Source organism: Chaetodon trifascialis, chromosome 20 (assembly GCF_039877785.1).
Source record: "Chaetodon trifascialis isolate fChaTrf1 chromosome 20, fChaTrf1.hap1, whole genome shotgun sequence".
In the NCBI taxonomy this organism is placed as follows: Eukaryota; Metazoa; Chordata; class Actinopteri; order Chaetodontiformes; family Chaetodontidae; genus Chaetodon; species Chaetodon trifascialis.
In genome coordinates this window covers 5429180-5573358 of record NC_092075.1, presented here as the reverse complement: position 1 = coordinate 5573358, position 144179 = coordinate 5429180, and the positions used below count along the sequence as shown (strand labels likewise).

The 144179-nt window shown below is 42.7% G+C and overlaps 5 protein-coding genes across 12 annotated transcripts in view; all 5 read right to left on the bottom strand.

Moving 5' to 3' along the window:
* Positions 1 to 43291, bottom strand: part of garnl3 (GTPase activating Rap/RanGAP domain like 3) — a 67748-nt gene extending 24457 nt beyond the window's left edge. For 4 of the 5 annotated variants that reach the window (XM_070988522.1, XM_070988525.1, XM_070988523.1 and 1 more), the window contains exons 1-8: positions 42781 to 43291; positions 20693 to 20762; positions 5337 to 5411; positions 4324 to 4423; positions 2639 to 2757; positions 1577 to 1641; positions 415 to 478; positions 217 to 243 (exon numbers count right to left, since the gene is read on the bottom strand). In XM_070988522.1, the coding sequence (XP_070844623.1) occupies positions 217 to 243; positions 415 to 478; positions 1577 to 1641; positions 2639 to 2757; positions 4324 to 4423; positions 5337 to 5411; positions 20693 to 20762; positions 42781 to 42878 (618 nt within the window). In that variant the 5' untranslated portion in view covers positions 42879 to 43291. Of the gene's footprint in view, positions 1 to 216; positions 244 to 414; positions 479 to 1576; positions 1642 to 2638; positions 2758 to 4323; positions 4424 to 5336; positions 5412 to 20692; positions 20763 to 25804; positions 26132 to 42780 lie in introns of those variants that run through there. The other variant, XM_070988524.1, reaches the window with a different exon arrangement.
* Positions 43292 to 71841: 28550 nt separating this feature from the next.
* On the bottom strand, positions 71842 to 120160 carry LOC139348429 (carboxyl-terminal PDZ ligand of neuronal nitric oxide synthase protein). Of its 2 annotated transcripts, XR_011603401.1 has the most exons (12): positions 119736 to 120160; positions 118034 to 118105; positions 96271 to 96363; positions 96045 to 96103; positions 94412 to 94520; positions 92317 to 92458; positions 90326 to 90498; positions 86453 to 86614; positions 85643 to 85847; positions 83536 to 83860; positions 76911 to 77200; positions 73381 to 73500 (listed from the first exon to the last, which is right to left on the bottom strand). XR_011603401.1 is itself a non-coding variant. In XM_070988527.1 (11 exons), the coding sequence occupies exons 1-11, from the start codon at positions 119838 to 119840 to the stop codon at positions 72936 to 72938; spliced, it is 2010 nt and encodes a 669-aa protein (XP_070844628.1). In that variant the 5' UTR covers positions 119841 to 120160; the 3' UTR covers positions 71842 to 72935. The 2 variants fall into 2 exon arrangements, 1 of the variants encoding a protein (XP_070844628.1); XM_070988527.1 differs by lacking the exon at positions 76911 to 77200 and having other exon boundaries at positions 71842 to 73500.
* Positions 120161 to 127019: 6859 nt separating this feature from the next.
* cacfd1 (calcium channel flower domain containing 1) lies at positions 127020 to 133993 on the bottom strand. Of its 3 annotated transcripts, XM_070989318.1 has the most exons (6): positions 133498 to 133993; positions 133375 to 133461; positions 131376 to 131448; positions 130436 to 130561; positions 130088 to 130195; positions 127020 to 129624 (listed from the first exon to the last, which is right to left on the bottom strand). In XM_070989318.1, exons 2-6 carry the CDS (start codon positions 133427 to 133429, stop codon positions 129534 to 129536), a joined length of 453 nt encoding a protein of 150 aa, XP_070845419.1. In that variant the 5' UTR covers positions 133430 to 133461; positions 133498 to 133993; the 3' UTR covers positions 127020 to 129533. The 3 variants fall into 3 exon arrangements, with proteins under 3 accessions (XP_070845419.1, XP_070845420.1, XP_070845418.1); XM_070989319.1 differs by having other exon boundaries at positions 127020 to 129889; positions 133375 to 133993; XM_070989317.1 differs by having other exon boundaries at positions 133375 to 133993.
* A 520-nt stretch (positions 133994 to 134513) lies between these two features.
* ptcd2 (pentatricopeptide repeat domain 2) lies at positions 134514 to 137554 on the bottom strand. The gene is made up of 10 exons (XM_070988982.1): positions 137425 to 137554; positions 136890 to 136982; positions 136667 to 136796; positions 136391 to 136508; positions 136203 to 136281; positions 136035 to 136126; positions 135802 to 135915; positions 135628 to 135702; positions 135437 to 135550; positions 134514 to 135148 (listed from the first exon to the last, which is right to left on the bottom strand). The coding sequence occupies exons 1-10, from the start codon at positions 137552 to 137554 to the stop codon at positions 134933 to 134935; spliced, it is 1161 nt and encodes a 386-aa protein (XP_070845083.1). The 3' UTR covers positions 134514 to 134932.
* Positions 137555 to 140719: 3165 nt separating this feature from the next.
* map1b (microtubule-associated protein 1B) overlaps positions 140720 to 144179 on the bottom strand; it is a 20089-nt gene continuing 16629 nt past the window's right edge. Inside the window, exons 5-7 of the mRNA XM_070988318.1 lie at positions 144086 to 144179; positions 143741 to 143979; positions 140720 to 143143 (exon numbers count right to left, since the gene is read on the bottom strand). The exon at positions 144086 to 144179 is cut by the window's right edge and continues 5112 nt beyond it. Of these exons, the coding sequence (XP_070844419.1) occupies positions 142988 to 143143; positions 143741 to 143979; positions 144086 to 144179 (489 nt within the window). The 3' untranslated portion in view covers positions 140720 to 142987. The remainder of the gene's footprint in view (positions 143144 to 143740; positions 143980 to 144085) is intronic.

Sequence of the window (144179 nt, the reverse complement as noted above, 5' to 3'; positions counted from 1 at the left end):
TTCACAAAGAAAATGTAAAATATGACAGAGAAGACACACAAAAGGTGTTCAGAACTGCTAATTATCAATCACACAAGAAGGTATAATATTACTTTAGCTGAAAATGTGATGGAAGACAATATTAAAGATTATTTTTCAACAGTACAGCAGCGACTTCTACCAGATGAAGAAATGAAGAATCAAACAAGTAAAGCATAAAGCAGTGTCATCTCATACCTCCTGTTCCTCCAACACCAGCAGATCCTGAGGAAAGAAGGCATAAAAATTCGTCATTCACACTGACCAGCGCTCCAGGTAGAGATGACACAGCCTGAGGATATCATCCAAATCAGATGCTGCTGATCAGGCCGGCCATGAAATGGACCGGTGCTAAATTTCATTAGCGGCTGGCGGATGCTCTGGTGTTACTCTCACCTTCTGAATCTCCGGGTTGAGGATCTCCCTGGGGCCCTTCTCAAACCTGTCCATGTTCATTGCACTGGGAGTGGGGAGATGAGGAAGAGGAGGGAAAGGAGACAGAGAAAAAGGTGTTTAGGAGTGATGGAAGACAAATATCCCAAAGGGTTACACAGGAAAATGACACAGGGGATTTCTCATCCTGCTTGTACCATTTATCCTCATTCAGAGTTTGGCGCCGCTCAGCCTGAGGAATTTATAATCTCCTGTTGCACGCATCGCATTACATCCTGTTACTGATTGCTCACGAAAATCTGCCACTGGAAACAAAATGTTGAGGATGAATGGCTATAAAACAGAAGAGTTGCCAGATTAGGCAATTGTCTGAGCAACTGGGCTTCTTTTATGTGGTTGTGCTGGCAAAATATTAAAAATGAGGCATCTTAAGATGATTTGGGCAACTCTTTGTACCATTTGGGCTGTTTGAATACATTCTGATGCATCTGCGTCGCCTCGCCTCCCGTTAGTATGAAACTGGGCGATAGCAGACGAGCAATGACTGATAACTGACGAAACAATTAATCAATCAATCAGTTATTTGAAGTTATTTTTCAAGTAAAATCGCACTCTTTGGTTCCAGCTTCTCAAATGTGAGGATTTCCTGCTTTTTTGGACAGTTGGGCAAACAAAACAAGTAATAGAAATATGTCTGTAAATAAATAAATGTTGTAAATACAATTACAGCGGCCATTCTCCACAGTTTGTAGCATTTAATAGACAAAATCATCCATCTGTTTTATATTCTGCAGATTAATCAATAACAAAACTAATTGTTATTTGCAAAAATAAATAAATGACAAAATGTTTTCCTGTTTTTCCTCTTTTTTTTACCTGCCATATATGATGAAGACCCTGTGAAGGTGGTTACCTCTGTTCAGAAAGTGAAGACTTTTTATGATTAAGAAAGAAGATTTACTGCAGTGGAGATGTGAGTGGATATATGTAACATACATACATACATGAAATTTGGCTGTTTTACTGGTTTTTGGGTGAATTTGAGGCTCTTATTTGGCTATCTGGCGACACTGTCCATGTCTCAGCAGCAGCAGGTGATAGCCAGTAATATTGATCCTCATACATGCATTGTAAAGAGTGAATGGACTGTGGCAGCTCTTCTCACCTTAGGATGGACTTGACTGATAGTGTTTTGGTCGGGCTGTAGGGGAGGCTGATCTTCAGAGTGCCCTGAGCAAACAAGAATGACACACATCAGGGATTACGAACACTTAGCACAATGGGCTTCAATCGCTCCCTCTTTACTCTGAGGAGCCACTCGCTTAAACTTGATGCACTGCGGTTCATTTTAGAAAAGAATATCACGCAAACTCGGTGTCACCCAAATAAATCCGCAGCGCACAACATATTTTTAAATCAGTCATAGAATAATTACACAGGACCAAATTAAACCAGAGCAGTTCAAGCCAAACAGAGTTGTTCTGTTCAACAACAACAACATCCTGTACCAGTTAGAGTCTCACAGAAACAGGACAAATCAATGTGATCAGGCAGCGGAGGTGCACCGCCCTAATCAGGTTCCAGATGAGGCTGGAGGACAAAATTAGATCCAAGCTGTCTTGGTCATGCAGCTGAGTCACCGCACTACAAACGCACAATCACCAACATGCATCTCACACACACACACACACACACACACACACACACACACACACACACACACACACACACACACACACACACACTCTTGTACCTTCTCATATTTAGATCCCATAAAAAGTGCCACCAACAACTGTGTACTCCAGTAGAAAGTGTTCACATTTATGCGTGCACACTGACGCATCAGGACTAATCTTATAATGTGATGTCTAACAACACATCAGTTACAGCAGCCATTTTTCTGGTTAAGCAAAAGTTCCATTCATAAAATACTGCATGTATTGTCGAGGTCTAACAGGTGCTGAATGCATTTCCTTCCTCATAAAACAGTTGCAAAGCTGATTGTATAACCTGCATTGTTAACGAGCACGTTTATTAGCACGCAGTCTTCTTCTCTGCCTTTTATGGAGCATTTCTGTGTTTCTTGCTGCAACTTGAGGTGAGACACTCCAAAGGGAACCTCGAATGCATGGCATTCAGTTGTAGTGGAGTATTTTTCCATTGTTTTAATGATACTTAAAGGTACGTCTTCCACCAGTGCTGTGAGGCGTGCAGATGGTGAACTCACCGTTTTTCTCCAGAGGATGGCTCTGTACTGAGGAACCCGCTGGTTGTTCTGGTCCGAGAGGACGACTGACAGGTAGAAGGGATTCTTCTCTGCGTCTGTACCCACATAGTTCTGGTGAACTGGGGGGAGGACAGAGATGATATACACATCAAACTGAGTGGATGTCTCAATGAACTGACGTTTTAGTTTCAGAGTATTTTTTCTCTTAATGGCTGATATTCTCTGCTGCCAAAACTGTTGCTATTCAGCTCTCCCTTTTATCCCCTTCCATGTCTTGGCTTGTCTTTCTCTGCCTTTTTTGGTCCTCTTTTCTATCCTTTCTTTCATTATTTTCTGGCTCCCATTCATTTATACAGACAAAGATCTCCTGACGACACCACAGCAGTCACACATTCATGCCTCTGCCTCTTCGGTTGACAGGGTAACATCTTCGAAAACAATGCTTAACAGACCGCCGAACCCAATTAGAAGCAGGATCTCTGCCCACATCGCCATCCCTCTGTGTCCTCCTCTGATGCTTTCTTTTCCTCAAATGTTTTCTTTATTCTACAATTTCATTGTGTTTTTCTCTATTTGGTTTTGAGCTCTTTTTCTTCTCCTTTCGCTTTGTTCGTATGCCTCAGGTAAGAAAACAGCTTTTTTCACATTGTACTCAATCAGGGATTATCTTCATACCTGATGCAAGGTAACAGGGAAACACGAGGACAGACTGCTCCACTGTTCTTCAAATAATCATGACGAAATTAAGAATTCAAGTCATTGTATTGGACGCTTGGTCGGACAGGAAGTGCTTATGTTAGAATAGTTGGCCTGGAGTTCATCGTGTGTTGTGTTGTACGATGCAGTCGGCTCTGTTCAGGCTGTGAGACACAGATGGCTCAGCTGCAGTCCAAGCAGGTCGAGCCAACTTTCTGGAGACATGGCTCTTTTTAAACTGCCCATGCCATAGCGTGATTAGACCCTGGCTCGAAGAGAAAATGCATTTCTCTTCATCCATTCACTGACTTTTTGCCGTCTTACTTTCCTTCATAATTATCTCCATCCATCTCAGGCTCCCGCCTTTATCTCAGCCTTCCAGCTGAGGGCCTTTGTCCTGATTCGAATCACGTTAAAGAAACCTGGACAATGATCCTTTGTTGTAGACCCGATGTGCCGCCTACACTGCGGGTCTGAGAACGGGAAGGGTGTTAATGAGGAAGGCGAGATGATGAGGGTCAGAAAGGTGAAGGAACAGGTGACCAATTCTAATGTATTTCTTAATCTCCGAGGCTGCTCCTGTGAATGACTCCTGCTACCCCCGCTGCAGAGCGTGGGGCTCGTTGCAGAAGCCAGCAGTCCGATCTTAATTGTGTTATCTGTTGAGGGAAAGCCTTTGCTCTGTCAGTGGTGGTGAGTCTATATATCCTCTATGGGCGTACTCCCTGGGTGGTGTATAGAGTATAGCTGAGAGCCTCAGTGGGGATATGGCTGGATGCTGACAAGTAATGGCCGTGAATGAAGAGTGGTGCAGCATGAGGACAAGGCTGACTTCTCAAGATAAGAAACGTCCTGTGGACCAGGGAAGGAATTCAGAAGATGCTTTATTTGTGCTGCGGAGCTCATACGCTCTCCCTCGGCCTCAAACTAACTCCTCGGGTGTGTGTTTGTTTTTTTTTTTAAAGCAAGCACAGCAGAGCAGCACTGACCTTTTCCCAGAAAGTATTTAAAGAACCATCTGGTGTGGTACTCTGGATTCTCCAGATGGACATCGGTTCTCCTCCAGGTTCCCGGAGTGTAGTCCGAAGTCTGTTTGCCACACACACAAATGCACACACGCCACAGTGTCATCATGATAGTCACAGCTTGAATCACAGCAGTCTCCTCTGTGGAAAACTGTGACACTGCAGCAGTACTGATTACAACACAGGGCAGGAAATCATGTACAGCCAAAGCCTGTCTTCATGCTGTTATTGCTGTATTGTGATGTAAATAATCATAGAGGATGTAAAGTAAATATTCTCTGAACTGAAGGCCCTTTTGTCTTATGTAACATCATATCTGAAATCATAACAAGATGTGAAACAAAAGCAAGAGACTGAATCACATCCAGATAATAGACGACAGACATACACTGTAGCTGCTGACATGAAAAGCAACAAACATGATCAACAAATGCTGCCAACAATATACGATATACAGAGGGTGATTAATGTGATTTAATTAACGTAATACTGAAGGTATATGAGGACAGAGCTGTGATGTCTCTCTAATCTACTAGTTTTGACTTGAAGGACGCAAGACTGTCAGTTGTTTGCATCATTCAAGGGTTGTTTTGCATCAATATGGGAAAGATACAAATCAGATAACATGTTAATTTGTGAGCTTTAGAGGTGCTGGTAGGTGGATGGTTATGCACAGCCAGGCTAGCCAGTCTATCTGTATGCTAACCTAAGCTAATCGTCTCTTGGCCATAGCTTCACATTTAGTGTACCCCATGTGTACTGTAAATCTTGAGTGTTAAGTGTTAAACTATTCCTTTCAGTTACAATAAATACATATCATGATGAAACTAATAATGTGTCATGATCACCGTCACATTTTTAGGGCTTTCTGGACTACACAAAGCAAGCAGATGTACCGAATAACAACACAAAAACGCCACGGGTGCACAAATTTCTGATATTTTGTGGGGCTAAAAAGTGTGTTAAATTGCACGTACCTCATCTGACGAGCCATTCTCCACCCTGAAGCGACCTGCCCTCTGAATGGCCCCATCTGCATCGCTGGAAATCAGCTGAGAGGGAGACAGAGAGACAGAGAGAGGGAGACATGTTTAAAATTAGACACCTGACAGACCATGACTTGTTGCAGACAGTAATAAGCGAGTCATAAATACATTAGAGTGGGTGATCATCACAGACAAAAGAGGAACCGTGGCAGATGCATCACCTCCATGTGATAACAGCAGCGTGAGTCTTACTACAGTACAAACATATCTGTCCTCAGCAGTCTTCTCCCGTGAAGATTACCAACGTCTCCACACTTCACTGCAGTAATTACTCAGGTCTTTGCAATGATTCCTCAAACTTCCTTTGCTGTAAAAAAAACTGTTTTTATGCTCTGTTTTTTCCAGCCATTCTCACGTCTGCCGCCCTCTACTTATCAGCCCAATTATCTGTCTCTTGCTGACTCACCTCTCTCTACTACAGCATTGGAGAGGAGACATTATGAGAGCGAAATGGGACAGTTAATGATAGTGGAAGAGTGAGAGAAACAAGAGAGGGCAGGCGAGAAAAGCAGAATGTGTCCTGTGTAATTACATGCAACTTAAAGAAATGGATGGACATTGTGGGAAATACCATATGCTTCCTGGCTTTCTTGCAGAGATTTAATGAGGTTCAGGTGAATTTAGGTGACGCTAGCCCCAGCGGTGACCTTAGCACTCCATATGTTACTGTAGTTTGATCACATAGCATTGCATATGTAAAGAGTAAAAACTTTTAGCCATGCTAATGGTAGCCGTCGCTCCAACACTTCGGCCCAGACTAAAATGTCCCGACACTTTTGCACATGTGGCTCGGACGCCTCAGGGTGATGTCATGCTAATTCTGGTGATTCTTCACACTTTCATCTGGTGCCATGAGATCAAAATTGAAACTTGTCCAATTAAACCCCAGCTGCACCTCATGTTTAGTGCTAATCAACATATGTTAGCATGCTAGCATGCTTAGTTTAGCATGCTAACATTTGCTGGAAAAACACTTTACTGGAATCAGCCTGTCATCAATGTGAGCATGTTCCTATGCTAGCATTAGCATTGCTGTGCTGTGAGAACATATAGCATGGCTGTAGAGTCATGTTTTACCTTTTGAGTTAACATTTCTGGTTTCTGGGCAGAATGTTTGACATCATAGCTTTGAAAATACAGACTGGGGAGTTGATTGGTGTGTAGGTGGACAGTGCTAGGCTGGCTGTTTCCTCATGTTTGCAGTCTTTATGCTAAGCTAAGCATTTTCTATCTGTAGCTTCATATTTAACAGACATACAAAAAAGTGATATTTATCTTTTCATCGTTCAGCTCTTGGAAATAAAGCAAATAATCTTATTTCTCAATATGCTGAACTACACCTCTGACTTTCCTTCACGGACTTTTGGGAAAACATTGAAGTGGACAGCAAATTCAATTACAAGCACTAGGAAATAATATAAATTTGTTATATTTGGCATGTACGTGCATTTTTTGTTTGCCATTCTTTGGGTGTGTGTGCGTGTGTGTGCAGGCTGCAGTCCTTTCTCAGGTCCAGATTTTCATGTTAAACCTCAGTTAGATAAATACAGACATTTTTTCTTTATCTGAACTTAGTTTGGCTGATTTATGACTGCTTTGTTGTAGAAAACAGACACATTACATTTAAGAAAAGAACGTACAAAACAAAGTAAGATGTTCTTTTCATATATATTTCACAAGCTACATATAAATGTGTGTATAACAGTTAATTCCATGTGATACTGATATCTCAGTTCAACACTCAGAGTCAAGTGTTTTGTCAGTCAGTGCTGCTGCTATCAACTGACTGAGTGATTCGCCACCTTCTTCTCACCCTTGTGAGCATCTACAAAACCCCCTTCAATCTATTCCTCCTCAAGTTCCCTCTTCCTTTTTATCCCCCAACACCATTGCACCGAATGATGTTTTGTTGCCAGGCAACGGACCGTAGAGTCTCTCCTCCCTTGTTACTCTTTCTCCTCCTGTCTCTCTTCTCTGCATCTTTGCCCTCTGCTCTTTGACCGCCTGGGCTGTCATGCTCTATTTCACTCCTCTCACCGATAGAGGTCTCTGCTCCGCAGACGTGTACGTTTTGAAACGCGTTCTGGCATTGCTGTGTTTCCCTGCACACGCTGTGATACGTCCAGATGGCCTGAAAGGGCCTGGAGAAGCCAAGCAAGAAGAGGATGAATAGGAAATTCCTGGGAGAGAAGGTCTGAACATGGAAAGCTGCTAAATGTGCCTCTTAGTGTAACTGACCTCCTGGAAGTACCCACAGACAAATGAAACTACAGCTGCAGCTGTCAGTTATTTTCAGTATGGATTCGTCTGCAGATTGCTTTTTAGCTGGTGTCATGCTCACATGTCTTGTTTTGTCCACCAACTGTTCAAAAAACCCAATGATATTCAATTTACAGTGATGTGAAACAGAGAAAGCAGGAAATCTGTATATTTGAGAGGCTGAAAACAGCAATTTTCTCATTGATTAGTTGATTATCAGATGTTGATTGGCTAGTTGTTGAGGCTCTAAATGAAACAGAGGACAGAGAGAGAGCAAACCACTTTTCATTCTTTCTGTCTGACTGTCATAGTTGCATAACAAATATTCAAGCCTTCGCCAATGAGCGTGTTCATGTGCGTACGAGTATCCTGCTTATTATCTGGCTTTTGAAGTATTCCGATTTCCCCGGCTAACCGGAGCGCTTTGATAAAAACCGGGACACTGTGGCATGTAAACACCTTCCCCAGGTTTCTGATCATTCTCTACCTTTGTCAGTGAAACAGGATGGAAAATAATGATAATGATGGGAAATTCTGACTTCAGCAGTGCTGATCATACAGTAGATTGTATTGTCTCTGTCATTTCCCCATTACCTCAATGAGATGAGGAAGCTAAATGCAGCACAGCCGTGAAGGCAGCAGTTCAGACAGCCAGAAACCAAACTGTGTTCATTATCAGCCATTGAGGCAACTCAGTCGCTACAGAATCAAAGGCACACCTGCAGGCAGACGATCAGAAAACTGTATTCTCTTATCTTCACGTATGCAGGGATACGAATAACCAGGTTCCCCATCTTTCATGTAAATGCCACTTAAAGCAAAACCAGGATGACACTCGAAACCAGGACACTAATGTGCATGTACATGTACTCACTACCTCAGATACTGTATAAGTAAAGTTTTCTTGCTTTAGCTCGATGCCCAATGACAACTGGATAAAACCATATTGTGAATGAGTGACACGACCTGTGCAACATGAAGCAGTGTTCATCAGGATGGAGAGTGGGTAGTGGGTGGTGTGCCCCACACTTCAGCAGCTCATTAGATCATGTCAGACAGCACAATGACGAGGGAGAGTGCTGAGAGAGCACTTATCATGGCATGAGAGAGAGGGGGGGGTTAAAGTCCATTCAGAACATTCCTGTGGGCAAGTGAGGATGAAAGGCAAGAGCTTTACATTCGGAGTAAAATCATTAATAACTGTCACAGTGACTTTATTGTTCGTGCCAAATTAAATCTGATATGCAGTGCTGCAGCTGGGGGATTAGGAAGCTCTGAAATGAAATTGCAACGTTACCGGAGTGGGGTCTAAAAGAGGCAGACATAATGAAATAGTTTGTTTGTATGCCATGCCAAACATTTGTCCCGTCCCACATGGGATTAAAAGACACCACTATATATCAGTTATAACATTCTGTACATTCTATGCTTTCAACGATCTTATATTTAGGAGCAAAATTTGTAATAGTTGACAGAGGGCTTTTTTTCTCGTCTTGCAGGCTTTCTCCAACTAAATGACCAACTAGAACGAGCCCATGTAGTAATCTCCATTATCCAATCATGTGTTCACAAAGTGGTGAACCTCACTCCATCCTTATGATCGACTGAGCCTTTCCAGGAAGTCCCTCTCATACCCAATCATGACACTCACCTGTTACCAATGAGCCCGTTTACCTGTAGAATGTTCCAAACAGGTGTTTTTGGAGCGTTCCACAGCTACGCAAATTCACATCAGTATTATTGTTCATTTCCTCTAAACAACAATCATCACCGGAGCTTTACTTAACAATACAGCTGAACTGGTTAGTCGATTAATCAATAAGTCGACTGACAGAAAATGAATCGGTAGTGTATTTTGATGATCTGTTAATCATTGTTTAAGCATAAAAATGCAATCATTCTCAGCTTCCAGCCTCTCCAGTTTGATTTTAAGAGACATTTTCTTATATTTACAATCAATACAATTAATCAGCTAATAGAGAGAAGAATGCAGCTGTGAAGCTACAAGCTAACAAAATACTTCAAATAGTCAAAAAGTCATCCTCATAGTCCTATTAAAGTGACACTGATTTCACCAAACCCTAATGTGCACACAAGTAAAGCACTGGCTGCATTTTCTCTCTATGGTGTAGTGTATATAATGAGATAACACAATCCAGTGGTTGAGAGCCGAGTATGTTTACTGCAGGTGTGAAGCTCTGATAAACGACGGAGAGGTTGCTGTGCAATAATTGGCTGTGTCTTAGGAGAGGCTGCAGAAAATACTGCCTCCCCTCCTTTCATATGCATATTAATAGGCCTGAAAACAGATATATTTCTGCGTCTTTCCTGGTGTTGTGCTCTGTGCCTGCATGTGCTTGTGTGTCTGTGCATGTGTGCAGAAAATGGAAAGTAAATGTCGAAGCTATAGGCCTCTATCTCCCTCCATTTCTTCCCTGCAACATTAACCGTCCAATCGCAGGATAATGGAGGGGAAACCAGTGCAGTGTTCAGACAGAGCAATGCACTGCCTTCTCCCTGCGTATGTGTGTGTGTCTGCATGTGTGAAAAAACGCGTGGCATTCAGTATTAAATGTGCGTTAAGGTAAGTGTTTGTGCTGCTGTGTGTGAACAGGCTCTTTGCTGTTTTTGGGTGAAAATAGCAGGAGAAAGGAGCGATTAAGCGCTCCGGGGAGTCTGCATGCATCACGCAGCGGCTGCTTCTAAATCATGCAACAGAAGAGTGGCAAAGAAGGAAAAAGCTGCACTCGAACGATTCCCCGTGGGCCGGGGGAAGCAGAGAGGAGGAAACAGGGGACAAAAGGGGAGCCGGTTATGCTCCTGCGCCTTAACAAACAACCCATAAAACACCTCACCACTGCCGGAGAGGAATAGTGGAGGGATAGGCCAGAGAGAAAAAAGGGAAGGGGCATCAAATGTATATAGAGAGAGACGGGGACAGAATGAAGGATGAAGCCACTGGGGAATGGAGGCAAAGAGCGATGTGTAATGACAACAAAAAGCCGAATAATAAAAGAATAATAGCGGTCTCTGTGATGCGTAACCCCATGGGAAAGGGCCGAGGCTTTCGAGCTTTATAGATGGAGCAAGGATGCACACACACACACACACACACACACACACACACACACACACACACACACACACACACACACACACACACACACACACACACACACACACACACACACACACACACACTCTTACACTTAAACAGCTCCCATTTTAGGGCATGACTTGAACATTTCACAAACACAATCGAGCTCGCGACGTACTCAGAGAGCCTCTGATTTCCCCAAGGCCCACGGGACAAAGGAGTGCTGCACTGCAGAGAGAGACGTGTGTGTGTGTGTGACGGGGTTTTAAATCAATACTTCTGTGACTGCTGATAGATAATTGATCTCATCAGTGGGCCTGTTCATGCACACTCACAATCCTCCAGGAAGGCAAAGAACACGGAGGCGTAGGCGGCGGAGGAAGTGGCAGTGGGTGAGGGGGGGAAGTAGTAAGTAGCAGGGGTGAGGAGAGGCAGGTGCACAGTCAGAGAGAAGATATGAGTGACTAATGAGGAAAAAAGAGAGGTGGAAAAAATTAGGGAGGAGAGAAATGGAAGCAGAGAAGATGATGAAGAAAGGAGGCAGAAATTGAGAGCGATAAAAAAACGAATAAAGAAAGAAAGCAGCAAATGCAAAACTAATAAATGTATTCAAATGCAGTACAATTATGTGAGTTATCTAATTTTAAAAACACTATTGACTGTTTGCTAAACCTGACACGAGAATGCCGACTGTCCAGTCCACTGGTTTCCTCTACATATGAAAAAATATCTCAATATTTAAAACCAGGAACCAAAAAGAAAACATGTAACAATGGATTAAACTGCGCGTTTGGCTGCTAATGTAAGCTAACACTAGCAGTGCCCCTATAACTAGCTTACCACCAACAGTGCTATGTACAAAGGCATGGCGTCCGCTAACTCCAGCATAAAAGTGAAGCATACTACTTGGATTATTTCAGGACATAAACACTTTAATTGGGTTTTTATTCATAATACTATATTGTAATTCTGTCGCTAACTAGCTTTAACCTGCAACACAAGGGCCATACTAAATCCCAAGGAGTAGCATTAGCATCTTTCTTTTAGCATTACATCAAGTATTTACCCATTGTATGAATATTCAAGATCCTTATGCAGAGTTGTCTTTTTAAAACAAATCAGCTGGAAACATGAAAATGTTAGCAGGGGAGGGACTTTTCGACCAAATCACTGAGTTTTAGCATTAGCTAACGCTAGCTATCTGCAGCTGATAGTTGTCATTTCAGCTGACAAAATCCACAGTCATCAGGTGGAAGTGAGAGGTCTGCTTTTGTTTGTTTCTATTTGAAACTGAAGACCTACTTTTATTTTTAAAAATTATGGTAAATATTCAGCATGGTAACAGCTGGCTAACTATGGAAGACAGATCTCCAGTGATGCCAGACACAGTGCAAATATGTGTGTGTTGGTGTGTGTGCGTCTAGATGTTTAAGGTTATACGATAAAAAGATGTGACATGTGTTCAGCAGAGTTATCATTAAAGGTCGCACTGATAGAAAAAGGAGAATCTGAGGGTTTTATGGACATTAACGTCTGTGTCACAAAGGTCATCCAATGACTCAGACAGTCCAGAGTAAAAATACTACAGCTGCTGCATTTAGAGAAGGAAATGAAATGTGGCAACTGAAATCACTGACTGCGGTAAGCAAACACGAAATGCTATTGGCCTTTTCACCACGTTCTGTCTGTCTTTCCCAAAATCACTCCCTGATCATGTATTGATGGATGGATTGTGACATGATAAGCCCCCCCCCCCAAACATCCTTGTTGATCAGGTGACCTCAAGTTTTGTGATTTGTTCTGGTGATGTTTCTTTTTCCAAAGAAATTATATGAAAAGACCAAAAGCAACAATGAACTGATCCTATTAACAAATATTGACAGTGTAGTCAAAGCCTGGTTCATCTGTGCCTCAGACGTCCATTGTGTTTTTAAATTTCTTCCTCTTTGGGCAACAATAGAGCTCTTCCTCTCAACTGAGGAAAAAGATATCACCCTTTGGATGTGCAGACTATTCTCATTAGTGGGGTCATTTATCTGTTGGTTTTGGTCTTTCTGTTGAATTTGTTGACAATAAAAAAAAGAATATGACCTGGTTTATCTTTAAAATACTTCAGTATAGTCTACTGACGTCAATAAACACTTGACTCAATGCGATAAATATGACTTCAATATATGAATGCACGCAGTGGAGGACTCCTGCAGTGCTAATAATGATGTATATAATACATGATTTTGCTCTAGACATGAAATAATAACAGTATATGTGAAGGGGAAAATTAGAGGCGAAAATGTAAATCAGAGACAAACGCTGTCTGTAATGTGGTTGTTTGCCATGTAGCCATTGACTGCGCCTGATTAGCATTAACACTGCCTGTGGCTAGGACAAATCCAGCCATGCTAACAACAGCAACACATCAATATCTGCCCATTTACACTACAGTAGCACTGCGGATGACTAATCTAATGACTAGGACTGAAGGCATCGGGCCACCCTCCCACCCAGGAGTCACGCTGGTATGGTGCAGCAGCTTTAAGCACCCTCAAGAGTGGGCAGATGCTGCAGTGAAGCCCGGGAACACAGAGTGCAGCAGCAGAGCGCCATGCATCAGCTACTTTAATAGACGATTAGTTATGTATCAGAGAAAATGGGAGGAGGAGGGACAGATGGAGAGATAGTGGGAGAGGGTTTAATCTTGGGATGTTTGGATAAGCACCCACTATGACAGATGACTTCTGAAGAGGTGTTTGATGCTCCAAACTGGCATTTTCAGGTTAGGTGTGACAAATATTTGTCTGAATTATAATGGAATTTTCTTCTTGTTAGACCTTATGGAAGAACTGAGAGATAATGCACACTGATGAAGTTGCATGCAACAAATTTTTACATGTATTGGCTTTATTTTTGGGACCTTGAATGAAGTTCGTATGGGTATATGATGGTTGGGCTGTCAGAAAGTATCTAAAAAGGAGAAGTAGCAGAAAAAACAAATGAAGAAGTGCACAGTTTAGATCGGGGTGGCAAACCTCCGGCCCTGGGCCAGATATGGCCTGCGAGACCATTTAAGGGTGCCCAAAAAGCAGCTTTGAGAAGACCACAAGACAATATTCTGCAGGCGAGTTCTGCGGTGAGCGAGCTAACAGCCAAGAAGCTGAAACCTCATTCAGAGGGAGAATATGTGAGGGAGCGCCTTGTTGCAGCACATAAAAAAGGAACTGAAAGATTTTACTGTGGTTTAATGTGGAACCAGCCGATGTGCCTGACAACCTACAACACACAATCATTGAGCTGCAAAACAATAGTCTATCACTATGTCACTATCAGATGACATCAGACGCCTCGCCAAGGAGAAGCAGTTCTCGCCATTGTACATGTTAGTGTGATATATGTGTTCAGTAATTTAGTACGGCCCTTGAAGGATGTTATAAAAATTGAAATGGCCCTAGACAGAAAAAGGATCCCCGCCCCTGGCTTAGAGGAGCTACAACAGCCTCTGGTCTCCATCAGCCCAGATTTAAGTTGCAAGTGGCCCCTGCAGCTTCATTAAAGTGTCAAACAGGCAATTGAGCTCCAACAGAAAAACTGGACTGCCTCTAAATGTGGACGCCAATAAAAGACGAGGGTTTCAGCACAGGCGGCCTCTCGGAGAACACTGTGCTAATTAGCTTCACAGACAATACACAGAGAAAGACATGTGCATGTCAGACTTTAAAAGAGGCAGCCCCTGTGAGCTAACGTCCTCTGCAGTTTCTGGGAGGGTTTGTCAGTTCAAGTGTGTGCTCCTGTGAAAAAAAGAAGCTAAATATTTGAGTGTTGTCAGGCCCACACGTCTTAATCATTGGGGATCACTGTTGCCAGCGTTTTAGCACGAGTAAACCACCAGTTAATTTCCCTATCGATCTATTAATCATTTGGTCAATGAGGTGTCAAAAAATAGCAAAATATGCACAATTTCCCAAAGCTCACTTATTCAAATCATCTTAAGTGACTCACAAACAACAGCCACAACGTGAAAATATTTGGCAATTCAGTCGATTATCAAACAATTCAATTCATTTATTGTCTATTTTTAAAGATCGGTTTAAAGAAGACACATTCATCCCTTTTACAAATGAAAACTCTGAATTTAGTGAGCAATAAAACACACTTTTGGTCGATTCTTCACTCTCAGGGGTTTTTGCTCCTGCAGCCTCTCTTGGTCTGGTATGACTGGTAGCTTTTGGTGGCTAATGTTAGCTTAGCTGGCAAACTAAAGATGCTGCTCGTTACTGACATTGCTGTGAAAGTTCGCTGACTTGGTCACTTTTTCTACTGTTGCACCACATTTTAGCACAATTGCCACTTGCGGCCACAGTGGGCGCTGTTCAGCAATAGTCACATAGCCTTGCTTTAATTTCAATAAACACACAAACAGACGCAGTGTCACACAGTGAGATGCACACATGCTGAGAGTGAGAATAAATTCAATGTGACACTGCAGTCAAAAGCCTCTGAGGCGGTGACAGTAACACTGGTAGGCAGGTGAGAGTGGAGCCGTCTGCTCGCCAGACACTGTGCAAGACTGACAGCTAACCTCTCAACACGCACACACACCAATTCTGACAGTAGCCTCGGTCACATTCATCGACGTGAACTGCAGCACACAGCCGAGGCAAATGCACATGCCCACACACACGAGATGTGTGTGTCTGAAGAGTTTTATCCTCAGTACCTCCCACAGTTTTTTGTCTTCCTGTGCGGTATACCACACAGTTTCCGAGACAGCCAGCGCCCACCTCTCGCCCATCCGTCACCGCCTTCATCTCTGAGCTTCAAATGAAGATGATTCAATTTGCTGGGAAAACGCCGTTACGCTCTCCACACGGTGGTGTCAGGATGAAACGAGTTTAATTGTTGCCGGCTTCAGCTTGAGTGCGCAACGCACAATTAAGCTTTTGAAAGTGGACCGTGAAGTTGTCACTGAATGAAGTGACAAGACTGGGTGGGAGCTGCCTTTGTGTTTGTGTTGTCGTCTCTTATCCATCTATTTGCTTGCTCATTTGTGTGGATAAGTGTGTGTTCTGGCACAGAGGTTAATAGGAACCTCACGTGTTGATTAGAGCGGCTTGGGCATATAAATATAGGCTGATGGCTGTGTGTGTGCATGTGTGTGTGTGTGTGTGTGTGTAGCATCAGCAGGGTATTGATTTTCCTTATTCCTCGGTGTATTTAGTGTATTAAACTTCCTACTTTGCTTCTCACTTTTTCCCCAAGCAACAAGAGGACCTGCAGGCGCTTTAAAAGGCAAACACACGCACGCACACAAACACACACTGGCCAAAACACTCCCGCCCTTATCAGGACACTTTAGCCAACAAAAATCCTATGATTGAATATGAAGCGCTGTCATTAAGCCATAATATATGTTTGCCCACCACTTTGGTTTGTGACCAAATAACTACAAAACATAAGCTAATCCCATCGGCCTCGGCTGTACTTTGTGTTTAGTGTATATTAGCAAATGTTAGCTGCCAACATACTGAGCTATACCTATACCAGGTATAAGGTAAGCCTTATACCTGCTACATCAACATGCTAGCATTATCACTGTAAACATAGATGATACTGCCATTAGCATTTAACTCAACTCACTGCCGTGCCTAAGGGCTGCTAGCATGGCTATAAACTCTTTTATGTGGGATTCAGTCGCTCTGTTTTGCTACTTTTACCATAACTCTGGAGATATGAGCTCATAAGGGTGCACACGTACAGAAGTATAGATTTACTGAAAGGGAAGGAACAAAAGAAAGCGTCCCTGATTCCTGCGATTTCAAGTTTCCTCATCGAATGCACGTTAAACAGTCTCTACTTCAAACTCTCCATTAGCAGGCTGGAATGAAACCAGACTCTATACAGCCCTGTAATGTCAAAAGTAGTGTCTGTGTCTGTGTGTGAAGTAGAGTGAATCATATCGCTACGACGGTGGCTGTGGAGGTACCTGCTCTTATTGGCGACTGCTATGGCTGCTTCAGTGATGCCAAAAATAAAACAAACACTGAGGATGAGTCACGGCTCTGCTTATGCTGGCCGCTCTTATTAGGGAGACCCTGCTTTGAATCAGTATCTCCCACTTGTGTCGAGACATTTGAAAACATGTTCTTCAGACACACTGGAGTTGAGCCCGAGATGCAGCACAAAGGGTGATTTGTAGCTGTGATAATGAGGCGAGTACGGTGGTCATTGTGGCTTCACTTTAAGGGTACTTCAAGAAAACGGGTTAGATTTTAGCGTTCAATGTCATGCTTTTAAGAGCTTTTTAAGGCAATAAAAGACTTAAAAATGTTTGGACAAATCATCCAGGAAGGTGTTGTGCACTCAACAGGTGGCACAAGTGCAGAGACAGTACATTCAGTTGTGTAAATGTGCTGCATTAGCTTTAGGAGAAAATAGAAAAGTACGTGATCAGTGTAATAAATAAAAAACACCTTTGACCCACTGTTATACACAAGGGATATATTTTTCTTTACACATTAATATGAATATTAATATTAATATTTTGAAGGCTGATTCTGTTTATTTTTAAAGCTAAATATTATCAAATTTGTCAAATTCTAGGGAAAAATGATTCGCCACCAGACTTACATCTTGGCAGCGTGGAGACCAACAGACCAACAAGGTTTACAGAAAATGTGGCTGAACACTTAAAATCATTTTAAAAAGTAAGAAAAATGAATGATTGAATAATTAACGTTTTTGTAGTGTCTAGCCAAACATTTTTTTGAGGGGTTGGGTTGGGGAATTAAAGCTAATGAGTGTTTATACAGTCCTGGCTCTGGCACTGATTCTAGGAGTCATTTGGACGGCTAAAGGGAGTTGGTTTAATCTAAAATAGGCCTTTTCCAAACAGGTTTCACTGTCGAGGAAAGTGTATTAGGTCTTCTATCAAAAAAATCGCATTCTGAACTAGTTGTGAAGAGGAATAAAATCAAATGAAATTCAGATTTAAGGCAATAAGAACTTTTAAGAGCTGTGGTAGAATTAAATTTTAAGCAATTGCCCAAACACAATGCATGTATATGAACCAATAAACAAGAACATTTAACACAAACATATTTTTCACATGACTAGACTTATTTCTTAAAGAGCTGTAACAAATATATGAACTGAGTGGTAGTTGAGAGTTGAAAAATAAAGGTGTCAGTGCGCTCTGGTGGATAAATGACTTGTTTTTAACTCCCAAACTATTTTTGCCATTTCATTTACCAATATGTCAGCTAGAAGCTAATATCTTTGTACTTCTGTGTAGCCCTTTAAAAATGAGGCATGCGTTTATCCAAAGTCAGGGTCATGGATAATCAAGAGAACGTAAACTGATCTCACCATACTTAGTTTTTATGCCAGGAGGTAACGTCCTGCCGACTTAACGCTGGACCGGCACACAGACCAGGAGCAGACAGATTCCACCCTGTCGACACTGTCAAGTAGCTGTTTGTTGACTAAAAAGCATCAGGACCTGAATTTCCACCAACTCTTTCCCGACCTTTGCACACGCCTCCCCTGGAGACATGCAGCCTTAAACAGTGCGAGCGCCAGAGCTGACAAAAACACTTTCCCTCGTATGTTTCACACAAGCCATTTAATTTCTTTTCCGACAGAAAACAAAAAGACTTAATTTCACTGCAGACCAAAGATAATTGCTCCAATGCAAGCTTGGCATCATGTGCTTATCCTCCCTGAGGTTATTTCTGAAGATCAACCTGGGTTTATCAAGCCCTGCCATTAATTTTCCATTATCCACTTACTCCTCTATCAGACGCACCACACAGCTCCTTATCCCTGCAGGAATTGTCTTAAAAAACAGACTCATTCTGGAAAGGATTATTTTAAGCTTCAGGCTATGTGAGTTTTGTTTTGGTTATACACTTACATTTACTTGATTACACTAATTCTCGCTAATTACAATGAGGCTGAGATGTAGTAGTCATTCCTTACTACTTCTAACTGGCCTACAGTTGAGTTAGATAAGATGATTGATGCTGCTCTCAGTATGCTAAATATGAAGCTAGAGCAAGGAGGTGATTAGCTTAGCTTAGCATAAACAGTGGAAGCAGGGGGCTAGCTGGAAGCACCTAGCCTGGCTTTATCCTTGTTGTCACCGTGAGGTTCAACCAAATCACAACTTGTTTTAGCGTTTCAGTAAACAAAGATGACATGTTACTGAGTGAGCCGTTGAGCGGCTGGCAAGCAAAATTAAGAGAAAGTCAGGCTAGCTGTTGTCCCCTGTTTTGAGTCTTTGTGCCAAGCTAAGCTAACAGCTCGCTAACTATAGCTTCATATGTATTGTACAGACATGAGCCGTCCAAAAGAAAACATATGAGAGCTTTCTGATCTGCTACGAAGAAACTGGCATCGCAAAAATAATTCAGAAGGTTTGGTGGTGTTTAGCCTCTAAATATATTGGTAAAGGTAACAGAGGGTTTGGTTTAGGCACAAAATATTTTGATTAAGGCTTTTAGAAGATTCTGGTTAGCAACAGCAAGTCCAAGTCACACACTTTGATTACACGCTATGTCACATTTGTTCCTGATTAAATCAAAATTCACACGGCTGCTGGAGTTCTTGTGTAAACATATAGGTCATATTTGATATTTGAATAAACAATAAATGCAGTAATTTCTCTTGCAAGGACCAGGAGACTCTCAATTGGTGAGGACCACTGCTGCAATTAGCCGAATGTCAGAAAAATAATCAAGTATGATTTTGATAATTAATTAATCATTTCAGACAAACCAGAAGCAGAACTGGCCGATATTTGTAGATTTCAGCATCTCAGCTGTGAGTATTTGCAGCTTTTCTCTGTTTTATATCGCTGTAAAGTGAATATCTTTAGATTTTGGACAGCGCTCTGATGAATGCATGATTATTAGTTGCAGCCGTTTAAGAACTTTACATCTGTTTACAATCTTTTCGTCTATCAGTGCATATTGTCTTCATTTCTAACGTTAATCCATCATGATGGATCACAGAAGACCCTCGAGCCTTCGGCAGTTTGTGCAGCAAAGATATTAAATTCTAGGTGTAGCAGAGTTGATGAAGATGAAGATACCCCCAACCAGATCGCTGTCGCACGCTGCTGTGTGACGGACACACTTTGAATATTGAGGCTATCAGTGACCTCATCCTGGCTCACGTTCGCCACAGTGTTTGGATACCGCTCTCTCTCTCTCTGTCACACACACACACACACACACACACACACACACACACACACACACACACACACACACACACACACACACACACACACACACACACACACACACACACACACACACACACACACACAGCAGCATTGTGTGTAGTGTCAGTCTGGCAGCGCTGATAGGAAGCATGTGGTTTCTCCTCAACACTAATCATTCGCAGCACTCATAGACAAACCCACAATATGTCTCTGGTAGGAAGTACGATCGCAGTGCGAAACCCTAGGACTTCCTGTCCCTCTGGGCTATCGGGATGTACAGGCTCAGCGCACAGTGGAGGGACGTACGCTAGCACACACACACTCCCCCAAAGCAACAATGACTCAACAGCTTAGCAATCAACCACAAAGACACACACTGCGCTGCAGCTTCACACCGGCAGCGTCAAAACAAAACAAATGAACTTTGGAGGCTGAGTCCTGCATCACTGTGAGTGGAGCACCCACTGCGATCCACGCTGGCATAGCACATCACTGGACCACACCCAGTACGTCATGACTCATCAGTCCCCCTCTGTTGTCCATCCATGCCAACAGAAAAAAAGAGGAAGGCATTAACAGAAAGAGAGAGAGAGGGGGAGGGAGGTGAGATCATGAGGAGAAGAATCAGCGAGGGGGGTGAGGAGAAACAGGGTGAGGAGACGGACACAAAGAGAGCAAAGAGCAGATGAGCGCACTGTGGATGAGACTCACCAGCTCGACCGAACCATAGTGTTTCCTGCTGAAGTCTCCACGCCTGCAGCCCAAGTCCTCCGAGGCAGAGCTGCAACACAAACGCATGATCAGACACATGGCCTGTCTGTCCTCCATCACACGGCACAGACACACACAGACGCTGACATCGCTCATACACCAGTGGCAGTTGCAGCATCTGCTTTTCTCCTCTCTCTTTTATTTTTAATCCAACTTTTCTCACTTCATCTTCTTGTTCATGCCCATTTCGTTGACCCTATGTTCTTTCTCTCCCTGTCCCCTTTGCTCTTTCCCTTCCTCCTGTCTGGACTGTTTATGGCTGTGGCGGGGCTGCCTGTGGCGTGGTGACTGGCCGAGAGCGGCGGCCAACCCAGTTCTGATTGAGACACGGGTCCTGATTGAATTAAGCCCGAGTGATAGATGGAGATTGGCTGGGAGAGCTGACCGCTGGTCAAACAGTCCAACATGCACACAGTAGATACAATGACAGGCAGAGAAATGAACACTCAAGAACACAAAAGTAACACAAACAATTGCAAAACGTCTTTAACTGTTCTGACACATACTTAAGACACAGAGACAAAGACATAAAAGACATAAGGACAAAGCTAAAATTCAGGATGTTAAAAATGTTGTTGCTAATGTGCACCTTGGTGGCAATTTTTAACCATGCAGCTGTTGTGACGCTGTGGTCAGTTGGTCAGTCCGCCACTGTGGTCCAGACTGAAGTATCCCAACAACTTTTGGATAGATTGACATGAAATTTTATGCAGACATTCATGGTCCCCCGAGGACAAATCCTTTTGACCCACTGTACTTTGTGTTAAGTGCAATTTATCAAATGTTAGCATGCTAAAACGTTGTAAACATTATAGCCATACATCAACATGTTAACGCCCTCACTGTATGCATATGCAAGCTGACGTTAGCGGTTAGCTCATAGCGCTGCCGCCTCAGCACAGCCCCACTGCTAGCATGGACTATCGACTCTTTGAACGAGCTAAAGAAGCATGAAGCATTGAAAAAAGCGTAAATTCAAGCTTCTAGTTGTTCCAGCCATTACTGCAGTATTGATTATGAAGATGCCAATCAGAGACAAAGCCTCCTCACACACCAACAAGCAAACATCTCTCTACTGTTCTTCCTAAAACTGTGCAAACATGAAATAATGTCTGTACCGCCATGATACACAATAATGTAAGGTAGTAGAAAGGGACAGTCAGTGTTTATTTATAGTGTTTATTTATTTTGCTGTTCGCCCTCATATACATTTAGCCCCAACCAAAAGGATTGTTTTACATTTTTGTATTCATTATATCAGCTCTACCCACAAAATTTGATTTTCTGCCTCCATGAATCTACAAATTATGGCGGCAAGTGTTAAACCGTGCATATGTATGTGTGTGTGTGCGTGTGCATGTTTTTTTTTGTAAACCTTGTGTTTGCATGTATCTGTGTGATTGCCTGAGTGGTGATATGACCTGCACGCTTTTTGCTTCACCCGTCTTTCTCTTGACCACATCCCCCACTCCTCTCGTATCTCCCCCTACCTCTTCCCTCTCTGGTCATGTCTCTCTCTCTCTGCAGAGGAGATGAAGGAGTGGGGCTGTTAATACATAATGTACAGTCAAGCTTAAAGGACGCATTTTAAAGTGCGTCTATATTACAGGATGTATTCATCACCGTTTCCTTCCCACTCTCGCGCTGCAAGCTCACTTCCTCTACACAGTAGCAATTGGGGTGGGGTCTGCAACATATGCTCCATCACAGCTTTTACCTTGATCTGCTCCCACTGTTTCTTCTTAGCGCCCAGGTTGCTTTTTATGCTTTCCTACCCTTCACCTTTCCTCTAAGAGGGGGTCATGAAGAAGATTGTGCATCGGAGGGGGATGATTAATTGATGTCACCACACCCGCCTTCCTAATGAAAATCCGTCCGTCTCCTAGCTAAGCTCCTCTGGAAAGGTCTGTGAGTCGAGGCTGCTCGTGCACTCACAGGTATTTTTCAAAAAAAACACAACACTTGGCTAAATAGTGCCCAGAGGGAAAACGGTGTTGAGAATGCTTTCGTCTGTGCTTGAGAAAATGTTCATTGTCCAATTTTAGCTTTTTTCGTTTTTGACATCAGCGATGTTTTAACACGTGTAGGATGTGTAGCCTGTGGTTAACTAAGAGCCGTTTGTACAAAAGGTGGTTCCTGTCAGACCAAAACGCTGTGCCGACACCTATTGAGCAGGTGGAACGAGCCGAGAGAGTGAAGTGCCTGGAGTCTGATGAGGAACATGTAGCTGTTAACAGAGCTGTGGAACTCCAACGCAGAGGAGACGACATGTTCAAATATCAAGTACAGTAAATACGAGGCATCGAAGCGTCTGGCAATGTTTCTCGCTCTAGTCACCATAACCAAGTTCTGCGATGCTGAGTGAGTGCTGAGTTTGATCCAAGATTTAGTTTAATGATTTTCTGTTTACTTGACTCGATATTATCCACCTCACAGAGCACTGACATGATGAGGTTTGATGGCCATTTCATAACGTAGCCTACACTGAAAAGCCTCAACAGTGATTGGATGGATCACAGTGAAACACACAGTCCTGGCTCTGTAAATAGGAGACAACGCTTTTCCAGCCAATCAGCAACAGGTGGGGTTCACGTTCGTGCACAAGATGAGGGAAAGGGGAGTGAAGCTGGAGGGGAGCAAGAGGAATGATAGATCCGGCATGCTAACATGTAATCATTGTGAAGAAGGAGAGACAGTAATATTACAATCTTCCCCTCGAATGACTCACCCCACCTTTCATAGTTGGGCTAGTTTCTTACTAAATATCTGCAAAATGCACAACATTCCCATCAGCTCCATCTGTACTTTGTGTTTTGTGCTAATTAGTACATGCTACTGTAGCACACAAAATAATATGGCAAACATGGGAAACTACACTTGCTAAACATCAGCATGTTAGCATGCAGGCATTTGCATTTAGCTCAAAGCACGTCTCACAGAGCCTCACAGAGCTGCTAGCATGGCTGCAGACGCTTCGTCTTGTGATAATTAGAGCGATTGATTATAGGTCTGTCTTGTAACCTTACGCTCACAAGCTGCTTTACATGTATTTGATGCATAACGCAGTTGAAACCATTATCCTGCATTCAAAGCTGCCCATATGTTTGGACTTCAAACTCTGCACCACAACAGTTCAGGTAGTCACTTCCCAGCAGCGTAGTGGCTGTTAGCCAAAGAAAAATGACTTTGAAAGCTTGGACCAAAGAGAAATAGCTCTGAAGCAGAGAGAGGTAAAATGGATATTCATTACTCAACTGCTGGCCTCAGTAATGGAGTACGGGAAAGGTTACAAATTGTGGTTTCTGTCACAAGACAATGGACAGTGGCCACTGAAAAGCTCCATACAGTACAATGAAATGTGAGGTATAAATCACACTGTCAGCCATCATACTAAACGCCCTCGTGCTGCTCAAGAAAAAACCAATCCTTTTATCAGCTCTGTTAAATACTGTATGACTCATTAAACTCTTAAATCACTCCAGAAAGTGACTCTTTGAGACTGTTAGAAAGAAAAGCCAAATCCACCGAAAGACCTTGATGTTAAGAGGCGCTGAAGCAAACAGCAGAGAGCGACAACGAAACGCATCAAAAGGCCAATCAGCTGCTACATAATTCAGAATTTATCAAACACACGTACATCCATATCTGGCAAATCCATCTGAAAATCTCAATAATTTAAACGCCTGTTGATCGTTTCCTGCAGACACACCTGTCTGCACCTGTCGACTGTTTCCTGCAGCATTTCTGAGGCTGATTGCTGCGAAAATGAGAGGTTAAAATGTTAAACGGTACAGGTTGAATTTAGGGACTCTGGTAAATCATTTTAGGGGTTTTTAAACCATTTTTAAAATCCAGTCTGATTTCATGTGATGCGTGCATCAAGGATTAAATTATTAATCAGATTGCAATAGTGAAGTTACGGTAACAGCCTCTGGACTGTTCTTAATTAAATAAAAGTCACTTTGCTGCAGAAATTTTTAGAAACTAGAAATATAAAGCCACAGTAAGCGGTGGTCATCATGAGGATGAGCATGCTTATCCTTACACAGCAACCAGAGAGGAAAAAAAGCCAATTCACCCCATAACATAAGTCATTAGAGCATTTCATGACAGTTTCAGGACATCTTTGGCTCTCCTGTCCTCCCTCTCTGCACAATTGGTGCAGCATGGAGGGAAGCCTCTGCCATTGGTAGCACTGTGCCATTAGAGCTGTATGGACACTATACGGTGGCTCGCTCTGCCTCCTTCTCTCTGTTCAAGTGTCACTGCAGCCCCCGTCTCTTGTTGCCACTGTAAAGCGCTGCAGTGGCGGCATTTTCAGATCCATCTACGAGGCTGGAAAAGAGTAACCTTGGACCACATCTGAACTCAGCTGCGCACTTTAAGCCAGATGCCCTCCTTCAGCGTGGACACATGCGTTATTCTGACGCTGTCACACAGCCAGAGCTGCATGCACCTCCACTCTACCTTCAACTGAAAAAGCATGTCCTGAATAATTCATCATTTTCCGTGTACATGCTGAAATGCCTCCTCTCCGGGAAAAAAAAGAAGAAGCTCAGCTCCATTAATAAGCAGCAGAATATTCAGTTTACAGTTTCTAAAACTGGTGACAAAGCTGCACATAAACCAGCACTGTGGCTTAATTAAAAGCTCTTGTGGCTGAAAGAGTCTGTTGAGGAGCGTCAATACTTCCAGACTGGAGACTTGTGGATTCAGTGGCGCTCAGTTTGCCACCCATCCCAGAGTAAATGGAAAAAAGATCAATAAATCATGCACTTGATACATAACTAGACAAGTAGCAAAACTCCACCCGAAGAGTGGATGACTGCAAACATTACGAGCCGAACCATGCGGGTAAGAAGGCACTTTACGCACCAACAAGCGGTTTGCACACCGGAGCAGGTGTCCTCAGCTGTGTCTAATTTGCTGCATAAAATACTGCCAGTGCTGCAGGGGTATGACAGAGCGACGACAGAGCATGCAACAGATGAGAGGTGGCATGCAAACACAGAGCAAGAGTAGGATTTTCTTATGTTTTTGTTTCCTTTTTACCGCTGATTGAAAGTCAACAGTTTGTTAGACGCTGGATCCACACTGCTCATGTCCCCATGCGATGTCAGTCCAGCGGACAAGGCGACAACAGCAAACCGGCGTCTTTTTCCCCTCTCCCTCTCTGTCTGTCTCTCGCTAAGAGCGCAGGAACATCACTCCGGCGCAAACTCCGACAACAGCTGATCCAAACCCGGCTGGTGGTCGGACTCTTTCTTTGGCTCCTCTCTCTGCGCGCAACTGGTCACAGCGTGATGATGAAGCGGAACGGCTCTGCCATTGGAGCTGTGTTTACTGTGCTCTCTCTCTCTCTCTCTCTCTCTCTCTCTCTCTCTCTCTCTCTCTCTCTCTCTCTCTCTCTCTCTCTCTCTCTCTCTCATCTATGGTGCATTTCGACCCGCCACATTTTTTTCCTTAGCCGGAGGCTCCGCAGAGCAAAAGGCACCATTCAAAACAGATCATTCTTATAGGTGTGGGTTTTTTTTTTCTTCTTCTTCTTTTTTTGCGAGTTGCTGTTACATCACCGTCAATTAGCGAAGCTGCTCCTACAGTTTCAGTATCCTGGAGCGCACAGCGATGTCAGGATGCAGGCCCGAGGCTGCATCGCATCATCCGGTGCGAGCACAGAGAGAAAATGTGAGGACAATCTAAACATGCATTTACGTGTGTCTGCCATCCAATGTGATTCCTGGCCAGTTTGGAGCAGAAAAAGTCCAGGAAATAGTCGGTGGCACGCTTTGCATCCTGCAGGCTAACGTTCATTCATTTCAAGGCAATCAGATTTCTCTTTATAAAGTAGAAGTTGCAACGAAGCCTTTAAGCAAATGAAGCACTGATGCTCTAAACAGCAGCTATAAGAGGAGCAACTTTTGGGTTGCCAGGTTGGCAGGTGCCATTAGAAATGTACAAAAAAATAAATAAATAAAAATCACTGGTTTCTTTCTTACTGAAAAGATATCAAGTCTAAAGCTCTACATACAAGTCATTAATTACAGGTTTTAACCCATCGATTATAGTTGATAGTGTTCTTAACGATTTGATTTTGGTTACATCAACAGTCCAACCAATCAAAAGAATTTTTCACAACCTGGCAACCCAAAATTTATTGGCAGTAAAGTTCCATAAGGCATTATTAAACGATTGGCTAATTATTAGTTACTCTGCTAAAGGATGGTCTCGAATTTTCTAACATTTGTCTCAAAGGAGAAATGGATCTTAATGTTTCTTTGGCCTCTCAGATTCTCCCCAATCAATCGCTCTTATGTGCTCTCCAGGGTCTACCCATAATCCCACTCGACACCAGGTCCAGGCAAAGATGAGGTCATTCATTCGTGCACACAGCCTCCCTCCTCTCCTCTTCTGCATCTCACCTCTTGTCTCTCCTCTTTTTACCTCTTAAAGATGCACCTCTCTGCCTGACTGAATCTCATCTTATTTGACACTTCATGCTCAGGAATGCTGCCACATTTATTGGAGGGAAATGAGTGATGACGTGACACAACACATATCCGCACGCGTGTTTTGTTTTTGCCTTCACTCCCTCGTTATTTGGGGTCCCACAGATCCAAATGCTGCATGTCTAAAAAGAATAACATTTGCAAAATCAACCTTTTCTTTCTTTGTGACCTGTGAAAAGCATTGGAGTCATGACCCTTTCATTCAGAAAAGAAATGATCATAAAGCATCGTTGCCACTAGAGCTAGACCAGGCAGTCATCTTATTATGTATATATTGGTAGTATGTCTGAAGAAACTGGAGAAATCGCATTACACGAGCTGTGAATGAACACAGATTCCTTTTGTTGGCCTAAAAGTAACTCAGAGACAAAGAAACGTGCAGTACGTGATCCCACACTGTGACGTTGCTTATGTCTGGGGACAGTCAGACTCCGGAGACGTCTCCACGGGCAGAAATGAAAATAGACTCATTTGTGATGTGGGAGGGGCAGTGCTGTGTAACGACTACAGTCAACATCGATCACACATGCAGAGCCAATCAGCGTCTGCTGTATTTCAGCCGTGACTTAGGGTTGGTCTTTCCCGGACGGACGTAATGTGTCATTCTCGCAGTTCTCGTGACGCAGCATCAACATACCATCACATTTTTTAGCAAACTTGCGTATTTAAACATCCAGCAGTTACCGAGCATCATTAGCATTCATTTGGAGTCGTGTTTACGTCCACCTGATGAATGAAAGTTCAATATTCATCCTCTTTTAGCCCTGTTTTTGATCCAATGCCGGAGGGAAATCTCCTCCTCTTTAGCTGCTGAATGCTCCACTGTGTTCACCAGCGAGTCTCTAACTGTGTCTGGGTTTCTATTCAAATGTATCGCAAATTTTAACCAAATTTTGAGAAAACCAGCAAAAGAAAATGCAAATAAAGGCTTGTTTCATCCACTGAGGCACCAATTCTCCACTCACCATTAAACCATAACAAGATGAAAAGCACCAGTCAAACCTTAAATGGTTAAAAAGAATGCAGAAAACATGCTGGAAATATGACATTTCTGGTCGTTTCATGTATTAATGTGAAGGCGGATACACCAGATGTGTGCAGAGTGATGAAGAGACGCTTTATTCTGCAGAAACAGCTGATCAATCATGTGAGTTAAATGCTTGCTACAGTAGAACTTATTAGAAAAATGAGTTTCCATCCCTCATGAAGTGCATTAACTCTTTTCCAAAAAACTTGAAACCATGAACTTTTTCCAGTGCGATTCTTCAAAATGTGCATAAATACAATACAGGAGAAAGAAAGGATGGATCACACAAGGAAAGAAAATATAGAACATGTGAGGGGGAGGACACGTAAAGAAACCAGAGAAATACGGCCAAAACATGTGAAAACAGACTTAAGTTTCGATATCGCGCGCGCACACACACACACACACACACACACACACACACACACACACACACACACACACACACACACACACACACACACACACACACACATAACAGCAGGTGAAATGTGAGCTTAGGTAAACCTGATACCTCTACAATAGCTCAGACATGGCCTGTCTCCAGCTCAGTCTACACACACACACACACACACACACACACACACACACACACACACACACACAAACATGAAAGAGTGCAGGAATGCTCGGCTCAGGCTACACGGCACTCAGCTGCTCATCAATTTTTAATCAGTAGAAACCCCCCTCTGTGGCACACACCACACCACAGGAAAACACCTAAAGCTACCACTACATGGCATTTGCTCCCTCTTTCTCTGAATGTGACTACCTTTAAAAATAGCTCGTGTTGAAATGCAGCTGAAATCCGCCACAGCCTGAAGAAAAAGCGAAAAAGAGACGGCTGAAAATAACGCCTTTGTTTTCACATGTCAGGATCCTGTTACACATACCCGACCTAAGATACCTGAACACACCTCTAATTAGAGACCCGAGGCCAACCGCTAACACACACACACATGCAGAGGCATACATGTTGCATAAACATCATCACACACCCTCCCGGTGTCACACGTTGACACGCACTGCTCACATGGCCTTCGCTCGAGGGCTTCTGGTTTTTAACGGCCACTTGTGAAGCCAGTCTGTAACAAGGGAAGTCAAAAGGGGAAGACTTCCTGTTCAGAGACCGGTCTGTTAATGTGGCTTAGGAGTCACCTTCCTGAATGCATAACAATGAGGGAAATAAGAAGTAGAATGTGAGCGTTTTCTGCTCCAGGTGATGAATATAATCCACAACGGAAAACACATGAATCCAGGAAAACACAAGAGGCGTTTGTGTTAAGATCTGCGTCTTTCCTGGGGTCCTGTTCATAAAGTTTCCCAGTGCAAAGTGACGAAATTCAGGAAGGATCGCGGTAAAGATAGAAGTTATTCTTAGCCCTGCAGAGAGCTCCTAGGGTGAAACACTGGTAAGAGTAGGGAAGATGACTTTTAAGAGGCTCAAGAGTTTCTTGAGCAGAGGAGAATGGAGGAAAGACAAAGCGACAGAAGAAATATTCTCCAAATGCAGAATGACACTGAGGTAATGACACGCTTCAGATTAGATCGTGAGGGGATAATGTTTGTGGTCGATCAGAACAATCAGAACAACTATCAGCATTTCGTAGGCTGAACCTCACTCCATCCTCGCTCACCTTTCCCGGATGCCCCTTTCATACCCAATCATGATACTATCACCTGTTAACAATGAACCTGTTTACCTGTGGAATGATCCAAACAGGTGTTTTTGGAGCGTTCCACAACTTTCCCAGTCTTTAGTTTAGTTTAGCTCCTGTCCCAACTTGTTTGAAATGTGTTGCTGCCATCAAATTCAGAATAAGCAGATATTTACAAAAATCAATGAAGCTGATGAAGTAGAACATTATCACTAATAATGCTTTTTTTCCCTCCTTTTAAAAAGATGCATCACGCCCAGAAACCAGGTCAGCCACACCTCCACACTCAGGTAAGCTACAGATAGACTCCCTGCTACAAATGTTGGGGCTGTTAGCAGCTCTCTGAAAGTATTCCCAGAATGATTGTGAACACAGCCTCAGATGTCGCCATTCATCTCCACTCTTCTAAGACAAACTGTTTGATAATCTCATGAATTGCAACTGCAACTGACAGATTTTTATCATTCTTGCTTTGTTTGGTCTTTAAGTGTCACCAAATAGTGATAAATTGCCACCACAGTTTCCCAGACTGCAAAGTGACGTCTCAAAACAGCCTTTTTTTTTTAATTTAACCTACACTCCAAAATTCAAAGATATGAGATATTAGCTGTCAAATAAAGACTTAAAAAAATTCAATTCAATTTCAGTTTTATTTGTATAGCGCCAAATCACAACAGAATTTGTCTCAGGACACTTTCCATATAGTTCATTCTTTTATCTACAAAGAAACCAACAAAATAGTAGTTGCTTTTGGCATTTTATTTTCTAACTATTAATGTTCTGTAAATGCATTAATTGACTACTTATGGTTTAACTCGTCTAAAAATGTCAGAAAGTAGTGAACAGTTGCCAATCACAAATCGTAAAATACTTGCACAATCTGAAAATAGACTGTGGATTATCACACTGAGGCATTGTGTTGATAATAACAATTAAAGATAGTAAAAGCTTTTCTAAAATGTAAAGGTAAGCTGTGGACTTTTTGACCACTAGTAGCGCTATAGAGCAACGTTCTTAAGAGTTGTATTCACACGCAGCTATTCCACTGATCATCAGGTGGTGGCAGTAACGTGCCAAGAAACACAGCAATGTGCCAGCATTGCAAACAAGGATGTCATGGGAAGCAGTGAATGTAAACACAACTTTGTTTATTTAACAAAAAAAAAACCCACAGGGCACCTTTAACGCTGCTGCAGGTGACGCTTTAAAGTGTATTTTAACAGAAAAACTTCAGCAGTATTCATGGCAAAATGATTATTCTCCAGACTGGATGCTGTCTTTTATTTTCATGAGCTTCGCATTTGCTAATGGATTAACTCAACCCAAACTACAGAACCGTATGCATCGCTATATTTTGCATTATGTCATTAAGCTGCTGAGTGCTGCTAAAACAACCTAAAGGGTTCACACACCCGCAAAAGCAACTTTCCATTATGCTGAATAGCCACTGAGCCTTGTCATTTGGATCTATTGAGGGCTGCAGCATTATAGTTAGACAGTGAAATATAAACTATAACCCTCAATCTTCCTCTTGTACATGCAAATGTGTGTGTGTGTGTGTGTGTGTGTGTGTGTGTGTGTGTGTGTGTGTGTGTGTGTGTGTGTGTGTGTGTGGGACCCAGCAGTAATGGACTATCCCAGGCTTTGCTTTCCCCAGACGAACGCAACTTCAAAGTTCGGATATAAATGTAGGTGTAAGCATTACAGTGCGTGGGTTCAATCTGTGTGTCCATGCCAGTGAGGGTTGTGGTGCACAGGTACACAAAATGCGAGCGTGTGTGTGCACACAAGCTCTCGCACTCAGCAGTCAAAGCTGCACGATGTGAATCAGGAGCTCTCGACTCAATAGTGTGCTAATCCCTCGGAGCTACGCCTCCTTCTCTCTGGACAGCTGCCACTCCTGCCCTTTAGTCTCACCAAGTAAGCTATGTCTGACCACGGCACCTTTCCCACGCGTAGGATAAACAAGGCCTCTGCTACTGTGTGTGTGTGTGTGTGTGTGTGTGTGTGTGTGTGTGTGTGTGTGTGTGTGTGTGTGTGTGTGTGTGTGTGTGTGTGTGTGTGTGTGTGTGTGTGTGTGTGTGTGTGTGTGCGTGCAGACTACATGTGCAGTTACTGACACTGAATCATTGGAACCAATGGGAGTCATGTCTATAAATAGAGATGGATGAAGATTAATAAAAGCACATATAATACAATGTAATGAAAAGTGCATGAAGCTACTACAAGCATCGACAGTCAGGTTTTTTTTAATCTGTCACACACATCCACAACATGCAAATCACCTGGCCTGCCATAATGCCATAATGCCTGGCTTTGTCTCTGGGTAATATGTAACTCAGAGGAGGAAGCAGAAATGATAGATGGCGTCATCTGATTATGGCACGATTCAACGGTTGTATTGCAGCTGCACCACACAGTGGAGCAGCACAAACGGTGAGTTCAGGAACACATTAAAGGTTGGACTGTGGGGTTTTTGGCACCTAAGTATATTTAAGGTACTTTTGTGCTGCTTAATACTTCTGCACCACCACATTTTTACTCCACTACATTTATATGACTGCTATAGTTACATCTGACATTTTTATTTGCATACTTTACATATAATAAGCTTCTAAAATACAGTGAGAGTATATGCAAGTTGTTCCACCAGTGAGTGATTTCCCCTTTAAACCTTTCAGATGGTTTCATTTAAATTGTTTGAGGCCCAAAGAGGTAAAACCATCCAATTTCTTTACAAAAGAAGGCAGAGAAAAGGAAAAAAGTGGCAAATTTTTATAGCAGATCTTGTTTTGTTTTGTTTTTTTTCTTTCAAAGCCTCATCATTGATCTCACGACTCTTCAGATGTGTCGTGTGACCCTCTCGACCCCCGTGCTGGGAGACACTGGGCTAAACTACCTAACTGCATATAAAGTAGTTTAAACTAGCTACACCTCACCCATTTTGCTGCATGATGACTTACTTTAAGCACATTTTGCTCTTAATATTTTTGCACTGTGACTTCAGTTTGAATGTAGGACTTGCAGTGGAGTAGAGCTGCATGACCAGTAGATCAATCAATCAATCAATCAATCAATCAATCAATCAATCAATCAATCAATCAATCAATCAATCAATCAATCAATCAATCAATCAATCAATCAATCAGCATAATATGAATTGGAGACTGTTGATTTTCATGCAAAAATGACAAATATTCATTGTTTACAGCTTCTCAAATGTCAGGATTTTATGATTTTCTTCTGCCATAAATAAAAGTAAACAAATATATTTGTATTTTGCGCTGTTGGATGCATGAAAAGTAACCTGAATACACCTTGTTTTTCTGTTTTTATAGTTAGTCGCAGCCATATAATGACATATTTTTTACATAGCTGTACTTTTACTGAAGTAAAGCGTATGAATACTTCCTCCATCACTGTTTTTTGGAGGAAATCAGTCACTGATTCAGATATTCAGATTTCAAACTTCTGCATATAAATTCCAGCTAGCAGTCGGCAGATTACATTTTCTCTAATTTCCACATAAGCACGTGCAAACACACAGATGTACACACACATGCAGATGATTTGGATTCAGATGTTGGCCTCTTTGTTTCTAGTGCGTCCCAAATGCCAGCAGGTCACCATGTGACCTCTGCGAAATGCCACTGTGTCAGGCTGCGGCGATTGATGATGGCACTCTCATTAAACGTGATCAGGTGAATTAACCTTTTGTCTGTGACGACGAGACCGGCTCTGGACACCACTCCGCCCCCGGGCGCTACGTGTCTGCGTGCCTTCGTACATTTATTTCAGACACTGACAATGCACTTCACTGCTATAGACAAGTATAGATCAAGAGATGCTTCAGCGCTTGTGGGCAACAGCAACAGTTCACGTTGCTGCAGAACACAAAGACAGCGTGAGCTTGTTGTGTGAATCCTCAGCTGAAGCTACTTGAGTCCACCTGATCTCCACATAAATGTTGCTGCTTCTTAATGCGCTTACTCCTCCTAGTGGGGACGTATGAATGACCAAGGTACTGTGCCAGGAGTGTCTTATCTACACTGCTTCAACAGCTCACACCTTGAAGTTGTGAGTTGTGCCGCATCAGAAGCTTCTTATATATGCATTGTGGGTAATGACAAAGATCCAGAGTGTGAATGCTTTTTCTGAAGTGGCATTTTTACAACCGCTGGCCTTCAATCACTGTTTTTACAGGGAGAGTCTGCCCTCTTGTGGTTCTAATTTTTAACACAATTAGATCAGAAAGAACTCAAAATAGTCTGTTTCATACCACTTGTGAATTTCCATGAACAATAAAAATATCATTTCATCATGTATAGGTAACATTCACTCTCTGCGGCATGACTTATGTTTTCTTAAGAATAAAAAGAAAAAGTTTTCTGGTAGATTGGAGTTAAAAAAAACTCCCACTTCCACCACTGCCTGTAGATACTTTTTAATGCCTCAGGGCAAATGTTGCAAGAAAAATCTGATTTATGTAGAAAACTAGTAACACACACATTAGAAATAGTGTACTGGAGGCATACAGATGAACACGTGTTTCTTAATGGAGTACTCCAGGAAGCTGTCAAATGCATTTGTCTTCATTTACAGGCAGACGCCTTCATACGAAACCGAGATGAGAGCCACATTTACCACCTTTGCTGAATACTTGTATGTTTTTGGCCACATGTGAGCCACTCCTGTTCCACCCTACAAAAACAGAAGTGCCACTGAAACCTCACTGCGGGTTCCTCGGCGTCACTGAACCACTCGATCAGGTTCCTTTAGGCCGTAAAATGTCCTTGTGCATTATCACCTGTGAGTATCTTTAACTACAATAACATGATCGCCATTTGCCGTCATAATGCTCCACATCATTGGGAACTATATTGTGTTAATCGAGCACCCGAACTAAACAATGTCACCCTGACCATCAGTTATGCTTCCTCAGAGATTCATGCACAACTAACTGATGGATTGACACGATAGATTATCCAGACATTCATGATCCCCAGAGGATGATTCCTACTGACTTCTTGCAATCCACTAACTTTATCTCTAGCACCACCATGAGGTTGACTTGGTGTTTATGAGTGAAATGTCTGACTGCTCATGAAGGGTCCCCAGAGGATGATCAAATACCTGCAGAACTTATCACATTCCCATCAGCCTCAGCTGTACTTTAGCGTTTAGTGCTAATTAGAAAATGTTAGCGTGCTAATATGCTTAAACGAAGATTGTGAGCGTACTCACAGCTTCACATTGACACCGTCATTATGAGCATGCATGTTTTCAATAAGTTATCTTGATTTAAAGGTGTCAAATAGTCAAATTAAGCTTTTCTGGCTGTATGACGCATGTGGCTGTGTTCTCACCCCAAAAAACTGCATCACACCCACTTCACTTCCTTATTTGATTCATCAAAAGCATGTCATAAGATATTAGAATTTGTAAAAATTAAATTATCTATAAATGGGCGGGTGTGAGGGACTTTCTGGCGCCTCTGGGAAACAAAGTGCAGTAGATGATAATGTGAGGCCTGTTACTCCTGCTGTTGTTTGTGGATGCACACAGTTTGATGCACCTGTGTCTTCTGCATCACATTTTTACTGAAAAGACAAAGCAGGAAAGTAAATGCAGATGTTCTTATTCACAGAATGGCTACATGCAGTATACTCCATATGCTATTCCATCTGTAGGAGGCCGACAATAAGGGAAAACGTTCAACAACTTCATTTGACTCACATCTTTACAAGCTGAAAATATGCCCTTCCTAGATGTTTCTGCACATACCTTCAAACTGCACTTCCACCTCCTTCATTCTTTCACCCTTTCTTTCTGTTGCTCGCTCTCTAACCGAGGAGAGGTTTTGGCCGGCCTCCCTTGAAACCGCAGGGTAAAAATGTACAACAGTAACCCTTCACAGGCTCCATTTCCTCCTCTGTCTCTCCTGGATCGCTCTTCAAGGGTTACGACGGGGGCAGTGGGCTGGCGTGAAGCGACTCGCAGTGTACACACACACTGTGCCCATACTGTGCAGACCTCCTTTGATCTTTCATACTTTCAGACTCTCCTCCATCCTCTGGCACTTCAATGAATACTCACTTTCACTTTTCGTCATCCTTTACAGGCACCGTGGTAAAAAAGGAAGTTTATACAGCCTTGAGAGAAACAAAAACGCTTGAGTCTTGTATGCAAGCGGCTTGTGGTTGTGCTGGAGCTGGCCGCATCTCAACCGATACTCTGCTTTAAGTACAACTGGCTCTTCGCTGGGCTTACTCCAGCCAACTATAATGGGAAATGTTTTTCCAGCCTCAAAGCTTTCCCGGAGCAGTGCGCAGTGCATTTTAATGTGTAGGTATGTGTCTTAAATCCCTAAATGGAAGCAGATGTTCCAGTCGAAGAGTTAAAGTTTACATTGAGCTGTAATCAAGCGAGGGATTTTCCGTTTTTTTTTTTTTGTTGGTGCTTTTTTTCTTCTAGTAATTTGAATCTATTTTTCTGTCTAAATGAGCCTGGTGTGCTGCATTGTGCGCATGGCTGAACTGTGCCGAGTTGTGCTGAGCTATGCAGCCACATATGGGAGTGATTACGGTCCAGTGTTTATCAGACCTCACTGAGGGACTGACTGTATGGCTGAGCAGAGCAGAACCAACCTTGCACACTATTTCAGTCTCCCAGCTACAACCTACAGGAAGCAGACGAGGGATACGTTACTGCACCAGCACTGCGTGCAATCGGAATCCTGGAAGCAACATTTGTTTAGAGCTGAAACAAACAGCAACTTAGTTTGATAATTGATTAACTGTTCACACACTTTAGACCTCAGAGTTGGCTTACAGGCCTTGGGGAGTACTACTGCATATGTGAAACCCGTTGCATAAAGCCTTTTGTAGCTGCAGTGGGAGCTGTGCAAAGTTGCCTCAGATGATGTCACTTAAGTCAGCAACAGCTGGGGCTGAAAACTACAAGTTTGAAAACAAAAAAAAAAAAATCAGCAGCTGTGGCGTTAGAAAGCTTAAGCCTCTTATCTCTGTTTAAGGCCAGCGGCACGAGGCTACATTAGCAGCTACTAGCATAACACACCCTAATCTCTTGCTGCAATCCACTGCAAGCAGGAATCTGATTGTTACGAGTCGGTATTCCCAGCTTCCACGCGCATCCCAGTGCATCTGCTTGGGAAAACTGATATTTGTATGGCAAGTCTCTGACATTCACTAGAAAATTAGACGCACTTCAAAGGAGATTTGAGGAGTAGGCTCGTACTGCGTGCTTGCTCAGACTTCTATCAAGCACAAATCAGCTGAATGGAAATGGCAGCTACAAAGTTGTTTTCACGTGTCTCATGATGAAAAGGTCACTCTGCTTACTGTTCACTGTGAGTGCCGCTAAATTGCTGTGATGTAAGGTTTGTTTATGTCCCCGAGCTCGGGCTACATGGATCATTCCCGGGTTTCTGATTTGGAAAAATGCAACTGAATGAGCGTTCTGCTGCATTGTGGGTAACGTATAGCGCTCATGTTTTCATCAGAAAGAAGAATGTGTGGAACCAAACAGATATCTCTGGCTCTGCTGCATCGATTTTTCTGCTTTTACTGTCTGACATTCCCACGTTTAAATGTTGGTGTGTGAGATCTGCGTCTAATGTGTGTGTGTGAGAGAGCTTCATAACGTATGCAAAGCAGAGGAGTGCCTTAAGTCAGCAAAAATGTCAGTTCGCCCATCAATTCAGCTCCCTGCTGGGTGCTTTATGACAGACCGTAATGCAGAGAGAGACCCCAGCAGCCCAGCCCATCACAGCCACTTTCACTCTGTCAGAGACCACATCAACACGATCCCGTCCACGTACTGTCTGTGAGCGCATCCCTGGATCTAAAAACATAGAAAACATGTCTGACATTCAAAACACATGTTCTTCATTCACATACCGCTTTGAAGCCTACTGTAAAAGCTCCACCAGGAAACCACAAGAAGACAAGCCCTAATACATATTTCCTTCTCTTTTTTTTCTTTAAAGGCATATGTGCACAAAACTCCCCCTTTACAACGCACGCGAACGCAGCACGATGCACCTCAGCTACATCTGGCTCCAGTCTGATAAGCAGCAAGCTACGGCAAAACCCCTGGCAACAGCAGTCACAAAACACTGCGAGTTTGGCAGCGGGAGAGGTTAAATGAATACACCGATGGCATTTCCAAGCAAATGCACCGAAATAAGCTCTGAAGCACAGGGAGAAAGGAGTTTGAGAGGGGTGAGAGAGTGAAAAGAGTGTCAGTTTCAGTGGCTGCAGCCCGTCGAGGATCTATTTTTAAAGTGGCCGCAGTAACAGGGTGAAGTTATCGCTGCTTTGTGAGAAGCTTTTTGTTCAGAGGGTGAACAGAGGCACGTGTGCACGGGGCAAGCAAGGCGGGGCTGGGCTGATTAATGAACAGCACACATTTCAAAGTCAACAAATCAAGGATGTCAACCCTAATCTTCCCTCCCTACACCGTGAGCAAACTCCTCATCACAATGCGTTAGGTCTGCGTTGCAAACCTTAACTGTAGTAACATGTTCTAATCACACATTGCCCTGCGTTAGCCCGATGATAGATGGCCTTCTCTTCCCTCATGGTCCAGTAATGTACTCAAACTGCTCCCTGCCAGCGCATGCCTTTCCTTAAATGAACTACAAATGTTCTGTTATGGATTGACAACCAGTGAGGTTAGTTTCCACCGCAACAGAATTTGCTGAGGTTGCCGTTGAATTCATAGAAAGCACGCTGCTGACCTTTTCTGATTCTTGATGCTGGCTTCATCAGAGAAAATCCTCCTCCAGTGGTCAGTGCTTGTGTGTGTGGTGGTTTGTAGTTTAGTGGCCTAGTAGCAGTGCCCGTGCCACATAATTTCCCTTTGTCTCTCTGGCAGCGTCTCTAAGAGTTGTGCTTGTTCTGCCAGTTCATGGTCAGAGCTGAGCCAGTGATTTCTTGGCTCCTTCAAGTGTCACCATGTAGCCTAATCACGTTCACACACAACTAGCCGGGGTTGACTGGAAGTGGTTCAGTGACAGGCGGAGTTGATTGTACCAAAGAGACACCATTGTTATGGAAATGAATGGAAAAACTCACTAAGTGAGTTAGGATTTGTTGTTCCTGGAGGACGTCCAGGCTCTTCTCCTGTCTAGCTCAAGACTCGAGGGCAAAGAGCTTGCCCAAAGTTGTACTTTTGCACCGTCATGATAAGCTCAGATTTCTTAAAGAGAACTCCCCTGATGTAGCTAAATCTGTCCGACTCATGGTGGATAGTTTTACAGCGATCAAGATCAAGGCAGCAGAAGCAGAGATATCTTTTTATCCCGCATGTTTATTTTTCCTCCAAAACCTGGCACCTGCATTTCCCACAATGCAACCTGACTGCCAACAGTTCAGTTAGAGATTCAGGTGCGTTATGCTAGTAGCTGCTAAGGCAGCCTCGTGTTGCTAGCCTCAAGCAGACATGAGGAGCAGCTGCAGAGGTCTGGTAAACTCACTTCTCTCTAACTCCAGATTCTTTCACTTTTAAACTCCTGTGACATCATTTGAAGCAATTTACCACACAGCTTTGTGGAGTACAAGTCTTTATACAGCTTTTCTCACTTGGGCAGCAGTTGACCTACAAACACGCTTTGATGTGTAAAATCGGAAAAACGTGGACACACACAAAACTGATTAAATCTATACCACAGATACACGCACTGTATAAACCAGCACAGCAGAGGCAAATGACCAAACAGTTGGTTCCAGCAGTCCATTCAACTTCTCCGCTTTCACCTGCAACTCTGCGGCTACCTGCTGTCAGTGAGAATATCTGCCAACTGGCAGTCGGCTGACTTTGTTAGATAAGGCTTAGTCACCACGAAGCAGTGTCCAAAACACAGTCAGAAATAATAATGTGGTGTGATGTGTTTATCCCAAAGATTAGCGTCAGGAGATTAGCACAGATCACGACAACTTTACACCACTAACCTCTCACTAAGATTTGTGTTTGGAATCAAGTCGTAGATTCTTCTTACTATTATTTTTAGTCTGATAGCTCATTACATAGTCAAAGCTGTCTCTCACTCTGGTGGTGGAAAATACATTTACTCAAGTACCGTCAGCTGCACTGAGGCCCAAAGAGGCAAAAATCACCCAATATTTCACATAAAAAAAGAAAAAAAACTGAAAATACTACATTAATCGTCTCATGGCGCCCCCCCCAAGCCAACCACCAGATGTATCTTGTGACCCTTTAGAGGGGGCCGACCCCTAGTTGGGGGCTTTCCTTACTTTCCTAAACAACCTCACTGTAAATAAAATAGTTAAAACTAGCTCCACCTCAGACAGCTGCAGCAGTGAAATGCTGCTCATGAATGGATGCGCCTTTATTGACAATCTAATAATCTCATATATTATATAACATCAGTCACGGGCCAGTTTTCTGCAGAGTATTTTGACTTTGACACTTAAAGTACAGTTTCTTGCCAAAATCTCTGCACTTAAACTGGATTCTGAATGCAGGACTTTCACTTGTAATGGACTATTTTTACATTACTGCACTGGTACATTTACTTAAGTAAAGGTTTAAGTTCTCCTTCCAGCACTGCCTCACACTGAGACTGTGTGTGTAGCCTGGAGGAGAAAAAGAGGGCAGATCAGCGTCTAGATAAAACTACCTCATGACATGCTTCCACTGGCAAACATATGGAAACACTTCAGCCATTGTGTGTGTGTGAGAGCATGTTATGCATATGAAAGCAGCCTTTTAACAAACTGTGTGTCCTTATGAAGCTGTCCACATGTGTTCGGGGCTGTTTGGTCATGCATCTCTGCAGTTCAATGAATTAGACACGGACTTCTCAGCAGCGGCCCTTTACTCGAGTGTCTTTCAAATCCCCTCAGTACAGCGGAGAATCTATTTCCCCATGCAGTAGCACTTCAGGCCCGGCTCTGATTGATTGTCTGTTAAACTGCTAGTGTCTGGGAGACAGTCTGCCAGGAAGCCTTACAGTGAGACTCTGCGTCCACGGCGTACAGAGAGGGAGCGAGCTCCTTCACTGCACAGGATAAATCAAGCTAATTAGAAGGGATGTGTAATTTGAAAGTAAGTGCTTGGCACGAAGCTGGCCAAATCTCACCCCCACATGCACCCTGAATACAGCACATGCCTCTATTTGGAAAAGTGGGACCTGGCAGGCTGAGACGGAGACATCTCCAAACACACAAGTCTCACCATCGTGCGTGCACACACACACACACACACACACACACACACACACACACACACACACACACACACACACACACACACACACACACACACACACACAGACCAAACTTATCAACTGTAAGAGCAATGAAGCGAGATTCATGAGTAGATTTGCACTTCTGCACACCTCCGCAGATTGTCTGAAATAGCAGGAAATTATAGTGGAGGAGGGAGAAGGGGAGGTGATGTGACCAGAACAATAATCTGCAGATGGTTTAATCGAGAAAATTGAGAACTCGTCACAACGATCAGTCAATTAATGGAATAGTCGATGGAGAGAAATGCCAAACATTTGCATGGCTTCTAGTAAGAAAATGGGAAAATTTCCTGCTTTTCCCAGTCTTCCAGTACAGTAATCTGAATATTTTGGTGTTTGGACTGTCAGACAAAACATTTGTCGATGTCACCTGGCGCTCTAAAATATCAGATTGGATGTTTCTCACCCACACTAACAATAACTGGTTTATTTTGACAAACAAGCTGAGCCAAATCAATTTTTAGGCCAAATAGAGAAAACAATTTGCAGTTTAATCGATAATGAAAATCATCCTTTTGTTGCAGCCCAGATGTAAACGCCTCTCAGCTTGAGCTTTCACACACTTGCTATCTCCAGCCAGGTCTTGCGTACAGTGAGCGGTGATGCAAAAAGGAAGGAACTGGTGTGAGATCAGTAAAAGCGAGTGTCTTTAAGTAACACCAGTTATTTACTGCTGCAGTCCAGTGTTCACACACTTCTGATGGATGACTTACAGGCCACGCAGGGAGCACGGCAGGTTAGCATGCCCTAACAGCTCAGTGCCATCCTGTTGGAGCTGCCCACAGAGGCCGCAGACACCTCCAGCAGGTTTGCCAGAAAACCAGTTGTACCACACTGAGAAGTCCTATGAGCTGCTCGGTATGTGGTCTATCGGTCACCACCCCCTGCCTTCATATGTCTGCTGCCTCGGGATGTGTGTGAACTTACAGGTATCCAGCTGCGCCTCGAGACTACAGCAGGTGACTTGATGCCTCAAATCATCTCCTGTGGTCTTTTTTTCCAAGGTGGGATTAAAACCTGCACATTCCCAGCCCTGAATGGCGCGTGATTGGACAACACTGGGGCACTGTGGGTGCTCGATTGCCCAATCAACACCTGATTTTGGCTGTAAAATGACGACTGACGGCGTCCTGCCACTAAGCAGCTTTGTCAACGCTGCAGAGTCAGGTGCAGAATAAATGAATCCGTGCGTAACGCGTCCCCCACAGTCCGACTGGACATGTGAACGCACGGTGCTTGGATCAAACGTGAGATGAACAAAAGACACCAGGCTGTGGTTTTAGCCAGAAAGGTGAAAATCAGATGCGGTGACATGACTACACTCTTCCCTGGATACATAATATGTTTTGGGGCATCCCTCCGCTCCTTGTCAATGCGCGCACACAGATACACAAACAGCAGATCCTGGCTGCATCACCAAGGTGAAAGGCACGCATTACAAACTCATTGTGTGGCCTTATGTAAAGTGGCACTTCTGTGGAGGAGACTGCAGCTTCTGTGGGATAGTCTAGCCGTTTGGTCCCAGACAGAAAAAGAGGACATACCTGGTAATCTCGAAGCTGCAACCTTTCCGAAGGAGCAGGGCTCTCTTCCGCATGATGCCTTTGTCTCTGCCGAGGTACACATTTTTATCTGAATTCATGGGTGCTGGGCGAAACGGCAGCGCTTTCTTTCCAAAGGGAAAAAAGTAAAAAAAAAAAAAAAAAAAAAAAAAAATCGAGTAGTGAACTGCTAGAGGCGGAAGGAGAAAGAGAAACAGGCTTTCCGAAAAAAGAAGAGGAGGAAAAAAAATCCTTTGACGCTCGGTCCACCTCAGCGGAGCGAGCAAAGTGATCTTGCAGACTTTCCCCCCAGCGGGCTACACAAAAGACGGTGTGTTGGGGCTCTCAGAGGTGCATGGTGTCGGGGTCGGTGGTACCTCCATGCGGGCTTAGCGGGGCTGCTGCAGCTGGTGACCGGAGCGGACTGTGTGCTGAGGAGTCTCCGCGGCTCCAGAGATCCTGTGATCCTGTACTGAGGAGCCCACAGCGCTCCTTCGGCTTCAGCCCGGCACTGAGTGGCTGCACGGCAATGACTTCATGGAACTGATGGAGAGAGAGAGAGAGAGAGAGAGAGAGAGAGAGAGAGAGAGAGAGAGAGAGAGAGAGAGAGGTGCGGTTGCTGCTGATCTACAGTGTGTGTTAGGGGTTTCTGCTCGTGAAAGGAAGAGAGTGACAGACTGAGAGTACATGAATGTCTGTGCTCCAGCCTGCAGTGTAATACAGTGCTGTCAAAGCCAGAATTAAAGAGAAGAATATCCATCACTTAATATGTAAAACATGGATTTTAATTCAGTGAAATTTGATTTATACAGTGCCAAATCATAACAGAAGTTGTCTCAGGACCGCACTCTTTATCTACAGAGACCCAATAGTTCCCTCATGAGCAGGCGCTTGGTGACAGTGGTGAGGAAAAACTTCTGAACCCCAGGCAGAACCAGGCTCCTGGTGGGCGGCCATCTGCCTCGACCGGTTGGGTTAGAGAGAGAGGCCTTCCTTAGGGGCCATCGATGCACCATTGGTAGCTGAGTGAAAGAGGGAGAATACATCAGCTGTGCTTTGATTTGGAGGCTTTGGGTGAACTTGACCTTTAACCCCTTAATGGCCCTTCCAGAAAAAAATAATTTTTCTTTGAACCTCTGTGGTGTCAGCAGCTTCTATCGAAAGTTGAAAGAAAGTCCACTCAGGCAAAGACTTTTCCCCCATTAAAAGTAAAATTAGATGCATGTGTTATTTAATATTTAATTTTTGGATGAGAGCATCGTGAAAAACCCGAGAAATTCAACATTTTACAGTAAAACATGGAGCTTTTTAGGAAGTTATGTCATAAGAAGCAAATTTAAAGTCATTTTATATGCAGTGTGATCTTTGTAGCTCTGCTCATTTGTGGTCTGATCTGATGCTTCAGTCGCCTTTAACAGTGTTCAGGGCGATGGATGTGGATTTTTTTTTTCTCAGTGAAAGTACATGATGAAGGGATCTCTCAATGGCCAGTGTGAACATGAGGGATGATCGCAGCAAGCACAACGTTTAACCCCAAGAGACATAGAGAGGAGAGAGAAATACCACATTTAGAGAGTTCTGTGCTACAATGTTAAACTGAAACATGTTGAAGTTTTGATATTATAAGAAAGGCGCTCATATGGTTTCTAACTCTCCCTGGGCATCATGTTTTTACAGTGGCTACCTTAAAAACGTGGACAGAGACACAGCGAGTGTGCTCTCTTTGACAGATCCACACAGAGTGCTCCAGACAGCTCAATCAGGTTAAGTACAATCATCGTTTCAACAAGATACCACAACTCAAAGTGTGCTCCACCAAAGTAGTGTTTACTCTGCTAAAACAACACTCAGTGGCAAGTGCACCCTGCTGTGGGTGCCGTGGATTAGTTGATTAGCTCCAAAAATATAATTGTGTGGGCTAGTTTCACATCCTGTGCTTCGTTAGGGTGGGACGTCGAGGCGTGATTCATAGGGCAGAGAGAAACTGGGAAGTCTGGGCCAGTTCACATGAGGTCTGATCAGTCCGCACAGACAGACCGCATTTCACCCCTGCCTGTCTCAGGTTGTCTCATACAACACAGCAGCTCACACATAGTGTGGGTCTACTTGTCGGTGTCCTCCTAAACACTTTAGTGATGATATGAATCATTTTGAGAAAATGTGAAACAGTCATCATCATTACTAACAAAGGACGTATTCCTTTACATGTTGAAGTCAGACTTCTTAATTCTCCAAATAAGAACCACCACAATCTTCCTCTTGCAAATGAAAGGTGGTGATCAATTGAGCGCATGCTGCCACAACTTTGCTCTGCCATGACCACTAGCTTATGTTGGCTAATGTTGCTAACTGTATAGATATACTCTAAAACAGAGTCAGTTTGACAAATCTTTGAGTTTGGATGTTTGCAATTTTGCTATGTGATATCTGTCACTTGTGGCCTCATTGGCTGCCGTTCAGCAAACATCATGTCGTCTGGCGGCAAAAGCTCTGTAGTCTTGCTTTTCTTAAGCTGAACGGCGGCCACTGTGGCTGCACATGGCAGCAATGGCACGCTTCCTTTCATTCCACAAGACCGTCTAAAGTCAGTAGCTGTGCAGCTGCAATCCTTAAGATATTCCTGAAATCAAACCCCATTTTTGATATTAAGTTGCTGCTAATGCAAGTAAGAGCATTTCCTGCTGCCGCTGCTTCACATTAAAAGCATTCAAATTGTGAACACAGGGTCACAACTCTGAGGTTGTTTGGTTGCGCTGTGAACAGATACACCAGTTCCCCCTTCTGCTGTATTTTTGACTAAGCCGCCACTTGATGAGTGTTTGCTGTATGTATTTCTTTCTGTCCAGCTTCAACTTGACTTCTGCAATGTGATTCACTGTCACTGCTGTCGTAGCGTAATTTTAGCAGGCAGCTGTTTTCAGCTTAAGATACCCGCTGCACACTACCTACTGAGCACCAAGACAGACACAGTTAGCAGCTAGCTGGTGAACACAGGAGCATTTTGCAGCTGAAGATCACCAGATAGATCCCACAGGAGTTGGTAGAGACCAACAGAGCTAAAACAGACTGAGTTACATTCACCATGTGGCCACAAAAACGATACCAAATGAATGCTAACGTTGCTCCATACCTGCTAACTGCTTGCTAGCAAGTTTGCCGTTATCAACTTAAAAGGTGATGATATGTAAATGTTGTGTTCACAGTTTGTTTCTGCTGCCCCCAAGAGGCAAAGTTGTTCATCTAAAACATCTTAATCTTTTCTTCAGTGAAAGGAAAATTGTTACGTATTTCAAAAATGACATCACTTTAAATTGGAAATAAGATATAAGAGGCTGAAATTGGTGCAGTCTCCCACTTTCACCCTCAGTGCACAGCTCCTGAAATAACACCTGGGTTTAAACCATCACTCATGCACTTGACAGAAAAGAATATAGAGAGCTGCACTTGGATTCGATAATAACCCATGAAGACAGGAAATACATAGCATCTCTGGAGCGCCTGCTTTGATCAGTAAATACTCATGTGGTTGTTGTCTGTAGGCTGTTGGTTGCGTGTTTCACCTTTTCAATCCAGTAGAAGGAAAAGTAAGCTGATGGCTCCCACGTACCGTATGTACAAACACACACGCACACACACACACACACACACACACACACACACACACACACACACACACTCTGTCTAGTATGTCAGCCCACTGTTTAGATGAAGAATTCTCTCAACATGACTCACAGCTGCATTCAAAGATGGAGCCGGCCATGTTTGTGTGATTGGAAAGACTTCAGTTTTGTTGCTCAAACCTTCTGACTCACTGCGACTCAACAGTGCTGCCTCTTACCACATCCCCTATGGTTAGAAACGCCTTTAAATAGCTGCCCTCTCGCTAACGCTACCAGTCAATCTCATCACGTAGCAGGTACGTTAGCGTCAGAGTTAAGTGACATAAGACTCTTTAGGTTTTACTTGTGGAGTTGTGATTGTAGAGACTTTGACAGGCAGTATGATGTAATTGAGGCATTCAACCCGCCTGCCATTAACAAATAGTTATTTGGTTTGTCACATGAAAAATGACATGCTTTCCAAAAGAGTACCACATGTGTCAGTGGCGAGTGAGGCGGTGAGGTTATGCAACGTGTGTGCAGCTCTTTCCTGTTCTGACTGAACAAGACTGGAGGACGCTGAAAGCCTGTGACCTCCAGCAGGAATTAACCAAAATGAGTATTCATATTTTGGCCTTTTGAAGATCCTGCGTCGCTGTGGACCGTGGCGAGCGGTCGCGATAAAGGGTTAATTTCTCCGCCTCAGCCGGCAGCTGCTCAAATAAAGCCTGTTGTAACGGCAGAGGTAAAGACATTATCAAGGCCATCCGGGTTGCCGTGACACTTGTAAGCCTGTTCCAACTGCACATAGTGACCACAGCGTCGCCGTTTAATCTCACATTAAATCAGATGCTGCAGTTGTTAAGATGTTTTCTATGCATGCGGGCACGGCGGTCCCGATCTCTGATAAACATTATGAGTAATAAGAGGAAATAATGTTTTTTTTCTTTTTGTGATAACAAGCTGATTATCACATTATTCCTTATTCATTATCTTTCTCAAGATAATGAAATAATTAACTTGTGATCTCGAGATAACGACGCTTAAAAAACCCATTGCAAGCACGGACTTTCTCTGCTTTCATATCTAAGAAACCAGTTGAAGATCAAGATTTTTGGCCACTTGGGGGCAGCAAAAACAACATTGACTTATTATGATATTATTATAAAGTTGATAGGACAAACTTGCTAACCAAACGTAGATTATTTACACATCCAGCAACACTGACTTGGATTCAGTCAGTGTTATTTGACCCATTATTACCAATAAAAATATTGATTATAGCCGCATTAAGTATTTTATTTAGCACTGAAAATGATAGTACTGAAGCTTCAGCAGCATCACCTTGTATTGTTCATGTGGGTTTTACGATATCAGTAAATGCAGCATGAGTGACTTTTGGGAAAGTTCAACAGATTTTGATGGTTGTTGAGAGGAGACTTAATGAAATAGGACAGTTTATGTGTAAATAATCATCGCTGTCATGAGTTCCACGTCCTTGGTTTGATGTTCAGTGTACTGAGTGAATTATGAATGAAACTTCAGCTAATGGTCTTTGACAGCACAGCAGTCTGGTTCTCTGTTTGCACAGGAATAGCATGCAAAGTCTTCATCAGCTCGATCAACACCGTAATGACCAGCTGCCATTCTCAACACGCGTGTGTCATGGGGAGCGTGGCGTATGAGCTGCTGCCAGCTTCCTGCTCTGATCATGGCTGCTCTTCCAGAGCCAGACTGTCCAGTGACCTCTGGATGTGCGTTTTAAGGTCGTTTCATCCAGACAGAGGCAGAGTGTAATTCTGCGTGCAGCCGCCATTAGTCAGGAAGTGGCAGTTAGAGGCGGCGTTGGGAAGAGGACCGGACGAGAGGCAACACGCACTTAAGAACGATGAAACTCTGGTGATCTGAGAGATGGAGAACTGAGTGATGGATAGAGAGGAGACGAAAGGCGAGGTCAATAAAATCTGGGATGAGGCGATGGGTGAAGGGCTTCTTGGTGGGATACTCCAACTGTAACACTGGGAGCTGTGTTTGAAGGCACCCTCTTCATCTGACTCCTGATTTGTTTTTACTACCTCAGCGTTTCAAATAATCTTGGTAAAGACGCTTATTTGTCTTCTTGCCAAGACTTAAATGAGAAAATTGATACCACCCTGATGTCTGTCTACTCAATATGATGCTGGGGTCAGGCTACCGTTAGCTTAGCTTAACATAGCTTAACAGCTCACCCTGTGCATAGTTTTTTGTGCTCTCTCTGTGTGCTGTTATTTACCTTCAGATAAGTCAGTCAGGCTACCTGTTTCTCCCTGTTTCCAGCCTTTATGTTAAGCTAAGCTAACCGTCTCCTGGCTGTAGCCACATATTCAGCATCAGTCTTCTCATCTAACTCGCAGCTAGAAAGCAAATAAACAAATTCTCCAAACTATTCCCTTTAAGAGCTGTGCATAGGAGATACTTACTGAGCGGGCACACACCATAAAGCGAAAAGAGAGAAACTTATTAAGCTCTTATTTAATAACCGCTCTCAGCACGCCCCAGCCTGCTCTGGAGGGATCTGCAGGATGCTTCGCAGTGCCGAATGATTGTACATCTCTTCTTGTCTGAGCAATTTGGCTGAACAAAGGGCTTCTATTGCACTGTCAGCACACCATGAACTGAGTTTGTGAAGTCAAAAGAAGTTACTGCATATACCAAATCCCCTCTAACCTGATGGAGATAGTGCTCGTGATAGGAAAAGTACAACCTGGCAACATGAATACGGAGCCTCCTCCGTATCTCTTCACCTCCTGCCTCAGTTCCCTGTAAATAGACTGATTCATTGGTGTCTTGCTGACCTGAGCAATAAAGAAAGAGCAAAGGGGAGAGAGGGGCCACGAGAAGTTGCCAAACCACAGCCGGGGTGAGTCTATCAATGACACTGGGTCCGACGCCAGCAGACCACAGCAGCCCAGATCTCGAATGCAGCTTGGTGGCATTAAGTGAAACGATGCCAACACTGGCATTTTCTCCGGGTCGTGGGGTTTCTCAGGGGTTGTTGGTGGCTGGCAATGTGCAAAGTGTCAGCAGCCTGTCATCCCCCGAGGAGGCTCAGTGGGCAGCAGTGTACAGAGATGAGAAGCAAGTGCCAAATGCCGCTGCAGAAACCATGTTTTCAATAGTAATACACAGATAAAAGCCTGTGTTTAGCTGAGTCACACTTAAATGCTTTGTGGACCCCGAGGCGAAGGACGTGATTGTGAATTAAAGCACCGCTTCACAACCGTTCTGACTTGTGACTCCTTAAATGGAAGCAATGAAGTGCTTGTGACCCCTCATTACAGATTATAGCCTTTGTGTGGACACACAGTTTTTTATGAGCAGTTCAATCAGAGCGTGATTTCTCATTTTACAGATTGATTCATTTGAAGGGAGCTTAGAGAAAAAAATCAGAAAGATAAACATGATTTGGTGCAACAGAAATGTGTTTTTCCTTTTTTTATCCCTTCAGATTTATCTCTTACATTTATATTTAGTCTGTTTTACTGATATTTCCCCTCCTCTTTCTTTATTTCATCTTCAAGGGAAAATGCAACATTGTAGAACATCCGCTGCTTATCTGCTTTCTTTCCTGCTGTTTCCTATTGACAAAATCATGTCTGTGCAGTATCTATGTACAGTATCTACAGCCAGCTAACAGAGTTAGCATAAAGACTGTTTCCAGCCTTTGTGCTAATCAGCCTTATCTGCTTTTTCTCTTATCTGTCTCAAAGACGTCAGAAGTATGGGGTCGAAGGAGATACGAAGCACTGTATCCCACAAATGCCCCTTTATTGCAATACAAAACAGGAAGAATATTTACATTTTAAACCAATCAAAGAGGACACAAACAGGTGCATTTTACCATACGAGGACAACAATCATGTCTCTGTATCAATAGCATCAACTTGTTCATTTTGAGAAATAGACCGTTGACGTTATTGACTAATTGATGTGATTTCCAGCAAGCATGTTATTTTTCACCCTCCTGCAGGAGCTCCTGCTTTCACATTACTCTGCATCCTGACCGACACCAGAGCCGTGCTGAAGTTCAATGTGTCAGATAATGTTAATAATTACAGCTCTTAGTTCAAATATGATGGATGTCTGGAATGATTCCAGCTAAAATTGTTAAAAATTAAATGAACTGACACGCTGCCGTCTCTTACAATATGATAATTCTTCACTTCTGGGCCTAATCTTTATTCAGATCCATTCACAGGAGGCTCTCAGCTAAAGATCAAGTGTGTGTGTGCGTGCGTGTGTGTCCCACTCTGTATGTAGCTGTGTATGAACAGGTGCAGGGGTTTCATTGGGGTTGACGGCGCTCATTCAGGCTGCGGAAAAAGACTTCAAGGGCAGCGAAGGGCAACCTTTTGTTTACTCCCTTTTCACCCCGCTGCTTAAATATGCACACAAACACACACACCTACACAATCTTACAGTTACAGATCGCACACTTCGCCGGCCTAATTAAAAGATCACACAGACAATCAGAGAAGTCACTTCACGGACTGAAATCGGGATCAGGAGGAAATTTGCAGAGGAAGGGCCATTAAGTGCTGGAGTTATCCATCCACACGCTTTTGTTCAGAGAAATCCTCTCTGCCCTCGTGTAATGAGCATGAAGTCAAATAAATTTGCCCACAAAAAACTCCAATGCATTTTTGCTTCATTGGCAACAAGTGATTGCAGCAATAAGAACGCAATATAGATGCAAAATCAGAGCAATCATTCCGGCAGGCACGATAAAACATCTGAATGCTGATGCCCTGCAGTCATTTGCCGTCAAATTGCGGCTGAAAACAATCTTGCCGTACCTCCGTGGAGCCGCTGACAGGCCTGTGTGGGTGAAGTCTACAAATCAACATGTCAAAATGCTGTTTAAAGCATCTACTGAGGGGAGAAATACTCCTCTTGTGACATGTACAAAACACCATCTAGATGTTCAGTCTCAATTGATTCCCCAGCTGTCTCTAGGGTGTGTTTAGCAGCTGTGACACAAAAACAATTACAGAACAGCTTCCGATGTAAGAAAATGACGATTAGACACCCCAAAATGGCATTTAAGATAATCCCGTCATGTTTATGGATTGTTTCATATTGCGTGGACGAGTCTAAGGGCAGTGTCAGCTCGTGAATCGTAATGCCCTTGTCCATCTGTTTAATCTCAGCTGTCCCACGGGAGCGCATGACCACCTCTGCGCCCATTCAGAAATGGAATTATGAGGAATCACCGGTTGCCAATCAGCTCCTCGACGTCTTTATTCTGCTTCTCTTGCACCTGCGCCAGCCTGATTGAAGCTAGCCATCTTGTCCTGCTTTGTTGACACTAAGCTCGTCGCTGCTCCTGTGTTTCCTTCATGGTATTTTTGCAGCCTCTTATCACTGCTGTCCTCCTCTTACATACAGTGGAAGTCACATATGTGATCATGTGATTGATGTGCTAACATTAGCTAACATTCGGTGAGCTGGCCCGTCTGCAGCCTCACACTCACCCCTTCAGTCACATTTTGGGTCGCCAGGTTGTTTCAACAGATGTGTTGAAATTGTATGTAGGGTGTGGATTGTGTTTCATACAGGATCTGGCAACTTATGTGGCAAAGCTTATGGATCTCTGTGTATGACGATGATTCATAATAAAGTTTGAGGGCCATGCAGATTATGGGAGTTTCCCAGGAGAAACAGCAAAATGGGAGAGTGCTGGGAGAAGGCATTGAAATAGAATAGGAGATAGTAATAGATAGAAACCTTGGAAAAACAGGAGTGTCAGCAGGTATGAAAAGCCTGTCTGAGCCAAAGATGTGTTGCAGAATGGAGCTTTATAGTTGCCAGTTGAAGCATCTCTGCTGGATCTGCTGCAGCATCATATTTTTATCTGTATATCAATTAACGAGACTAAGAGTCTACAGCCAGTCTATGAATACTAACCGTGTTCACCACAATGGTCTCTGCTAATTAGAAATAAACTTGAAGTCAAGCTGAAACAGATGGGAATGTCAGTAGTTTGGCAGCTATTTGGTCATAAACCAAAGTATTGAAATAACTAAGACTGTGGCCAGATGATGGCGCTTGATCACGGTTATTACAATTCAACCTCTGGAGACCATGAATGTCTGTACATAAGTGTGAAACCTTTAACCTGATGGTGGAGAGGATCCCCACCATCGTAAGAACGCAGCCTCTTGGGACCTTTAATATGTTGCAAATTGAATTGGCAATCCATCTAATAGTTGTGTGGATATTTCACTCTGAACTGCAAATACCAACCTAATGGTGGCGCTCGAGGAAAAGTCAGAGGTTCTCCAAATTTAGTAGGATTTGTCATCTGGAGACCACGAATGTCTGCACAAAAGTTCGTAGTAATCCACCGCTGTCGCAAACCAGTAGAAATGATTCAGATGCTAAGACCGTTTCTAGCTACTGCCTGAGCTGATATCCATGTGATGAATTGCTGATCTAAATAGAAACAAGAAATAAGCTTAAATCAACAACTCTCTGACACAGCTGTCCCAACAAAAGACACCAAAGCTTCACAGCCTTACGACTATTGTCCTGGACTCGGCTGTGCAGGTGTCCATGACATTCGGTCCACCCCTTGAGTCTATTTGAGTGCCGGTTAAAGCCTGAACCCTCATCAGCAGCAGGATGGAGAGAGGGACACGGCAATTAAGGTCTGGTGGGCTGTGATCACAGATGTCGGCTTAATGGCCGTGCGTGTGACACCACCATGGATCTACTTTGCATCTGTGTAGGTGTGTCCATTTAGATTTGCTGAGCTGAGAAAGCAGAGGATAAAGTCTAAAGAGAGCGTACACGTTGGTTGCTTTTGTGGTTTAAGGGATGATGTGTGCTCTGGTTGTCAGGGTTCGTCTGCAATGAAATGAAAGCAGTGAGGTTTGGCAGAACTGTGCAAGTTTGCATTTGTGGAATGAAACAGACGTCTTTGTAACTATGTTGGAGTTCATCCTTAGAAAAACGAGGAGCTCTGCTGACTCCCTGCAGGTTTTGAGTAAACTCTGTCTGCAGGTCTCTGTGTGGCTTGGCTCCTTCTGCCTATTCCAGAGTGACTCATAGCTGATCTCTACTCTATGAAGCCTCTGAAGCAGACACGCTGAGATGCATGCACAGTCACCCAGGCGTCGTCAGGATGCCAGTAACACTCGTTCCCACTCTTAGCTCATCAGTCGGGGTTACCAAGAGTGGCAGTGTTGAACGGGCAGATGGTGCCACTCAATCGCTTCCCCTCCAGAAGCTTTGACAGGAGAGAGCCGAGATCGAGACGATCGCTTGGTGTAGTCCCTGCCAACTCCCAGCAGCACGTCTAAAACACCCGTACTGCTGTAGGATGAGGCGAGGCGAAAGTAGAAATACGCAAACAGGAAATTTTACACGGAGGCAGAGACAGAAAAGCAGGCTGGTGATTTTCTGTGTTTTTCTTAACATAAACAAATCCCATGAAAGACTAAAAACCAACGCTGTGTTATGTAAGACGTCTTCAAAAATAGGTCATCAATATTTGTTTTGGATTTAGCAATGAGAGCACGAGCATGAGTGCGTGAGTCCACCACTTTGGTTCAGACTGAAATATCTCAAAAGCTACATGAAAGATTACCAAGATATGTTTCACAGACAGTCATGGTCCACTGAAGATGAGTTTGTAATAACTCAGCTGTACTTTGTGTCTTGTGCTAATAGCGAATGTTAGCGCGCTAACATGCAAAACTATGAGTTTGAACATGGTGAACATTATACCTGCTAAACATCAGCATGATAACATTGTCATTGTGAGTGTTAGCATGCTGATGTTAGCATTTTGTTTAAAGCTGTTTTTAGTATATCCGCTAGTAGTGCTAGTGTGCCTGTAGACTGGACTAGTCTTCTTTAAAAATACTTAAACCTGAACACTGTCTTAAGTTTTAAATAAAAGTCAAATAGAAATAAATAGTGCATTTGTCTGGGACTACTTTCAGCTGTGGATTAATACACACAGTAATTGTATATGTAAGTAAAAACAGAGGAACATTTCAACCAGTGCAACGATGTGGTTCATGTGTTTTCATAGTTTTTGGACAACAGTGCAGCGTCATTGTATGTAATACATAAATAGTGTGAATTCATTGATGGTTTTTATATTTTCATGGTGTTCATTGTGAATAAGAAAAAAAAAGAAAATCACCAGATTAAGTGAAGCAATGTGATGTGAAAAGGCCTCACCAGCACATGAATAGTGGAACTGAGATGCAGGGATAGAGTCATCTTCTTGTACTTTAACACACACACACACACACACACACACACACACACACACACACACACACACACACACACACACACACACACACACACACACACACACACACACACGTTAAATGAGGTGCTGTGTTCCTGCACACCAACCCCTCAGATGGAGACATGGATGACTGACTGAGTGAATGAATGCACCCAGGTATCATGTGTCTTCCAGCTTTCCCTTTACTTACATTAACTGGTCAATATCTTCTTGGCTCGCAATCTGTCTCTCCAGTGATTTCCTGCATAAGCTCATGACCCCGTGCACACAACGCACAGTCATATGGGATGATTCAATGTAATTACTCTCATCTGTAGAACAAATCGTATAAGCAGCAACTCTGCAAGTCAGTTTCTTCTGGCTGTTGATGGCTTCCTGTGGCTGTGGGAGGATTCAGAGGAACAGATGTCAGTTATTCATGAGGTCTCTGTCGCAGTGGCTCTCAGAGATGGGATTAAGATTGTCTGATGCTGCCATGTAATAGCCCCATCCTTCCTCCTAAATGTCACTCTGACCGTTTGGATGCTCTGAAATGAAAAACATCTATTTTTCGGCACTTAGCTGTATCAGATTTAGCAAATGAGAACACTTTGCGCATGCACACATGTCTATTTGTTCGTGTGGTGTGTGCCCTTACATGCACACATGCATATGCACAAGAGGAAGTACAGCGGAGCTGTTTGTGGGAACGTGAGGTGAGCAGGTGCAGTCGCCTCAGGCAGGGATACCCAATCACCACAGCTGTCAATCACCTGAGTGAGGCTGTAGCTGGAGGGCTTCCCCCGTCTCCAGCGAGTGTACAGATGCAATATTAAAAAGCAGAGGGACTTAAGAACTTCACAGATGTATAATTCTCCGGTCTCCTCTCTGCTACAAAGGAAAATACTGATTGTTCTCAAAGTTCTCCGTCCCTCGTTACCTCTGTCCCCAGCCTCTTCTCCCTCCCACTCGCCCCCCTGTTTTGCATCCAGTGATTTTAAAGAGGCTGCACTTCATAAATGGAAAAAAAATGTACGTTAATGAGGACATTTGGTGTCTCAACGGGGACACTTAAACTCAATTTATTCTACTTTAAATGTGGAATAGACTGAAGTTCTCCTCCTGTTGCCTTAATTAGTCATTTATCACGTAATATTTTATTGATCATTCAAGCGTTAGTACAAAGAGAGACATAAAGGTTGTGCATCACCATCGTTAAGGTGCTGATCAGAAACGCTGAGCCCACCGCAGCTATCGTCCATGGACAGCCAGGAGCTGCATCAATGAGCTGCTACCTTGTTAGCATTAGTTAGCATTAATTAGCATTCATATTCCCTAACTTCTCCTGCGTCAGTTGTTTCAGCATGGTGTTGTTGTGCGCTAACATGAGAGTGTGTACCTTTACAAATCTAAAAATAGCATGTCCTGGGTGTCTGTAAGCGTTGATACAGGATTAAGACGAGGCTGAGGACATCTGAGTGTGTCTCTTCGCACAGGAAGAGACACGGGTGGAGAGTGTCACTTGCGCCGCGCCAGTCAAGGCTTCGGGCTCGTCCTCTCATGCAACAATCAAATGCGCCCTCCACGCTGACGTCCATGTGTGATGGCTGCTCTTTATTATTCTGCTGTTTATTACCATAACTGAAGGCTTTGGCCTTGAGCACAGGGGTGGGCACGCAGATACAAAAGAACAGCCACTAACCGAAATGCCCACACTCATACATGACACACCACGAAACCACAGTCTGTCTTTGTTCCATTATGTAGTCTCTGAAGAGCAGAATAATAACAATAATCCCTCAAACAGGGTTAAAACACTGATCAGGGTTTGACGCTTGTTTCAGTGGAAGTAAATGGGAGACACATACTTCATCACATACTTTTCTGTGGTTACTCACTCATCATTCCCATACTTGCTTTGTCTCTCACACAGACCACATCAAACCCCCACCAAACACACACACACACGCACACACACACGCACACACACGCACACACACACACACACACACACACACACACACACACACACACACTGCTGTCCCTTCCTTTCTGAGTTCAGATAATAGGCGATGAGGAGGAGGACTAGAGAACAGTCTCTCATGGCACATTTTTGTGGAGGTATCCAGAGAGATGTAGACAGACCAACAACCGGCTTTGCATCAAATATCCTTTCATGGCAGGCTGCTCCTCCTGCTGTCAAATGAATTGCACTCTCGCGTCTCTCCTTCTGCGTGCCTGTGCAGAGTACAAGGGTCCACTGTGTCACTGCTTTATCTTCTTTTTAATTTAGTAACACATATCTTCCAAGTTAACAGTGTCTTTTTATTCTGTATTCCAGTAATGTCAGCGTTCTGTTGAAGAAACGTGCCTAGAAACACGTGGTCCGGAGGTGTTCAGCATCTGTTATTCACACAATGACCGATATTCGGTTGGTGCACTTCAATGATGTAAAGGCATTGTGCATCAGTCTGTCAGCAATTAAATGATTAAATTATGCCAATACTTTCTCTGATTTGCCTGCAACTATGTCCAACGTGTTCTCAAAAAGCCTAATCTTTGTGTGAGATCTTTGTTACGGCTCTTTGGTTGCCAATTCCAGCTAAAATTAGATGGATTGACATGTAGATTTCTACCAACATTCATGTTCCCCAGAGGATTAATCCTAAAGACTTTGGTGACCCCTCGACTTTCGCTCTTGCACCCCCATGAGTTTCACATGTGTTTTTGAGTGAGATGTTTCAACAATTATTGAATAAGCTGCCATAAAATATGGTTTCATGCTCCCGTCAGGATGAACCGTAATGACTTTCACCCAGCACCAATATTGCTTTATCGATTTAATGTAATCCTTTGAGATTAAATGCTTGCAAAACTAATGGCATTCCCACCATTTTAATATCAGCAGGTTAGCATGTTGACATTAGCATTAGCATCAGTCTTGTTTAAGATTCAAAATGCATTCAGATGGATTTCTTAAGACTATAGGAGTTGCAGCACACAACCTCTTGTATACTAAAATGTGTATAAAACTGTAAATCTGTCCACTATCTTGCTAGTAAAATGGGTGTAAGGCAGTAGGAAAGTGAAGAATTCTCGCTACAGTACCTGCAGTGAGTCTGCAGACAAATTACCTGAGAGTCTGGAGAAATGTTGTTTGAAGGTTGACAGCTTGTCAAAATGGCAAACACAGTTGTACAACACTAAATGGATGGAGGAACCGAGAGTGCACCTGATGGACATAAAGTGAAAAGTTGAAAATGTCAGCTGTGCAGAACTTCTCTGTGTATTTTTTCAGAATCGAAGCATTACCACAAAAATATGAACTGCACCCTGAGGAGATCACCGGACTCAGACAGTAATTTGGGTAATATTTCCCCTGGGTGCTGTTCACTTTGAGCAGGAGCCTGTTTCAACAAAGGCAAAGCAGTCAAAAAAGAAACGAAACTGTGACTCGGTCCAAGATACAAGGTCAAATGGAACTTAAACATGACTCTCAGACCTTACCGTGTGCAGATAAAGTTTTCAAATTGTGTTAATGTGGAAATAAATAGTAATTTTTCCTGCACTGCTGGCAAATAAAGGAAAGGTTTATTTTCCATATTTCCATAACCTGCATGGAGCCCTGCATCAGCCATAGAGAGCAAAAAATATATATATCTGGGCCACGTTTTAGTACATCGAGTGCTCAAAATGCAATTGTGTGCGCACAAGATACAATTTGTTCCCATGTTTGGTTAATGTTGTTATAGCAAGTATAGTATCTAAATCCACGTCGAATATTCCTGATTTGACATGATAAGATGATGAGATGTGCATTTGTGAATGCGTGCACGGCTGGCAGCTGCACCATGGAGTGAAACGGCTCTGTGAGTTGATTAAAGTAAACAACTTAAGCCTTCATGTGCTGCTTTTCTGGCTACGTCAGCGCACATCAATTAGAGAGCAGTCTGTGGAAGAAGTGCCAGGTGAGGCCATGCAAACAGGTGTGTTTGAGTGGCATTCAAGGCCCACAGAAAGAGAGAGAAAGGAGGCGATTGTGGAGAAAAAACTGACTGAAATGTAGGAGATGGTGGTAAAGGGGAGAAGCTTTAAAAGAGGAGGTGTAGAGAAATTTGAAGATGTAGGAGGAAGGAGGCAGGACAGACAGTAATGAGAGCAACAGCATAAACTGACAGAATGAGACGTTTTATCAGTGAGAGGGTACACCGGTCAAATGACTCTCCAAGGTCATGGCCGGACCACAGTCATCTGTTTGTATGAGCCTGATGGGCTGATGATACTGCAGGGCTGGAAAAACACAGCTGCACTAACAGCATCGAGGCTCATCGACACTTAAAGACAACACGAGAGCTTTATCTGCTGATCTGGAGTTTGAAGCGGTGATGGTGGATGAATGTGGCTTCATGTGGCTGCTGGCTGGCAACATGACAGAGCTGCTTCAATAACACACTCACCCCCTCCTATATAAAAAAAAGAGGACAAATTAAAAGACGTAAATCAGTCTTACAGAAACAGATAAATCAATGCTCCTTGGGTGTGGGTTTGTGACATGATATGTGTGCATGTTTGTGACAAGCACGAGATTGAGTGCTGCAAATCAGACGCGATGTTTCCCTCCAGAGGGTGGTGCACATGCTGCTTCAGCATCAGTCCAATCTATTTATCACCTTATCCTGAATTATCTGATCCCATAAGGAGATGAAGTGTGACCGGAGGGAGCTGTGCAGCAGCAAAAGACATTATAGATTCTCCAAAAGTCTCAGAAAGTGAAGTTTTTTCATAGGGCTGCTGATAATATATCCAAAAAGTAAATTAGATGAGTGAGTAGCTGTCATTTAAAATGATGGGAAATGGAGGTTGTGGATAATAATGAGTAATGATAATGATAAAGAATATGATTAACACATTAAAATCCACATAAAACTGATCAAGTTTGGTTACTGACACACTGACTGGCTGGCTAACTTCATCAGTACCAATTTACTCACCTCCTGTTAAAGCTCGAGTTTCATCATTGAACTGTCATAAATCATTGTTAGTTGGACAAAATGATGAGCTTATGACATTCAAAATATAGAGTGATTAGTCATCAATAATGAATTGCTCGTTATGTTCATTAATACACCTCCACAGTATTTGCCGCTGAGTAAGAGAAGCACAATCAGACGATGTGGAGGAGTGAAGGTCGAAGCCTTTAAGTTGGAGTAAATAACAGTGAACGCAGGAGCTCTGCAAAATATTTTTGTCTCCTCGTTGTGATTCTCATCCAAAGGTGCCGCTCGTGCTGTAGTCAAACTTGATCTGTCCTCCGGATGTGATGAAATAAATCGAGTGTGAAAAGGCATCAGATTTGGAGAGAGCTGAAGCAGCACAGCTGAGTGAGCTTATACCGACTCACCGCTCTGTGTCACTGATTTTATTACTGTCACACACACAAATAAATAAAAAGCAGGCACATGGGCTGTGATCAGAGGTGACAGGTATCTCATTTAATGAACAGGGAGGCAGAGGGGCAGCGGAAAGGCCGCAAAATGCTGACTCATGCTTCAGTGTAATGAAGATGGCATAAACTTGCAGGCCTCGTTCAGCATTTACAGCCTTGTCGTGCGGCGATGTTGGGTTGGTGTCTGTCTGGGAGGACGATAATTGATTTTGACGAGCATGGGCTCGTCTAGAGACAATCTGTAGCTGCAGATTAAAGCTTTATAAAGATGGAGGAAGTTGTCAGATCCTTTAATTAAGTAAAAGCACCAGTGAAACTATCTAAAAATTGTCTATGATCTGTTCAGCATTACAAGATATAGTTAAAACATGGAAAGTGTTCTGCAGAAAAACGGCCCCTGTGACTGATACACAAGCATAGGACACTATTGCATTGTGCAGGATTTTGCTGTTGCAGCCGGTTGAGTCAAGTGGTTGATAAACTCTGGTTTGCCCGCTCCAAAGGGTCACTGAGTGGTCTGGAGATGATTAACGAGAAAGTTCTGCTGTTCAAATTTGTATTTACTTTTTGAACATTTCCCAAATCTTAGTGTTTACGTGAAAAACTGGACCATTTAACTCCTTTGCACCATGATCAGTTACTCAAATTTATATTCAAAATGCTTTTCATTCCTTCAAAGTTGTTTTGACTTACTTGCCAGTGTCTTTTTATGCTATTTGTGTGTATTTCTGGACTCCAGGAGGATTAGCAAATGCATTAGTGGAAGCTCGTGGGGACCTTGTAAATGTAGCACTCTTGGTTGAGCTTTGTGACTGCATGAACACTCTTTTAAAGCATAAAAGCACACCAACAACCATGTCTCCTGATCTGGGTCAACAGTTATGCTTCCTTAAGACCTCTCTGAGGTGCCTGGGCAGCCTAACTGTGCTATCCATGAAAGTCCTGAACAAAGCAATACGACATTAGTGCTATTTTTGAGGGAAAGCGTGGTGTAGAAATGTAGCTCAGCTGTTAGAAGATGGAGAAGCTGGTGAGTTTAAGTGAAGCATTTTATAAAAATGATTTTTTTCATTAAAACACACAGTGAGTAACTCTCTCCCACAGTCCATTCGTATGATGGCTGGGCTCTGCATTTTGTCCAGATGGCAGATTACAAGCAAGGTCACACACACAGATAAACACAGAGGTTCGTAATGACATTATTGTTCAGTGCTGGAAAATCAATGAGGGGATGCTCCTCTGGTATTTACTTATGTAATACTGTGTTGGTAGTCTTGAGAAGAAGTCTGAACTCCTTGAAGCACATTAAAACACCATGGCAAACACTGAGAAAAGAGTAATGGTGCTTACAGTTGTGCTGAGGCAGGAAGGCTAGAGAGAGGGCAACGAAAGGGGAGCTGATGGAAATAGAGCAAAGGAAGCTGAAATCGTTCTTCTGGCTCCTCTGGGCTTTAAGGTGAGGTATGAAAAATGGACTTGGGTGAGGAAATGTTAAGCACCATTTATAGTTTTACACAGTCTGATTTGTTTGTTCATAATGTCATTTTAGCTATTTAGTGTAAACTGAACGGACAATACACAGCAGTCATGCCTGATAGTGGTCAGTGCACCTAATTTAGCTGATTTTGGGGCCACTTCCCTCATATGGAGCAACATTATCATTCATTTGCAATCATTTTGTCTTTTGCCACCCAACCAACGTAAGTCAAATTATCACCTGCGTTTTTAGCTGTTTTTGGTCTCCACCAACTAATATCTTGCTCTTTATACAACCCCAATTCCAAAGAAGTTTTACCTCATCAGCTTCATTGATTTTTGTAAATATCTGCTTATTCTGTATTTGATGCAGCAGCACATTTCAAACAAGTTGGGACAGGAGCAACTAAAACTGGGAAAGTTGTCGAATGCTCCAAAAACACCTGTTTGTAACATTCAACAGGTAAACAGGTTCACTGGTAACAGGTGAGAGTATCATGATTGGGTATGAAAGGGGCATCCTAGAAAGGCTCAGTCGCTCACAAACGAGGATGGAGCAACGTTCACCACTTTGTGAACACGTGATTGGATAAAGGATGTTATTACATGGGTTTGGAGACACACGTTTTACACAACTTTTGTGGAATTCGGGTTGTAAAATGTTCACCAGCTGTTGTTGTTGCTAACTAAAACTGCCTGTTAGCGTTTCAATTTCCGAGGTCAGAGAGATTCATTCGACCTCTGCTTTATTATTTGTGACCATTTTTACCATTTAAGTATCTGAAACTGTGCATACATTAACGTAGATGTACAGCATGCAAAATATTAACACAAGACAATCTATATGGTGCTTTAATGAAAATGGACTTTACATTAGAGGAATACTTATGTACACAGACAGAGGTCTCAATAATTTGCAGAAATTGTGAATGCTAGCCAACATTTTCTCTCTGCTTACTGCCAGCATGGCTGTTAGGATGGAGACCTATTTTACTGTCAACTGTACAGTAACAATCCCTGTATGAAAGGTCATGTCCTGCATATTGGGAAAGAATGAGTGTTAGGATTTGGACTCTGTGTAAAAAGAGTTCACAGAAATGATAAGGCAACAGAGACCCAAAATTTACCCCACAAAGTTGAACTAAAACAAGTTTCAACTGACAGAGTAACACATTCAGACCCACCTTTTTGTAATACAGAGCAGTGACTGGAAGCTACCACCTGCTCAGCTGAACACAGGGGTGAGCTAACAGGTACAATCATTTAAAAAATACAAAAACATCAACTATGGTTTAGGATAAGTAGTAATTTCTGACATTGAAGTTACCTATGAACACACACAAGCTCAAGCTCACACAAGTATGCAAACTTTGGAAGAATATCATCTAATGTAGAACATTGTCACCCTTCCTCCCACCCTTGTATGACAGAGGACAGAACAATGATCACCTGTTTTCAATCATCACTCATCCAAACAGTAACACTGTTGAACACAAACAAAACTACACAACTTATGCCTCGTCCACACGTAAATGAAAAAGACTCACAGACATTTGTATATATACATTTGTATAATCTGACTGACAAATCAAGTGAAAAAAGAAAGTGAAATAAATAATCTGACACAGAGAAACCCAACCATGTTGGAGTCCTTGCGAAATTCCTTGTGTAATAATATAGAGAACGGCAAAGGACCCAACATTGAGCCCAGGGGGACGCCACAGTTAATTAACCCAATAAAGACTGTAGAGACAGACTATAGATGGACCAACACATGCTGAAGAAAACATGTGAATCTGAATCATTTGTAATGGTAGTGGTTGAATCTCAAGGCTAGAGTTATGGCCAATGATGGTAAAGTATTTATCTCTTTATCTGAACACTGGAATGATATTTGAGTTAAAAAGCTGTAAAAACAGCAATCTGCTTTCCAACCCGCCGCGTCTTACAGCGTGTGGTGAGTCATTTCATCATGGATTGCTGTTGATATTGCGCTCTCCATCACAGAGGAAAATGAAATGTATAAACGGGTCTTGAATTTCTTCATTGTTGAGAAGAAAGGATTTAATTCCAGGGATGGTGGAAGCTGTACTGAAAGTCAAGTTGCAGAGATGTCAATGGAGTTGATCAGGTGCGAAAACATCATTGAATAAAACTAATTTGTGATTCGACTCAAGGATATCTCTTCTATCAAAACTCAGGGAAAGCCCATGGATGAGCACAGGTCTACAGTGTGCTGTTAAGCATGCGCTGCTGCTTTCAAATCGTTCCAAGTTTAATAAGTCAAAGTTATAAATAAAATAAGACTGAGGACAGCCTGTGAGAGGCTGTCAGAGGTTTAAAAAAAATAATTGAGAGAATTTTCTAATAAAGGCTTTGCTATGCTTGGACGGTCTGACTACAGCACTTCAACATGTAGCACACAGCAGCGAAAGCAGAGGATTCAAAGGAAAGAGGTAAAATTCCTCTGCCTTCCCCCACACTCAGAGAACAATGCTGAGGGAGAGATGATGAGATGACCAGCTTCCCCTAATTGGCCTCGGGGCATAAAGACTTCAGAGACGGTCTGGATAGTCGTCCTTTTTGGCTTCTGTAATGATTTGAACACTTGCGTGGAGCTGCATGATAACAAGGACTGTGGGTAATAAGAGCAGAACAGGAATGTTAGCTGTAGCCGACGTGCACAGGGCTGAGTGAGGCCTTAAGATCTGTATGGGCTCTACAGCACAGGTTACTAACAAGCTAACAAGAGCAGATGTACATAGACATGGGTTAGTGATTATGACTGTACTTCATGCTTAATGTGAAGATAGACAGCATTCATAAACAAACATTACATGTACTAAATAATAGGATATTCTCATTGTCACTTTGAGCATGCTAGCATGCTGATGTTAGCATTATAGCTGAAAGCACTGTGAGCCTCAATAGGTTGGTTAAATTCAGATTGAGGGCAGGAAGTGAAAACCGCAATGGATGAGATGGAGGAGAGCTTTTACTGTGTTAGTTTAGATGAAATTACGAGAGAAAGGTACAAACGGAAAATCAGAACATAATTGGATGTAACCCTTATGTTATGAAGAGGAGCAGTTTTTCAACTGAACTGAAAGATTTGCTGTTATTCAGGTAGTAGATATAAGCAACTATCTGGTCATTCAGACGTCGTTCTACTCTAGAAACCAAATGAGAGCAGACAGAATTATGGAGGCGTGCAGCTTGTCGTTTGTTTTTGCTCGGTCGCATTGCTTTTATTGTCCTGTGAATTAACCGAACAACAAATGTTCAGCGTCATATTAAATATAAAGTCATCACAAATTTGTCACTCTACATCCCTTTTTTAATTTTATATCTTTATATTACCAAAAGTACAATTTCCCAAACACAGAAAATGTAAAAACTGGTTCTTGGCATTGGCCTTCTTTAAGCCTGTGTGTCTTTAGTGAATGTAACAGGCAGGGAGGAATATTTACCTGGCATGCCAAACATAATATTTATCAAGGGACAAAGTCAAGGATACAGCCGAGGTCATGTGACATTACAGAAAGCGATAAACTCTGTACGCTGCTGGAGTTATCACATGACGACTGTATAATGAGAATTCTGAATGTTTGGTGTCTGTGGAGTCATCTATCGCCTTTTTTTTAATCATCAGCTGAGAGCGACTTACTGACTGTTTTATTCCTCTCATGTTTTGAAGTGAGATGATTAATTGAAGTCCTGAAGTTTCCATCTCTTCTAATCATCTTGGTGAAGGTTAAAAGGTTGTGAAAGCACAGAAGAAAAATAATCAGAGCTGAACAAACTCCACTGGACTCGCAGCACGGTGACGTTAGAGCTCCCCAGGCAGCTCTAGGCTAACGCTGCATTACTATTCTGCACCACACCACATCCATGTTCACAAAGACCAAAGGGCTGCCAAACCTCCGACCCCCTGTTAACTCCTCCATAACATGCGGCAATCTTCCCTGCTCCTCCCTCCGTCCTCTGATCTTCTGTGAGGAGGAGGAGGAGGAGGCTGCTGCCCATCGCCTACAGCAGCTGGAAGAAACCCACAGCGCTCTTCAGTCAGAGCCAGAGATAATATTATGCTGTAATTCCATATTCCTTACTTTCTGCGCACAACCATCAATTATCATATCCCTGAGACTCCCTCTGGATATTTTGCTTTCACCAAAATGATGTTTACATTGTTATTCACACAATATAAGTCCAATAATTCTCTGCAGTTTTCATCCACTCATTTTATTTGTCCTCATATACCATCTAGGCTTCACCCTCTTCTGAATTACTACAGTTTATTACTCTTTCTTGCAATATGTTGCTGTATAGTCTCTGTGTGGGTGTTCGCTGCTACTGCTGCTGAAGATATTAAATCTTTATTATATTTTGTTTGTTTAATCTGTGCAAAAAACAAAGTATAAAAATGGCACGGCGTGGTTTAACAGGGGGTTATTTGTTGGCTGGGTGCCGTGACTTCCTGTAGTCTTTGTGCTCAACGAAGCGTACCATCTTCTGGCTGTAGCTTCATGTTCAACAGACAGACGTGGGAGTGGTTTCAGTCTTGTCATCTTAACAAGCAGGAAAGTGGATGAGTCGAATTTTCAGGATGTCAGACTTAAACGTGCAGTGTGTAACTTTTGTCTCCCCCTTCTGGCGGTGAGAGGAATTACACAAACACTAGCTGTGTTTCCATCGAGGTGTTTTTATGCACATTTTGAAATATCGCATTCAAGAAGGTTAATGGAAACGGCAAAAATTGGGAAAAACGTCCTCAATTTAGCGCAGTTTTTTATGCTAGCTTGAGGCTGTGTAATGCGCTAAATGGAAACACTTTGCCAAATAAGTTCTGACGTAGTGAACATAACTCACGAGCGATCAGCTACACAACCCAAAAAAGAACAAGTTGTTGTCTTCCCATATTCCCATAACGCCCTTTGTCTTCTTAATCTTCGTCTCGTGAAAAGTGGCCGATACTACCTGACATGAAAGAACAATTAGAACTCAAATGAAACAAATTCCTGCAGATTTCTGTGACGTTCTTCTTCTTCTTCTACTGTGTTTATTACAGCCATGCACAATGTAGCTTATACTGCCACCTTCTGATGAAACGGCGCATTGTATAGCCTACTTTGCGACATTTCAAAATTTCGCTTAAAATTTGCTTGAAAATAGATGGAAACACGGCTACTGTTGACGTGCTCATGACGCTGTAGGCTCCGCCATGCTCCTCGCTCCACTGCCCTTCTGCTCTGGCAAACAAAGCCTTGCAGGTTGACGTACATGAGCCACAGATACGAGATTTAAATACAGAGATTTACCTGCCGTGAACAGACATTCATTTATATGAAAAGGTCCAGCTTGAAGCGAAAAGAGTCTGATTAATGAGTACATATGTACTAGCAGTGTGTGGAAGTTCTACACAGTGCCTGCATCCTCTGGGGAACAGTGGGTGGTAAAATATTAATACTGGTTATCTGCACACATTGGCACATAACGGCTGTGAAATCGTTGTTTCATTAGTGAGTTTTAGAGGTGCTGGTGGACTTTTCTCCTGTTTACAGTCAAACTCCTGCTGCCTGCAGCTTTATTTAGCTGACAAATATGAGAGTTGGATCGATCTCCTCAGCTAACTCGGCAAGCAAGAGAATACATCCCGAAATGTTCAACTATTTCTTATGGATTTGTTGAGCAGGCTGCTGCTATGTTACAGGTGTATTTTACATCAACATGCCATAGCTGGACTTTTTGGGAGCCAGGAAGAACATCACACACTTCAGCCCTCCTCTTCAGTTTTCTCTTGGCTTCATCTCCTCAAAAGCCCAGCGGTGATCTGGCTGAGCAGCAGCTCTGAAGCCTGCGGAGCCCTCGTCAACCAGCTGAACACATTGAGCTCGCGTTTGGAGCTGAAAAGAAAAGAAAACATCACTTTCCAGTCTTGTCATCACAAACTATATTTAGCTTTTCAAAAAAGAGCAGCTTGTATTAGTGCAAAGGAGAGTTTCTTAGCTCTCAGACTGTGGCTGACCTTTTCAGGCAGCTTGTAAAAGTACTGGGCGGGTACTCGGAGTATTACTTCTCCTCCACTTGACCGCAAAGGAAAACATTTCTGTGGAAAGGAAATGATTTGAACCCAGGGGTTATTGTGTCTCCTCCAGGGCTCAGCTCCAGACACCCCTCACCTAAAGGCATCACTCAGACGTACCTGTCAAGCTCTTCAAGCAACACAGTGCCTCAAAGCAACCCTTTATGCCCGTCCGTCCTGCTGTTGAGTTTGCTGCCGGCTAATAAAAAGCAATGGCACACAGAGAGGAGATAAACTGTGTTTGTGTGTGCTTTTTAGTGACAATATAACATGTAAGAAGAGGGGGATACACCCACTCCAAATATACAGTCCTGTCAGAAAAAGAAACAGGATGAATGTTCGCTAAATGTTCCACTGAAGACGTAAATTGACACTCAGGCTTTTAAAAGGCGTAGCAGCTCCATCAGGTTCTTGCTGGCTGCCGCATGTCTCCACAGTCCCACCACTGTTTCCTCCCATTCCCAGCTCCATCTGTCTGCCTGACGCCAGTGTTTACATATCTGGGATGACTGTCTTCCTAATAAAGCCATGACATAGTGAGACAAGACTCTAGTTGGGCAGGAGTGAAGCGGGATGCTCCACCGTGCCTGAAGCATGTCTGCTGGCTTTTATATAGTCCAACCAAAAATACGGCTATTATCGTTTTTGCTCTTTTCCTCATGGGATTAACCTCCTCCATGTTCATTTAATAATGATGTAAGAAAAAGCGTGAAGATCCAACTGACCTCTGCTGGCTTGGTTGTTGGTTTCCGATGCAGAAGTCCTTCTGGAAAGAAACTAATAATTCAATGCTCGCTTCCTACATCCTGTAGTTTGCTTGCTGGGGTCTTGCCTTACACAGATAGGTCTAAACAAGAAAAGACGTATTTCAGAATTATTTTGTTGAATTGGAAGATTTGTTTCTTTAACAGCTTCTTTAGTATTTAAAAAATATTATGTCATAGAAATGTATAGCTTTTCTGCAGTAACTATGAACTGCAGCTAAAGCCGAACAGGTAGCTAACGTGTGTATCTATGTCTCGGGTAAGCTAGATGACGAGGTGGCTACAGCTAGTCTTCGCTAAAGCTAAATGTTGAAATTGAAAAATATAACGTTTGTTCATACATTAAGTAATTCAGTTTGTTATTCTACAGGGTTAAATTTAGGCAGCTAAATCCAGCTGTCATGGAAAAGAAACAACAAACCAGCCAAACAGCTGAACTAGCTATGCTAAAAGGTGACTAGCTTAGCTTAGCATAGCAGAGTAGCAGTAAGGGCTATTTCAGCTGGAATTCAAATTAATGGGTGAAGCGTTCTTAAAATCAGGTATTTAAATGTATTACTGCATGTTGTAGATTAATTTCTTCTGAATGTTAATGCTCATTTTTGTCTCTGGTGTAAAATAATCACATTAAAAATGTAGAAAATAAAGGCATTAAGCTACAAACCTCTGTGCTGCTCTCGGCCTTTGTATGAGCGAGCAGCAGATACAGCACAGCATTTTAAGTGATATTAATTATGGCCCAGCAAAGATTTGGGATCAAATGAGGAATTGCCTTCTGATATTACAAATTTGCATTTAAATGAAAGATGACAAAGGTGACGCCCTTGGCCGCCATGGTATCTCGTCTTCTTTTTACTCTCTGTGAGTCAGTATCTGAGAGGTTCCCCTTTAATACACCGATAATCATCCAAACATTCACTTTAATTATGTGCTGTTGCTGCTGCTGGTTTCTCCCCATCCACCGTTTCTGCTTCATCAGAGATCCCACTCTTTTCAGTGATGATCAAGATGATGATGATCCCCATTGTATTTAATTTGGATAGCCCTTTGTGCTATGTAAATGAAATTTATCATTAGCTGCATCTCTCTTTTTTTCTTATGAATTAAATGTACCATTGCTGCCTGAACACCACTAACAAAAACAGCAGCTTACAATTTCGCCTACTGACAAATCTAGACTGAACCATGCATACTAAATATACAATTAAAGGTGAGTCAATTTTGCGAGGACTTTGCAGGAAATGTTGCTTTTTCTCTTATTTTTAAAGTGTTTTCCGTTTCATGTCTTAGAAAAATAGCACATTACAACAGTGATGTTACATCTGAGTCAGACTGTCGCGTTGAGGCCTTTTTGAATGATTAAGAAAAGCTCTTAAAGCTATTAAAATAACACAACATTTCCACTGGCAGCTGTTGAAAGAGACAGACATATGATGTGAGTACATCCCCACGTCTGTGATCGCCAGCCTCAAACACAAAGCTTTGATCGCTGACTTGCTCCTGTCTATACAAAGACTAATGACTTTCAGCAGCGCCGACAGGCACATAGAGAATGTTAAATCGTTAACTGGCCATTGTCTTTAAGTACCTATGCGAGGCCACAGAGCCAAGGTTAACAGACGGCATCACGCTGCGATCTGCCTCTTTGCAGTTGCGTCAGATTGATCGCAGATCAGATGCAGTCTGGTATTGAGCAGGCTCAGATGGAGGCCACCTCTCTGGAGAGAAGGAACAAGAGAAGAGGGAGTCGCTGCTGCTGCTGCTGCTGCTGCTGCTACCACCATCCTGAGCTGTGCAGACATCCTGCATTATTGATCGGCCAGTTGGGGAATTCCAAGTTGAAAGAGGGCGTGAAGGCACACAGGAAGAAATCCTGTGCCACAAATAGAGCCCACCGCACGCTTCATCAGTTCTCTTGTTTGGCCTGTACCGGCAGTGTGTTTGTACTCCTGAGATCAGAGAGGTTCAGGGGAAATAACAGCTCCAACACCTGAGAGCTGAAGGATTTCTTATTTGCCTCCATTCTCATCGCGGCATCCCACGGACGCCCTGAACATATTAAGCCTGTCAGTCGAGCTTTGGTGAGGCAGAAGCAGAAGCAGCAGCTCGCCTTGGAAAAGGCACCTGGGAGGCAGAACGACTGGGAGAAAGTGGCAAAGTCTCGACGAGCCTTGAAAATGTAACGCATGTGGAAAGAGTTTGAAAGGCAAGAATTTTTAATGCCAAATGTGAACATAAGGAGACATAATTAATGCAGATTAAAGGGGCAGGCTGGCTGCTTGTTCCCATTCAAAGCAGAGAGATGAAGTGAACAGTGTTTCTTTTAGTAATGGTTGCTTTGTTACTCGATGGTGTGAATCCAGCTGTGAGCTGCTTGTAATGATTTCCACAGCTTCACCTGCTTGAATACGGCTTTACGGTTTGAAGCCTGATCTTGTCACAGCGCATTTACATCAGTCAGTGGTTAAATGATATTTACAGTGCTGCAGTTATGGGAAATTACATAGAAGACATGAACCAACAAAGAAGCAGGCAGTGACAGGTAATTACGCTGGAAAGTGAGCCGAGGCTCCTGGATATAATTTCTATTATTATCCTGTTTGCAAGATCACCTAAATACAAGTCTGATCGTGCAGTTTTCTGCATTAAAACAAGCAAACTGGACAAAAAATCTGGGGAAAAAAACACACAGGTAAGTGCTGAAGTTCGTCAACTACTCCTTTTTATTATTTTTTTTTCCTTCCACGTGTTATTGCTGTTACAGCTTCCTGCCGCATGTGATGTTGAAAAGAGCCTCGTTCCTGGGTGTTAAAAGCTTTGCCTGCGGGCATCTTACACCTGCACCAGCACACCACCCTCTCCTCACAACTCAGCCGCCGCTCCTCTCACATTTATTTATGGTCACTTCTACCTGCCAAAGGCTACACCAGTGCACTTCACTGAATAAAACACTATTAACAACGCAGTAATATCTTGCAAAATGCATGTAAAAAAGTGGAAATTTGAACAGTCATATGTTCATCTGTAAGGCAGCAATAGATAATTTTCACTGTCAATTATTCTGTTGATCATTTTCGCCACTGATTTATCGCTAAATCTATGAAATGTTAGTCCAAAAAAAAAAAAAAAATTCACATTTGAGAAGTTGGAGCAGTAAATTTTAAAAGACTTAAAGGACCAGTGTGTACGATTTAGTGCCATCTAGTGGTCAAGCTGCAGGGCCGCCTCATCCTCCGTTACGGGGCCACTAAAAATGCAAATGCTCTCTAGAGCCAGTGTTTTGTAGAAACATATCAGGGCAATATGATGGACCCGCTCCCTCTGCAGATATAAAGAACTCATTCTACGCTAACAAAAACACAATTCTTAATACAAAACATAATTCTGAATATTTGACTCCACTTCCCGATGCTTAGATTTAGCTCCACACACACAAAAAGACAACATATAAAATGCCGGAACAATTTATCCTGAGAGCTCTAAATGAGACAGATTTAGTGGTTCTTCAGGATTTCACAAAGAGAGAGACTGAGCAGAGAAAAATCATCTGCCAACATGTCTTTCTCCAAGGTCCTCTGTGATTCCCCACTTATCTTCCCATTACAACAGACTCCCCGCTCAGACAGGTGCAATCCAAAGCTTTCATGGCCGTTACCACAATGTGTCGCCTTGTCGAGGGTTTGCCTTCTTTCTCAAAGCCAAAACAGTTTTAATTCAATGTGGAAATCCATTTGTTTTGAAGGATTACCACCTTGCTATCAACAGAATCAATGCCACACAGAGCACAATCCATTTGGCTACTCCACTTATTTTTCTGGCCTACGAGTCTGAAGAACCCCAAACACAAGAAGAAGAAAAACACTCAAAAACCTGCTCAAGCCTGATAATAACAAAAACATACAACACAGCCACGAATGGATGTGTGCAACCCCAAAAAAACAACTACATCTGCTTATGTCTATCCACCCTTTATCCCTGTATCCAACTTTCCTGTTCCCTTCTTTCCAATCATCATCCAATCGGGTGCTTTACAGACGGCGAGGCTCTTCCCAACATCACGTGATCATCGTGTATCAAATCTACAGAAAATCCCACAGCAGGTTGCACCACCGCAAAACATCATACAAAACAATGTTTGAATGTCAACTACTAGCAAAAATAAAATGTGCTCCGTCATTGGCTTTGACTTCTACGTGTGACCTCAACAGTGCAAGAGCTGCTACATGTATTCTGCTTAACATTCTAGTCACTACAAAGTAAAGTAGATCATTAATTTCATTACAAAAATACTAAATCTGTCTATTGGCTAATAATTTATATGATAGATTATTTTCCAGTAACGGCTATATGCTATGTCTGTACTGTGTCACAAGTGGACGGAATAATTAAAGGTCCTGAAATGGAGCCCAGTGCAAACATGGGGAGGGTCTGACAGGAAGTATTGCATTAAAAGCTGATTGAAGGACATGGTGGAAGGCGTCCAGGGGCCCTTCTGCTCATCCTCCTAACTCCGCTGTGGGACATTCGGGTCTTCCTGGTTGCTCTCCAGCAGCTCATCCTCGGAGAAGCTGATGTGAAGGCAGGTATCATTCATGGGAGAGGAGAAGGGCAGCGGGTGCTCAAAGGTGTCCGAGTGTGAGACGAGGGTGGGGGGCTCAGCGGGATACGACTCGGAGGGAGACAGAACCGCTTCGCATCTGTCCTCCAGGGGGCTGTCGCAGCCGCTGGAGGCCGTCAGAAAGGTCCCGCGGTCCCCGAACAGGTCGTCGTCATCGCGCAGCGGCGACAGCAGGGACTTGGTCTCGGAGCGGACGCCCGAGTCCTCGCTGGCTGAGCAGGAGCTGCTCTCGCCGTTGCTGAGCGAGTGGAAATCAGCGGACGACAAGGAGCTGGGGGTGATGTCTGGGAACGAGAGGCTGCTGCTGCGGCTGGGGGCCGCGTCGTTAGCGGTCACCTCTCCCGGCGTGGACGCAGCTGGGACGTCTGACCCTGGAGACAAGGTCCTGCTGGCCCGCTTGCGGTTCAGGGAGGGTGGAGGGGGGTCAAGTTTGGGGATCATCTGTTTACACCTGCCGGGGAGAGAACAGAGGCTCGGGTTAGTGAGGTCTGACTGGTGAAGAGATGAGCTGCAGATCCATGAAGATGCTGTTATTGTCCTCAGTTTGCTAATTCAGATTCAGCACCATCATTTCTCTCTACCAAGCAGGTGTATGAGAATAAGCCTCAAGCCAGTTTTCCTCCCCATCACTCATTTTTTACCCCATTAACCTGAGCGTACCGTGACATACGCCGTTACTAGACTAGACAGTAACTCGCTTTCCCCCCCGCTCCCCATTGTTTCGGCTGTCTGGGGACTTATCTACATCCCACAGCTCCCCTGCTGAGAAAACAGAGGAACAGGGGAAGAAAGGGAGCCAAAGAAGAAAGAATGGGGAGTAAAGGAGCGAGGAAAGAGCTGCAGCCCCCCCCCCCGCCTCATACACACACCAGAAATAGCTACACTGCAGTGTCTGTGATTGTACCACAGAAATGTCTTGACAAGCAGCAGAGCGCACAACCACACACAATCACAGTCATTCTCTTGGAAAATGAGTCCTGACACACACCCGCTAACAAGCCTGGCTTCCTCCCTGACTCCTCCCTTCTGCATTACACTGGTGGCTGCTAACTTTGTTCCCCTGTGAAATCCGGTCTGTGGTTGGATCTTGGTCCCAGTAATGAACTTAGGTGACCGGCTGATGCGTTTACTGTCTCTGCTTCTGTGCGAGGTTGGTGTTGACGGCTACAGTAACGAGAGACTTGTGGTAATGATGCAGGGAAACCAACTCCAGAGATAATTATCCACCGTTTCCCCTCCTAACGAACGGAGAGGCACACATGGGAACTGAGGGGTAAAAGTCAAGCTGAACTCCACTGACTCCAGTGTCACAAGTGGTATCATCAGTTGTTATTAGTGGCATGGCTCTGGGGATGGTGATGTGGCCGGTCAGTCGGTCCACGACTTTGGTCCAGACTGAAATATTTACACAGCTTTTGAGTGAATTTCTGTACAGACGATCATGTTTCCACTGGATGAAGCCTTTGATGATTACTGTACCATGCGGATTTGATTTTTAGTGAAATGTTTTGAAAATGGTTGACATGAAATCTGGTTCATGTATCAATGGTGGCCAGAGGATGAATCCTGATGACTTTGATGATCCCCCTCATTTTTAGTCTAGCGCTAACAGCAGAGAAGAAGGGAAAACTGACGGGAAAACTGACGGGAAAACTGACGTTTTCCCTTCTTCTGTGATTTCTCGATTTTCCTCCTGCGCCACCATTTGTGGCTTCGAATGAAATGTCTCAACAATTACTGGTAAAATTGCAGTAAAATTTGGGACATTTAAATCTTATCCAGTAATTTCTTCTTTTGCACAGCTAACAAGTTTCTGCTAATCAGCAAACATGCTAACATGCTAAACTAAGGCTACGTTTACACGGAAACGACCTGAACAGAAAACGAAAAAGTGGTGTTGTGTTCTCACTTTTTATTTGTTTTGGGGGGAAATCTGCATGCATACGGTGACGCAAAAGTGCGTGGAATCAGAGAATGTAAGGGACGGGCTCTGGCAGATCCAAGCACACTTTTGCGTTTTTACCCTTAAGACGAGAACACGACAGTAACAGTGGGTGTTTTTAAGCCCCAAAAACGCCGTCGCCGTCTAAACGAAACCCACATCTGTTAAAATATTTTATTGTTTTCACCCGCGAGCATTGTTGTGTAAACGGGGCCTAAGATGCTGATGATGATGATGATGATGATGATACCTGATTGGCATTAGCATGTCGGTGCTGTCATTGTGAGCATGTTAACATGCTAATGTTAGCATTTAACTCAAAGCACTTACAAATGTCATTCTTTGGAATCAATAAATGATGAGTTGAAAACAAATGACAATCAAGTGTTTTGGGATTTATTATTTGTCCTAATATGACACGTGGACAGGAGGACTTTTGGTCCAGTGAAAAACATATTCTCAAGAAGGTTTTGAGGAATTACATGAGTATTTTGAAGAAATGACATTATTGATTGAGTGTAGTATGAAACACTGGGACACTTTTATTCAGATGTGCATTGTTGTGCTGTTTTCTTTCTGATTGTGATTATTTGTGCTGCCAAGTTGTGGCGATGAAGCAGCGGCTGGGTGGAGGAGCAGGCTGCCTCTCCGCCTCCCCGCTCTCATTATCATAACTTTGACTCAGCACACCTCTTTTCTGTCACACTGACACTCCTCTCCACCTCGCTGCCCCGTCTCCCTCTGCCCTCTTATTGCTCCACCTTTGTCTCTCCATTCATCTCACTCTAGTCTCATTCAGCCTGCCCGGCATGCATCTCAGCGGCTGTTATCTTTCTCTTCTATTCACTGTGACTAGAAAAGGATGATTTTATGTTGCCTACAAACCACAGAAATGATCAAATCTGTCGTTTAGAAGATTTATTCCACACTAAACTGATCAACAAATACTCCTCTTTGACTGGAGGCGTTGGTGCAAAGACTGAAAGTCACGTTTAGGGTCACGGTACTCAAATCTTCCAGCCCTCATTCTAACATGACGTTGTACAACAGTTTGTTTTACAACGGCAGCCCATTTACCTCAGCTCACGTGTATTCCCGAAAGAAGAATATCTGAATGCTTCCTTCTGCTGCTGCATTCAGGCAGCTGCTGATTCAGGTTCACTTGTCTCTGGAAGTCGCTCACATGATCCTTTTTACATGATCCTCATTTGCTCCTGTTTGTTTTCCAGGTTTACTGAATGCAGTTCTCCTCTGATCAGAGGTAGGATTTCAATAACTTTCTATTTATTTAAAGGCTATTTTTGGCAGTTGTTCAGGCCACAAAATCAAATGAATGCTTCTCTATTGGCTGCTGCTACAACATGCAACAGTACAGCATGTGAGAGCTGGCGTGAGGCTGGGCTTATTACATTCTCCACCTGGAAGACGGTGGTAGCATGCACATGACAAACACACACACTCACACGCACATACATAAACGGCATGGTGAGTATACAGTGAGGCAGGTGCATCAACATCTCTTCTGCCTCTCCTCTGACAGCTTTACCGCTCAGGTGGAACCTCCGCTGACAATATAATACCGAATCTCGACAAGAACACTTCGTCTATTTTTGTCTTCAAAGTAAGACAAAACAAGCACTCACAGTCCAGCAAAGTGTGAAAAACAAAACACAGACCGTGCTACCATGCATAAGACATGTGTGACTCACTGATTGCCTCGATGCTAATGTGATTATGAATTTGCAGAACCACATCCGCATGTTAATGCAGGCTATTATGCCGCCATTAGCAGAGAAATCACTGGTGAGACTGACACACGAGCCAGCGAACACCCACACTGTTCACCCACCACATGCCCAGTCCCATGCGTGTGCCACAGACACAGGTTCCACATGCTGGTAGTCATGAGTAATACTCACATAGAGGGAGGAGAAGGGGCAGAGAGGAGAAGAGGAGGAGGAGAAGGATGAGGAAGAGGAGAGGAAGGGGGCTCAGGCAGTGGCAGAGAGCTCCCCCAGGCTCCGAGGGGGAGGCGGGCTGGTGCAGCGAACGATGAGAGAGGGACGGGGATGAGGACAGGACGATGGAAAGCATGAGCTCGTTGTGTTATTCTGGGGTTGGGTTTGTTTGTTTGTTTGTTTGTTTGTTTGAGCGGGGGAAAGAGGGATGTTAGATGAGGAAGAGGAAGAGCAGGAGAGGGTCCTCGCACCTGTACCAAAGAGAGGCAACAGTTAGACTACAGAGGATTTAGCATGTTTTAGCCCATTAATGCCGCACTTCCACCGAACACTGGTTAAAGTAAGGAAACCTAACCCACAGCGACATGAGCCTAAACCTGAGATCTGTTGTTACTTTGGGGCAAACCCTCTGCACCTTCCCTGGCCTTGAGAAGCTGCGGCATGCATTATCTGACGCGCTGTGACCAGACTGAACGTTTTCCTCTGCTCGCATTCACCGTCGCTTCTCTGCTGCTGCCTCCTTCTCTCCCACGAAACCCCACACTCGCTATGCTCACAGTTTCTTACAGCAACAAGAACACAACAGAGGACAGTGTTTATGACAACAAGAAGACCAGCTTTGTCTGAGTAAAGGCTGCAGGCGGCAAGACAAAACAGAGAGCTGGGAAATCCTACATCAGAGTGCAGATGATGACTGGCTGCTCCTCTCCAACCAATCAACAGACTGCAGTGTTTGCAGCTACACCTTTACGTACGGGATCAGTGTTCTGGTACCTCAACTGAAAAAAACGTGACAATGGAAATGTGACAATAACCCTTCTAATGTGTAATGAACTGAACCGGACTGCTTGGTGGAAACGCAGCTTGTGTGTAGGATTTGAACGTTTCCAACATTTCCAGCAATGTAGCTGTAACGTGAGAGGGGCTGCTGGCTTCAGAAGGATTTTTCCTCATTAGGAATTTTTCTTTTAACGATGTCCTCAATGTTACAAGAGTCCTGTAGAATAATAGGCCTATAGTCTATGTTATGGCCACACGGTTCATTTTCAGCAGTTTAGCATGGTGAAAGGCTCTGAAAACTAAAATACCCATGAGCCTCTGCTACTATAATTACAAAAAAAACATCCAAAATTGAAGGAGAATCTGAAAATGACTTGATTTAAGCCTCAAATTAAACATTTTCCCAACAACGAAATCTTTAGCTGCTGCGCGCTAATAACTGTTATGTGGATGTATTACATGGCACCATGGGAGTCGTAGTTAACGCCTCATCTTACGTTGTTGTGTTCAGACTTGTACTTTGAGATTAAGATTTAAGATTCTTGCGAAACTGTCAATTATTTGTCCTGATGATTCAGCTGGAAGAGTTTCATGGCAGCAGTGGGAGCGCTCCAACTGTGACTCACTGCGACTGAGAGCATTAATGGGGCTTTTACATCTGGAACCAGAGGTGCACAAAATATCTCCTCTCACTGAACCACCCCGGGCAGGCTCTACTCTCCACTGCATTAGCACCATAAGAACAATGTGATGGGATATGAAGCTTTGCAAGTTATTGTACTTTTACACTAAAATGAACTCAAATCGATGGGTAGATGGAGTTAGAGTGAAACTATCACTGGGATGGCGCTAAAGGAACACTTTTTTGTTCATAATTAAAGGTCACATCATGAAAATCAATATAGAGCCCAAAGCAGCAAATGTATTTTAGAAGTTAAATCAACCCCCCACCCCCACCCCCCAGTGTTGGCAATACAGATGACTCATACGCACAGCAAGCGCTTTCACTTCACCATTCAATAAACAGGACCGGAGCGGACAATCAGGAGAAAAGCCTGAAAAATTATCAACACTTTCTCATTTGAAAAACACCCAGCAGGAGCTCCGCAGAGCAACAGGTGGGGACAAATAAAAGCAAAACATCTCTACCTTCCTCTGCAGTCACGTCTCTGAAGAGAAAGGTTACCAGATAATCGTTTAAAGTCCAGCCCTCGAGACAGACACAGAGGAAGCGAGTGGACGAACAAGTAGGAGGTTTGAACTCGGAAAGGGGACGCTGGGCCTTTGTGAAAGCCTCTTGCTTTTGCAAAGAAATGAACACACGACACCCATGGAGAGTGTGTGGGATGTGTGCGTGGGTGCTTAAGCATGTGGGTGGAGGAACATGAGAGTCTGCAAGAGTGTGACGGGGACCGCAAAGCGACTGCTAAACTTGAAGATTTGAGTGAGTACATTCTGCCTGACGGAGTCCTTGTCCATCATTATTCACAGTGACAGAGGGACAGGCCGGCCCTCCAGCCCACATAAGCCCCAGAACGTGGATCTTGTCACAAAGCTAGCAGCAGTGTGTAAATCCAGCCGACACAACCGGCTTCACCCAAACGCCCGGAAACATCGTCCTTTACACTCCAATCACATCGTGACACGATGGCGTTAATGAGGAAGGAAAAAGGATGGAGGTGGAGGGACGATCACCAGAACAGGTCCGACAAAGTGATTATACAACATACAGAGCTGTCAGAGGGAAAGTGTGTGTGAGAGAGCAGAATAAACGATGGCAGAGGAAAACATGACTCACTTGTGAATAATATATAGTTGGGTGCTCATATAAGCTGGTCGCCATATGTCTCTTTTCACTCTGTGTGGGCTGGCTACTGTTTTTAGCAGCGTGGCTCGAGGGACGGCGTTATTGGTCTGCTGGTCTAGACTGAAATATCTGAACAACTACTGGATAGATTGCTATGAAAGTTTGTGCAGATGTTTCCCCAGACGATGCTTCCTACTGACTTTGGTGATCCTCTGACATTTCCTCTAGCGCCACCTGCAGGCCAAAATGCTCACTTTAAGATCCCGAGTCGTTAGACATACCTGCTAAACATCAGCATGTTATCACTTCAGTGGCGTTAGCACGCTGGTGTTAAAAGCACTGCTAACATGGCAAACATAATAAACACACCTGCTTAGCATCAGCATGATAAAACATTGTGAACATGTTAGCATTTAGCTAAAAGCACTGTAGTGCACTGAAGCAGAGCCTCACAGAGCTGCTAGCAAGGCTGTTGACTCGTGTTTTCATGTTTATCACAAAAAGAGGTTGATGACTCAAAACATTGTGAATAACACAGTTCACTCCTTTGCCCACAAAGTGTATTTCAAGAATACTATTACATCCTGTTTTGATCCTACTCTGATCCCTCTCTTTGTTGAGTAAAGTGTGACTCACTATATGGTTAGATGTAATGTTTTTATGGCGTGCCAACATACCACATGCAGTGATCATATAGGTCCAGAGTCAGCGGGCTGACTGGAGAGCACACACAGATCTGGCCTACGCTGGGAGGTAATGCCTGTGATTTAAAGCTTAATTGCAGTAATAACATGAACTGAACGGATTCCATCGCTCTGCATGACCAGCACTGGACCCTGGGGGAGGGAGGTCAGCTTAGGCAGGACGAGGAAGAGGAGGAGAGACGGTGAGAGAGGAATATCTGTCTGCTAGCTTGCAGAACATAAAATAAGGCCACTCAGGCTGTAAACATTGATTCTCTGAGGAAATCCAGAAAACAAAAGCAAATGGAAGCAATAAAATTTGCTGTGCGGTGGGGGAGGGAGGGTACAAGAGTCCGACTGCGCCAAAGGTAATGCAAAGGAGGGGGACACAATGGAGCTGAAGTTTCCATTTCTCCGAATCCCATTTTTCCTTATTATCCTCAGCTTTCGTGAGATTAAAAGATATAGCTGCGTCATATAAGCTGACTGGAGGGTCACAGCTGTTTTCATCACGTAAACTAAGTTTCTTTGCCAAGCTGCAGGAAAACAGTTATTACTGTTTTTTTTCTGTAGTAATAACCTGACTTTTCATCATTTTTATTTGCCATTTGTGTATAAACCCAGCATAAAATTTTATGATTACAATTTACAGAAAGATGATGTCACTCAGGAGAGGAGGCGAACCAATGCCAGTAAAAGAGGGGGAGGATAGCAGAGAGGGGAGAGTCACTTTCAAGAAAACCAGCCTAAAATGTCCTGGTGGCATGCTTCAAAGCTGCAGCGCTGCATCTCCAGCCTTTGAGACAGAAAAAGAGAGTGTGGTGTGGCAGAGACATTCAGGAAGAGGAGAGAAGAGATGCTGGTTGTTGCATAATCACAAATAAAGGAAAAAGGAGGATTTTCGCTCTGGCGCACGACACGCTTCCAGATGAAACTAATGTTCAGATGGAAATGTACAGAAACAAGATGCCTCTCTTTGGAAGAGATCTGAAGTTCTCCTTTTGTCTTCCCTCTTCTTTCCCCCCACTGCTCATGCAAAAGAAAAGAAAAGAAAAATAAAAAAGACATGACACATGTAGTGGGTTGAGTTTCAGGTTGTGATGGGATGGCAGCTGGGATTGGCTGGGAGTCCTTGCTGCAGAAAACCACAGGATGTGAGTCTGTCTGCAGGGAGCTGAGCTGCAGCGTCAGACAAACACACCAAACAGCGCAGACACACAAAACTCCGACATCCACCAGCACGCCAAACACACACTCCACCGCCGAGTCAACTCCCTCTCCTTAGTTTTCTCTTTGTCTGATGTGAAATCAGCTTTAACGCTCTCCTCTGGGGATTTCACCGTGGATCGCTTTCAGAGAAAGATGGAGGGAGAAAGCAGCGAGAGGGGAGACAAATTAAGTGAGAGGATGAGAGGGCGAAGGAGGGGGTGAAAGGAGAAGGACTCAAGACTTTGTCCTGCTTCAGAGCTCTGCTTCATCTCATGTAGTAAACGCTTTATATTTTGACTATAGCTGGTCTTTGTGATGGCTTTAAGGAGATTAAAAGCTCATTAAAAAGTAATTACATGCCGTGGCTCCATATATGCGTTCAAGGTAAGGGCTGTTTGTGTATAACATAGCTGCATGAGCAGGGAAAGCACTTCACAAGATAAACTGTGCGAGGCGGCGAGGAATGGAGCCTCAAACATCCCTGAAAGCAAAACACATCCATTGTGAATTATTCCAAAGAAAATGATTCAATTCAGTGTCTGGGCGCTGCTTTTAATGGCTTCCCAAAACAAGTTATTAGATGAAACAGAAACACGGAGTCAAAGCTGATGGAGTTTCCGCATTTCTCTTTAATTTCTTTCTCCCTCGCCAGCGTCTCTGATTCCCTCTTTCAACCTCAGACCTGATCCCCCCTTTGTTTGTCTAACCCGAACCCTTTTCTCCCTGAGTTCTGTAATCCCCTGATTACAGTCACACTTTCATTAGCTGGAGGCTGTTTCTGCTGAGTTGAGCTGTTCTCCGCCAATAACGCTAAAAGCTACGTGCTGTGTATGTCACTGTGCAGCCTGGTTACTTCAAACACACACTGACTGGCACCACATCAGGAACATGTATGCACGGCAAAGAAATGCTTCAGCATTTTGGGAAATGTTTGCTTTCTGGCAGGGAGTTAAATGAGAAGATTAATATCGCTCTCATGTATGTCCATTAAATATGAAGCTATAGCCAGCAGGCACTTAGCTTAGCTTAGCTTAGCTTAGCACAAAGACTGAAAACGGGTGGAAACAGCCAGCACAGCAAAGGCAAAGGCAACAATAATCTGCCCACGAGCACATCAAAAGCTCACTAATTCACACAAAACCTTGACTGTTTTGTCTGTACAAAAGCAGTTAAAAGTGACAGTTCGCTGTTTCACGGGCTGTTACGTGCAGGACTGTTTCTTGGCTAGCACCAGTAAGTAACTCGTCCTCAAACTCCCCAAGAGGGTGCAGGACTGTTGTAAGGGGATACAAAAACAGGAAGTTAGTGCATTTGGCCCGTTGATTTGTTCAGCTAATCAATGCGGTGAACATTTGGAGCCACATCACAGAGTGCTGCTCACAGCTCACGGAGGCAATTAAGATACTCTAAAAGCCTTTGCTCCTCACTGCCAAAAGTGTAAGTACAAACTGTACAAAACTGAACACACAGGCATATACATGTTCTCAGCGGGACTCACCCTTTCCAAGGATGTCATTATCTCAAATAAACATCCATTAATCTGCTCAGAAATCATAGAAAACAGATGCACTTTGTAACTCCGGACTTGTCTGAAAATCAGCACATTTTTATGTTTTCTTCCATGTCGAAGAAATCCAGTGACAGCTGTCTGTGCATCCATATGCACGCTGCAAATATGACCTGCTAATAGCTAATTCAGCATACTTTAAATGGTGCCAACCTGTCAAAATGTAAACATAGACTTGCTAAAAATACAGGGCTCAAGTAACCCAAAGCTAATGAACTGACTCAATGGCATCTTCCTGCTTCATCACCCAAAACATTATTCAAACTGTAGCTCCAAACATGGAGCATGATTATCCCCCAGAAAGAAGTAAGACGAAGAATAATAACAGGGGTCACAAAGTCAATATTTTTGACAGTATTTCGGCTCAGAACGTCCAGTCAACATTCAGTCCAGTCTATCCATTAACATGTAGACCTGTGTTAAAATTCTGCCCATATAGAGGCCAAACACTGAGACATGAGAGGGGTCACTCTGTGCCAGAAGGCGAATGAGAGTATTTTTCTGATCTATGTGTTGTTACAGGACTATCAGTCAGCTTACTTTTCATCCATGTTGGCAGAGTTCCTCAACCTGACTGGGACGACCTCATTGCTCTCCTTGCTGTCCGCTGTCCCATTGGGCCTGATGAAGGGGTCCGGGTCTCCGTTGACTGCCGCATCTGGTTTGGTGCTGTTCTCCAGGTTGAGCAGGTTCAGGTAGGACTCGGCGCAGTCCACCTGGGCAGGGGAGAGGGGTGAGGTTTGGAGCGGCCATGCAGGTGTGGAGGTGATGAGCTGGTTCAGGGTCTGGCTGTAGTCGTTCTTCAGATTCAGAGACAGAGTCTTTGCTGATGTAGAGACTGTGCTGCATGATGACTGTGGACCATCTGGAAGAGACGAATAAGACGGGAAGCAAATCAACAAAGTGAAACATTAACTAGAAATACCGTCTCAGGGTTTTACGCCTCCACAAAACAGACAAGTTGTGAAGTGTATGTTTTGGTGAAATGGTTAGCACCGTATCGACATGTATGATTCCAGTGAAAAGCTTCCAGTGAGAAACATGCTGTCTTCACGTAGAGACAGTTTCTCCAGAGGAGCACATGGAGGCGAAACGCAGCCTCCTCGCTGGCTTTCTCCTCCTTTCCTAAAGAAGTGCTGACTGTCATTACTGGAAGGAGGAGCTGGCACTGAGCCAGCGGCAGCACTCAGGTCAGCCATGTCTGTGATTATCCTGATTAGCATTTTCTATCAGAGGGACTAACATGATTAATCCGAGCACAAAACATCATGTATCATTTTTGAATGCGTATAAACTGAACACAGCGCACACACACAGCGTCCAGTGTGTGTGTGTGTGTGTGTGTGTGTGTGTGTGTGTGTGTGTGTGTGTGTGTGTGTGTGTGTGTGTGTGTGTGTGTGTGTGTGCGGCCATTCATTATTATTTTGGCAAGACTGACCGTTCTTTTAGCCGCTGTAAATACAAAACACCCTACACCAAAAACCCTCCTTTGGGACAAAATGTGTGTGCGTGTGTGTACAAAAATAAATTCAAACCTCTCAGTGGGCCTGTGAGTACGAGATAATGCTGACAGAATGTTTTTAAATCCACTGTGAATATATAATCTGCTATTAGTTCGGACCAGAGATGCTATTGTTTATAAAGATGTAGTTTACATCCAGTGCTGTGCAGAGTGAGCGTGGGGGGGTGAAACGGCCCCCGGCTCATGTCAAATCTCAACATTCATTTCAAAGTGACGCCAATGATCCCGTTCTGAATTATTTTCCGTTATCGACACAGCTGCAGTTGCGAATGCATTTTCTCTGTACGCTCAGTGGCCACTTTATTAGGCACACCTGTGAAATCTAATGGAAGCCAATGCAACAGCTCAGCCATGAATTCTACCTTTACAAAGACAATGATCAGTTTTGATTGACACCGTTGGTATGTATTAATGCAACTACACCGTATGTCTATTATGGATTATTATTAATCAGTATGGCTTTCAAAGGTTGCTGTCAAAATTGAAATGATTCTTGGTGGAAAAACCCTGATTTTGAGAGTCAGATCTGAAATTAGCTGCAGGAAACCAGAAAACAGTTTCTGATGATGGAAAATTCATAAAAGCTTTTATGAAATTAAGATAAAAAGAGAAGTCACTCTCTGTTCCTTTCCTCCTCTCTCCTTATCATTAAAACCGACTGGGGTTTTGCATTAGTCCTCATTATCTGCGACTTCAGCGCCTCCTTTGGTGCTGTGATGAACACATCTTAAACATTAAAAAAACCTTCACTATCATCCACGAGAATACTTTAAACTGGTTTTGCTCTCACCTCGAGCACCACCTCCTCTCTCCTCAGTATAGATAAAAGTGAAATGCCAAATTAAAGGACATCCAGGTGGTGCAAAGGGAAAAACACTCGTGTTCACCTGCAGATGGGGTTCAATCACTGGCAGCTGTGCTTCTGCCCCATCAAACACACCTGACAATGTTTCCAGGCAGGAAGCCAGTGAGGGATCATGTTTTGAGTCATGAATGGCTACACCATCCTCTTGCCAAAAGGGGAGTGAGCAGTGACAGGGACTGCAGCACATGGGGAACCTGACCTGACATGAGTTCATCAGAGGGATTACACCGTCCCCAGCCGGCACCTCTCCAGTCACTTACTGTGCCCATTAGCTTGAGGCTCCTGTTGTAGCTGCCCCGGCTGTGTTGGTTTTGGGGAGCGGGCCTCCAGCTCTTTCAGCTGCTGAACGAGCAGTGCCAGGTGCTGCAGCAAGTCCCTGTTCTGCAGCAGCAGCTGGTGGACACGGGCCTGAGCCTCCATACGAGCAGCAGTCTCTGCTGCCATCTGATCCTTCAACAGCTGCACCTGGAGTGGAAACAAAGGGCGAGGTGTGTTTGTTTGTGTGCGAACATTTCAGATTTGATTTATATGCAAAACCTAAACGCACTGCCCATTAAAATGTTTGTTTGAATTGTCATTTTTTCTGTCTCGTGCTCCAAAGTATCGATGGGGTGGCTATTTCGGTAGATGATTAACTTGCAGGTCGATTTGGCTATCGCAGTGCAATCAACAGATCAGGCATGAAACACTACAGTAAACATGCATTTGTGTTGCATTTCCTCAGATGACTCTATAAACAGAAAGCTCTTGAGGTGCTTTGTTGCAAATGCATTTTCATTTCAGTGTTGCTTTTGTTCCATCATGCTGCACTGTCTGTCTCCCATTTACTGTGTTGGTGCTGCCCTCTAGTGGAGAACATCAGTAAAAACATAATAAGTTGGTGCCAACTAATTACTGTTAACAGCAGACTAAAACATGACCAGGTCATTCTTTTCACAACTTTTTGACATTTCATAGACTAAACGATTAATCTAAAATTATTACTGAAAAGAATTGTTCGGTGCAGCCTTAAATCTGAGCTTGTACCGTAGGTGGAACACAGCACACTGTTCAAAAAGTCTGTTTCCTACCTGTGCGACGGCCACCTGTGTGTGCTGCTGCTGCTGCTGCAGCTGCTGCTGAAGAAGCTGCAGGTAGTGCTGCGACGCCAGCGGAGTGAGAGATTGAGAGCAAGGGCTGCTGGGAGTAATGCCTTGGGACGTCACAGTGAAGAGTGACCTTCGATCCAAGTCCTGACCACAGACAAAACATAGGGAGACAACAATTAATCAATTAGCTGTCACCTATTAAATGAATCGTTAACTATTTGGATGACTGAATAAGTGGTTTAAGTCAAAATTCTGTGATTGTAGCCTCTTAAAGGTGGATATTTTCTGGTTTCTTTTCTTCAACGTTGGTCCTAAAGACCCATCGTGCTGCCAGTTTTTCATCCTTACTACACATCAGAGGCTATTTTTAGACCAGATGAATGCAATTAATGAAGCAGTAGGATAGAAATCATCCAGTCCTTGGAGTCCTAGAGACCAGAACTGCGACCCACTGATCTGGAGCCCCCCTGAGCCCCTGCTGCGGCTCCTCACCACAGCTGAAATAATCTCTAAGCTCATTATCATAGCGTGCACTCTCCTCCTCGGTTTCTCTTTCTCCCACACTGGATTTTTAGATGATTTTTCAGATGATCCCTGGTAGCACCGAATGTTTCCTGGAGAAACAGGAAGTCCCTGAGCAGCTTTTAACTTCTCTCATCGAAGGGACTCACCAAGAGGGATGGATTTTATGTGTGAGTGGATGACTTCAGTGAAACAAAACATTCAAGTCATGCATAAGCAAATTCACATCTGTATAATTGCACGAACTGCTTTTGCTGTCACACAAAACGACGGCACAGCACAACGATACTGTAACTCCTCCATCACACCACTAGAGGGCGAGGCAGCACACTGTAAAGTATGTAGGGGCTCCACTTCAGTATGTCAGCTTCTCAAAGCAAGTAAGGACATTTATATACAAGTAAAAACAATCAGCACCAATCAGGATGTATCAACATCTTAATTACAGTGATGATGATGACAGCTGGTGGCTTGTTTGTCTGAGCAGACCCACAAAGTTGTGATGAAGCAGATCATCAGGGTCTGAGTGCTCTCACTGAATCGTAACTAAAAATGTTTTCTTCCACACTTGTTGCTTATTTAGTCTTGAATATTTAATGTTAGAGAAGAACTTAAAATTTAAGTTTTCAGCAGCTTTCGGTGATAATTTGATGAGTCAGTTAATCAGTTATCAACGATTTTGGTTATAAATTATCAGGCTTTATTTATATTGTTTTGAATATGACAATAACTTGGATATCTTTGTGTTTTGCACCATTGGTTGGACAAAACAAGCCATCTGAGGACATCACCGAGAGATCTGGGAACCTGCGATTTCCATATTTTTCACTTGATGAAACAAATATTTATCTCCAAGTATTCAATATTTGTGACTAAATAGACAACAATCAAAGCTGAAGTTTAGAAAAACAAGCATTCTTGGTTATCCATTCATTGTTTACCTCTCTAAAACTCAGACAAACAAACTAAGTCCACCAAAAGTCACCAGACTTTGACCCATCCGTTGCTCGACTGTGATTGGTGTACAGTTATGTGACGTCATCCTTTTCAAACTGAGCCCCACCAGTGTGCAGAGCTCAGACAAAAACCCAATGCAGAAATGTGAAATAACCAAAACTTTGGGTGAAAATTTGGTCTTTTATTGACGATGAAAAAATAATAAAAAACAAGCCGATTCAACCCCTCAGTTGATGTTGGAGGTGTTGCTGTTATTTTGTCCACCCTTGAGTGGTTCACCAATAAAACCAGCACCTTGTTATAGTCTATATCTATCTTTCAGTCTTTTTTCTGTCTCTCATTATTCCCTCTGTCTCTTTCTGTCCTCTCTTTCCTTCCTTCGCTCCTTTCTTATCTCCATGGAGCAGATGTTCTCGAACCCTTCAACGGGATTATAGTGGCATTTCCCAGAAATCAAAGGGAACAGACTGGGTTTTTGGGATTAGGTGTCCCCCCTTTTACAGCCAGCAGGAATATTCAGGTTCCCCGCTCTCTCGCTCTCTCTCTCTTTTAGCAGCGTGATAGCAGCTGGATCTACCACACTCACTGCGCTGACACATCCAGAGGAACACATCATGACACACCAGAGCCTGCGTGTTTGCTTCTACTCCCCCCGTCACAAAATATTAAAGATAATCGTCAGTTCCTAACTTCATCAGGACTTAAAGTCTGCCAAGTCTCACGCACAGAGACAGAAACAAAAATGTGGTCTTTTTCCCTCATGCGAGAGTGACCCGGTCGTTTCACACCGACAGCATTGGCTGCCAACCCGGAGAGCTGCAGATCAATGATCTGGTCAGGTACTGCAGTAGATGACAAAGCACTGTACTGCACTTCCTCAGTTCAATGAGCCATTTGGCAGCGCTCCGCCTAGATAATAGCATCAAAACACCGCTAAAGCCAAAGCGATGAATCAAAGCAGAGGCAAAGTCCTGTAGCTACAAAGCCAGAAGCAGTCAGGAGCAAAGGAAGCTGTAATCATTAAAATATGGATGCGGCTTCTACCTCAGCCCCGCCGCCGGTGTCAGTCATAAAGCGGAACAATCACTACAGGTGTGATGGAAACAACCTGTCATGAAAATGTGCCGTTGATGATGGGAGTTTGTGAATGTGGAGCCCTTAAATCTTGCTGTTGTAAGGTTCAGCTGTTCAGTGATGAAATAAAGGCGCTATAAGGAACGCTTGAGTACTGAGCAGACTGAGGAACTCTTCAAGGTGAAGTACAGCCTCGGTGTGTGCTTATTATGTATGTAATAAGCAAAAATAATGTAATGACTGCGAAACAGTTTGTACACATCAATCTCAACGTTTAGCGTTTCTGGCTTGGCAACCTCGCCTCTACATTTAGCAACTTTTCTGACCGGCTTAGCGAATTTTTTCAGAACACATCCCTAGCAACAAATTCAGCAGGTTTTTGGCAGACCTTACCTGCTCTCAAAGACAGCCCTGATATTTCTCAGTAAATGTGCACTCATGCTTGCTCAGAGTCGCTGCGACCTGCTGGTTTCACTGTTTTCTGTGTGCAGCAGTGTGTTAGTCAGCCAATCATCATCCTCCCAGAAATGTGGATGATCTGAGGATGTGTGCTGCTAACGACCAATCACTAGCCCCCAGTGTTTGTCCGGGGGACTTGTTTGGGTTTGCTGTAAATGATTTAATTTGACTGTTTAACATGGTTCATTTTGTCACGGAACACACAGTTTAATGAGTGAGTTTACTGCCTGTGCCTTTCTGAAATTACAGGCAGATTTGATTTCAGCCATTTTCCATTGAAAAATGGTGGCAGGACAGCCAACAGCCACACAGGCAGTCAAACAGTTGAGGCACTGACATTGTTAGAGGTTGTTTAGTCCTGTGTCCTATCCTGGGTTATGTGTGGTTACACAACTATTCTTTACTGTGAGTATTAACAGTCTGGTTATTTGCTGTCACTGCAGCTGCACCCATGAAGGAGAGACAGCTAACATTAGCCAGACGCCCTCCTCTCTATCACGCAGGATGAACACAGCAGTGTGTGTGTAAAGCTGCAGATGACTCAGCAGGTGTGGAAATAACATGAACCAAAAGTCCAGTGGGAATCAGTGCTAATGCTAGCAGGCTAGGCTAACTAGCTCCCACTGTCCGAATGGAACCTAGTTAGCCTAGCTTGTTAGCTTTTACACTTCGAGTGGAATACAAGCTTGGCAGCACGATGGGTCCTACCAAGTTTTTAATGTTGTGAAGTGACAGATGGATTCAATCTAAATGGTTAATAACTAACGCTAACTAACTAACTAGACCTCCAGACCAATCTACTTGCTCTCAGCAAATGAATGTGTGTGTCCTGCAGTGTCTTACTATAATCGTCTGTCCAGGTTTGACCACGTTCAGCTCAGCCAGACTCTGCAGGATTTCACTGACCGCCTTTTCACACAGCGAAGCGCCAGCCGAAAGATCGTCACCCCCTCGCCTTCCTCCGTGTTTGCCGTTCTCCTCTTCCTCCCCTTGCTCTGCCCCCGTCAGTTTCCGACCTGTGCAGGAATACACGAAGAACATAAGAAAAACGCTGGCATCAGCTCTGGGGTTAACATGTTCCCTTTTGGATTATCTTTGGCGCTGCTGTGCGACGTCTTCTCTCCTCGTGCTCTCATGGGCACTTCAGTGTTTTTCAAAACACCAATATAACACCATTAAAATGCTATAAAAACCATACATTGCCTTCACTGCAATAACTAAACCCTAAATTAGAGCTATTTTAAGCAGATATCCAATATTCTCCCCCCTCTGACTGTCAGACAACTGTAGCTCAGTTGCAGAAAACCGTTCATTCACTGTGCAGATTACACTAATTACTGCGAACACTGGCAATCAACCTTTTGTGTTGTCCCATGATGTGAAGGTTGTAATTACTGGGATTTGTCCCATTGTTGCCCTTCATCTCACATGAAGTAAATGCAACATGAGGCCTCAGAAGTTGGTCCTCATGTGACCTAAGTGAGAAGTAAAGGCTCATAAACACCACGTTTTCCACGACAACACTAAGTGTTGAAGGTAAATGTGTTTTAATACACCTGCATGCTTCTCTGTGAGGAAACCAGAGTGCCACTTTATTAAACATCTAGAAAGTGAAGGACACAACATGGACTAAAAAGACATAAAACCCCAAAAGGTTGAACAATAAGTAGTGCAGAAATATAAAATAAACAATAAACATTACATACAAAGAATGATGAGGCAGTAAACTATATATACAATGAAACCTACAATGTGTGGAGATGTATGTTGACAGTGACGGTGAGGGATTAATGTACATGTTAAAAACTGCATTACTGGCTCATAAATGGTCAGGCAGTGAAATGTTTTGTAATATTATTATTAATGTAATATTAATTTTGTAATGTTATATAATATGAACCATTGGACTTGACTCAGGGCTTCATAGCGAAGACTTCAGACTTGCAAAACAACAATTTTGTCCCACCTCTGCTATCACTGTACTCACAGTTCAGTCATGACGCGATCAGATTTTAATACTGTTATATTCTAATTGCTTTATCTCTCATTTCAAGTGTGGAAAACTTATCAAAAACTGTCCAAATTATAAACTACTAACTGTGTTAAATAATATGTGCCTTTATTTTGTTGCAGACTGAAATATCTCAACAACCATTGGACGGATTGCCAGACGTTCATGGTGCCCAGAGGATTAATCCTAATGACTTTGGTGATCCTCGGCTTTTCTCATAACACCACCAGCAGACGTTCCCATCAGCATGAGCTGTACTTTGGAAACATCAACACGTTGCTCAAAGCACCGCTGTGCCCGAACGCAGCCTTGCAGAGCTGCTAGCATGGCTGTAGACCAGTTTCAACATTAAAAAACTAAAATGCTTCATGTCTAATGACATAACTGGGTATATGCCTTAAATAATTGCACTAAAAAAAGGCAGTCCAGCAATGAAAAGTTAGCAAAGTAGTTCAATTTTGTGCAGTTTCTTCTGTTTGGCCCATAAAGAGTCGCTGGCTCCCTAACAGTTGGAAGGCTCAGACAGGCAGCAGGTGTTTTGCACACTGCTAAACAGACACTAAATTGCTCAAACAGACACTGGCACACAAAGTTAGCTGCAAACAAAGCCAAACAATTGGTTCACTTCAGGATTGTAACGCTAACTTTAACTATCTTACTTTAATATATGAAATAAGCATTAACATTTTACTTTATTCTAGACACTTCTTTGTCGTCATAAAAGCTACAGAATAATAACCCTGTGGCTGTGTGTTTGGACGGACTCTGCAAAGGCAACACTGCGCCTAGCAGATAAGAGTACGCCCTGTCAGGTAGGCCTCACCGTGATTGCTGGGCTCCTCTGTGGACTTGTCACTCTCCCCGTCCGCCTGTCCGTCTGCATCCTGCTCGGCATGCTGCAGACTGAGCTTATGGCACACTTCAAAGGCCTGACCTACTGTCCGCACAATACGCATGGCCTGCGTCTGACGGGGAGAGACGGGAGGGAGACGGAGGGAGACACACAGAGAGAACAGAGTGGAGAGTTAGAGATGAAAGGTCAATGTTTGGAGGATCCAACAATAAGACCACCAAATGATACGGAAAATAATTACTGATCAGCCCCTCCTGTCTGCTTTAAGACGGTGAAATCACCTGCTGCAGTCTTTGGATGGACTAAAAAACATGCACGCTCTCAGCCACCCTTCGCATGCAGGCGAATACCCCCGGTTCAGAGTTTAATAATATCACATCTGTGGAGCAATTCTCATTACAGCTGACTGATAATGACAGATCTCTGAGCCAAGACAGCAGTAACTTACAACAACTGCAGCAACACTCGTGAAAAGAGCTCACACTGGGGAAAGGTGAAGAGACGCTCGCCTGAAATATGCAGCAGTAATCCTTGTCCTTGAGTGCATCTACTCTGTATTCACTGCAGGCTATAGGTCTGCAGTGGTAAGCCACCGGATATTAGCTAAGCCACCGGAAATTGAATTTAAGATAAAAATTTTAAGCCAAAATTGATTCACTGAACTGACATGATCAGGAAATTAATTCTTAAATGATAGAAAAACACAGAATACAAACAACACTCAGTCACGGCTAGCTGTGCACAGAAAACTGAGGCGGATCACATTTAAGTCTGCTGTGGTATGGCCCACAGTGTACTGAGCACTCACTGTATTCAGCTGGGGGATTTACATCAAGGACCAGTGACAGCAGCAAATTGGATGGTAAGAGGAAAAGTGCACAGGTTTTTTTTCAGTTAAGGAAAAGCTATCTAATCGAAGTAATCTAATGCAGCCGTGAGAAACACGTCTCACGGCTGCATTAGAGTAAGATGATGCTGCTGCAGCTGGTGAAATTGTTATCTCCTCTACTTTCATGGGTTTCTGCCTGTGTGATTGCTGATTGATGGTTTCAATTCCAGTTATCTGGATGATGAAACATAAGAGCAGCGGTATAGCTGTGCATGAAGCCGATTCTGCAGGAAAGTGTTATTTAATGATGATCACTTCTTTATCTGTGGTTACATGTTTGGGAACATTTTGCGAAATATTACTTTAAGACTTTCTCACTGAAAGTGAGATGAGAAGACTGATACCACTCTTTAATGTGAAGGTACAGCAAGGAGACGGTTAGCTTATCTTAGTATAAAGACCGGCTGCTTTAGAGGTGCTGGTAGGTCATTTCTTTTTACCTTGGGACACAGCCAGGCTTGCTGTTAGCCCTTGTTTCCAGTTGTTATGTTAAGCTAAGCTAATAACCTGCTAGCTTATATGTAATGGAACAGATGTAAGTGGTATTGATCCTCGAATCAAATTCTAGACGAAAACAAGCTGATTTTAGAAAATGTCCACCATTTACTTTAATGTGTCTTTATGCTAAGCTACGCTAAGACAAGCTAAGCTAACTGTCTGTGTGCTGACTTGAGCTTCATATTTAGCGTACAGACATAAGAGAGGTATTAATCTAACCCTCGGCAAGAAGGTGAATGAGCGTGTTTTTGAAAATGTCAGACGGTTTCTTTAACTCTCACAGCGTAGCTCTGAAATCAGTCAGGCTGTACTAGTGTTGCTTTTGTCAACAAAAATTGTCACTAAATATCATTGTCAAAGAACCTTTATCAAGTGACGAAAACGAGACGAGACGCAACGTAAATGCCACTCACGTGACGACACACGTTAAATTAAATATATAGTGCAATATTGTTGACGAATAAAAACGAGACTAAATGTGGTTTACAAAATAAAAACTCAGCTAAAATGTCTCTTCATCTTCGTTGACTAAAACGAGACAAGACGAAATGTTATAACGTTATTTCGTGTCGTTTGTAGCTGCGGTAGGTTACTAATGAAAACTAAAATGACAGCTTGACACAAAGACTAGACTAAGACTAAAATTAAAACAGGCTGCCAAAAACAACACAGCTGTACCTTTTTCTTTGACTTGAAGACGTTACATCTGAAGGAATTACTGGAACCATCTCTCGCGATGTAGCTGAAGATCTTTAAGTCCTGGGAGTCATGAGACACGTAGAAAATCCTGGAAAACATAATGAATTTGTATTTATTGATTACATCATCCACCCTTCACCTTAGTACCTCCTAATAACAAGTTACATTGAACCCGGATATTAAACAAGGGACCATCAACTAACTTCATGCAGATATAGGAGGATTTTTACAGTGTTATACTTCACATACAGCACCGCACTACTCTAAGTTCCCTGTGTATTATCCTGTACAAGCACACTGTCCCGCCTGCTTCTGTCCTTGCCAGCAACCCTGCAACAGCACACTCTGCAGTAAACCAGCAGAGCACCGGGTCAGCCCCTGCATCTCCATCTTTAGCTCCACTGCTATAAAACCGCTGGCAACCAGGCAAGCAAATTATGACCATCTACCAGGGAAAGTCACATAGATACATCCCCACCGCATAAACACACACCCCCACGCACACAAACACGAGCAATGATAACTATATTTAACACACGGCCCCTTGCTGAGGCGTGGCTTTTCCAAATGAGATCCTCCCACAGATTTATGCATAATTTACAACACACACACACACACACACACACACACACACACACACACACACACACACACACACACACACACACACACACACACACACACACACACACACACACACACACACACACACACACACACACACACAAGTTGGTTAGATGTTTAATGTTACGACACTTTTAAGCGGCCACCCACGACTTCCCTTCTCTGAGATTTCCATTTCCATGAAGAGGTTTCCTTCCGAGATATAACTGCTTATTTTAAGCAGACAAAAAAAGAACAAGTGAAACTCCTCTCATTAACTCACTTCAGTTTTTTTTCTCACGCTCTCTCGCCTGAATCTCCCTTCTCCTCTCACCACCTGACAGGTAGTATTGTTTAGAAACAGTTTACAGTTTAATTGCCGTGAGCTGTTTTGCAGTGACTGACAGCTTCACAGGCTTGTTGATGATTGGCTGACAGGATCCATCACCGGGATGTCGAGGCCCTGAATGAATGTCTTGGTGAGATATTTGTCTAAGGAAGCGACGTTCTGTTGTCCAAATGGTTTTAAATACCAGATTACTGTAAATATAATCTAAAAGTGGTACCTCCACTGGAAAAATTACATGCTTTAAAGTATATAAACATATGCTCTACCATCTACATGCACAAGCTATAGATAATTCATTATACTGCCTTATGAGGCTAACTGCATTTGGCATTTAAAGTACTGTACATTCAAGCACATTAGTCCTGCATGGTGAAGTACATGGGATGGCCTACAAAGCAAGTCTCAGCTTCCTCCGCCGAGGCCGAGTCGAAGGATCTTATTTCCACTGAGAGACATACGGTACGTGCTATCTGCAGTATACTCACAGTAATTACTCCGCTTAAAGCTAACAAGAACATGCTGAGTGCAGAGAACGGATTGACATCAGACAGTTTAATCCCCTGGGTGTATGAAAAAGTGGCAAAGATAGCAAGATTTTAAATTTGTTTTACACGCAGTATGAACATATTAAAGTGTCAGAGGTTGAGAGGTGTCACTAACCTGTATATGGGATCTTGCATGATCATCATCTTGCTCTCATCCCATGTCCATTCTTTCCTCTGTTTGACAGACAGACGAAGCATCTCATATTAAAAAAAGTTAAATGATCACTAATACGCTCAAACTGGCCTCATTTAAAGCTGCCAAACATCTTTTGTTTGCTCAGTGTTACAGACTCTGGCTTTCCGAATCCAGTGGGAAGTGGTTTTAGTCAAAAGAGACTCACCTTCTGCTTCTTCCTCAGCATCACTTTGACCCCGTCCACAGACACCACAATGCTGACCTTCTTCTTCTTGATGTTCTTGGCCTTGAATTCATACTAGGAAAAGCAGACAAAAAGCAGTGCATCAGAACAGTGGCATTACATAACAAAAGCATTCTCTCTTTCCTGTATGAAATAAGCCAAAACTCTTCAACATTTCAGACCATTTGGTTTCATCTGATTACACATACTGTAACTGAACAAAGATACCTGATAAATCAGCCATAATGTCGCAAGAGCTTGGCAACCATTTAGATATATTAAAATTCGTGTGGCATATTCAACCAACAGACTGTGACCATCGTTGCTCTTCATTAACTACAGATAAGCCTCCTCACATTTGGTGAGATACTGGCGCAACCTTTTCGCCTTCGTCTTCATCTTCTTCACAGATGCAATTTGAGTGAATATCACTAGATGTCAAAGCTAATGTTCTACATGCTGCCACCTGCTGTACTGGAGGGGAATGTAGCAAACGCATCAAATATGTGGTTATACCTCCTGTCAGCATTATAGCCGACATTGTTATTGCATTTTCTCAAGAGAGGTTAAAAATCCAGGAGATTTTTGGGAAAATATTTCAACGTGAGGACAGCAGGAGAGAAGGGTAAAATATGGGAGAATCCCTCTGCAACGAGCGGACGTCCTCCTGCATATTTGGCATGCTTACAGAATTAAGGGCATGAGTAGGAACAATCTGTCAGCATTAAAACATGATCTGCAGTGCACTTTAATATATCAGCATCTTTAATAGCTTGGCAGCTCACAATAGGAGCACTGATAAAGTCTGATGAATATTTGTAGCCAAGCCAGCAGAAAAAATAACTTCTCTGCAGCTCTCGGATGCCAGAGAAATGAGAAAGGACGCTGAACAACAAAGTTTGTCCTACTTCACCTTGACTGTAATGAAAACACAACACACAACAGGTCAAAATAAGTGTAGTGAGACTGATTTTATGCAGCTTATAGCGTTAAACCTTGGCAGTTTACCTCATTAATCCTCCTGGCTGATAAGTATCACGTTATAAAAGTACAGCTGAGCCGCGTTTCTGCTTCTCAGCGGCACAAAACATCAACCACAACGGCTAAATTAAACAACAACCTTAAGTAAGTAAGGCTGAGCATGTAGGTTTGTCTCCATTCTGTTAGCTGAGTGGTACACAACAGCTGTGTCTGCACTGAGCGACTAGCACGTTTCCACCTCGTCAGCTGGCCAGGCTCACTGCTCAGGAACTTAGTGAGTCTGGCCTGTCGACTCAAATCAGTGTCATTTTAAAACATGAAGCAGGGTTCAGCTCTTGTTAGCTACCAGCTATCAAGGCCTGCAGTGGGACTGTCAGGCCACAGCCATCCATCATGTTACAAAATGCAGGTGTTTGACTTTTGAGCCATGCATAAAGCTGGTTTCATCCTGTGGCCTGCACAAGGTCAAAGAGGAAGCGAAGCGTGGTGCAAGTCGACCGCAGCGGAAACCAGCTTTCTGGCTTCACACGTATTAAAAGGATAGCTTGACTCTGCTCCCTTGTTGAGAATCAAATGAGAAGATTGACACCATGCTAACACCTGTCTGTTGAATATGATGCTGGAGCCGGCTGGTGGTTAGCTTAGCTGAGCATAAAGAGTGGAACAATAGAGGCAGCTTGCCGGCCCTTATTCTGAATTTGATGCAGCAACACATTTCAAACAGGTTGGGACAGGAGCAACTAAAGACTGAGAAAGCTGTGCAATGCTCCAAAAAACGCCTGTTTGGAACATCTTCTTTATGCTAAGCTAAGATAAGCTAACTGTCTCCTGTCTGTAGCTTCATTTAGCTTAAAGACATGAGTGGTATCAATCTTCTACCCTCACTCTCAGTGACAAAGTGAATAAGTATATTTCCCAAATGTCTGTCCAATTGCTTGATTAGCCATTAAATTGCATTGTGACAGTTAATTGTAAACCTGCTCTTTTATACATATACAGTTGCTTATTAGCACATCCAGCAATTCTGGAGAAACATTAGCATTCACCTGGAGTCTGGTGTTTCTGGTCATCTGATCAAGCCCAAGCTCTTAAGCTGCTGAATACTTCACTATGTTCACCAGCTAGTTGATAACCGTGTCAGCCTGCTGTTTGGGCTAAGACTGTAGTGTGCAGCACGTTTTTTAGAGCTTTTTCACTGCCTTTCATTTTCGTCACACAATTCGCACAATACATAAACTGAAACCTCTGAAGTCTGAAGGCCAGACTAACTCTTGCCATATTTTCCTCCCAAATTTAAGCGATATATTCACTAAAGCGTCAAGATCTAGATAACGAATTGAGGTAAAAAGTCAAGGTTTGGACAATTTTCCTTCATTTTTCAAAGCTGCTGCAGACAAAGTGGGCAGCACTTCCCACTGGAGCTGGCAGAGTTTCCCAGGAAACAATAAAAATCCAGTCTGCTGTTTCCCACTTTCTGCCATAATGTTAATATATAGCACAGTGAATGGTCTCCAGCCAGATGAATCAGTAAAGGGAAGAGAGGAGAGACTGTGTCCATTATAGAAAGAGTCAAATGAATGCCATTACGGAGACAAGGCAAGGGTAAGACGACAAAGATGGTAAAAGAGAAATGATGAGGGGAGAGGTGAGCAGATAGGAGGAGACAGAAGGAGAGGAGGTGAGGAGACAGCTGTCGTTGTGTAAGGACCTCCTGCAAACTGTGACCTTTTCATCTGGCTGCACAGTGCTGCCATGGAACAATTAGCTGAGCATTGTGAGCAAGTCAAGACCTACCAGACATGATTATAACACAGTTTGGCTTTTATTTGCCTTGTGTGGACGTAGGATGTGTCCTCACCGCCTGTGAATGTGTGCACAGACTGACAGTAAACAAATGTCACCACTTGAATGAAGCCATTTTTGTCACATTCGGTTATACGATTCCACACCTTCTTTCATGTCAATTTTCCACTTGTGTCTGTTTGAAATGCCCTGCTCTCCCTGCCCTGGATCCATGGTGATTAAAGTTTCAGTCTCTAATTATACAGAGCGGAGTCCTGAGAGAGCTGATTAAATGGAGAATAGGTTTAGAGAGGGAGACGAGGAAACACACCACAGGGACAGAGATGCTAGCCGGGGTTTAAAGAGGAGGAATGAGGAAACGCTCGTGCTGCAAAGGGAAGTGGTATGGTGGTGGCGAGATGAAAGCGAAGTGTCAAAGTGTGAAACCAAAAAGCGGGCGATGAGCGTCATTTATCTCCTTTGCAGTGTGCTTATGAACCCTGTGCCAAAGCCACAGATACAGAGAGTACAGTATCTGCTCTGGGGCAAATAACGAGATGAGGCAATTCAAAGAAAGGTGACTGAGCAGAATAATGATTTTCGGGTATAAACCTTCCAAAGACGGAGCCTCGAAACTGAGAAAAAGACAGTTAAAGGTTGTCAGAGGAGAGAAAATATAATGCATTAATTAACAATGCTTTTGGAGGAAGGAAACAAATGTAAAGCTTTTCCTCTACCCTTTAATTAAACTGCTAAATACAGACTGCTCCTTCCTTTATCTCCAATAAGTTCATAAATGCATTAATGCTTCTCTCCAAAGGTCACTTTATTTTTCCAGCCCTGGCTTTCCAATTATTTTGGCCTCAGCACAAGTTTAATTACTTATGTTCCTCCCCCACAGCTACGTGTTATGCCCCAGAGTGGTGAGGTCCTGCGAACAGGTATTTGATTACTTAACACACTTAACACTTAACACACATTGATGAAACCAGACCGTCAGTTTGAATTTATCTGAAGGTGCTTCACAAACTCTTGCAATCCCAAACTGATCTTTGTTAATTTTTGTCTCATTACAGCAGAAAAATATCTGTTAATGTGGAAGAAACACATACTCTCAAACACATATCAATATTTAGAAAAGACACTATATTAGAGCAGCAGTACAGTGTCTGAATTGTTGGTTTCTTTGTAGATAAAAGAGCTTGGTCTGTACCAGCTCTATATGGAAAGTGTCCTGAGACAACTTCTGTTGTGATTTGGCGCTATACAAATAAAATTGAATTGAATTGAATTGAATTGAATTGAATTGAACTGAACTTGCTATGATATATAAGGTTAAGCTCCAAGCTTGACATAACACCAGAAAAATCCATCAGAAATTCAGGAAACCTATCCTGCTGTTTGTCCACGATCGACCTGGACGTCTGGATTAAACGCTCTCTGGGATCACTTTGCTGCGTTAAGGACGTGGTTCTGCTCGCTGTCTGTCAGACTCGTCCTCTCACTGTAACGTGTATCTCTGTGGACTGGATTATTGTTTGGGTGCTCAGGTTGCTTCTGTTTCTTTTAATCATATTTTTCTTTTTGCTTTGTTGTTGTTATTCTCAGATGGCAGAGTGGATGCAATCTTGCAATAAAAAAAGATGAAAATAGATTCATCTTTCATATTTTCCCGACCAGATACTTACCATTTCCCATACGCTTATACGAGAGCTGCGGCTATTAACTGACGGAAAATTAATTTGCATCTATTTTGTTGATCAATCAATTGTTTAAATCATTTGCTGGCAAAAAGGCTAAAAATTCTCTGGTTGCGGCTTTTCCTTTGTAAGGATTTCATGGTTTAACACCACTGAAAACTGAATGTTTGGCTTTGGGACCATTGCTTGAAGAAAAAAAAGAAATTTAATGACATCAACAAGGAAAATAAGTATGTTTTTTACTATTTTCCAACACTTTTTAGATTAATTATTCATAGATGTATCAGGGAAATGGTGTGCAGCTTGTTAGTTGCAGTCACAGCTTACATTATCAATATATGCTCAGGGAGCAGCGTGCTAACTTACTTGAACACACTGGTAACTAAACATGACAAGCACCAGCCAGCGCACATCTGTCACAAACTACACGAGTATGAAGTACATGTAATGTTAATCATCCATACACTGCACTGCATGCTGCTGCAGCGCCATCAAATACACACTGAAAGCATTTCTGCTGGCAAGCTAATAAAGTTAGCCTGTTAAAGTCAGACAGGACACCTGGGGACAAAACCTTGCTGAAGCCAATGAGAAAGAGTGAAAAGATGGAAAACAAGACAAACACTGCATACCTAGACGACCTGCACACACCTGCAAAGTCAGGCACTTCCTACCTTTCCCAACACATCAGTGTCAAATCATTCACCCACAGCTCGTTTATAATTCACAGTTTATGATTCTGGTGAAGTAAAGAGGGATTTTGCCACTTCATTCCGAGTATGAAATTTTTATATTTTCTTTGCTTAAGTGCCAAGTGTTGTGAAATATTCAGGCTTTTAATGCACTTGCATTGTTATGGTTTTCCTGTTACCAACGGCAGAACAAAACAATTAAAAGCTCATGACATAAGTTCCCCTAAGCCTCAGCACGTCAGGTTAGAAGGCATGAGAATATTCCAGAGGAGAGCTTAGTTTACTTCACGCCGCCGCTACGGATTCTGAAAGTTTCTGAATTATGTTTGACACATAATACACGTAATGTAACAAGTAATGTGTGACTAACACATGGACTGAACAGGCATGCAAAGGATGCGGGCTGTATGTTGCAAGAAGCACTCTTAAAAGATTTGTCTTCCACCTTAAAACTATGAGCGTCGCAGTGTTACAGCGATGTCGAAGCTTACCGCAAACCGAGCGAGAGCGTTTATTTCAAATCTCTGCCGGTCTGGATGGTGCATTTAAGCCGTCAGACTCATCAGTCTTGCCAGACAGCGTAACAAATTTCAGCCGGCGTTCCTCTCTGCAATCTATTATGAAAGTGTCAGACTGAATGGTGATGGCTGTTGCTATGTGCACAAAATGAAGGAAGGGAAAGCTGGCTCTCAGCAGAAGTTTTCCAACCCTGCGTAATAAATTTCGCTGCTTTAAAAACAGACGTGATACAAGATCAAACCAGATGAGACAGGAGGCCATTCACTTTTTATTAGTGACATCTGAGCAAGCCAGGACAATAGGATTTGATGTGACAGTTTCTTCATGAATAACCAGCTATGAGCACATCCCAACTTTATTCACTCCTTAATATCTGAGAGCCATCGAGAGCTGAATGTGACAGCTTCCAGATCAGCTGCTTTAGGCTTCCTCTTTGTGTATTTACGCTTGGCTCTAAGGATGTTGATTGGTTCACGGTGATCTGCAGCACACCAGAAGCCTGAACTAAAACATAAAGATACTGCACCTCATTTTGAATGGCTGCACCTGTTTGAACGGAGACAACCTACAAACAAGTCGACACACTGCACGAAGCTCCACTGGCTCGTTACATTACTGCAGTCCTGGAGTAAAGCTTCTTATTATGTTTCATTACTCCACAACTGACAATCTAACAGCTCCGTTTAGCAACTTAAAACGAATATATTCTGCCAGCATGTATTAGCCACTGCAGACACAACTGATGCGGCCTTGTCTGCACATTAAAAATGAAGTTACAGCCAGGAGACGGTTAGTTAAGGTAAGATTTTAATGAAGTTTACAAAATTCAGGCTCGCTGTTTCCCCCCCGCTTCCAGTCTTTATGCAAGACTACACTTAGATTTCCAACACATTTACTCACTGTTATCCACGTCCAATTGTATTCAAGAGGAATTCTTACAAGTATTATTGGTAATCTCTCGATTGGGCGCTGGACATCTTATCAAACCTGAGTCTCAGAGCAAACTGTAGAGGACGACCCAGAAGACACGAGGGACTGTTTCTAAGAGGGACAGCAGTTTTGGGAACAGAGCTCCCAGTCATTCAGGAGGCAGTTATACTGCAGATACTGTAAAGTAAACCTTCTGGTTCCAAAAGGTACCTGTCAACAGACTTAATGAAAGGCCTCCGAGTCCTTCAGTTAATGTTATTTGGCTCAGCCTTGAAAGTCTGACTTTGGGTACATTTTAAAGGAAACGGCCACATTTTTTTCTCCTCCTTTTCATGGATATTTTTAGAGTGGCTAAATGAGCAGGATTTAGGTTTTGCAAACCAAATCATGGAATAACAAATTATGGGCAACCCCCCACTCCCCTTCACTGATCCTGAAAAGCAGTGGAATGTGGAGTGCAATGTGGGTCATTGATGCTCCCCTGTAGTACCATTGAATCCATACAGGAGCAGACAATAGGCCCTATAGATCGCAACCTAGCAACCTCTTCATTACAATTCTCAGGATTTGGGGAGTTCCAAGGAATTTCACCGCTTTTTTCCCCCCAGTTCAGTCCACAAAGAGATGGCTGTTGGGAGCAGAACTAAGCTGAGAAACACAACAGCTGTCCAAGCAGCCTGGCATTTAACGTGAAAGGAGACTTCTTGTAAATCAAAGTAGCAGGAAACAATCTGAAATAAAATTAGCACTCTTATTTTCTGTTAAACACCGACTGCACTGCCTTTTTTTTTTAAAAGAAAGAAACACGTGTTGTGGCAATCAGGCTGCTGCTTTTCACAATGTCACATTAATCCAGCTAAAAATTGGAGCTTTAATTACTGCTGCTCAACTAGCCTCTCACCCCGCGAGCGGTGTTTTCAGAAAGGCCTCTCAGCCTCGCGGCCAAACAGGGAGGACGCCATGACTCCCATGTCCCCCGCTCCCAAACCTCCAGAGTGAACTGGCACGTCTCATCATTAGTCAGCAGGAGTGTGATAAGGCAGCAATTACCTCAACAGTTGCCACGGACGACGACCTTGGCCTACATTTGAAACGGACGGGAGTCGGTGTTTGTGCACGCTGGCAGTGGTATGTTTGGAAAAAGAAGAAGATGCGAGAGCTAGATAAGCAGCCTGCGTGCATTTACATGCTTGCTGGTGCCTGTTTCTGCCCACGTGAGAGGTTTCCGCCTGAGTGCAGATATTATGGATTGGACTCCTGGGCTCCGGTCTGTTGGCAGCCTCCAGTGAGCAGCAGCAGTCAGGTCCTCAGGGAGAGAGGGTGCTAAAGGAAACAGCCTGTTTACAGGGCTGCTTAATGGGGGCTTCTGCATGACAGCGGGGTTGCACGCAACACTGGAACTTACAGCAAACAACTGAGGCTTTTATTGTGAAACGGCCTTTTATTAAAGTAGAGTTTGGTGGAGTTTTGATTGAAAGGTCTTATTTTCTGTTGGCATTTTTCTGGCTCTTTTTTCAGCATATTTACTCTTGATTTTAGTGATAAAATCCTGGAAGACCGATAAGCAACCACAGCTGGCACTGACACTGCATTAGCTCCATCTGGGAGCTACAGCTGTGACTTCTATAGATAAATGACTTTCATTACTTGCACTGCAAGTGTGTTTGTAGTGGCTGACAGACAGAATTGATCAACCCCGGCCCATGTTAATACGTCTGAACAGACGCAGGGAAGGAAGCAAAGCACACGAACTCGGGGCAGCCATTACATCAGACCATGTGGTACAGTTTATTGATCATCATTGTGGCCTTCTGTCTCAAACCAAAGCAGCAAGGTCTGGAAGAAAAGCTGGCATGGAGGGAAACTCTAATGCGATGCGGGATGAGTCAACCCGTTCCTTTGGAGAGGAATCAGCCGCAGTTGAAGCAGGCTTGTCAGAGGAAACAGCTAAGCCCCGGCGCGTGCTCAGGCAGTCACTCCTTCAGCGTAGGCGCCCTTGCAGTGTGAATGGACCCACGCCTGAGTGAGTCACCGACAGGCGCGGTGAAAGGACGGCCAGTCCCAGAGCGCTGACAGGGGCTACTCAGGGCTAGTCACATGGGACATGGAAGAAATACAAAGGAACAACCTGACCATGTCCAGCACTCACTCTCAATGAGATTCAGGGGGAAGGTGCACATGGATGCACACTAAGTACAAACTCCACATGTGCAAAGTGTTCATAAGGTAATCATTTACATTTCATAAATTATCTAGTCTGTGTCAACATGTTTTAAAAAAGGGGGATTCAAGCAGACACTTCCTAACGTCTGGAAAAATGGAGAAGGTAAAGTACACCTGCAGTCTCCAGACTGACAGAAATGTCATGTTAATCCTCTTCCAAGTTATTGCATGAAGAGGCAGTGACTGTGTTTCCATGAAATGCAAATCTGAGCCACCAGTAACTCCACTGAAATCAAAGAGAATTCGGCAGAATATAATCAGCAGGTCACTGTTGGTGTGGTAGTGGTAAGAAACGTTCATATTAGGTGGGAATAGTCCACTTTGTCCACTGGTGTGTCTGTGGATGGAATTAAATCTACATTAACACAGTGACTGATTGCACTAGCTTTTCTCATAGTAAGACACGTAACACTTATAGTGGTCTAAAGGACTGTATAGATTTGATAGTGATGGAACATGCAGGTTCTGCTTCGCAATAATCCAGACCTGGACCTTAATGAGGGCCTATGTTCCAAAGGTCCCGCTCCATTCAAAATGTGTTAAATGGGAGTTTAACGTGCATGTTGGAGCACGATCTTCTGACATCAAATCTAGCTTGGAAGCCAGTCATGGTCCAGCAATAGACTTTTCAGAGAAGCAGGAGACATCTCGTGTCCACTAGTTAAACCTTTGAAGTAAAAAAACATTAGCATTTTCACAGATTTCACAAAGTGAGAGAAGGATCAGATGTAATTTTAAGAATTTTTCTTGTTAATTGAACTTTTGTGGAAAAAAGCAGACACAAATTATCATTCAAAGCCGAGTGTGTTTGTGTCTTTATACATGTCTGGAGGGGATAACAGACATCAGGTTTAATTAGTCAGATAAAAATGTGCAAGTATTGAATTAGCATTTGTAGACCTGTGGAATGAATCTGGAATCTTAATTATAGCATAGTTCTAGCAGCTCATGCGTGCTGAGATTATGATGAGTTACATCATAATCTCTCTCTGATAAATGATTTTGTTTCTTCTGTTTTGCCTGTAAGCTCTGCACTGGTCTTGTAAACTTACACATTTGTACACTGTAACACCAGACTAGTGATGGATAATCTTGGTCTGCAGCAGAGCACGGATGCCACTGCTTTCTAGAGCTTGTAAATATCTGCATATCATCTATAAAGTGCTTCACTGGCTCAACAAGCCAAGCTGTCCGGGTGTCATTCAGAAGTCATCCAGCCAATAATATAAAGAAGTCTTTCTGGCCTCAGTAAGGGTGTCTGGTACATTTTTTTTAGAAATCAATCAAAACTGAAACCAAACTGTTGTCAAAATGTAGACATGCTGGCAGGTTAACAAATAAAATTAGGCAATGGGGCGACAGCATCCTGCAGCGTGAGGTTAAGCTGAGGACCAGAGTTGATACAGTGAGTGATGCTGAGTGTGGCTCTGTCCAATGCAGCAGTCTGGCAACGCTGCAGTCAGAATAATAGGATTACTGGGACAAATGATGTCAGATCACAGGCCCGCAAATCCCAGCACCCAGTTCATCGATCTACATCCATATACTGTAAAAATACAGTTTGTGTTACTATTCAATCAATGTCATAGTCTAAACAATTAATCAGTTCAAAAAGAAAATAATCATTGCAGCTCAACACTACTATGATAATTATATTTTTCAAATGTCTTAAAATTGGAGGATTAATCATTTAATTTTCCTGTACAGAAACAGAGATTAATGATAACCTAGAATCTGTTAGTGCCTTGTGTGTATGTACGTGTTTGCATTTGCATTGCATTTCATCTGTTGCCACATTGTGCTCTACACGTCTGCCATCACAAAGGGAAAATGCAAATGTGAACGGACAGGACACTGGGGAGCCTACAGCTGGTGTGAGAGCGGTGCACGATGAAAGGAAAGCAGAGAAAACAAGAAAGTAGGTGATGAACCAGTTAATAAAACAATGTCAGGTCTGAGGCAAAGAGCAACTGCCTGATTAACCACATGTTAAGCCTGTTCTAGGGGGTTAAACGCGGGGTGTGAATCATGGGCACCATCTGTGCCTTACATGTAAACATGTCCCAAAAAGCCTCTTTGAGGGAGGCTTTAAGAGTGCATGACAGCTTTCATAAAGCTCAATCATGAGTAGCCTAAATCCTTGTCTGAGAGGACGGAGACAGCTCCTCATGCAGGCTGCTACACCGGCGACAACTTGTCTGACAACAGAAGGCTGAGCAAAGTGTTCCAACACATGGCACTGATTGATGACAGTCACCTCCACTGTACTTACTGTTGTCTGCTCTTTCCCCTCGCCTCCTGCTTCCTTCAGCTTGTCAAAGTAAATATGAATTCACCCCGAAGAGAAGTCATGATACAATTCACAAATCATGTGGGAAAAAAGCAGCGAAGTCAGTGTTTTCATTTGGAGGCCCTCTATCACTGAGGCTCTGTGATTCACAGTGAGTAACGCACTGCAGCAGATTAGAGGCAATCAAATGGATCAAAAGCACTGAACGCCTTTTGTGCAGAATCGAAGGACGTACTGGAGATGAGCAGCGTTCAGACTGCAGTGTGATAACCAAGATGATCACTGTGCAGCCGTGCTAGCGGCTGTGAGAGGCTGCTAACGTCAGCATGCTAAGATGCTCACAACGACACTGTTAACATGTTGATGTTTCACAGGTTAACCACAATCACCATCTTAGGTTAGTGTGTTAGCATGCTAACATTTGCTAATTAGCAACACAACATACAACTGAGGCTGATGGGAATGTCATTAGTGTTCATTGCAGGTTCATTGAAGGTTCATTGCAAGTTGTCGAGACTATTTTACTCAAAAGCAAACATGTCAAGGAAAAGTCAGGTGATTACCAAAGTCAGCAGGGTTCATCCTCTGGGCACCTGCGTGTCACAGGATTCCTGAGAGATTCCCACAGGATGGGAGCTTCACTGTTCATTAAGTGACTGGGACAGAACAGGAGTACGTTTGTGGGAGTGGGATGGGACAAGAATGAAAATCTACTCCCGTCTCGACCATGAATGTTTGTACAAAGTTGCATGCAGTTCCACTCAATAGTGACTGACAAATTTCAGTCTGGATCAGAGCGGAAGACCAACTGACCCACACTGCCATCCCGAGAGCTGCTGCTTGTAGCGCGGCTAAAATCCTGCATCAGTGTCTGCTGCAGGAATACAATTCAGTTCTTATTTGGAAAGACAAAACCATGATGTAACAGTAGGTGGTGCAGGCTGGAGCTAACTTTTGAATATGCTGGAAATTAGATCTTTTCATCTCAAATCCGCTTTAACTGTGGCCAAACGTTAGAGAAGTTCAGTCCAGTAACAGTTAGAGCTGGGATAATGGAGGCCGGATAATGTTGGGAAGTCACAACACACTCAGTACTAGTTTATTATATCTAAAGTAGGTGGTGGCAAGGGGTGACAGGGAGACAAGACAGATAAGAAAAAGATCTGAGGAGCACAGGCTTTATCCTAACCCCTAAACACACACACAAAGTGAGAAAGCAGACTAGCGAAAGATTACACTGAAATCCAATTGGGATCAAATTATACAAAAGAAGCATAAGAAAAAAAAAGTAGAGAGTTTGGGAAATTGAGATTCTGTTCCAAAAATATGCTAATGCCTCTAGTGCATATGATTAGACGGCTTATGGGTTGTCTGCTCCCTCATTATCTATTCAGTTTTTCTGCCCTGATGGGTTGATGCAAGTGGAGATAACAATGAATGCAGCAAAAGTCTCTCAAACTTTCACTGCGGAGCGGTGAGTTACATAAACAACACTAAAGTAAACTGCACAGCAGAATTTCTTTTGTATTCCATCAACAACTCAAAATACAGCTTTGGTTTTACTGCATCTATTAAAAACCTATGCTGCCTAAATGACGGACATTAACGAACGTGCAGAGATTGACAGGCGGGGACAGCAGTGAGACGGAGACGCTGTTAATCTGTGTCACATTAGTCTCGTCATTCGGACAGCAGAGAGTGCGCTATCTGGTTAGCGGCTGTGTGGATGGCAGAGTCCTTGTGAGCAGCAGCAGTTTGCCCACATTTATCCAATTAGAGTATAACAGGGAGCAACCACTGTGTCCCCAGTGGACTGAAGGAAAAAGCACAATCCCTCTGACAGGTCTTGGATTCCTGCAAGCATCCATGAACCACACATCAATCAAACTCAACAGAAAAAACAAAGGTTTCAGTGACAACAGGAAGACAAAATGGTCAGTTGGAGGTATGGATGGCACTGTGTGAATGTACCAATTGTATCACTGGGTCCTTCACTAAACCTAAGAATTACACAGATCTGCATTACATGATCACCCACAAGTTAAAAATGAAGCTGAGTTTCTCTGTCTGTCTCTTTTTGGAGCGGCGGTTGGAGGTCCTTTAAATGTCAATATGTATACATTTCACATGCGTGCTTCACATGTGCATCGCATTACAACTAAAGTTGATGAATTGCATCTTTGGGATGCCGGATGAGTCGGGCCGATTAAATTCTGTGCAAAAAGAAATGATTGATTTCACATCTTAACCAGACAGATGTCGCCTGCTCCTACAGTGGAAATCTAAGCGTCCCTCTGTTTCACAGTGACTCAAAGATAGTTGAGAAAATTAAATATACAATGAGAGGATATACTGATAAGTTTTGTCACAAACTGCAACCTTTATCAAACTTTACAGACTTGCAGGTCCTGCTGCACTGAGGGCTGCTTTGTTAAATTCTCTTATCAGAGAACAGGGAGGAGGCTGAGCGATAGGAGCGGGAGAATGAGAGCTTGAGGCTTTCTATGTGGCACGCTGGAACAAGATGAGAGCAGGGAGATGAATGAGCACACACACATGTACACAACTGCTTTGTTAAATTCTCTCATGTGCACGCTTCACTCTTAATGACGCAGGTCGTGGTGTGTGCATGTTCGCTTCTTGCATTTGGTGTGCAATGGTCATTATTATGCTATTTTAGACGGTTTTCACTACAAAATATTTTGCAAAAAAAGAAAGGAAGTTGCTGGATGACAGCGTGCGTCTACGATTCCCATTCATGCAACTGTTGACCCACATCCACCCCAGGCCAGGAGGAAGGTTGGCTGACTCTTGCTGTCAGTCTAAATGTAATATCAGCCACACTCATGCCATGCTTTTGCTGTGTGGCAAACGTGAAACTGCTTCATTAACAGTATTAAGCCATTTCAAAGTACGAAGATATCACAGCTACAAATATATGATGAAGTAAGCAGTTAATAGAGGTGTTGACACCGTGAAGTCAGGAGCGATTAAACATCAACTCGATCTCAAAGCTTTTAAACCCCAGCTGCTTCCTGCATGTTTAAACCAACACTGATTTAAGACAAGAGCGGGAGAACGCAGAGTAAATGCAGCTACGATGAAAGGAAGATGAAGAGAATGAGTGTATGGAGGAGGTTGAGCGATAGGAGCAGGAGAATGAGACCTTGAGGCTTCCTATGTAGCACGCTGGAACAAGATGAGAGCAGTGAGATGAATGCGCGCACACACGACTCCAAATAACATTTAGAAGTAGGGCAGCCTATCTGCCAGCTCAAAAGCCTGCAGCGCTTTCCTCAATCATTATCCAACAAACGATACCATGATACAATAGGCCTAGTTTATCTGCCTACTCATGCTAAGAAAGGAGGCCTCCGGGCAGAGAAGCACAACTTGCAAACCTGACATGTTTATTTTAAATAATACAGAGAGTGTCTGGTAAAATGTAGAATTTACTAGTGTGAATAAAAATACTGCAGCATTGTATCAATACAGGCTACATATACGTGCTTTTACTGTGCAGCTGTCATCACATACATTCACGACAACTCGAACAGTTAGTTTCTACATCCGCACAAACTTTGAGCCCATCCCAAACCTGACGGGGAGTTGAGAAAGACCTGTTTTGGCGGCGGGGCTGGTTGCCAGGGAGACCTGAGGAGCAGCCTGACATATGCGGTTAATTCAGATCTGCAGAATAATAGCGAGAGGGAGCGAGGACTCAACAGCACCATTCATCAAAAGACGGACGAGGCAGACCATGCGATTGAAATTCTAATTTAACTCAAATCTGATCGCTCTGTTGGGACAGATGGGATGACCCAACCGAAATTGTGAGTTTACACATCTGATAATTACTTTGACCAAATACAGACACAGTGACCAGCAAGAGGAAAACAGAGACACAAAAGAAGACATGAGCAGCTGTACTTGTGATAGCGTTTCAGGCACTGACGTCACGCCGCATGGATGCACACGATGATAGAGTTCCACTTCTACTACAAAAGCAGCTTGAAAGCAAAATTACACCATAAAAAGATGAAAACTCTGCAGCCACACGAGCAGCTTTGTGAGGCTGCTGTTAGGAACAGTGGTGCTTTGAGCAAAGCTAACATCTGTATGCCAACATGCTCAAAATTAAATTTAGGCGATGTTTAGCATGTTAGCATGCTAACACTGTTGTTTGTGTTTTGCAAGTATTTGGGCATAAAGCATCGGGCAAATTGAGACTTTAATGGAGCTATCTGAAAAGTCAGAGGATGATCAAACTTACTACAACTCATCCACTGGGAAACATGAATGCATATAACAGATTTCATAGGAATCTGACGTATAGTTGTCAAGCTATTTCACTCAAAAACAAAAATGACTCGTGGTGGCGCTACAGGGAACGTGAGGGGTTCACCACAGTAAGTGGGATTCATCCTCTGGGGATTATGAATGTCTGTACCAAATGGAGTGGAGTGTTCTGGATTGCATCATATTGCAAAATGTTCCTTTTATTGTGCCCACCCTTGGTACATATACAGGACTTTTTGGCTTTTACAACTCTCATACAACTTTCTGTGCAAACACAATAACTCATGTGCACATTGATGCAAATGTGTGCAGGTGCAGGCACACACCCACGGCAGAGCCACACCTGTCCAGTTCCCGCTCTGTTGACTTCAGTTGTGTTTGTACTCGAGATTAGCTACAGAAAGCTTTGCAGCAGGCAGGTTTCAGAGCTGCTCAGATGACTTTCTGGCTGAGCTCCAAGGGGACTTTTACACTGTAATGAAACTATCAGCTTGGACTTGCTGACATATTGTAATACTCACAAACAGAATAGAAAGAACACTGCTTTACACAGCTGACCCAGTAGAAAATGCCAACCCTGATCAGAAACCGAAAACACAACTCTCCCAGCTCTGCGTGCTGAAGCTGCAGAGAGCACCGGGCAGGGAACATCTATGAGGAAAATGTGCCTTTAGGCTCTTCAGCAGGATTGAGTTCATGGCTTTAGAAATGGCTTTTCCTTAGGATGGGGCTTGTTTTGGGTGAGAGTGGGGAGATCAGAGTATATAAGACTTGACTAATTATAGTGCCGAAAGACATGGCGTAGCCTAAGGGCAGACGATAAAAGCCTGTGTGTTTGTGTATGCGTGCAACATGATGCTGCTTGTGGAAGCAGGGACCACTCACCACCTGTCCGTCCATCCATCTGAGCAAAGACCTGCTGTCCCTTCAGCATAATTATCCACCACACACACACACACACACACACACACACACACACACACACACACACACACACACACACACACACACACACACACACACACACACACACACACACACACACACACACACACACACACACACACCAATGTCAGGAGGAAAAAACAGCAAAAAGTAGTAAGTAAAAATTTCTACCTCACGATGAAGAGGAAATCTTCTCACTCTGGTGATGGTTTAATGACTCAAAGGTCTGCTGGTAAAATCTGTGTTTCTCGGAGGGTCTGGACACCTGTTCTAACTGTCAGTTAGTAAGCAGCTAGCAAGCTTGTTAGCTCAGAGATTTTTTTTCAATAAAACTCTTAATGAAATGAAAGGATGTACAAACTTGAGAACAAAAATGCCAGAAGCACTAAAAATCACAGAACAGAGAAAACAGAAGCTTGTGGAGCTATTTGTGACTCACTAGCGATAGCATGTTCTCAGCTAATTAGCCTGTTTTTGGGTAGTTCAGCTACAGTAGTTCACCAACTAGCCCTACAAGACGTCACTATAGCTGGGTTTCCATCCCGATGTGGTGCAAAGCCCACATCACCTTAAGCCCACCTTGAGTCAAAAAACTGTAAGAACCACATATTCTGTGAAGCTGCCTGGGTGAATTTCACTGTGCCCCTTCTGATGTAACCAAGCCTTTAGAGAGCAGATCATGCACAAGTACACTTTTAAACACTGACCACAGATTGTGATTTATTTTCAAGTGACTGTTAATCAAGAAGAATGGGACCCCCGCTCTTGAGGGGTTTGGATAAACAAAGGGTGACTGCGCCCTTTCAAAGATGAAATCACATCTAATCCAGTACACATATAGGTCACCTACTATGCTCTTATACATCTGCCATTAAGCTAGCATGAATACAAAGTGAAAACAATGCCCCCCAATATGTGTCATGCTTCCTTAATACAGCATGTCCCTCACTCACACGTGTGAGTGGAGACACAGAACAACACCCGACCAACCGCCCCCACGTTGCTATAGATCTGTAACCCCCTGGAGTTAAGCTGTGCTCTCATTTCTCTCCTGGTTTTCTGGGACATGCAGAGTGTGTAACTGTTTTGCAAAAATGTGATTTGCTGATAATTAGGAATTGTTTATCGGGTTGTGACTCCTGTTCAGTTTTCCTCCTGCTCGCGTCGTTTGATCGGCGCGTGTGTTCCAGTCTAACTTTGGTTCTGCTGGAGGTTCAGACTGAAATTTGTGCATTTCACACTCATGCATAGTCATATGTGATGTTATCACCAATCTGTGTGTGTTTGTGTCTTCTGCAGCCTTCAGGCATGGGTGAGCATTTGTTATGGCTAGCTGCCAAACTCTGACTATAAAGAATGAAGTGAAAGACGGAGAGAAACAGAAAAGGGATACTTAGAGGAAGTGAAAACGGATATTTCTCTGTTATTCATTGTGGCTGCTGCCAAACAAGACGACTGCTGCCACAGTGTTGTGTGTGTGAGTGACAGGTGGTCACATGAGCACAGAGAGGAGAAACAAGATGGTTAATAACAAACAGGCTTTGCAACACTGATTTGACAGTTGCAAAAATCTCATGGGTTCTCGTTGACAAAATCCACAATTAGAAAATGTTGTGCCCGTGCCACTTATTCAAGTGATGGTGAATAAGTGATGGTGAATAAGTGATTATTCACCAAGTGATTATTCACCATCACTTAACTGCCAGTGCTTCCACAGGTTTGTCCACTGTTTGACTAAAGTCTTAAGTGCAAAGACACATAAGGACACAGAGTGAAACTAAGTTAGTGTAAAAATGTCTGTTGCATTCTCTGACAGGTCTGGAGTGCTGTTTTCCCACTACATCCCTCCTGACAGTCGGAGTCATGACAGCTCGGCGTGCTCTCACAAGACTGACACAGACTCAACAGACCCATGTTGAAACAAAAAAACAAGAAAAAACATAAATTTTGCTTCTTCCTCCTGCTGCAGACAGAGATCTCCTCATGACATGTTCAAGACAGACACGGGAGCCATGTAATTTATAGCGAGACCCTCGGCAGCGTGAGGAAGGAGGCTGCATCCTGACGGACATGTGAGGGAGGCTTAAAATCCCATTAGGGCCGATCAAAATTCAAAGGGAAGCATGCATAGCCTGCCCTCAGCCTAAAATCTATTCCTGTCAGCACTGAGTAGATGGCAGAGATGGGCTAAATTGAGGCAGTCTATTTTGGTAGGAGGAGAGTGAGGGGATGAAAAGAAAACAGCAGTGGAGGAAGGGGGGGTTGGAAATGAGGGGGTGAGAGAGGGGAATGACAGAGGAGAGAATAGCCTTTAACTTGTTTCCTTTGTGGAGAGACAGTGGCCTCCTGTAAATAGTTCCTGTTTGTTTCCCAAGGAAATTCCAGTACATACACACGTCCTTTACTGAGGCAGTGAGCTGTGGACAGCTACGGCAAATCTCTCCATGTGGGATGCAGCAACGCCAGCCTTTGTCATTCCTCGTTAATCAATTGCGGAGGTTGTTAGAATGCAGGGGGGGTATCTATTATGGAGCACTGGAGCTCTCACACACACATTCATACATACAAACAAGTGTGTGTGAACGCACTTGCGCGCCACCGGGGCGGTTTCTATGCCACTGGTCAAACTGAATGAAGCAAATTCTTATAAACCAACACAGTAGGACCAGTCAGCCATAATGGGAGAAGATTTAACAAAACGCGACTCTGAAAGGATCCACAGGGTACAAAATTGCGTCTTTTCACTTTCTCGCGGTGGGAATGGCAGGTGTGTGCGTGTTTGTGAGGACTCAACTAGCAGAGCTCCTCTGCTCTGTCCAAGCCAGCATCTCTGTTTGTTCAGAGATGATCAGGCCGTGTTGCTCGCTCTCTTCTCATGTTTGCTCCTGTTTCCTCACATCGACTGAGACTAAAGAGATTAGCCGAGGGAGATGAAATGACTATGGCTCTGCCAGCCACCATGCAACCCCTCTCGCTTCCAGGACTTCCTCTCAAGTCTTTCTCCCGGTGCCATCAGTTCATTCCTCACTCTCTTTAATCACACTCGACTCTGCGGAGACTCTGCGTAGTCCCTGAGCTAAAGGGTTGCACTTTTAAATTAAAGACAAGGCCTTTTGCTTTTGTGAGGAGAGATGAGGAGAAAGTCAGCAAGGCCAGCCAATATTCATCTACACAATGCTAATTACATGTGATTTGGCAACCAACCCTAAATGCACGCGCCTGCCCTGAAAAAGGCTCATGTGTTTGCATTCACACAGTGTGAGAGGCTTCACCCAAAAAAGAAGCGGCTGGCACAAAAATACAGTCTTTACTTTCCCATGTGTTTAAAACCAAGGCAGCACAAACAGCGGGTACGCTAACCCTTATGTAAGACGAACTTTAAAACAAGGACGTGGAACTTTGGAAAGAAGACAAAATGAATGAAAAGTTGAACTCACAAGCAGTGAAATACACCCTCAGCCACTTGAATACACTCAGTTTTGCTGCTACAGCCTCACTTGGTCTGGTATGACCGGTAGCTTATGATGGCTAACGTTAGCTAGCGATCTTAAGATAGATATTGCTGCTGTGTAACTGACATTACTGAGACAGGTAATGGACTTTACGACTTCTGCTGCCGTTATGCATATTTAACAGACCTAACTCAATGCATATAACTCCTAAAATGTTTAACTGTTCCTTTGAAGTCCATTTCATGACTTCTTCTCAGAGCAACTGACCAAAGGAAATCTTGTGATAGCGACTTGCGTCCACAGTGGTCGCTGTTCAGTAAAAGTTATGTCGTCTCGCTTTAAAGCTTCAGCTGTAAAGATGACATGACAGAAAAAACCAGTCATCCACCAGTGAGGGTAATAACATAAGTCTATACTTAGGAGTGTTTCTCTAGTCACTGTCAGCAGCAGCCTATACAACAGCGTACTGCTTCATTCATTAGCCATTTAGCTATCCCGAGAGTTACAACCTAAATACATTAATTCATTCATAATTCATTAAAAGCTTTCTTTAGACCTCAAGAGACTTCAATGTACAGAGATACACAAACCCATCATGTATGCATTCACATGTGAGCACACATTCAGACATAAATACGCACTAATGACGCACCCTGTGTATTCTCAAAGAGGAACATCATATAAATAGTGCACAGATCTTTGATTTGATGCAACTTGACTTATGTTTCTGTTTTTCCGGAGAGATAATCTTTTTCTTGTAGCAATCAAAAGCATCTTCCCTGCCTGCCTATACCTGCTGTTTAATGCTCTGCCTCAGCCTGCGGCATATCACCACCATCGTCGTGTTTACTTCACAACCTTATTGATTTGTCAGTTTCGGGATCGCAGGAAATAACAGCCACTATCTGCACACTCAGCCCGTTCACACTGATACAGACTCATAAACAGTCCATAGACCTACTTTTGAAGATGGGTTCGGCTTGCCTTAAATATCTCTTCTGAACAGCGGGGTTCCTCTGATTTCATACACACGGATTAACACTCAAAGCAACGCAGCAGCCACCTACAAACTGGCTCTTTCACACTACAGGAGCCAGAACGAGGTAAGCGTCTCGGATTCCCCAAACCCAAAACGGTGAAAAAAGTTTGAACACTGTGCCTCAAAACTCGTGCATTTTTCAGAGGATACGTGCACATTATGGCTTTTTAGAAGCTCAAAAAAAACAAAAAAAAGAAACTGCACATTTCTTTCAGCCAGGCTTAAGAGCCTTGTCGTGTCTGAACCGAGCTGGTCTAGTGAGTCACACTTAAATTACAGAACCGCCCCGGCTGTCTGATACAGCTCTATGTTAGCTTCTGGAGGAAAATGCTGGCCTACTGGGACAATGCGAGGGAAAAATGATTACATGAGCCCCATAGTAACACTACTGATAGAGCTTTATGGAACAAAAAAAACCCGCCACGGCTGACTATGATATGATAGTGTGAATAACAACGAGGAAAGAGCGAGTGCAGGGCAAGAGAGAGAAGAAATTAAGCTACAAAAAAGGTTGATTTGTGGAATTCAACCAGCACAACACAGCGCAATAAGCCTCAGTCTGACTTTACAGCAATAACAAGCACACACTGTGCCCCTCAACTCCCTCAAAGATAGCCACTATTCAGCAAAGAAAGCCGCACAATCTACTTCCATCTTATTGCCTTTTCTTTCAACCCTCATCCCTACATTGCTTTCCCAGAAGTCGTGTTCTGCTGTCCAGTCAAAGCGTGCGTCACTCCATCCTCAATACAGATTTCATCTGACAGCCGCACTCTTCTGTATTGTGTGTGTGTGTGATTACTGTGCTGCATTTCTGTCCTCCATCATGGAAGAATCAGCACAGGACTGAGTGAGGAGTGTGTGATTACATGACGTAAATGGCTTCATCTTACCCTGATTCTCCTCATGGCTGCCACGATCTCCATCCGGCTGTTGGGTCTGGGCACGTCAAGACTCCCCACATACTGTAGTAAACAATCAGAGTCAGAGATGTTATCCACTGTCTTCCACACACAATTAATCTGCCACAATCATATGTAACAAACTGTTGACTGTGTTGAATCAACTCAGTTCTCAGAGCTGTGACTGATCACAGCCATTGATCGTGCAGCTTATTCTGACTGTGCAAAACATATAAATAAAAACACAATGCAATCATTTGCAAATCAACTGTGTCAATAACAATGGTTTTATGAAGCATTCCTGAGCCCATGTAGTAATATCCTTCATATGATCATGTGTTCACAAAGTGGCGAACCTCGCTCCATCCTCGCTTTTGAACGGCTCAGCCTTTCCAGGATGCCCCTTTCATACCCAATCATGACACTATCACCTGTTACCACTGAACATGTTTACCTGTGGAATGATCCAAACAGGTGTTTTTCGAGCAAACTTCCTATCAACTGTCTACAATATGTACACACAGACAAAAGAATACAGAAGCAAAACAGGAAGACAACTGAACAACTGAAACTCTCACACTGATGGAAAAATGTTTTACCTGGTAAACCGATTCTCTTTATTGAAATGTGGCAACTGGTGCTTCACCCTTTAGGACAGAACATGTTCAATAAGCTGTATAAAGGACTGGCTTTGCCTTCTTAATAAGCTCTATGTGGCTTGCACATATTGAAATGTGTGACTGTGTAATCAAGGGGCCCCGGGGACCATGTTGCTGTTGTTGATAGTATTATTTCGAATACTGTAAACGGCCTGCAAGCGTAAATGAGTAACACTGAAACTAATCTATTTTTTAAATTGATCTGGCTTGTATACTTCATTTAGATATGGATTTTCTTATCAAGTATGCTTTAATATGCACACGCTGCTACAAGAGGAAGGATGCATGTGCGTTCATGTGGCTGGGTGCATCCCACCTGCCATCAGTGTCTTACTCTGCTGTTTTAAGGAAGCAAGAAATGATCTGCGTCCTGGATTCTCTATGTGGTTGTGTTCATAGTGCTCAGTGTAATGAAGACGTATCGAGAAAGAAAGACTGAGATAAGACTGCTGCCTAATAAGCAAACCTAATATGAGACAAGATACAAGGCGCCTTGTAATTGAACTTTGGACCAGATCACTCGCTGGGTTTTAACCCTTTCTTCCACTGTGCTTTCTGTTTCTGCTTCTACCTCCAAAATGAATTGAGAGCTTTAATCTATGCTGCGCAAATCAGCCCAGACAGCTTGGATAAAGATAAAGTTACAGATTGGTGTGTGTGAACAGAGCCATTAAAAACTGAATACTGTGTAGCTGCTTTCCTGAGAGCTTAATAATTCATTGACTTGGGGAAAACCTGAGAATACACTCAGTTCACTTCTGAGCATCAAACATAAGGACATAAACCCCGTTTGGTAAGGTCAGGCTATGCAAATGAAATGCTGAAGCAATCAATGAACTACAATCCGCCTCTGGCCGTGCAGCACTGAAGCACATGTGTGTGGCTGTGCGCGCTGCCATGCGTTCAAACTTGGTGGATCCAGTGAAGGGATCCAGTGCACCTGCCACTCCAGAAACAAATCACAGCGCAACTCCCAAACAGACTGTGCGCGCAAACAGCGTCAAAACAAGCGGGAAAACTCGTGCTGGTTTCACCTTGGCTTGGAAATTGATCCCATGCTGGTAAGCCTCCTCGTTGTGGAGCGGCACCCTCGAGTCTGCCACGTCGTCCACCAGGTTGTACCTGTTCCTCGCGGGCATCGCGGCCACCAAACCGACGACCCCCCCTCCGACACGGCGAACACTGTTTAACAACAGAACAAACAGATGCAGGCGGGCTTGGAAACGCTACAGTCCCGTGTGCGAGTACCGCGCGGCTCCAGGAGTGACTTCCCCGTGGAAGCGCAGTCCATTGTTGTTGCTTCCAGCTTCAGAAAGGGTCCCGTCCTCAAGAGGGACCGACTTAGGCGCCCCCCTTCTCCTGTGACAGTACACCGAGAGACACTGGAGGATGTCCTTCCTGATAATAACGCTTCTGGTAAAGAAACACAGCAACGTGGGGGGGACGTGCGTCTCCAAAGCCGCGGGGGGGATCCAGCGTAAGACGCAGCGTTTCTCTCCGCAGGTGATGTTGCTCGCTGTGGGCTTTTTTTTTTTCTTCTTGAATCCCGTCCTGTTGGTGGCACCGCTGCACCCGCCTCCCTCCCTCCCTCCCTCCCTCCCTCTCTCTCTCTCTCCACAAAGCACAAAGCAAACCCCTCATTGGAGCGAAGTTCCCAAGCATGATGCAACCCGGGGGCGAGAGGAAAGCCGGCACGCAAGTTAGTCCCTCCGCCCCCCTCAGGAGACGCACTTTGAGAGGCTCAACACTTATTCCTGAGAGCATTTCTACACAAAAACAAAGAGGGACTCTTTCACAAATATAAGCCTAATGAAGTTTTTATGCCATATTTTTTTTCCTGCTACCTTATTTTTGTTTCCTTTCCTTTTTGTTGTACTATCATGTGCTTCATGAAGCACTTTGTAACCACGCTGAAACAAGTGCTATATGAAGTTTTTATTAAATATTGTACTTTTTGACAGCTTTAGATACTCTTCAGGATATTTTTTTCCTGTCTGGTGACAAGCAGGGGAAACGAAGGAAAAACCGACGTAAAGTGTCTTGGTGAGGTGTTGGGGCACCAGAGCAGCTTCGGTGCACCTTGGCATTGATTCTTTGACTCCACTGGAGGGATGGACCACCATTCTTTCACAAGATATTTCTTCTTCATTTCAGGTTTTGATGATGGCGGTGGAGACATGTGACCGTGAAGGCCACAGCATGATTCACATCCTTTTCATAGTCACCCATACCTTTCAGTGAGCCCTTGTGCCCTATAGATGGGGCCATCCTGGAACAGACCACTCTCATCAGGATAGAAATCATAGAATAAAGGCGATAATCCAGAACAAATCTGTACTGATTTGCCAAACCATGCCAGCAAAGAGCCCCCCAGCACGACAGAGCCACAGATCCCTTCACAGTAGGGGTCGAGCATTCGGGCCACGCCACACATGCACTCGGCCACTTCTCGAGAATATGGTGAAAGATGACTCATCTCACTATCTCTTTTTCCACGTCTGTAGACCAGTGCAGATGGTTTTTGCACCAATGAACTCTCAGACTGTGCATTCATCTTTGTAATGTGGGCTTTAAACCCTATGATAATATCCCTCTGTGTCATTACTGAGGTACTGCTCCCACTGACAGTCTGATCACATCCCGCAGTGACATTCTCATTCACCTGAGGAAGGGGTGCTCTTCTTCTTCCTTACATATCGCACTAATGCACAAACATCACAGCCATGAAATGTGTGCTGTCATCCACAATTTATGACCCTATTTACTGATGTCTTTGCCACAGATCTAAATGCAGATATCACTTTAGCAGCTGTTCCTATTGCAGAATGACCTAAAGTTAATTTCTCCGATAAATACTTAAGATTTCAAAAAAAAGGAATATCACTTATAATGGCATATTTTCAACATTACTAAAGGATTTTGATACTTCTTCAAACACTGTTTACTATGCATATGGTCAGTTTTATAAGATACGATGCAGTGTTACAGATTTAATAAAATTAAGCTGCTAAAAATAAACCCAACCTCAGCCAACTGCAACCTTACAGCACTGTTTACATTTTAAAGCAATAACAATCCCATAATATAATACTGACAAAGGCCATTCTATATAATAAGCACTTTTACATTTTGATGTCAATACATTTTACGACGACGGGCGACTTTAGAGACCAATAGAGTATTTATACACTGTGGAATTACTGCTTCTATTAGATTACATGATCTGAGTACTTCTCTCTCTGCTGTCTCATGTCATATAACATTCCCTAAATTAAAACAACTTATTTTGCATTTTCAGATCCAAGCAGCATTTTTTCTTATTGCCTCATGCAGCGATTACACTGCAGGCCATGAGCCTCTGGCTAGCTTTATCAATATAAAATGAATCTTTCAAGTGGTAGTTTGCTCTTCATAACTGCATTACAGAGCCAGGCTGCTGATCAAATGGCTGGAATTCATCACACAAACCTCATTTGGCTGTTTTCATCATACTTTGAGTTTCCCCACAGGAGCCCAAAAGAGTCTATTAGTAGATAAGAGCTCAGCAACTAAACAGCCATTATTACCTCTGTGACAAATCACTTTAATGACTACAAAATGACATCATTTGTTGAGACATTGAATGTCTGTTTGCTGGTCATAAAATGGAAACGATGGAGCGTTGATTCTCATGATGCTCAGCCATTCTCAAGCTCCCACCTCTCACCATGTTGTTGTCATATCACTGCAGCTGCTGGTATTAACATTAAACCTGCTGTGCATGTGCAGGCCAATAATAAGCCTGCAAGTGGAGCATCACAGGTTCAGTTCCCATAAAAAAGTGGCCTCCCTTTGTACTAGTAGGAGTAGTTATGCCTTACATAATTAATTAAATACTGGGTTAAATAATTAAAACCAAGGCATTACTGAAATAAAGTAATGGCGCCCCCTGTTGCTGAAGTTAAAATACAATTTGGAGCATGTTTTCCAGATATGTTTTAAGATTAATAATGGATATGAAAGAAAGGGCTTTGTCTATAGTTGGTAACTTCACAGTTCAGAAGAAGCAGACGCACTGAGATGGACTAGTCCTTGAAAATAAAAGGCAGCCAACAGACAACTAAATCCCACTAATCTGCACTAAACGGGCATATTAAGACTGTAAAATGATAAGGTGAGAGAAGGTACCACAAGGGAGGGATTACGCTGATGTAATGCAGTTTTAATTAGATGATGAGAGGTGAGGATCATCAACTTGATTAAACAGGCACAACCAGAAAAACAACCTTTAAAATAGGTTGTTTGACATCAAAACATCATATCCACACGTAAAGTCAGTCTCTCAGATAGATGTTGGTTTAATACTGCTTGCCGTGATGTATGCAAACTGTGACTTGCATGCAATGCAACTACACAATTAAACAAACTTCAGCCACCCACATGTAAAAGAATCCAAGTGAGAGGGGTATAACACTAAGGTTGTGGTTTATTTGTTGACATGTTGATGTGGAAAAAGATGTGAAGGAAGAACATCAAGAGAACTCAAAAGAATGGCAGCAGCATTTCAGGAAAACATGTGGAGACATCTTTAAGAACACCACCAGTCCCACACAGGTTGAGTCTGGTGTGAAAGAACACATTCAGCAGCTCATCGAGACAGAATAATCTTCATGTATAAAACTGAGACTGAGTGAGCAATGATATTCAGACAGGTTTACAGTAGATACTGTAACATTACTCAAGATTTTATATCCAAAAAGCACAATATGAAGTAATATCTGGTTGAAAACTGCAAAGAAATTGGGGGACAAACAACTCCCTTTACAGGTAAATACACCAAAAAAATCCCACACAAGGCAGGATATAAAACAAAATCTGAAAAATAACAAGCTTCAGGTAACCTGGATTTCTGTGATGAGACTGACATGGTATGAAAAATTCTTCAGCACTCACAGCCAAAATCCTCTTTCAGATGTTGTTCTTTGATCATTAATAAAAGAAAAAAAATGAAAGAAAATTCTTGACACCCAGAAGTATAAACCTTTAAGAAGATTGTGAGGCTGCTCACTTCTCAAATGTTACACTTACTTTAAAGAAGGTGGTATTTCTGTATGCTTCCTGGTATGGTCCAAATAATATGTACTGTTTCAGTAACATATACATAGCTTTCTTCTATAAGGGGGTGATCCTCTGTACATTTTAAAGAATACATCTACCACAGTGAATATTTATCTGTACATACCACACTCTTGTACACAAACCTCACCAGGAACCACAGGCATAAGGTGTCATTACTCATACTTAATTAGTATCTGTCTCAGCATGTCATCAATAAAGGAATGACTTTAATTTCAAGTCTTTCCTTTTGTTGTCTCAGTATAAAATGCACCATTCCTTAGCAGGTTTAATGTGCTAGAAAAGAAAGATTTGAGATTAGTCTTACTGATCCAAACAAGAGTAGCAAGGCCAAAGTACCCACTGAATGAAAATGGTAGCACTACTTGTGTCCTCTGAACAAAATACAAATTAATTAAATGCTTAATTTGAATTTGTTGTCTGGCTTCGAGTGCCATTCATGTCACAAACACAGCTTCATGTACAGTGGGAGGACAATAATGAAGGCATCTCATTGAATTGGACTCCCTCTGAAGTATCTTAATCACAATTACAAACACTCTGGGTCACATTAGACTGAATGCCAATTAGTGGTATTTATAAGATGTAGAATAGATACAACAATCATCACTTTGCTGTGCGTCTGTTCAAAGCAATACATGATGACTAACAGATCGAGATGAAGACCAAACGAGAGCACACATCATGGATGCATTGGCTGGGAAAACACATTATTTAAAGTCCACTCCACTTGCTTAGTGTTACTTGGATGCTGTGCAGAATTATGTATTATGCACTTTTCAATGAAGCAGGAGACATAATACATCCAGTTATAGTGACAGGATCTGCTACTACTTATAGATTCTGGAATATTCAATGATGAAGAAGGACCAGATGATCTTTATTTATCTGTATCTGTTGTATTAAACCATATCTGCTATTACTACCACTATCTACAGGTGTTACTAAACCAGGGCTGAAATCTTAGATTTTGCCACTTTAAAAAGGACTAGAGTGGATTTAGTGGCATCTAGTGGTGAGGCTGAAGACTGCAACAAACTGAAAACCCCTCACCTCACCTCACCCCTCCCTTCCCAACCATGTACAAGAGCCTATGGTGGACACAAAACTCACAAAAAGAAACACTGCTCTCTAGAGCCAAGGTCTGGTTTGTCTGTTCTGGGCTACTGTAGAAACATGGCGGTGCAATATGGTGGACTCCATTAAAGAGGACCCCCTTCCTCTGTAGACATAGAGAGCTAAAGAGCATTTTAAGGTAATGAAAACATGATTTATATTTTCAGGTGATTATACACTAATGAAAAAATACCTGTGAATATTGTATTCCATTTCTGTTACATTCTGCTAATAAATCCCCCTGAATCTTACACACTGATCCTTTCAGAGGTTTATTTGACAGATAGTACTGTTGTTACTAAAACATTATTTCCTTTTATTAAACACTCCGTGGAAATTACAACCTATAGTCAGTTCCACCAACCTGAGGGGCCCATGTTTATCCTTGTATGGATGTTGTGCCCACTTGCTCCGCTTCAGATTTGGCCACAGAGAGCATGGACATGATGTGGATTCTGAAGGTTTTCTAAGCGTATTTCAAAAGATAGAAGCGTGACAGCTTTTTAGCATAAATTATCTTTTTGATCCAACTTAACTTGATTTGGGAGTTATGTTCCACAGTGCAATATCCTCTTAATATGTCACATTTAGGAGGCATTTCAAAGGGTTTTAAGTTCTCAGCAATGTCTTTTTCTCTGGGTAAATATGTTGAAATCACCTGCCTACAGCTTACAGCCTGCTGACATACTCTCAAACTTGCAAGCGTGACCACTTCTTGAATTTATACATTGATATTTCCACACAGGCTGAGTGGATTTTTTGCCATTCAAACTGCATTCCAAACATCCATCATCCTTCATTCTTTTACAATTTGAACTGAGAAGTTAGCCTTCACTAATCTCTACCAATGTTAGCTTATACCAACAGTTGACACATACATGACTGGGAAAATAGGGACCTTTGCTTTAATCAGCAAACATAGGCTACTTAACCACATTTCCATAAATACCAGATACTGGGCCTTATATAGTTTGGCCGAACCCTTTCTTTTATCGATTTAGAATTCATTGCGAGAAAGATCACATCCAATAATGCTAATTTCTGAACAGACCTGGGTCTAAAGCCATACTAGCAGCTCTAAGACTTCACTGGCGCAGTCGTGATTTGAGCCAAACGTTAGCATGCTAACAGTAACGATGCTAACTAACGTGGTACAGGTAGTACTGGTAAATTGTTTTAAGACTTTAAGAAGTGTTTTGACGGTACCAGCTACTTATAAACCACAACATAAACTTAATGCATTGGTTTCCACATCAAAAAGTTTAGCTTACCTGGCCTATGGTGATCTTGCCTCGCGCTAACTTGCCTCCATAGCGCCACTTGATCCCTGCTGTGTCGCACACTGGTCGCCATGTTGGTTAGGCCGTCTGCACAACCGCACACTGAGCTCGAAGTTTCATTGAAAATAGTTGTAATAAACTGCTTTGGTATTGAATTTGAGGGTTGTCAAACGTCGGTCATTACATGTGAAGATTGGCCAACTGAAATTAGGCTCCTGCCGATCAAACTAATTGAAACGGGGCGGGCGATTTATATATTGGAACACAGCCAAACATTTCATGAATGAAAACTACCTATATGGTATAGATATTAACCCAAATTATCACATCCCGCCAAAACATTTTTAACTTTTAATACAAAGCCGACCAAGATTATAAATCAGGCAACCCTGGTCACCCCTCAGGAAGCGCGCATTAAGTAAGACCCACCCTCTTGAGCTAGAAAACCAATCAAAAATGACAACCTCTGACTACAGCATAAAATACTGATATCAGTTATAATTCAACTTCACTGAGGTGCTGGTAAAATCCAGGGCATCGACAAAGTAATTAGGCTATTATGAGCCAATCCATCACAAAGATATTGCAATGCTTAATAATGGCGGCACTAGCTAAAAAGTGAGAGGATCACCAAAGTAGGTAGAATGTATCCTGTAAGCGTCCTGAATGTCTGAATTTCATGGCCATCCATCTAATAGCTGTCAATATATTATACTCCAACCCAAACTGTTAACCTCACCATGGCGCTTGAGAAAAAAGTCAGGGAGGGGTGGCCCGACTAAACATAAGAAACCAACACCAAGGTAGTAGTAGCAAGTTTGTTTAATTCGCTAATTATTAACAGGATAAGGATTCACATCACAACACGCATTATACACATATCCCTTACAGCACTGTACTCGACACCTGCAGATGTAAATTCAAACAAATCATCGGAGTCTTGGATACATTCACTGCAATAAAATAAAGACGGATGGCTGTGGACAAGGGAATGGGTGCTTTTTGTTTTCACACCTTATTAAAACTGTAGTGTAAGAGTGTACAGTGTCAGACTGGAGCATAATGCTGGTTTTTATGTAGTTTTCAATCATTTGTGAATGCTGGTTGTGCATGTTTTAAATGTTTCACAAATGCTCAAATGATACTTTCACAAGGTCATGCTTATTTGTATACGAGTTACCATATATCTACGATCTATGCATAAACTACTTTGTATCTGTACGTTGTGCATTTTCCTAAACTATCATACCTGAGAGCTGGTGGTAATGTGTGAATAATCCACTCGGTCACCTAGCAGCCAGTGATAGGACTTATGATAGAAACAGCTGTAAGAGGTACGTGTAAACAGTTATTCCCAAAGCATCCTTAAGACTGATGACACACCAGAGGCAAGGCAACAAAACAACACAAACAAAAAATGGACATCGCTGACCACTGCATACCTCACATGAGTGACAATGGCTCTGATAACTGTGTGGGATACAGACCAATTAGTCCCTGAATCAAGACACTTCCCCTCATTAAACCTTAATGCATTTTGATGGAGTGTTCTAATTAAGACTCATAATAAATATAGCAGACATTCAGTCACAGATTCTAAAACGAAAAAGGGTGCATGTTTTTAAAAGGACATTCCAGTTTTACATTACACAATGTACCACAAAATCTGCAGCCACAACTTGGCTACTGGCTGCTTGATCGCAAGTAATCACATGTAAACAAGCCGTCCCATGCACTGAAAGCTCTTAACGAAATTCCCTCTTTACCAGAGTCCATGCTACCAAAAGTTTAGTGCAGGAATGCCACATTTGAGCTTAAAGCAACAGAAAAATGAACATATTAATGTAGGAAACCAAAATAAAGAACAACGGTCTTCATCTTTGGGTGTGTACATTCCCCAATGTTAAAACAGTCCATCACGCCTATCTATGTTTAAAATCCTTGGCTGTAGTTCAGAGTTGTGTATGCACAAAATCACTCTCCTTTTCTTTTGGGATACTCAATACTTTCTGAAAGTTTTGGCGACTCAAAAGGGAAATTCTTTAGCTGAAGTCTTTACATTTCTAGATTGTTGATCAGAGGTTATGAAATCCAGCTACCACACTTCAATAAATCCAATGTCGCTCATCATGTAGTTGCTTTAAGGACCAGTGTGATGGACTCAGTGGCATCAATTGGTGACTCTTCATTTACTGCCAATAAATCCCCCTAAATCGTACACACTGGTACTTTAAATCTGACATACTATGAAAATCATCGTCACAAATCCTATTATTATCACCACAAAGAGCCTGCAGGTATGCAGATGCTCAAAAGTAGATTAATGAAGGTAAAAACTTAAGGAAACACTGAGGTTATTTACAAATCTGATGTAACTGAATAGATTAAAAAAGGCAGGCAGTTTCTTTAAAACACAATGAAAAAAAAATCGGTAGTCTAGTCCTGTTCAAAATAATTAAAATTACTGATTAATAAAGCAAACACGTACAAACAGACTTTAATTTGTTATCTAATTTAATGCTTAGTCTGTATTGACTTTAATAAGTTTCGTACAACTCCAATCATAAATGGAAGGAGAACTTTTAGTAGTAGTTTCCCTGTTGCCTTGACTTCTAATGCAAAAATGGACAGATTTTCTCTTCTATGAATCATTCATACATTCACATAAACCCCACTGCCCAAAACTTTGTGATGACAGTGAGGTTAGAGCTGCAAAAGAGCCGATATTAATGTTTGGGAGTGCTGCCAAAAACAGGATGACGCACACAGACAAAGTCTGAACCCCATGTGACTTATGTTTACCCAGTGCACTCTCCAAACCAGACAACTCTGAATCACAGCCTCAAAGTCGCACTGAACAACCTGAAGTCAATAATGTACATTTTACAATCACATTAATTTCTGTTTGGATTTCCTGAAAGGCTTTTGGGCTGCAAAGATGCGCCTCACATTTTTCCTGCAAAAATGCCTTTTAGAAAGGCAACAAACAACAAAAGGGAAACAAATAATAAATATAACCCATAAGAAGAAGTAAAAGCATAAAACAACACTTATAATCTAAGGTTTGGAGTCACAATGAGAAATCCCATTTACACACCAGGTACCAAATAAAGGACTGAATCCATCGTCAGCCTGTTAAGATACAGTTAGGTCAGGACATGAAGAACGCAGCACTTTCATTAAATAAATAAACCCAATGCCATCATTGTTACGTAGTGTCAGAAACAAAAGAGAGGAAAGGAACATGGAGGAAGAGGTAGGATGGATGAAGGACAGGGAGGAAAAAAGTCATCTGCAAGAAGTGAAGAGAGGAGGGGCTCCTCACTCCGGGGCGCCGTTTGTTGTTCCCGCCATCCTCTCCTCATCCCCCTGTTTCTGATGCTGCAGTCTGGCGTAAGTCACTGCGTCTCCCCTGAGAGAAAGAAAAGGAAGAAAGGATGCGAGAGAGGGAGGGTGATAAAAAGTTACGATGGGGGAGAGGTGGGTCGATACGAAGGAGAAGCGGGTATGATGGGGGAAGACGACGATGTTAATTGCAAGGTTATTACAGGGCTCACCTTGTCAAAAGTGAATTTGCATAAATCAAGAGGCTCATTAGGGTTGTTAGAACGTCCAAGCATAAAATCAAAATCTTATTAAGTGATTAGAATGTGTAATGCTGCATTTAATATGAGAGCCTTTTTAATACGACATTTTAGCAGGGTGGTTTTACGAGTGAGACACCGAGAGACATGAGTAATTACAAAATGTCCATACTGTGCAGCTTTTACTCAAATAGATACTGATAATATAAAATCATATGAAATTCTGATGCTTCATAACAGCTCTGATATATGACGTCATAGCATGTTTGCAGCTACTAACAGACATCTTACTTTTTGCCTAAAGATGCAAGGCCGTACAGAACTCCTGTAGCAAAGGCGATGGCGTTCCCAAACAAGGTCGTAAAGGAGAAACTCAAGAATATGGGAAACAGAGCCATCCTGAAAATTAGCAATCGAGGGGACAGCCAACAAGAGAAAAAACAAAACAAACAGAAAAAGGTCAGTAAATCATATTAAGTACCTGCTGTGGATAAAAGAGCCACATTCTCAAAAGTATGTCCAATAGCTTATGTAATGTTAATAACTACCAGAAATTCACATTCCAAAAATTTAATTTTTCATACAGTGAAGTACAGTCTCCACTGACATACACTGAGCACCATGCATAGTTGTTCTCACCCACAGTAGAAGAAGGCTTTCTGCCAAGGCTTGAGTTTGTCTGCACGGGCTGCTACTGCATTAGCAAACTCTATGAACTGGCAACAGAACGGGACTTCGCATAGGAACAGCACGAAGGCATTCAGCCTTGAGACAGGAGGAGAGAGGACACAAACACAGCAGTGAATCATCTCCTGCACCTCCACCTCTAACACTGTACAGCTCTGGCTCGAATGATGGAAGTCTGGAGGGAATGAGAAAAGAGCCGCTTTGCTGTCATTGCCATCATTCAAGGTGCACACTGTTGGCTGGAGCGCTCACGGTTACTGGCATGGAAACAGCGAGACAGCTTCTACAGTGAGCTGGTTAGTGGAATTCAGATAGTAACTAACCATAATTTTCATTATCGATTAATCTGCCCGCTTTTTAAAATTTCCTGGAGGCCAAGTTCACGTCTTCAAATGTGATGTTTTCCTAACTATCAGTCTTAAATGTTTACTATCACATCAAACAAAGAAATTCCTGCATGTACGTCAGTATTCAGATTGTTAGCCAATCAGTGCAGTCTTTGCCACAACATGTTCATGCCATGAATTTCTGCACACCTCCGTCATTTGAGCAGTAGGTGCAGCAACATGGCTACGAGAGACTGCTGCTCACTATTGATGGAACATAATACGGTGCATACTAACAGAGGAATGTAAATGAACAGGTCATACAAGTGCAAAAAGCATGGGAAACACATATTACACAAACTGTAAATCTGCACAGTAAAGCTATGACGATCACTGATATTTATGATGGTTTGTATATGACTTTTAAATAAAACTAAAACCAGTTATAAATAAGTGTTTTTTGTATATTTGTCGACAGCATATGGAAAAGTCTTGCCTAATGGACTGTGAATGAGCTAATTTATGCACATGACATTAAAGTAAGCGTAACATTGTTAAAGACTTACACCATCCATACTCCTGCAGCAATGTTTAAAGGGTTCACAGTGACACAGTTCCAGACTCCTGAGATGGCACAGGCTGCATGATTTGGACAAAACACAAAACAGAAGGGCCATTATTAAGATAAGGAATAAACCATTATACAGGAAACATTAGCTACTGGCATTTCATCTCAAATCCTTTATCCCAGAGGGGAGAATAGATCTTAAAATGATGGCTGTTAAGATACATTCTAAAGCCATGATTACTACAGTACACACAAAATTTTCATTTAAATACATGCTGATTGGTTAGCACTGCCTTTACACTGTAAACATGACATGAAAATCAGCAATTCAGAACATATGGAGCATGTACAGTATGTGGGTGCAAGTGGCAACAGAGACAGAAATGAATTTCAAGAATAGCACATCACTGTTCATCACGGAAGTGATTTTATGTTCTACGACTGTGCTTCAAACCTAACCCAAAGTCCAATGTCTGACTATCAATTCTTTGGAATATGTGCTGCAATATGAGATGAGCTAAAGGTTTGTTAACACGCAGAAGCTCATGGGTTTGTACCTCAATGGTGGTGCATTTCAAAAAGGTGTGAAAAATCCATGTCAGGGTTCTACATATGGGAATCTTTAGTGGGTTCTGAAATAATGTGTTATATGGCAACATCACACATTGTAGAAGTGTCAGCTGAAGCAATTAAAACAGCAGCAGTAAACCAGCCATGGATGTCAGTTCTAGAAATACATGCGAGGCGTATCTGCTGGAGTGAATTTATGGCTAATTTTAAACATATAAACACAACTAACGACATGTCAGCTGTTAAAATTACCATTGGTCCTGTGTATGTGTGAGTGTGTGTAACGCATTCATTACTTCTGGCAACATATGGTTCAGGGTGAAAAAAATAATCCCTCTCAAATGCAGAATCTGCAACTAACACACTCCACAAACAGTCATTTTGACTTGTCAAACACAAGTGTGTCCAGCATGATCACTAATAGCTGGACTGTGTAGGTGTGTAGGTATGCTACTCATGTGTGTGAGTGATGCAGAATGTACAACAGAATAGAGTACGGGTGCAACTAATGAGCATTTTCCTCATTGATTAATCTGCCAATTATTTTCCCAATTTAATTATTTAGTCATTTCAACCACCACAGTTTCCAAGAGCTCAAGATGATACCTTCAAACACTTTGTTTTATCACAGACCATATACTTTATATATTTTTGTCAGATTCGGGCTGAAACTCTGAGTAAGAATAGAGGATAAATGTGCATAGTGTCTATGTGTCACAAACAATGGAGGAACTACAGTATGTAGAATATCCTTCTCCTTTAGACCATCCAGCCTCCTTAATAATACAGAGCCCATTGAATATGCAGTGCCCCAGGTGGTAAATGTGATACAGGCACTGTGACTCTGGTGTCACTGTGAAGGAGAGAGGGACAGACGGCTGCAATGCTGCTGCAAAACTGCAACTCCAGCAGTATGAAAAATCACTTCTGTGCAACACTGAACTCCTGAGGAAGAAGCCACGAAGCTGCTGTGGAGTACGTGTGTCCATACCATACTTAATTTAAGAATAACACGCTGTTAGGAAATGAGAAAGCCCTGCAAACATGCGGTGTCCAGCAGTGGCTGCTGCAGTGAGGGGACAATGGGCTGTGACAAAGCTTTTGTCTGACCTGGCTCAGCAACTGGAAGTATATGAAATCAAAATCATGTTTTTTCCAAGTACTAATCTGATGCCTTTGTTGCGCTGTCTCAACTCTCACCCACATATTAATGCAGAGCTACAGAGTCCACACAATAAACAGTACCAAGTATGCTGACGAGACAATAAATACCTGTCTGTGGCAGAAAAAGGCACAAACTTTAAACGTCAACTAGCAAACTAAATAGTTCACTATACGTGTAGTTATGGTAGCATTTGGATTTCTGTCGGCTTTTCACGTATATACTCATAAAGTGACACAAGAAATGGACTTTGGCAACTACTTACATATTCCTCCCAAAACCCCAGCTATTTTGCAGAGCCATCGGTACCACCATGTCATGCCATCATCCTCCGGGGTGGCTTTAGTAGACGCTGCAGTATCTTCAGAGCTCATTGTGTTTTTGTAGCGATGTTAGCTTAAGCTGCCTAAAGCCAGTGTTTACAGATGTCAGCCTGAGACCCCTGAACAATAGCTAAGTTAGCTAGTCGAAACAAACTGCTCACTTGTTTATTACATACGACACAGCGGCTCCTATCAGTAAAACCAGATGTAATCTCAACTTTTAAGTATTTTTTTTTATGTTTTCTTTCCTTTGTCTGAAGGGGCCAGCTGCCTAGTGTTAACAGCAGCTTGTCACAAAGCTCACCCCCTCCCCGTCAGGCTAAACCAGCTAACCGGCTAGCTGATGCTAATACGCACCGCCACCGGCCGCCGCTAGGAGTGGATATCACCGCTGCATCCGTCCCAAACTATCTTGAAAGCTTTTGAATAAACAAAAACTATCCAGAAGTCGCATTCTACTGTTCCATCACTGTCTGCTACTGTTCACCACCGGGTTTGTTTGGGTTAAAGTTGTTCTCCTCCTAGGCTACTCCTGCCCTGCCGATGCCAGCGGTGCATTGTGGGAGAGATTTGATGTGCGTCATGGTTTGTTTACATGGTGTTCCGATCAGCCGATGTGTGTATTGTGATAAATATTTTGCTACATATTTGTTATTACTGTTATCACAGTGTTTAGATGAGAGGTTTCATACGGCAGGTTTGATATTGTAATGTTTTACTTTCCAAAGAAAGTATAAAATGCGTCATGAACTCAGGATCCCCCCTTTTTTTTAATAACAAATTAAATCTGGACTGCCATTTGACAGATTCACATTTTTTTTAAGCGTGTCTTAAAACAATAGGTTTATCTGAAGCCGACATGAGACAAAATACTCTGTCTGAAAAAGATACTAAATCACTAAAATTTAGAAAGAAATATAAAGCTTTATTCTTTAGGCTGCTGGAGCCTCATTAGCTTCAGTTAAACTTTTAGATGTACTTTCGCACAAAACTTCTACTGTGAATTTTGTTCCCTGTGTCTCACACTAAAAGCACTCTCTTAATGGCCAGTATGAAAAGGATGAATGATCACAGCTGGTTTCAGAGTCTTTTTTTTTTAAATTGCGAACCTATCCTTTAAAGATGGCAAAACAAACGGTATGAAAGAAACATTTTTTTTTCTTCTTAAATATCTGATTCATCTTTAATCACTCACTCACATTTTTACATACAACATAATTCCCAAACTACTCCATTCAAAACTATAGTATCCTGTCATCAACTTTGACCTGGCTGCTGCATAAAAACATAAACTGTGACCTTTTTCATGAAATTTTGCATAGGCACGACAAAAAAGGGACAAACGTCCATTCTGCAGAGGGATGACTGAGTCTGTGTTTCAGGAGAAGTAGAAAAAGCAATTTTGACAAAGTCAACTCCAGCCACAGTAAGTGTTTTTTGACTGGCTTCATTCAGCCTCACATCAGACAGTTCAGTTAAGGAGCTTGCACACAGCTTCTCTCACTCTGACACCAGAGCAGCATTTAGTGGTTTAAGGGTCCTTTTGCTGGTCCTCCTCTCCTCCTCTATTGGTTTCCTCTTCCCTGTGGGTGTCTGGCAGAGCATATCATCGAGGGTCTGCTTGGTCACCTGATCAGCTTGCTCAAGCTTAGTCACTATCTGTTCCACATTCCTCATGTGTGGTTGGCCTTTGCTCTGCAAGCGCAGCACATCCACCTGAAAGAGGGAACAAGAGGTCACAGAGCTAACTCTTTCCGTAGATTGTGCCAACTCGCAATAATTCTGATCAACAGTCCCTGAAAGGACACCTCAAACCTTTTTATTTTTACATCAGGTTTGTCATTATTCTGTTCACATAAAAACGATGTAGAAATGTATAAAAATCCCTTCCCCATAATGAAAGCTCTGTTGTGCTTAAACCTTTAATTACTGCATCCTTAGATAAGCTGTCACATCTTTTTAAGCATCTGCATCATTGGTCCAACAGTCAGACGTTTAACTTACCACCTCCTGAGAAAATTCAGGCTTCTTCACAAAAGAGGGGCTTTTAGCCAACGTGGCTGCAGACAGGATGGGGATGGCATCTGTCACTGCTCCTGACTTTGCCAATATTAGCACCTAATTGCAATAAAAATATTAATCACTGATCAACAACAGCAAGAAATAATGTCTGTAGTTACATGATGCACCCTTACCTTCAAATTTTGGCATAATCTGCTGTCCGTGCTCATGATTTGTGAATATAATGACTGTGACTTTTCAATGTCATTCTGGAAAAAAATAAAAGGGAAAACAGATTACTGGTGATATTTTAATATTTTCATCACCTTTCTGCATAAATGAAAGGAAGAAAAGAAGATATAACTCACCTGTCGAAGTGCTAATGCTATAGCAAAGCAGAAAGCATGTCTGGGGATCAAGTTCCCTTTGGTCTGTCTTTCATCGATCAGTGCAGTGCAGATCTTGTAGGCCTCCGGGGTGTTCTGACGAGCATAAAACAGAATATTAACTGACTGCAAGGGGTATTTACATCTTAAAACAGGATCTCTCCTTAAATAAGACTCTTGGAACTGTGACATAATAAACTTAATTTAAATCTTACCAGTTTATAGCAGGTGCCAAATGCCAGGGTCAATGTGTCTTTGTTGAATGGTACAGCATAGTTCCTCATGGTTCTTAGTACCTCCAAGGCCTCTGAAATAAACAGCATTTGGAGTATTGTATACATGTGATAATAATTTCAGGGAAAAAATGTTAAACTGTCACTTACTTTCATAAGCGCCTTTTGTGAATAACATGTCTATGGCGATGTTAAAGGATGTTGAGTCGTTGAAAAATCCTCTCATACTCTGTTCAGACAAGTGAGAGGAAACTGTGAAAAGTATCAGTCCAGTCTTATTTTTCCTTCCAGCTGCACTTTGCCAATAGGCTGGGTTTTGGTTACTTTGGTTGTTTTACCTCATCTGTCAGTGTAGCAGCAGCCAACTCCTCCTGACCCAGCTCATAGCACAGTCTCATGAAGAGAGGACCAAACTTGAACTCTCCATGTGCAAAGTTCTGGTTCTCTGTGTGATACCTTGTGGACGCAAATTAAAGGAACATTCATACATAATTCAGATGCTTTATACCTGATGATAGTCAAAACCTCTCTAATGTTTGTGAACACAAAAATGTTGGTGCTAAAATGGTGTGTGTTTATGCTTTACAAATTTGCCAATAAAGGCTCTACTATACCTATAAATGGCATCTCTGGCTATCACCATATGATCTGCAGACTGGCACAAGTGAAGGAGAAGCTTCAGCTCGTCTTTCAATATCAGCTCATTACTTTGCAGCTTCTGACTGAAGACCTCAAAATAATCTCCTGTGAATCGAGGTGAAAACATGAGCTGTTGTGCATCACAGCAACACACGACAGAACGCTGCAGCTTAGAGCCAGTGAGAAAAACTACTTCACCTTTCGATCCACTGACAAGGTGAGCCACCGCCAGCTTCCTTTGCTGGAAGTTTTGTAGTTTGATGACATCCTCTGACAGGAGATGCCTCTTAGCTGCAGAGAAAACATTTTTTAGACGCAAATACCTAGCTTGCTATTAGTTAGCATAAGTCAGTAAAGATCACTGGCGAAGCAACCACCAAAAATAAATCAACTCAACTTCTCGAACAGCTTGTTCTACTGAGAAGCCCTCATTTCATAATTTAGCATAACTTGTTAGCTTGTACTTACGCTGCCATACGTCTCAAAATGTCAAAAGAAAATGGGCAGCATACAGTTACTATAAACGAGCAGGTAAAAACCCAGATAGACCGACTTTCCGGTGGATTTTTAACCGTTAAATCATTTAACAGTTAGGTAACGTTACTGCAGCACCTTTGTACCCATGTGGGATGTTTACAAGGTGCTAATGTAGCTTCTCTGTCTGTAAATCAGCCAGTTTTAATGGTCAGCTGTGACAGACAAGGCACACGTTGACGGGTTTTATTCAACTTACCTCCAACACTGCCTTCAAGCCAGCCGGACTGTGGAAGACCACAAAATACCCCTTTAGAGGACTCACGTACCAGTGACCGACAATATTTAGCTATCCTCGCAAGCGCCATCATGCCCACTGACAATACCATGGAGATGATAACATAGGGGATGCTATTGTAGATGTGATAGAGTTTTAAAACGCCAATTGTTGCCTGGAATAGAAAACCATATTTTTAGATTCAGTGCCACACGATAATACTTTGATTCGAGTCAGACATTGTCCGTAGCTAGTTGTTTTATTCCAATTTTGTAATACGCAATAAGCAGTTCGTCCCATCCACTATGGCAAATGGTATCACCCAATATGGCGGCACTCAGTTATCTGGCTCAAGAGTACAGTAACTTTTTACTTAATTAATAAAAATAAATATATGCAAATGTAGTTACTTAAGTTTATTTCAACTCTGTCAGACGAATCTCTTTTCATTTTTGTTGTACATGTTTTCTTCGCCAGAAATGGGAAAGCATTTTATCACTGACCAACACAGCAACCAAAAAGGTGTTCAAACCTGCAGGTGGTGCTGTTGCACTGCACCAGAAAATGTGTAATGAGTTTGTCGCTGTCAGGAATCTTAAAACACAATAATGTACACAACAACAACAACAACAACAACAACAACAACAACAACAACAACAACAACAACAATAATAATAATAATAATAATAATAATAATAATGTGTGTAAGAACTGTGTTGGACGCAGACTCTCATGTAGATATATGCACTTTGTCTATAGTATGTATCATTAGTTTAGTGATGCAAATTAGTTCAAAATGTTTTCATTAAGAATGAGTTGAGTCCCACAGCTCCCAGGCTCACCTCAGATTTCCATTGCTTTTGACTCTTTCAGTTGGCCGTAGTCACTTTGTAAATCTTGCTGCTCGTGCTTTTTAAAATGAATTAATATATTCTTTTTGGATTTTATACATTTTTATTGTTTTATTTCTGCAGTTTCTGCCTCAACTGAAGATATACGTTTATAACATTAAAATGAAAAAGCTGTGGGTGACGTTATGATTGCCAAACTGTTCAGAATCGCTTTTTCATAAGGTTTGTTTTTGTTTTTGTTTTTGTTTTTGTGAGTGACAAGTAGGCCTATCATTTCATTTAAACCTCCACTCTACTTTAGTATAGGAGGCCTCAGTGAGCACCAACCCTGCCACCAGCCAGTGTACCCATTGACCTGAACAGCATTACATAACTAAGGACTTATTTCCCTACAAAGGACTCCTTGTAACTACTCTGGATATTTTTTTTTTTTTTTAATCATATCAGAATGCTGATAGTAGTCAAATCTAAAGTCTTCTTTAACTGTTTATCACACACAAATGCACGTGACGGTGAATGTTATTTCCTTCATACAGGATTTGATGGTGAGATAGTGTGTAGACTTCTGTGGAAACATAACCTCTAAACTTGCAGTCATTTTGAGAAGTGAATGCAAGTTGTGAAAAAAAAGAAAAAACATCGCTGCAATGATTAAGGTGCTTCTTAAATTAACTCCTAAGACAGACTATCTTGCACAGAGAAAATAGGGCTGGGACAGGGAGGTTCCCCACTGTTGCCTTGGCAACAAGATCTCAGCCCATCCAGCTGAGATTGCTTGCTCAGCCAATCAGACACAGGGCCTTGGATAATTTATGGTATCCTGCAAGGTGTGTGTGTCTCTGTGGGCTTCTCTCTCGCTCTGTGTGTGGGCATATTTATGTGCTTGCATGAATTTAAAAACGTTTTTTTCAATGTGTAGCTCATGCATAGTTATAGGTTAAAGGTATGGTGTGGTGGCAGCTCATGTTCAGCTGCTCAAATAATGCAATGATCAAGAGGGAAATATGGCACTGGCTGTAGAGGGGTCTATTTTAGCACTCAGACTCTGATTTCCCAAACAGCCAGGTTCTGCCAACCGACAGTTGCTCTTACATCTTCTTTGATTTATCCCTGTGTGCACTTCCCTTTGGTTTTGGAAAGTGCCTGGGGTGTCCCATCATCATTAATAAATGTCCCCACTGAAACAGTTTTGGCACAGAAAAAAAACAGCTGGTACTGATTACTGTGTCAGACTGTGTGCCACAGCTCTAAAGTCACTGTCCTTGAAAGACAGTTAAATAGGTTAGCGTCCATCTATGGCAAGACTTATGACGCACATGTATATGCTTGCCTGTTCAGTGACTGACGTACTAAACCATAAATGCCTGTGGCTTCGTATTGGGTTTGGATAAATAATAGGGATCCTCTGTCATTTGCATAACTTGTTTGTAATAATGTGATACTATATGGAAGGACATATAAAAGCTTCCCACTTACTGCTGTGCAGTATATTTGCTGAAACAGCCCTGAAAGACAAGCTTGGCTTTCACTTGCTGAGAGACATCAGACATGTGGAGTCGTGGTCCCCCACTGCACAGCAAAGGGATGTTGAATTGTGGAGACATGTCCTCTTATCCTGCTCTGCTCTGTTCCATCTCTGCTTTCTCAGTCAGTATCCCTGAGGCGTCTGATCAAGAGGTCATGCAGTTCACCACATACTTGAAGACCTAAATACGCTCTCTGATGTTATTTTCCTCATATTCTTCTGACATGTTTCACGTTTTAAACATTCTTATTTATTTTATATTTGTTAATTTGTTATAAGCTGCATATATTTTATTCAGTTTGTATATGTCTTCATAATGTTTCCCTTGCATTAGAAGCAGTAGTGATGCCTCAGCACAGCACGGTCCTGGATTCAAGCCAGCGCTTATTGCAGCCAGTTTACATGTTCTGCAATTACAGTGTGCAGCTAGGATGAAATGAGTCTGCACTGAAGTTCATGGCAATCAATCAAGCTGTCAAGACATGTCACTGAAATGCCAAAAATGCTCATCTGCTAGTGGAGCGAGCTGAATGCAGAGGATCAATAAAGTCATTAAGATATACCATCTAGAGACTATGAATGTCTGCACAAACATTTTAAAACAATCCATCCAATAGTTGTTGAGATATTCAATCAATTTCCATACATAGACTAAATACAACAAAATATAACCTTAAGACGAAACTAGGAAAACTGAGCTGTGGTCCCTGTTACCACTGTATCACTCTGAGGAGACATTAGTCTATCCTGTCCAGCTCTCAGGGACACTTGTCACCAAGGAGGCTAAATGAAATGACTTCCACACTGTCACTCAGCCAATCACCTGTGTGCACATGACACCAACAGCCAACGCTCTACTCGCAATCATCATACGATTTTAAAAACACAAGAACACAAATCCTTATTTTTCACAACAGATTTTTATTGTGGTTGCTTTTGAATGTTTGTTCTTTAGTCGTGGTTCCTCTTACATCAGATTCACCATATGGGTAGAGGAAATACACAGTATTGCACACATACATCAGAAAGCACTAAGGAATACTTTCACTTGAAACTAATTGCTATAGGTTACATATGAGTTTGGGAAAAGGGCAGAGAGGATGCAAGATCACAAGACTTATGCACACAGCTGCAGACAAACATTATTAAAGTTCTCCCAAGAGAAAGATAGGGAGAAAAAGGCAGAGATAAATAGAAAGAGAGAGAAATAGAGGGAGTGTAGAGAAAGAAGACAGAGAAAAGAGAAATGTCAGTTCAAGAGAAATGTCAGTTCAGAGTGTCGGTTTGTTGTTGGTCGTGGTGTTGGTTTGAGGTTCCCCTGCAGGAAAACTGGTCTGTAGTGATATCATGAACACATGACGTAAATTCAGAATTATCTGGTGAGCTTGGTGAGTCCGCTGAAAAGCCCATGGAACCAAAGCCTGTAGTCTCTGATGTGATTTGTTAAATGTTTCTCCAGAAGCTGGCCTGTTTATGTTGATGTATGGCCTCGTACTGTTGGTTTGGTATGTGCCGTGTTTGTGTTTAAAGTGTCTAGTTTTTGTTTTCCATACTTTCATCTAAAACACATAAATCTCTCACGCTCGCCTCTGTGTGCTGCCTCCCTCAAGACGACGCCCCTACTTGAAGCCGTTTCCTTTTCATCCTGGCTTAGGAGGAGAAACTCTTGTGCCGCAAGAAATTTTCAGCCTCCCAAAATGCTCACATCAACCTGAAAATCTACACTGTTCTGCGCCCATAATCAAGTCTTATGTCGATACAGTGCCATTGAAGTTACTGTAGTGTACAACGCCAACTGGCAAAAATCATAAATGCTCCTTTATTTAGCCTATATAGCCCTGTTGTTTGTAATGCAAGTCTGAGCAAAATCCCAATTCTAAAAAAAGATAACTAATGTATCATAACTCATGCACATCTTCCAACCACTCCATCGGCCACAAAGCTATTTATAATTATAGTACAATGCTTTAGAAAAACAAGACATTTTAAGGTTTATGAAAATATCCTGCCTCACCAGCTTTACAATGGGAAAAGCCTAGCTTCCCCACAGCGCAATGATTACATAAAAAACAGGTATAAGAAATAAGATCTAATATCTCTTTTTGAAATAAATTAAAGTCTGTAAATAAAGCAGACAATCTAAAATAAAAGACAATCCTCTAAAAAACTTTAACATTGTTTGTGGGAGATGATTTTACAGATGTAATAACAGCAAAAGAGAACATTCGGAGGCAACTTCCTGTTGCACAATGTAAAAGGCTATCTGGACAATCAAGCACAATAAGGTGAATTTAACATAATAAATTAATATTCATATATCAGCAGCAACATAAACCAGACCAAAAATATCCCAAATATCCATTTTAAATCAAATAAAACCCAGCCAAAACAAAAGGAAGAGTTTCACTATGGTAGGGGCACTTTGTCTCGCCCCTGATGAATATGAAGTCAGACTTTCTATTAATGTTATTCAATGTTGAGTGTCGTTTCAAGTTAATTCACATTTACAGACGTTCAATTATGTAACCATTTAAAAGTCCTCTTTGAGACAGACCTCATGTGTGGAGTTACCTTCATACTTAGGCATAGTTGCGCCAGTTCTTATACATTCAATTTGACTCCCTAAGGCAATAACAGAAAGTGTCTTGTTTTATCCTTTGGTGCTGATAACCATTATTCAAGAACATATCATATTCCGGGGAGCTTTGTTCCTTGACAGCAGTTAAATTGATTAAAAAGGACTCATGTATTTTGATCTGGGGATACAGAAGAAACTTAATACATCAACAGTAACATCATTATTTGATCTGTAGACTTTCTGTAACTGGACAATAGTGGCTTGGGTGTTTTTTGGGATTCCAATTTCCTTCCAGGATGATCGCTTTGTACCTAAAAATCACCTTGAGGGTGTCAAGGATATATCAATTTACATAGAAAACATATCCTTTGCAATGAGCCCCTCAAAGCTAATTTGTATTAGTGTTAGTCCTCCTTATGGACATTTACTTTTTCAGGGTTTAGCCCACAAGAACTATTATTTTAGCATATAAGTGCTTAAGTATCTGCTTAGATTTGATGCTACATGACACATTACTAATGATAACTCTCATATGATAATGATTACTCTCATTATCAGTCACTAGGCCTCCAGAGTTCTTGCTGAACAGGCCTACATTTCAATCTTACAAGCCGGGAAGGACTCATCCTGCATGACAACAGTGCTGCTGCTGGCCAGGACCATGATGTTGAGCTCCTGCTGCTTGTCATGAGTTTCCTGGTACCACTCCCTCATCACATCAGTGTCATGAGTCGGAATCAGAGTGACCTGAAGCCAAAGAGAAGGGAAGTTTCTAAGCTTGAACATTCAAGTATCACCCCCAGAACCAAAAATCATCTTTGTCTTTTTGTCTCTTCTTCCCTTTTGATGTTTGCATTTAGAGTTCAGTATTTACCAAAAGGATTTTAACAGAGAAATGAAAACTTGGAATGTCGTTTCAGTCTCTTTTTTTTTTTTGGCTGGAAAATGATTTTGAGCTGGTTTATTCTCATTTATTTGTTTTAATTTACAGTACCCCTGCTGGCTGCTGCATACTACAATCTAATTTAAATGCAAACCTGATGCGAAGAGGAACAAAGTCAGCCAAAGTTCAATTATAAATCATTACTAATGAATCTACTGAATATAACCTTTGTACATCCAAATGCTTCTGCCACCCTTAACTGGAATGAGTGCAGTAAGAAAAAGCGCCTCAAATTGAAGCTCCAAATTGTAACTAATGTCAAATAAAAGTAAACTAAACAAATAATACTGGTGCCCAAAGATGCCAAATACATACAGTATGTCTTTACTTACTTACTATAACTATACTTTTAGAGTATCACAATATTACATAGAATTGTCATGATAATTACTGAATCTTACCTGCAGATTGTTGTCCCACTGAGCCTTTCCTTCCAGCAGAGCATCAAGAACAGCCCGACTGGGCTCCTGAGCTGTCTGATCATTGCCACTGACGACATAGTAAAAGGAGCGCACCCGCTTAAAGAATTCAGCATCTACATTCTTGGCACTGCAGTGATTGGGGATGTAAACCAAATCCATGTACATGGGAGGACAATTGGGCAGAGGTGCCCCACCTGATGCCTTTCCACTGCCAGTACCTGAAATAGAAAAATGTACCATTGTCTTACAATTCTAATGAATATGAGTAAATTATGCAAAGTTGTAACGTGATAGAAATGACGAGGGTGATTAAATAGTACTCACCTGATGTAGCACTTTTCACACCTCTGGATGCAGAGGTATTGGTTGCATTTTTGGCATCTTTCCCTTCTCCGATGCTCTTCTTTGGAGAGGAAGT

Bases quoted from the DNA above. Each gene is read 5' to 3' on its own strand.
- LOC139348429 (XM_070988527.1), bottom strand. From the start codon at position 119,840: ATGCCCGCGAGGAACAGGTACAACCTGGTGGACGACGTGGCAGACTCG. The intron at 94,521-96,044 runs GTTAGTGACACC...TATGTTTTCCAG, and splicing joins ATGCAAGATCCCATATACAG to GATTTTCTACGTGTCTCATG. The intron at 90,499-92,316 runs GTGAGGCCTACC...ATTCCTGCACAG, and splicing joins AGAGGAGCCCAGCAATCACG to GTCGGAAACTGACGGGGGCA.
- cacfd1 (XM_070989317.1), bottom strand. From the start codon at position 133,483: ATGAGCTCTGAAGATACTGCAGCGTCTACTAAAGCCACCCCGGAGGAT. The intron at 131,449-133,374 runs GTAAGTAGTTGC...CAAATCATGCAG, and splicing joins TGGGGTTTTGGGAGGAATAT to CCTGTGCCATCTCAGGAGTC. The intron at 129,625-130,087 runs GTAAGATGTCTG...TCTTTCTCTCAG, and splicing joins CTTGCATCTTTAGGCAAAAA to GGGAGACGCAGTGACTTACG.
- ptcd2 (XM_070988982.1), bottom strand. From the start codon at position 137,554: ATGGTATTGTCAGTGGGCATGATGGCGCTTGCGAGGATAGCTAAATAT. The intron at 136,127-136,202 runs GTAAGTGACAGT...TGTTTATTTCAG, and splicing joins CACAAAAGGCGCTTATGAAA to AGGCCTTGGAGGTACTAAGA. The intron at 135,149-135,436 runs GTAAGTTAAACG...TCCCTCTTTCAG, and splicing joins CTGAATTTTCTCAGGAGGTG to GTGGATGTGCTGCGCTTGCA.